This window comes from Polypterus senegalus, chromosome 13 (assembly GCF_016835505.1).
Source record: "Polypterus senegalus isolate Bchr_013 chromosome 13, ASM1683550v1, whole genome shotgun sequence".
In the NCBI taxonomy this organism is placed as follows: Eukaryota; Metazoa; Chordata; class Cladistia; order Polypteriformes; family Polypteridae; genus Polypterus; species Polypterus senegalus.
This window is the reverse complement of record NC_053166.1, coordinates 122,755,393-122,859,804: the sequence shown is the minus strand read 5'-3', so window position 1 is coordinate 122,859,804 and position 104,412 is coordinate 122,755,393. Positions and strand designations below refer to the sequence as shown.

Sequence of the window (104,412 nt, the reverse complement as noted above, 5' to 3'; positions counted from 1 at the left end):
TAACTTCTCACGTAGTACACCTACCATTTTCTTAGTAAGTTGAACATTTCTGCCTCACATCTTCCATCTCTTATTCTTGGGGCCAATCCACATCAAATCAACAGAGGCCTCCTGACTAACCATTTCCAATTTGCTTCTTATTTTACAGTAATAATGTTACTGTACCCAATAACTAGTGTGCCAAATGTTAGGAGTGTATCTTCACCAATTTCTGAGATATTGAGGCTTTAAAAAGAGAACTTGGCCCTAACTTTACTGTAAAACAAGTACTACTAAAAAATGACAATGTTGCATGGGTCACTCCTTTTGAACTAATAATACTAGATGCATACAATTTTGAAGGACTGACCATTAGTATTAAATGTATTAGAATTCTAAAAATAGTGGGCCCACAGTTGTATATTTGCCAATTTAAGGCTTGTTGAAAATTGCAATAAAAATATTTTGTGCTGTACAGCCACTTTGGCCCTGTATATATGTGTACTACTGCGGTGGGCTGGCACCCTGCCCAGGGTTTGTTTCCTGCCTTGCGCCCTGTGTTGGCTAGGATTGGCTCCAGCAGACCCCCATGACCCTGTAGTTAGGATATAGCGGGTTGGATAATGGATGGATGGATGGATATGTGCACTAAATTACATCAGATCAAGTCAAACTTTGATAGGTATTACACATGTTATAGTTCTTCTTTAGCACAAAATATGATGTTGGCACCTTGAACTAAACTATATTTACTAAGATATCAAACATGCCAAGTTTTACTACAGAGAAGAGAAATGCAAAATACAGAGGCATACTACTTATAATTACAAATATAAAAATGTATTACTATTTTATGTTTAGTCAATGTTTTTATTCTGCCATATTTTGCCAAACCAGTTTTACAGTTAAAAACCATGTACTTCTAAAATATAGGTTTTAAAAAATTACAAATTATGTGCATTCACAGATAGAATCTGTATATATACTACCACCACTACTACTACTACTATTTATATGCCTTAAAAGAATATTTCAGTTTACAAGCAGTATGCCACAGCATGTTGGATACCTTACTAAATATAGTTTGTTTCAAGGTGCCACCTTCACATGCATTTTGTGTATTTACTAGTTAAACCATACTCTCTCCAGTAGTATAAATCTTTTTATGGTAGATTTTGTTATACATAGGCTATATTCATTTGAAATATAGATGTGAAACTATTTTTTCTCAATTATAATGCCTCATAGAGCAGACAGTTTGCTTTCTTTCAGAATGGTACCAAGTTGGTAAAAAAAGAACCATAACATAAATTATATCTAGCAGAGTTTGAAAGATCTTATGTGGTTTAGTGTGGAGAAAGAGAGGACCAAAGTTACTCTAAAGCACAAAAGAAATTCTTTTATACAATTTTCAACATCCATAAATCATCAAATATGCAACCGTGGGACAACTGTTTAGATGTTAAGATACAGTATCTAATACTAAATAACAATCCTTGAAAACCGCATGCATCTACTATTAGCAATTTCCCTTGGGATCAATAAAGTATCTATCTATCTAAACGTTATGATGTATGGAACATTAACGTTTTAGTTGCACTTACTTTTACAGGTAAATTAGAACCACATCTCAGAAACAAATTAACATACAAGCCTAAAATTTTGCACACCAGTTACAGTTACATTACTTTCAGCAGGAATGACGCAAATCGGAGGTGGTCAGAAGGAAACATTTTCTTAAACCTGTTGATTTGACCCGGATTGACCCTCTAAGTACAATCATTACTATCCTGTCTGTACACACTTTCAACACTTAATTGGTAATTTTATTTCCGTTTTTATCCGCATATACTATATCTAACCTCATCATGAGTTTCAACATTTTCTTTACTTACACTACCAGATGCAGAAGTGCTTTACTTAAAAGGTGTACTTCAAAACATGCTTCGTGACAACATACATCATTTGCATGGCACAAAATAAACCTTGGTAATTTTGCATAAGAAATACAAAATGCTGTACTAACAAATATTTAACAGTCACACACATACAATTTCAAGTTTATGTCACTTCCCATTACACAACTTAAACTTTATCACACAGTCTTCTTTAATAAACACACGTACTTCCAGAAAGAACTAACAAGTATTAAGGCAACTAATCTCATGTGACAAACGTCTAACTTTTGTTTCCTACATACCACTACAAAACTGAACGTGGAAGCTCCTTCGCTATACTGTAATCTGCCTCTTGTCCCATTACACACCCACGTTTCCCAAACTCACCCTCTTTCCTGCCAAACACAGGAGCCACACGGCCACTTTAGCATTCCCGCTCCGAATACAAACAACTGAAGGGTGCTTGCGCCCTACGGATAGCCTGATTGGCGGTTTGAGATCATGTGGCCCAAACTTCCTGGGCGTGATCGGATGTACTCGCTGTGCGGTGTGTTGTTTTCGTCTTCACTTCCTAAGGCCGGCGCCCTTTGGAAAAAAGGATGGAGTTGTGCGAAATACTGTACAACAAGGCTGAGTACATAGAAACGGTGTGTGTAGAATGCACGGGACTGCATGACAGGTGGAGATGGTAACATGCTACTTAACTGTGTACTGCGAAATGGGAGAGGCATGGCCTTCACAGAAAGCACTTCACTACATATTAGAGGCGTATACAGGCCGTTAGAGAAGCTCCGGTACAGCTTGAAAGGGTAACGAACGGCTGTCTCTTATCAATTACTGAATGTCTGTAGACTGCTACAGTACATTGTCCACGCCACGTCCATAATATACACTGAGGAGGTACACACCAGCCACATTACATCCGATCGTGGACGTAATGGAAGCTAAAGGAGATTCAATGGGATAACACTGTAGGGAGTGACAGTTTTATGTTTGCATTTTCTTTACTTGGACTTTTCTTTACTCTCACCTTGCGGTTAGTTTTTATTAGCTAATGAATTAACCTAAGCTACCTGAGTGCTTGTTTTTATTGTTTCTTAATATATATAATACGATAAAAAATATTGTTAAAACTATAATTATGTTTAATTTGCATTTTCAGGCTTCTGGTAATAAAGTGAGCCGACAGTCTGTGCTATGTGGAAGCCAAAACATCGTGCTCAATGGCAAAGTGAGTAAACTTCTGTTGTCTGAGAGTTCCGAGTTTTAGTGGTAGTTTTGCTTTTGAATAATTTCAACTAATTGCGTTAAAGATGTCTGCTTTTTGACTTATTGGACTAAATTTACTAAGGAATATATATATATATATATATATATATATATATATATATATATATTTAAATATTTCAACGGGCTGCATTGAATGTACCCCTTTCTCGACATATTTAACTTGGCCGTTCAGTTTATTCTTACGTAGTCCTCCGAAGGCAGTCTCAATGTGTTTATGCATATTTACAAATTTAAAATAACATGAAGTATATTAAGGCATATAATATTCGCATCCATAAACTCACAGTATCTTTAAATGACTTGTAACAGAAAGAATAATCAGTTTTATCTTGGCTATTCCCAAAGGTGGAAAATCAAGGGAAAAACGTAAGTAAACTGAGGACAATTTAAGAGTATGGAAAAGTCACACTAACGGGACATATGTCCATTTGGTAGTGGATAAGAGAAAAACAAAAAAATCAAGTTAACTGTCTTCCTTTATAAAACAGACCTCTAGTGGATCCTTAATTTAGTGAAATTTGCAGCGTCATTATCCAGTTGGTCACCCACCACCCAGAAAACTACTTAAATTAATCTTGTGGAACTATCTGTAGTTCAGAATTATTTGGCAAATAATACAGTTTTCATGCCTTGAAGGTAGCCAGTTCATTGAGGTAGATATGAATGCACCAACCATTCTCTGGGGTCAGATTTGTAAAACTTGCATATGCACAAAAAGAGGACCAAAAAGTGCAAACTAAATTGTCCATGCAAATGGCATGATTTATTTTTAAAAAAATTAAAAGAGAGCACTTGCATATATTTATGGCAACCCTGACCCCTACGTACACAACATTTCGGAGAAAGTGGGAAAAGCAGCCTCACTAGCTAAATGACAACTCATGCATACAATAATTAATATCATCAAGATTTTACTATGTGTATTGACATGACACATATTAAACCTCAAAAGAAATGAATATGATGTACAAATTCTATTTTAGTTCCTTTTTAAGAGGGTGAATGCAGCGTATTTGCACTGAAGAACATTTTTTTTTTTTGTTGGTTTATATTGGCTACCTGTTGTCACTTTTTAGGGAACTGGCTGACAGGTCAGGAATATCTCGGCCAAGCTTCAGCTCCATCTTTTCCACTCTGCCTGAACTCATTAACTGACTGACAAGGCGTCACATTCATTTTCTGTATTGTGTGGGTGTTCACACATAAAATATAGCTTTATTTTTACAATATAATTGTACTCGTATTGCAATAGGTCACCTAATAAGAATGAAGTTGCTTTTGCTAATTGTAAGCGGTATCATTCTAATAACACACAAGTCATCTGTGATGCCAAAATGACTGAAAAATGATGTGGTTCGGTGGCCTGGGCCAACCCATGATTCATTTGTTTTGAGGCAAAGTAAGATTGGCAGACAACTTGCTCACGGTGCTTTATGATGGCTGGCTTGTAGTACGGTAACTGGTTAAAATAATTTTTTTTATTGGACCTATAGTATTAATTGTAACATCAATCAAATTACATGTGCCAGGTGATAGTAGCTGCTGCTTTACGCCCTTTCCTAACCCCCGGAACAGAGAGGAAAGGCAGTATAATAATGCACTGCTCTTGTATGCTCAGTTGTGGAGCGCAGCGCAGGACTCATTAAATTCAAGTAGTGGTGTCTGGTGCATCTGGTGGTAGGAAATAAAGGTCTGCAGTATTGTAACTGAATATGTACAAGCTTGATTAGCAAAATACATATATGATTGTTTCAGGGTGGCAACCAGGCAGGGTTCAATGTGCATTCACATACAAACATTTACAAGATGATTGTGATTTATAAAGAGTAAACTGCATAGAAATGTGTGCGAGTCAGGTTTTATAAATCTGATTCCTGTTTTTTGGCATACACATACTCCGATATTCAAATCAATCAGAGTTTTTATAAATGAGAGCCCTGGTGAAGACCAAAAGAAGTGTACCAAGACCTCTTGGAAATGGTTATTGTGGTCTGTTTCCAACTGAAACCTGGAATGGTTCATGATTGGTCCTGTGTCAGATCACATTCATACCAGACAAACTACAGGGAGTACTGTGCATTATATATTTTCTTAATTGTTTCAGTGGCAGGTTTGTTTCTGACACTGTGTCATGTACTTAATTGAAACTGTTTAATTAAATGTTATGGAAGTCTATAATGGTGCCTGTGACTGTGTATTGCTATTTATTACACATGCCTTTTAAACTTTTGGATTAATTGTAATCTGTTTTTTTTCTAATGTGCTTATCTAGTTTAAGATCATTGGGGTTGCTTAAGTTTATTTTTTATTTTTTTTAAATAAAATTTTATCTATGCTTTCAATTTTGAACTGTAAGCTTTTCTTGGTTTATGCACGGTACAATTTTCCAAGTAACCAGACTAAACACTCTCTGTTTTGGATAGTGAAGTAGAAAGATATGTATTTGACATCCTTTCTGTAAGCAAAATGTTTTGATTGCTTTCTTCTGCATCTTGTAGCTCTTCTTGTTTTTCTTATTTTCTTGTGTCTTCATCTTTCCCTGGCTTTCATTTAAGCTTATGTATGTAATTCCTTCACCAGTGTCAATGTCTGCAGGTATAGGATAATGGATAGGTACTATTCTGCAAGTGGAGAAGATTGTAGGAGGCTGATGGAGTCTTCTGCATGCTCCATATGAATTTGTCCTTTTTCTTACAGACAATTGTTATGAATGACTGCATAATTCGGGGAGACCTTGCTAATGTCCGTGTGGGACGGCATTGTGTCATCAAGAGTCGAAGTGTCATTAGGCCTCCGTTCAAAAAATTCAGTAAAGGGTAAGGGTCTGTGTTCAGAACTGTTCATACCATCATCTCATGCTCGATGCTAACAGCAGCTAGATATCCTTCTGGCTTGCTGTTTCTCTTCACCGTAATACCTCTGTCTTTTGGAACATACATTTAGGTTCCAAGCATCTACCATTTGGAACCCCAGCTTTATTATGTTATGTGGTTACAATTAATTGGTTCATTGTCTGTATAATTTTGTGTACTGTGCCCTGATAATTTACAATATAAGTGGACAAACTTTAACAGTATGCTGGTTAACTTCATATTTTAGTTTGTTCCGAACAACAGGCAGTGATTTACAGACTGTGTTTGCTAGACTCACTCTTTTTTAATTTTGAAATAATATCTGAATGTCTCATCTCCAGGTTTATATTTATACACAGACTAGCTGTATCCCGTGGCTACACCCACATAGTAATGAAACAGGACCAACTTTAAAAATCAATAGTCGTTTGCACTATATCTTGATTTGTGTTCAGCTCTGACGGTAGAGCGTTCCCGCGTGGGGAGGAAAGCACATGGCCGTGATATCTCTGGCAATCGGCAGCTACCCTCTAAAACACATGGAGCTCTAATCTCTCCCTCAAACTTCAGTTGTTACTCCTTAACAATCTATAGATGGTAATGTCTGTTGAACAAACAGGTGTTGCTAGCTAAGCGGAGGCAAGGTGCACTTCAACACGTGGCGAGACGTAGACCAACTCGAACAGAGGCTGGCAAGTAAATAAGGAAGGCCATGCCCCCCTGCTGTCAGCCCACAGCCACTGTCTTGGATTTGCATAAATACATCGGCACCGCAAGCGACCTATGGTACTTAGCGCGATGAAGAAGTTGCAAAATCAACCGGAAAGTTCAAGCTAATTCTAGAAAACAACCAGATCTAAATCTGTTAAGTAATCCTCTTATGAAAAGCAGACAGTCATACAGATAGAACGTGCTTGGACCACAACATTTTTAAGACCGTCTCTTAACAACCACCAATGGGCCAAGGGTAACCTACAATCCAGATTTCCAAGTCCCAAAGTCCTCATGGTTCAGGAGATTTCGTGATGAGTGAGTCAGTGGTATTTGGCTTTTATACAGTATATCTCTCGGTATTAAAAAAAAAATCCTGTGGGAGGGAATGACTAGGAGACGATACGTGATCTTCACGTTAAGATCACGGAAGACAAATAAAAGACCCGCAAGACGAAAGAGAATGGCCACGGAGCGTCTTGCGGGGATATAGAACATGAGATTCTTGCAAGACATTCCCTACTTACAAGCAATATCAGAGCAAAAAAAATCAGTAGTGTAAAGGCACGCAGCACACACAGATCCAGGGGTCTCAGTGCATATAAAGCATATTAAAGACAATATGTTATAAATAAAACGTCGACGACTAAAAGGTCACATTAGCGCAAACAAACGGAACTTAATCATCAGGATCAGGTGTAATTGAAAAAAATATCAGGACAAAATGAGGTCAGAAATAAAAGGCAAAGAGCAGAAAACAAAGTCGTTTCGCTGCACAAAACGTAGATACTGCAGTATGGCCAATTACAAAGCAAAGGGAGGTATCGCAGTCTTATAATTCTTTAGTGCATTCTGCTGTTTTTATTGTATTGGATTGTTACATAGAATTTTGGCTCAGGCCTGGGCCTTTGCATGTTCTCAAGTGTATGTGAGTTTCTTCTCGGTGCTCCAATTTTCATGCCACATACCTAATTTATGACAATTTAAGTGATATTTTCCCTTTTGGACTGTGTGGTGTGTTTTTGTTGTATATTGCTCCTAACTAGCTAGGGTCCTTGTGATTTATAGAGGAAGTAAAATTGGAAGCTGTACTTATTGTGACCTTGTCTAATCTTTAAAAGGCACAAGACAAAAGTCCTTGGAGTAAAATATTACATTCTACTGGAAAATAAATGGATTTAATGACTCCTACTAAGTTCCAGCAACTGCTTATGGTGTTTAATTTGAACTTTCAAGGCTTCTATGAAATTACTGACTTTACTAAATAACTAATGTGTGGGTTTGATGGTTCAGTTTTATCTTTGATTTATTTTGCAGTCTCCTTTTTCCCTTCCTTTTATCGCATTACTTTTCTTTCCTGCTCTTTTTGCAGAGTAGCATTCTTTCCTCTTCACATTGGAGACCATGTGTTTATTGAAGAAGACTGTGTGGTTAATGCAGCGCAGATAGGATCATATGTCCACATAGGAAAAAATTGTGTTATTGTAAGTATATTGATTAATCTTTCTGAATAGCACAATATTTACCTTGTGCTGAACTTAAGTCCACTGTCTAGTGGAAGGAAATGAAAATGCCTTGGGACTCAATATCCCAAGAATCCATGAAGTATCATGAACTTACCCCCTAACTGTCATGTTAATTCTTGGGTTTTGAGTTTTTCCATAAGCTCAGTGGATTGCCCTTCTGTGATGATTTTTACAAATTGGCAGCAACAATTCAGGATGCAATTTTATAACATTCCCAAATGAAAGAGGATGAGTTTCTATTAAAAGAAAGAAAAATCTGACTCCGCCCCTTTAAAATTGAAGTTTAGTGTTCTGATCAGAAATCATGTTGGTGATAAAAACAGTACTTTGTAATTAAGAGAACATATGCATTTGATAATGCATATTTTACATTGTTAGCAGCTGAAGAAATATGGAAGCAAGCTAGATATATTGATATGTGTTCTTGAAGTCCATGTCTATAGACCCCCACCATTTCTTTTATATATATATATATATATATATATATATATATATATATATATATATATATATATATATTTACTTAATTAACTAGCTGTTTATCACAATAGAAGGCACAATACAGTCAATAAATGCAAATTCCACAAGTTTTATCCAATTTCTTGTGTTGGAATTTAAATTCAGTTTTAAGATCTTATGAGACTGTCTGTTACTGTTAATCTTCATCTTTGGAGAAACAGCATTCTGGATTTTAAGCCTTGCCTTGTTTACATGAGGTTTCCTCTGTGTACTACAGTGTTTCTCCCACATTTCAAAGGTGTGGCAGATTAATTGCCCTCTCAAAGTTAGTCTTTTAAGGCTTGATATTTGCATATGTCGGCTGTATGATTAATTGGGTCCCTGTGCGAAATGGTTCCTGCTCTGTACTCAATAGGACAGAGTTTGGTCCACCCCGACCCTAACTGATTTCAAAATGTTGTCTTCTAATACCTTGCCAAATTTTGTAACTATTTTTTTAACAAAATAGCAGCCTTTTGCAAACCTGCCAACAGCCTAGCCTGTGGAAAACATTTTTATAATATTTAAGGCTCAGCTTCTATAAAAACACTGATGAAAAGTAAACTCGGATCGAAAACATTTTTATAATGCTGAGTGGCTCGGCTTCTATATGATATGCTGATGAATAGTAAACTTACTTACTTGTTTTAGGGTCGACGATGTGTTCTCAAAGACTGCTGCAAGATTCTTGACAACACAGTCCTGCCTCCTGAGACAGTTGTTCCACCTTTCACTCTGTTCTCTGGCTGTCCGGGTGAGTTAAATATATGTAACTCAACCAACAAACTGTAGAAGTAACTACATAAATGTGGAAATTTGTATTCTGAATCACATTTTTTTTCTGAATTAATGTGCAATACCAAAATTATTCATCCATTCAAAGAAGCCTGGTTATGATTACAAAACGCGGACCATAGTTTCATACTAGTGCTCTCTGTTACACACTGTCTTTTCACTTACCTCCTGGGACACAAAACTCTGCTCTTAATTTTTTTTTAACTCCTTATCTCCTGCAGAAATATTATATCTGTTTTGTTGTCTTTTTTAAGGTTTGTTCTCTGGAGAACTCCCAGAATGCACACAGGAGCTAATGATTGATGTCACAAAGAGCTACTATCAAAAATTTTTACCCTTGAGCCAGATTTAAAATGTAACAAGAGAAGAGGACTTAATAATTAGTGGGGTGATCCTGGATTGCCCAGAGGAGACCCATTTATTGGAGGCGAGAGATGCCTGAATTCCTGTCTGTCCCAGCCCCATTGTGGATGAGACTGGTCAGTGTGGCAGATCAAGGTGCTCAGCTGTATGTGTGGGTAGGGATGAGAATAAAAAAAGTTCTAAATTTGTTCTAGGTATCCAGTCCTATTTAAAAAGCATACCATTCCATCTTGAGTACTTTGTCTAATTAAGCGTTTTATTTATTGTTTATCAAGCAAAGCTAAGATTACTCCCTATTAGTATCTTGTGTTATGTGTTCTTATTTCCATTTATGAAACATGTGTACAAGCCATCCATGAAGTTGAAAAAGTTGGTAAGAAATGGATTAATAAAGTGAAGTATTCTGTGTGTATCAGAAAATCTTTTTTTATTTTTTTATTCTGATTTATATACAGCACTGTAGAGCAGTATAATGGTGCAGTGGTTTTAATGTTGCCCCATTGCTTCAGTTTCCAGGTGTTGTGTGAAGTTTGCACATTATTCCAGTGTCTTTATGAGCTGCTCTTCTATTTTCACATTCCAGAAGACACTCTAGGTTAAAAGGTGAATCATATTTGATGCTATGTGAAAGTCTGTGTGTGCAGGAGTATGGCCTGCGGTGGATTTAATTGGTTATTTCCTTTCACCTAATATTAGAATACTTTTCAGCCCCCTGTGACTCTGAATTGGATTATGCAAGTTGAAGAATATTCTGCTATATAATATAAATCGTAGAATGTTAGAATTTAAGAAAAATTAAAGCCTAATTCAGAAAAGAATTAGCTAACAGCAGGTAGGATGACAGTACATCACAGGGCACACTCAGACAAACAATCAAGACACCTATTTAAACCAGTTTAGAATTGCTACTTAAATTGCCATCTGTATTTTGAGATATTTATAAGCAAACTCTCAAGTACCCTGTGAAAACCCCAATTAGAAACAGATAAAATGTGCTAACTCCACACAGATATGAACTAGGAGCCTCATTTATATAGCTTGCTTACACACAAAAAATAGCTTCTATTTGTGCATAGCAAACATTAGAATTTATAAAAGAAAACTTGATGGGGGAACTTGCGTATATTTACAGCAACTCTGACCCCCTACTTACACAACATTTCAGAGAAACTGGAAAATGGTGACACATTCGATCAATCAGGAAAGGGCAGACAAACCATCTAAATGATGACTTGTGTTCATTATTATTATAATATATTACAATAATGGCTCGGTGATATTAATAATAATAATTCATATCTCCAAGCAACAATTATAATATGTGCTAATGTGAGAGGCATATTAAATCTCAAAAGTGATGAATACAATGTACAGACAGTATTTCAGTTCCCTTTTAAGAGGGCCAATACTGTGCATTTGCTCTGAAGAGCTCTTTTGGTTTTTCGTCAGTTTATATCTGCTACCTTTTCAGGTTCAGGAATATCTTAGCCATGCTTCATTCCATCATGGCCGTTGTACTGAAAGCTATTAGCTGACTGAGATGATGATACATTCAGTTTTGAATCGTACTGAATGAGTGGATATACTTAAAGCATAATATTTTCCCAAAACGAGGCAATTTGCAGCAGTGCCCAGTTCCCATAATGTAATTGGATAACATTACTGCACTCATATTGCAACAAGGGTATCTAGTGAGAATGAAGTTTTTTTTTTTTTTTTTTCTTCAACCACGAACTCTTACATTCCAGTAATGCACACATCACAAGTGATGCCAAGATAAGACTTACAAATATCATGTTTCTATAGCCTGGGTCAAACTGTAGGCAAACTAGCTTTACCAAATGTGACAGTTCTGTACATGGTGGCGACCTTGCTGGTAAGGTAACTGGCTGAACCTCGGCTCAGTTTTTCATATGTTCTATACCAGGGGTCCCCAACAAGTCGCTCACGAGCTACTGGTAGATTGCAACCCCTTTCCAAGTAGCTCGCCGAAGGGTTAATGAATCCTACATAAATTTGAAAACTTGATCAGTCAAATTAGGGGTGGCCAATCTTCCCAAAAAATCATATCACAATCTTTTTAACACAAAATCACAATCCACAATCTGAATTGCAATTTTTCAATGTGGCATCCACTTAAGAGAATATCTGGACTCAAACTCATCAAGACCAAAGTAACATTTTATTTTAAATATCAAACAAATTTGAATTCAATTGTTCTCTTATTCGCTAGCTAAGTGGAGTTAAGGTAAACACCCTGAAGTTGGTGAGTGAGTGAGGAAGGCCCCTCCTCTTGGCCCGCTGCCTGTTTCTCGGATTTGAGCAAATAAATCTGCACCGCAAGTGAATTATGATACATAGCAAATTGAGAGAAGTCGCAAAATCGACCAGTATATTCAAGCAAATTATAGAAAAAAACCTGATCTAAATCTGTTAAGTAGTTCACTCGTGAAAGGCAGACGGATATACAAACATTGGATTTTATATATTATACTAGACATTAAGCCTGTTACAATAACAGGCGCTAGAACAGTATTGCATAAACATTAGTAGGAACAGTCTATATTAAATGGCAAGGGACCTTTTTTGTCTTAATTTTTTTTTTTCAAAAATATTTTTGCAATAAGCCTAAAGTAAAATAAAAATAAAATAGAAATGTATATGACAATACAGTAAGTATAATTAATATTTCCTTAGTGTAAAACTTTGTAACAATCTGTAAGACACAATATTTGAAGATGATATTTAGGCAAATTTTTCTATTTTTTTACCTCATGAAATTTTTTCTATACAATTTCATTGTAGACAACATTTCTTGTAAATATTCTGTCTGAGTTTGGCAACAGTTTGCCTTGTTCAGGAATCTCTACAACCTTGACAACAATATCTGGAAAACTTCTAACTCTTGATAATGCAACATATAACTGACCGTGGCTGAATACTGGTTCTGGCAAGTAAATGCCAACTTTTTCTAAGGTTTGCCCTTGAGCTTTATTAATTGTTATGGCAAAGTCTAATGTAACTTGAAATTGTCGCCTTCTTAAGTTAAAGGGTAAATTAATAGAGGATGGAGCCAAATCAATACGGGGAATATTCTGACGCTCATTTTCTTTTTCTTCAATCGATGTATTTGCTCATATTTTTCTTTGTCTTTCAGCTTTTCTTTTGTTGATGTTTACTTGCTGAGCTGACCGTTCTTCCAGGAGATGTTGCTTATATGCGATTTGAGTGTCTGTGTCTTTTGTCCTACTTGACGTGTCCTTTTTTTTGGATGGCATGTTGTTAGTAGATAGTTAGTAAACATGCACGGGGAAGTATGTGTGGCGTCTCCCCAGCAACGGATTTTATGTGTGCGGCCGCGACTACCCAATCAGCACTCTCCCCAGCAATGCTGTCCTTTATTTGCTTATCATGCGTGGCCCCGGCTACACCATTCACTGTGTGCCCAGCTTCCAGTGTGTGTGCATCCACGGTCTCCCCAGCAATGATGTCCTTTATTTGCTTATCATGCGCAGCCGTGGCTACGCGATTGACTGTGTGCCCAGCTTCCAGTGTGTGTGCGTGCATGGTGCCGTGCGATCGCACCAAGCCCCGCGCATGCGCACTTCACCAGAAGACACACACACATGGACACCTGGACGCACACAGGGGTTTTATTAAAGAGGATAGTAGTAAAACTTCAAAATAATGTGTAGTTAAAGTCTCAACAGCATTCTCAGCATTTTTGGAGCTCAGTAGAGCCAGATAACTAGAAGAATCTTCACCAAGCAGCTCTGAAAATGTCTGCTTTGTTTGGGTTTACACACCTCTGTGAATCTGCCTTTTCTGACATGAATGTCATGAAATCAAAGTTCAGAACAAGACTGACAGATGAACATTTAAATGACTCCATAAGAGTGAACTTAAGTGGCTACACTCCACCATACACCTCTCTTGTTAAACTCCATGCAGTGCCAGTCATCTGACTAACTAAAAAACACATCATACATGCAACTGGACATGTGAATACTCTTGTGAAGTGCAACAGTGACATGGAACAAAATGACAAATGAATAAGTAATATCCGCGTATTTGGAATTGCATTGTTTTGTTTTGACAGCATTCATGTTTTAATCCAATAGTATGAGATACACTAGAAAATGCATGCAGACAGATAGTAAGTTCACCTGCAAGTGCATTTTTTTAATATTTTTTGATGTTTTAATGCAAAGCAAAAAAGCTTATTCAGTTTCTTTGGGAAATAAGCTTTGAGAATAAACATTACAAAACACGAGTAGCTCTCAGGGGGAAAAAATGTTTGAGACCCCTGTTCTATGCTAGTCATTGAATCGGCAGTCATGCCGTTACATGTGCCAGGTATTAACGGTTACCTGCTCAGAGGCTAGCATCTTTCCTGGAGAAATGCTATAATGCTGCACTTGATGTTACATGCACAGTTGCGGAGCACAGGCAGACGCTTTTGAACGGAGGTGTCGGAGTCTTGAGGCATCAGGTGGGTGTAATTGCATATGTATGAGGTTAATTAGCATCAAGGCATGTTCAGAAATTCACATTTACAAGGTGATTGTGATTGGTAATGCTGTGTTCCATTTACCTTGGAACTCAGATGTTGGAACTGGGAATGATGTTACACCCCAGCTGAATGCGTTCCTGTAAAACATTTGGAAAACCAATATAGATGCCTCCAGGAAAACCTTTGTTGTGCTTGCTACACTGGAATAAAAAAATCCAACTTTCCACTTGAAATGGAACACAGCATACAAATGTGCTTATTCCAAATTTTATAAAATGTATGTTTTTGTGTGTGTATGGTATGCATTTTCCTGTCTTTTTGGAGTCCATATATTTTCATGCTAAAATTCATGCAAAGTTCTATAAATGAAGCACCAAGACTTCAGCAGCATTAACATGTGGGCCACCATGCTGCTCTGTGCAGAGTGTGTTTTCTAAACTTTGCTTTATGTTTATTTGCCACTAGCTTCCCTCTATACCAGCTACTTTTGGAGAACAATTAAAAATTAAGATTTAACATTTATAGTATTCTGGTTGTAATCTGAATTGCTTCTGGTAGTCACAGTTTATTTGAGACTTTATTTATAGTTAATTATAGCCTAGTGTCCACCAGCGTTTACAGACATGTGAAAAAGTGAGTACACCCAATGAATTTTTTGTATACATGTGGACATATCAAGATTTGGTCTTCATTTAAACATATCTATAGATGAAGGTAACATAACAAACATCATACCACATTTATATTTTGAAATCTATTCTGTAATTTAAATAAAGATGAATACACATTTTGCAAGTGGAAAAAATAAGTGCACCCCCACATTTAGCATTAGGTCCAAATGAGTAGAAAATCATTCTAAAGGATACAGAATGAACCTGTCTTAATACAACCTCAAACATCGAGCTAGGTTTGCTCTTTGCTGTTGAAGTGTGTGTTATCACCATGCCCTGATGCAAGGGGGCTCTCTGAAGCCTTTGAAGAAAGGTTATAGATGCCTAGTCCTCTGGAGGTGAATTTAAAGAGATCTCCAAACAATCAGATATCAACAACTCTGCCACCCTGAAGATCATCTACAAGTGGAGAAGATTTCAAACATTTTCCATCTTCTCTAGGCCAGGCCGCCCCAGCAAGTTCAGCTTGAGAGCAGCATACATGATGCTGAAAGAAGTCTTTAAGGACCTCAGAATTTCATCACTGGACCTTCAGTTTTTAGTCTTCCTACTGTTAATGTCAGAGTGCCTGAGTATAGCACTAGAAAGAGGAGGCATAAGTTACAGTGCATCCGGAAAGTATTCACAGCGCATCACTCTTTCCACATTTTGTTATGTCACAGCCTTATTCCAAAATGGATTAAATTCATTTTTTTCCTCAGACTTCTACACACAACACCCCATAATGACGTGAAAAAAGTTTACTTGAGGTTTTTGCAGATTTATTAAAAATAAAAAAACTGAGAAATCACATGTACTTAAGTATTCACAGCCTTTGCTCAATACCTTTGGCAGCAATTACAGCCTCAAGTCTTTTTGAATATGATGCCACAAGCTTGGCACACCAATCCTTGGCCAGTTTCTCCCATTCCTCTTTGCAGCACCTCTCAAGCTCCATCAGGTTGGATGGAAAGCGTTGGTGCACAGCCATTTTAAGATCTCTCCAGAGATGTTCAATCGGATTCAAGTCTGGGCTCTGGCTGGGCCACTGACATTGCTGCAGTCATCTTTCCCTTTATCCTGACTAGTCGCCCAGTTCCTGCCGCTGAAGAACATCCCCACAGCATGATGCTGCCACCACCATGCTTCACTGTAAGGATGGTATTGGCCTGGTGATGAGCGGTGCCTGGTTTCCTCCAAATGTGACGCCTGGCATTCACACCAAAGAGTTCAATCTTTGTCTCATCAGACCAGAGAATTTTGTTTCTCATTGTCTGAGAGTCCTTCAGGTTCCTTTTGGCAAACTCCAGGCGAGCTGCCATGTGCCTTTTACTAAGGAGTGGCTTCTGTCTAGCCACTCTACCATACAGGCCTGATTGGTGGATTGCTGCAGAGATGGTTGTCCTTCTGGAAGGTTCTCCTCTGTCCATAGAGGACCTCTGGAGCTCTTACAGAGTGACCATCGGGTTCTTGATCACCTCCCTGACTAAGGTCCTTCTCCCCCGATTGCTCGGTTTAGATGGCCAGCCAGCTCTAGGAAGAGTCCTGGTAGTTTCGAACTTCTTCCACTTACAGATGATGGAGGCCACTGGTGCTCATTGGGACCTTCACAGCAGCAGACATTTTTCTGTAACCTTCCCCAGATTTGTTCCTCGAGACAATCCTGTCTCGGAGGTCTACAGACAATTCCTTTGACTTTATGCTTGGTTTGTGCTCTGACATGAACTGTCAACTGTGGGACCTTATATAGACAGGTGTGTGCCTTTCCAAATCATGTCCAATCAACTGAATTTACCACAGGTGGACTCCAATTAAGCTGCAGAAACATCTCAAAGATGATCAAGGAAAACAGGATGTACCTGAGCTCAATTTTGAGCTTCATGGCAAAGGCTGTGAATACTTATGGACATGTGCTTTCTCAATTTTTTTTTATTTTTAATAAATTTGCTAAAACCTCAAGTAAACTTTTTTCATGTTGTCATTATGGGGTGTTGTGTGTAGAATTAATTTAATCAATTTTGGAATAAGGCTGTAACATAAAATGTGCAAAAAGTGATGCGCTGTGAATACTTTCCGGATGCACTGTAGGTCTACATGGGAGATGTGCCAGGAGGAAATCTTTTCTGTCCAAAAAGAACATCTGCGCAAGACCTATGTTTGCCCAAGAACACCTAAGCAAAGACTAGGGGCCTCATGCATAATGCCATGCGAAGAATTTACACTATAACATGGGATACGGACAAAAGCAGAAGTGTACATATGCACAAAAAATGCAGATGCATAAATCTGTGTGAAAGCCAACTTCCACGTTCTTCCGCTACATAAATTTCGGTCTGCGTGAAAACTAACACACGTGCATGCACCTGCTGTCCCGCCCAGTCTCCTCCCAGAATTATGCCACTTTGAATATGCAAATCAATATAAATAGCCCTTAAGCTCAGCGTTCTGTGAAAAGGCAATGGCAAAAGCACAGTGGGAAATAGAAGAAGCTCAGCGAATACCTAGTGAGGCAAGGAAAAGCGTACTATTTGTTGGTTTAAAAAGTGGTATAAACAACAAAAGGAAGTTGATCGAGTGACATAGCGTGTTGGAGAAACTGGAAAGTTCAAGTTCACAAAGTCGCACAGTGCCCGAAATAAAAAGGAAGATGTCAGATATCAAAGTTGCCGTGAAAAGGCGAGTCGTAGGTCACCATCTGAATGTCATATGAAAGCTTATTAGGGTACAGAGAAAAAAAATAGGCATGCAGTGGGGAAAAAAGCATGAAATATCAACTTTAATCTCTAAATTTCCACTTTAATCATGTAGTTTATTTTGTCATTAAAGTAGAACATCATAAACTTTATCTTAAAATCGTTTCATTTACTAGTGTCTCAAATCCCATCATAACTAAAGTAGCACGTTAAATGCTTTGTTTTGTATTTGATCTTCTATGTGCTCTATGTGTGTGAAACACTACGTGTTTCTTAAACGGGCTTTCTCTTCCTCCGACAGGACACAGAATCCATTACATTAATGATATTAATGCTCTCTGAATAATTAAAATACTGAGATGTATGCTTGATACCATTTTCATGATGATAGGAGTTAAAGCATGTTATTAAACATGGAAACACGGTGGAGCAGTGATTGTTCATGCCTCATGCAAGATGCTTGTTGTGCTGTGAGCGACCTTCGATGAAATAATTTATTGCGGCAGTAATGTCTCTTTCAAATGTACTAGCCTCCAATTCCTGTCCTTCCTTTTCTTTCTCCAAGTAACCAATCGCCACACAATCAGCTCTGTAATAGATGTTAAGCCATCTGTAAGCTTAGAACGCCGATTCTTCAAAACGTTTAAGGAACATTGAAATATCTCCGTAGTACGTGTTTAATTATTCTATCCATCTATCCTTCCAATGTCGCACCAGCACTAGCAAGAATACAGCGCGAGGCAGGAACAATCCGTGAACAGAGCACCAGCTCCTCGCTAGCGCTGCGGCACCATGTCCTGGCATGTTTAATTATTAACAATATAGATTATTTAAATGATGAAAAGTTGAAAGTTTTATCTGTATAATATAATATATAATAATAATTGGAGCTACCGTGAAAATGTGCGTGGCTTTACGCCAAGTTTAAGTTTTATACATCGCGATCTGAAAGTGGAAACATTTGTACGCAACATTTTTGTGCGTACGCACTGTTTATACATGAGGCCCCAGGACTTCTGGAACAACGTGCTGTTGATAAACGAGGATACAATACCAGAAGACATGTTTGGTGAAAAGCACAGACATTTGACCAGAAGAACCCGATACTAACTGTAAAGCATAGTTATGGAAGTGATATGGCTTGAGGACCTGAGCAGCTCGCCCTTATAGAATCTAAAGGTGGACGGTATAATGGTTTGACCATGAATACCATTGTGACGTTGTGCCACCATCTGAATTCTAAAGTATCGATGGTACCAGGATTTGCCCAGAAATGGTGAACCAATAATAACCTCTTCAAGACCTTCAAAAGTTGAACTTATAGAAATCCTCTAAACACGCTGAAAAAATATATATATCACACACGACACTCATGCTGCTCTTTTGAGTTGCAAAGCTCCACTGTTGGTAAAGAACGGAGCAGTGCACAAGATCCATAAGCAAAAACAACTGCCAATAAACTTCAGTTCAAAGATTGCACAACCCTGCTTAAACAGAAATCCACCATGAATGTCAATGACGCACTGAAAGATAGTAGAGTAAAATTATATTGACAAAAGATGAATATAAACAAAACACATAAGAGAGTAGCCTGAGTACACGCAAATCATTTTATAAACTTCTGTCCATTGGCGGTCCCATGTCTTAAACCCAAACACACACAACTCAGACATATAATGTCTTAGGAAAAAGCAACAAGAAATCCAGTTCATTTCATGTTGCTGGAAATTATGAATAATGGAAGGCACCGGCAACAATATTAGCCTTTGGAGACCCGAAGGACAGTACCTCACCAGGCTTTTGTAAGACTGACCATTAGTTATGTATTTGTTTATTATTTACTGATATGCTATCAGTGTTGTCAGGATTGGGGAAAATATCATGATCTCAGTTTGAGATCATTATCACCCACCACTAGTAGAATCCACCATGAATTCTTCATTGTTCCAGAGGGTGCTTGAGGATAATATGAGACCATCTGTTAAAACTGAGAGTGGACCTTGGAATATGATAATGACCCTAAATATACCAGTAAATTCACCAAGTAATGGCTGAAAAGAAATTTGTCCTGCCTTACCAATCTCAGGTAGATATAAGCATCTGAGCACCCAGACGTCAGCATTCATTAACTATAGAAAACTGTACCTGTGGAAACACTTTGTACCTCAAGGAATGATGATAATTTCAAATGAATTTCTCAGCTGATAAGAGAGCATGGTGCTTCACAAGTGCTGTATTGCTTTTGCTTATTTCTTTTTGTTTTCAACATTGAATAGGCTAGTCCATTAAACAGAATTCACCAGGCTAGTATCCCGAAACATGTCAAGTGCCTCTGTCTTATCTCTCGGAGTGTATATTTTACACAGACGGAGACTGGGCTGTAGTTTTATCTTAGGACTCTGGAGAGCACTAAGTACAGGACCTCTAACACAGGGAAATAACTGACTTGTATTATACTGAACAATAAAAAACAGAACTGGTATGGTCTGAAATGGAGAGTGCAGGCAAATTTACAGTATTCATGTTATTAATGTGACCATTCTGGCGTGTTTCTTCTTCTTCATCTTCCGGCTGCTCCTGTTTGGGGTCGCCACAGTGAATCATCTGTTTCCATATCTTTCTGTCCTCTGCATCTTGCTCTGTTACACCCATCTCCTGCATTTTGTCTCTCACCACATCCATAAACCTCCTCTTAGGCCTTCCTCTTTTCCTATTGCCTGGCAGCTCTGTCCTTAGCGTCCTTCTCCCAACATACCCAGCATCTCTCCTCTGCACATGTCCAAACCAACGCAATCTCACCTCTCTGACTTTGTCTCCAAACCGTCCAACCTGAGCTGGTGAGTTTACAGTGACTGAAATAAAACAGATGACAGAACAATTTAACCAAACATTTAAAGATTTGTGACAAATCGAAAGAACTGGCATGCTTCTTCTCCTTGTCATCTTTTTTGCACTACAGGCATCCACTGGCTGTTTGCCTTTAGAGTTTGTTATATGGACAACAACAGCAAGGCAGACAGACAGACAGCCAAACCAGTATTGTGGAATACATATCACAAATCCAAAAGCGACTTCAGTACTTCCTCTTCTATTTGAAGGACACAAAATGCACAGTCGGTGCACACATGAGCATTGTCTTGTTATGTAAAAAAAACATAAGCTACAACATAAATTTTAATGATTCAATTTGGCCATGTTTGATATATCTTTTACAAAATTTACTGCTTGGGTTTAGAGATACATTTATATAAATAAACCATTCAAAACTCCAACACATTTAAGGAGCCTGGTCTTTAGTACACAACAGAGTGATGGTTTTTAGTGCTTGCTGAAAGGCATTACTTTGGAGTTTTATTTATTCATTTGTTATTTATAGAAATAGAAAGATCAAAAATGTTAGCATTGTGGGAACATATCTGGATGTTTAGGGTAAGTTTGGCTGTTTACCACTGACACAAAATCACACCTCACTTCCATTGCCTGTTCCTTCTTCGCATGTTTACGTTCAGTGTATGTTGAACAATGTTATTATATGTAAACCTTCTTTGTGTGGTATCAAATCTCATTCCAGACTCTATTTGTGTGTAGCTCCTGGCTGGTGAAAGGAGCTGCCCACCTCTATTTCAGCTTCTGACTCCCTTGAGGTGTTTAAGAAGCATTTGGAGACTCTCTTGTTTGCTAAATTTCTGTCTGATTAGGTTTTGTACCCTAGGAAGTGTAATATTTCTATTTTGTTCTGAGTTCTTTACTTGCTGAGTTCCATTTTGTACCATTATTCTGTAACCCTTGTTTCCAAGCAGTTCACCAGACTTATTGTATGTTGACTTGATTGTGTTGGCCTCTTCTATAAGTCCTTTGGATAAATGTGACTGCTAAGCAATACATGTACAGTGGTGTGAAAAACTATTTGCCCCCTTCCTGATTTCTTATTCTTTTGCATGTTTGTCACACAAAATGTTTCTGATCATCAAACACATTTAACCATTAGTCAAATATAACACAAGTAAACATAAAATGCAGTTTTTAAATGATGGTTTTTATTATTTAGGAGAAAAAATCCAAACCTACATGGCCCTGTGTGAAAAAGTAATTGCCCCCTGAACCTAATCACTGGTTGTGCCACCCTTAGCAGCAATAACTGCAATCAAGCGTTTGCGATAACTTGCAATGAGTCTTTTACAGCGCTCTGGAGGAATTTTGGCCCACTCATCTTTGCAGAATTGTTGTAATTCAGCTTTATTTGAGGGTTTTCTAGCATGAACCGCCTTTTTAAGTTCATGCCATAACATCTCAATTGGATTCAGGTCAGGACTTTGACTAGGCCACTCCAAAGTCTTCATTTTGTTTTTCTTCAGCCATTCAGAGGTGGATTTGCTGGTGTGTTTTGGGTCATTGTCCTGTTGCAGCACCCAAGATCGCTTCAGCTTGAGTTGACGAACAGATGGCCGGACATTCTCCTTCAGGATTTTTGGTAGACAGTAGAATTCATGGTTCCATCTATCAAAGCAAGCCTTCCAGGTCCTGAAGCAGCAAAACAACCCCAGACCATCACACTACCACCACCATATTTTACTGTTGGTATGATGTTCTTTTTCTGAAATGCTGTGTTCCTTTTACGCCAGATGTAACGGGACATTTGCCTTCCAAAAGTTCAACTTTTGTCTCATCAGTCCACAAGGTATTTTCCCAAAAGTCTTGGCAATCATTGAGATGTTTCTTAGCAAAATTGAGACGAGCCCTAATGTTCTTTTTGCTTAACAGTGGTTTGCGTCTTGGAAATCTGCCATGCAGGCTTTTTGCCCAGTCTCTTTCTTATGGTGGAGTCGTGAACACTGACCTTAATTGAGGCAAGTGAGGCCTGCAGTTCTTTAGACGTTGTCCTGGGGTCTTTGTGACCTCTCGGATGAGTCGTCTCTGCGCTCTTGGGGTAATTTTGGTCGGCCGGCCACTCCTGGGAAGGTTCACCACTGTTCCATGTTTTTGCCATTTGTGGATAATGGCTCTCACTGTGGTTCGCTGGAGTCCCAAAGCTTTAGAAATGGCTTTATAACCTTTACCAGACTGATAGATCTCAATTACTTCTGTTCTCATTTGTTCCTGAATTTCTTTGGATCTTGGCATGATGTCTAGCTTTTGAGGTGCTTTTGGTCTACTTCTCTGTGTCAGGCAGCTCCTATTTAAGTGATTTCTTGATTGAAACAGGTGTGGCAGTAATCAGGCCTGGGGGTGGCTACGGAAATTGAACTCAGGTGTGATACACCACAGTTAGGTTATTTTTAACAAGGGGCAATTACTTTTTCACACAGGGCCATGTAGGTTTGGATTTTTTTTCTCCCTAAATAATAAAAAACCATCATTTAAAAACTGCATTTTGTGTTTACTTGTGTTATATTTGACTAATGGTTAAATGTGTTTGATGATCAGAAACATTTTGTGTGACAAACATGCAAAAGAATAAGAAATCAGGAAGGGGGCAAATAGTTTTTCACACCACTGTAAATGTACAGGCCCATAGGCCTCTTGTAATTTGTGCCAGTGTTAATGAATCAATTTTTTTTTACAATATCTTAAAGTGCATCATAATTCTTGTTAACTTTTGTGATCTTCCTTTATATGCCATAACCAAGAAGTACAAATGGCAAACATTTAGAGGTGTTGTGCACATAAGAGGAGGGATGAATGAAGAAGTACCACTATAAAAGTGCCTGGAGTGCACAATGCACCCTGAAAAAAACCCTGAGGTGGCAATCTTACCCAAAAATTCACTGTTCAGGATGTCCAAAATCCTTACCACTGCACCCGGGTACAGATTCTGAGACTCAGTTAATTTATTTTTCATGAACCTTTGGGCCTGAAAGGCCAATTCAGGGATCCACGTATCGTTAAGGGAGTACATGAGGTAAGCGGATTAGTATTGTCTGTTAAATAAAATTAGATGATACATTCTGATTTTTTGTGGCACAGGAGAGTGGTGATGTGTTGGACACAGGACATACAATTAAGAATGTCACTGTACCATGAATACACTCCTATTAGTAGACATCTTTTAAATCATCACATTCTCAAACAGCTTAATTCAAGTTGGCATCAGGGAGCAACGAGTCTATCCTGGCAGCCCTGGACAATAAGGAACCATTAAATCTATAAACCTTCAAACAGGTGTCTTGTCATGGTTACATCCTGTTGTGACCCTATTTGCCCCATTTTATAGTCTTTATTATGTTGCCTTTAACAGAAGCCCCAAGCTTTCTTTCTTATCACACCATCAGGTACTGTAGTTTAGCACTTCACTCTTTCTTTTCTACCAAACACTGCTATAGGAAGGCTTCCCTGATAAAAAGGTACATTTTGATCCTATTAAATCTTCCACCGCCTTCAAACAGTCCACTCATCCAGAATAACTCTTCCCAACTTCCAACCCTCACCACAACAACCTCTGCAGATGCAGAACAGGCTCCTGTCCTAATAAACTGTATTTCCTCCTGCCAAAAAGCTTCTCTCCTCCTGCAAGTGCTGAGATCCTCTGATGTTTGGAAGTCTCTCTTTTGTATGGGACTTCCTGTTTCTTTTAAACAACCTGCCGCCCTTCCCATTGGCCAATCCACAGTTCAACTTCTCTCTTAAAGGGGCAGATCAGCACACTCAAACAAATAGACAAACAATAAAGGGAGAGGACAACAACAGTGACAACACTTAAGTGGCCACTACTACACTTTACATCTGTAACCCCAAGCATTTAGACAGAGCACCAGAACAGCCAGGAGAAAAATTTATTTTTGTATTATAGATCTAATATTGCTATAAAACAAAAGCAAAATAATAGGTGTTAACACCATACAACATGCTACTACTATAAGGTTCATTCCCAGGTGGCCAATTTCTTGCATTGCTTGAAATGTCAGCAGTAAACCAGAGCATTCTTAGGTTGATTTTTCTCTCCTCCTTTCTTTTCCCTCTGATTAGCTCTTTTAATTATCCTGTAAAGCTAATCAAAGTATGATATGATCATCCTGTCTTCAAGACAACTCTGACTTGTTTTACAGTTAAATTTCTTGTCTCCAAAAAGTGCCTTTAGGGGTCATATACTTATGCCATTAGAGTCAGGTGACTATAGCGAAGTGTGTTTGTGTAACATGTTTATTTGATTAAGAACACTAAGAGATTTGATACTTGAGATTTAATGTCATGCAGAGCTGGCATCACCAGAAGCTGTTCAACAGCAGTTGTGAGTGGTTGAGAAGGAGCAAAGGACCTCACAATTATCTCTGTATATACTGTAGGTGCAGACTCAGGCATCAAGGATTTAAACTTAATATGTACAGCTACAGGAAGACAGTGTAGTGATCTGAAGAGAGGAATGACATGTGCAAGCCTTGGCTGGTTAAACCCCAAATGTGCCATGACATTTTTAATCATCTGCAGTGGCTTGGTGACACAGTCTTGCACTTCTACTAGAAGAGAGCTACAGTAGTCAAGATGTGACGAAACCAAAGTCTGGACCAGGAGTTATGCTGTATATTCTGTCAGATACCATCTGATTATGCAGATACAGTATTGTACTCAGTGAATATGCAGGGCCTTTGGCCTGTAACAACATTGTCCTTGCATGAAAGTTGGTCATTGACCACCGCCTGAAGCAGTGGCGTAGCTGGAGGGGGCGGTCCGCCCCGGGCGGCACATATTTGGGGGCGGCATTATTGGCCAAAAGGCTCAGTACAATTCGTGTGTAAGCAGGAGGGTTCGGATAAATATCATTCATTAATGAAAATGGTCACATTCTCTGATTTTTAACCACAAAAGCTTGAAAGGTAATGTTCAGACTGTCCTCCTGTGACGGCGTCAGACACAGCAGTTGAAATTTATGAGGCAATAACAAAAATAAAAAAATTACACCGATAATAATTTCTAGGAAGATAAACAACTAATTTACAATTTATAATTTCGTTTCGTTATCAATCCGAATGCGTTCTTGCTCTGCGCAGAAAACATCCCCACCAATCACTTGTACCCTACTTTGGTTCTGGTTTTCGTAGCGTAATTATATTAAACTAATAATTAGAACACGGCTTATCAGTGCGTCTATACTATATTCTTGTTTAGTTGATGCTTATAAATATATATAAAAAATGATTGCTGTTTCTTTATAAATGAATAAATCTATGCAAAATTTATCTTAATTTTTCTCTTTACGTCATTTTAATTTTCTATTTAAATAGTTTAACATATTCAGATATGTTGGAGGGCAGCAAATCAAAGCCCCGCCCCGAGCGGCACGAACTCGAGCTACGCCACTGGCCTGAAGGTTGTGTGCCATCTAGAGAGGTGTAAGAGATAGGGAGCCAAGCTGAACAGAAATGGGGTGTTGAATAAATGGAGAAGTTGGAACAACAAGAAGGGTCATCTTTGCCAGGTTGAGCTAGAGATGTTGTTTCTTCTTCCAGGTTGCGATATCAGTGAGGCATGCAGAGATACTGTGTGGTCCTCTGGAGAAAAAGACAGGCATAGTTATGTATTATCAGCATACCCCTGATTGGAAAACTTAGAGATGAGGGTTTAAAGAAGCGATCTTGTACCATAATCCAAAGTTCATAAATAGCACACACTTTTTTTTTTTTTTTTAAATTAATTTTATTACAATCCATACAAAGCAATCAAGATTTTACAAAAGAAAAATTGAGTTAAGAACAGATCGAGCCCCACCCCTGAGAGAGAGAGCAAGCCAAATAACGTTAAATTTAAGGCTTGTAAACATACCTAATTAAAAAAAAAAATTCTCTGTGCTTTATGAACTTATTTTAAAATATTACTGATTAGATCCTGCCATGTTTTGAAAAAGGTCTGTACAGATCCTCTAACTGAGTATTTGATTTTTTCCAATTTCAAATAATATAACACATCAGTTTCCCACTGACTTAAAAGAGGAGAGTTTGGATTCTTCCAGTTTATCAGAATAAGTCTGCGTGCCAACAGTGTAGTGAATGCAATCACAATTTGTTTGTCTTTCTCCTCTTTAAGCCCCTCTGGAAGAACCCCAAACACAGCTGTTAATGGGTTAGGAGGGATTGTGAGTCCAAGGCTGTCTGAGAGGTAATTAAAAATTTTTGTCCAGAATAATGTTAATTTGGTGCAGGCCCAGAACATGTGACCTGTTGAGGCTGGGACTTTGTTGCAACGTTCGCAGGTTGGACCATGTCCTGGAAACATTTTGGAGAGTTTTAGTCGAGACAGATGTGCTCGATATATAATTTTGAGTTGTTTAATTGTATGCTCACACTTTTGATATAATGACTCATAGCATGTCTATATAACTTAGACACAGCTTATGAAACCATATGTGCATTATGGTGGCAGTTATCAACAAAAACATGAATGGCCAAGCAATATATTATAGCAGAGCTCATTACACGTTCTGCTTATAGGAATTAACAGCTAATTCTTAAGCAAACACCAAAGCTTTAGTGAATAAAGTACATATTCAGTAGACAAGAAAATAAGGCATCTATTTAAAAATTACAAGAGTGGTCCTTTTCTTTCTAGAAAAGTTGTGTCATTTCTCAAACATTTGGGAATCAGTCCACCACAGGGTCTATGTATATTCATTCACCAGTTCAGAATGACCAATTGTCATACAGTGGTGTGAAAACTATTTGCCCCTTCCTGATTTCTTATTCTTTTGCATGTTTGTCACACAAAATGTTTCTGATCATCAAACACATTTAACCATTAGTCAAATATAACACAAGTAAACACAAAATGCAGTTTTTAAATGATGGTTTTATTATTTAGGAGAAAAAATCCAAACCTACATGGCCCTGTGTGAAAAGTAATTGCCCCTTGTTAAAAAATAACCTAACTGTGGTGTATCACACCTGAGTTCAATTTCCGTAGCCACCCCCAGGCCTGATTACTGCCACACCTGTTTCAATCAAGAAATCACTTAAATAGGAGCTGCCTGACACAGAGAAGTAGACCAAAAGCACCTCAAAAGCTAGACATCATGCCAAGATCCAAAGAAATTCAGGAACAAATGAGAACAGAAGTAATTGAGATCTATCAGTCTGGTAAAGGTTATAAAGCCATTTCTAAAGCTTTGGGACTCCAGCGAACCACAGTGAGAGCCATTATCCACAAATGGCAAAAACATGGAACAGTGGTGAACCTTCCCAGGAGTGGCCGCCAACCAAAATTACCCCAAGAGCGAGAGACGACTCATCCGAGAGGTCACAAAGCCCCAGGACAACGTCTAAAGAACTGCAGGCCTCACTTGCCTCAATTAAGGTCAGTGTTCACGACTCCACCATAAGAAAGAGACTGGGCAAAACGGCCTGCATGGCAGATTTCCAAGACGAAACCACTGTTAAGCAAAAGAACATTAGGGCTCGTCTCAATTTTGCTAAGAAACATCTCAATGATTGCCAAGACTTTTGGGAAAATACCTTGTGGACTGATGAGACAAAAGTTGAACTTTTTGAAGGCAAATGTCCCTTACATCTGGCGTAAAAGGAACACAGCATTTCAGAAAAGAACATCATACCAACAGTAAAATATGGTGGTGGTAGTGTGATGGTCTGGGGTTGTTTTGCTGCTTCAGGACCTGGAAGGCTTGCTGTGATAGATGGAACCATGAATTCTACTGTCTACCAAAAATCCTGAAGGAGAATGTCCGCCATCTGTTCGTCAACTCAAGCTGAAGCGATCTTGGGTGCTGCAACAGGACAATGACCCAAAACACACCAGCAAATCCACCTCTGAATGGCTGAAGAAAACAAAATGAAGACTTTGGAGTGGCCTAGTCAAAGTCCTGACCTGAATCCAATTGAGATGCTATGGCATGACCTTAAAAAGGCGGTTCATGCTAGAAAACCCTCAAATAAAGCTGAATTACAACAATTCTGCAAAGATGAGTGGGCCAAAATTCCTCCAGAGTGCTGTAAAAGACTCATTGCAAGTTATCGCAAACGCTTGATTGCAGTTATTGCTGCTAAGGGTGGCCCAACCAGTTATTAGGTTCAGGGGCAATTACTTTTTCACACAGGGCCATGTAGGTTTGGATTTTTTCTCCCTAAATAATAAAACCATCATTTAAAAACTGCATTTTGTGTTTACTTGTGTTATATTTGACTAATGGTTAAATGTGTTTGATGATCAGAAACATTTTGTGTGACAAACATGCAAAAGAATAAGAAATCAGGAAGGGGCAAATAGTTTTTCACACCACTGTAACTCATACCTACAAAGACATACGGAGAACATGTAAAGTCTGGACAGACAATAGGTTTTAATCCAACATGCTAAAAATCCATAATGCAACAGCACTAATTGCTGAGCCACACTTAAAGGAATGGTGGCTGCTCATTTAAACAAAAATCATGACAAAAATAATCATCATATTTTGTGCTTAAAGCAATTGCTGTTAGTGTAACCATCTGTTAAACAATGCTTTTTGTTTAAATTAAAATGTTCATTTCCATTAGTTAAAGGAGCGAAAAAGAAAAACGATTCGACTATTATTATTAATGTAACGTACATTTGATCCATTTTCCTTATTATTGAAACTATAAACTAATATGACCAGAATGAAATTAACAATGCTATCGAATAAATGATTTTAGCCATCCAAAGACACTTTTGTTAATTTAGCTCTGCTTTTTGCTATATTATACTGATTTATGTTACAATTTGGTATTGCCGGGGTATTATTGATTTTCATTTTGCTCACTTCCTGACTTAAATCCCTAGAAACACAGATTCTTTACTTCGCCATTCCCAACCTTTGGTGAACGGAAGGAAAATAGCTCGTCAGGCTTTTGTGAGACTGACGACTGGAAAAGTTAAACGTCTCAGCGCAGCAAATTCACGACCCGGCAACCTCTACGTGAGAATGCTGTTTTCAACATACGTTTTCATAAAGTTATTCAAATTTTGGGGCGGAGCTAACTGGCCATTTAAACAGACGGTTCCCGTGGTGCTGTGCGAGAGGGAAGGGCGAGGTTTGAATTATTTAGGCCAATCAGAAGATGCCAATCTGCTTTTAACGAACAGCGCTTTTAATTTGAACGGCAAGCTTCAGAGAGTGATCGAGTGCTTCGGGAGTGGAAGAGGGTTTGGAGAGAACGCGAATCGTAAAACCTGAAGGAATCCTAGCAGTGGAGATACGATTTCACATTCAGACTGAACTTAACGGGCTGAATAGAAACTAATATATGTACTCCGAGTAGAAGCTTAAATCGGGTTTCCTTGTCGTTTCTCTCCGCTGTGTGTGGAGAACATCTCCCTGGAGTCTGCAGACAGTAACACGTTTAGCTGGTTGTTTTGGTTCTCTTAACGAAATATGGCAACTGTATCAGTTAAACCTGTGAAAGCGGCTGTCACACTGGACCCTGCCAAAACGGCTCCCCTAAAAGAAATTCCGGACATTCTGGTGGATCCCCGGACCAAGAAACGCTATCTGCGAGGCAGATTTCTGGGGAAGGGAGGTTTTGCAAAGTGCTACGAGATCACGGACATGGACACTAAAGAGGTTTTCGCTGGTAAAGTGGTTCCCAAATCAATGCTGCTCAAGCCCCATCAGAGAGAAAAGATGACGATGGAGATCACAATTCACCGCAGTCTGAGCCACCAGCACGTTGTTGGCTTCCACGGATTTTTCGAGGACGATGACTTCGTGTTCGTTGTGCTGGAGATCTGTAGGAGACGGGTGAGTGAGGCTTTGGGACGCTAGGGATTCGTGTTTAGGCCGGCGAGTGGCTCTGCTTTCTTGTGAGGTGACAGATTTCTGCCCCGAGCGCCCTCTTTTGTCCGCACGTTTCGCAAACCTGACGCTAACTTTTCAGTTTAGACCAATTAGCTTTTGAATTTGGAGTACTGGGACGTTTGAGAACCCTGGTCAGTCTGTCCTCACGTATATACTCAGCGTTGTGACAGGACTCCGGCTACTTTGGGTCACTCAAAGTCTGAGCTAAAACGCTTCCTTTAATCCGATGTGGTTTACCGGGTGGGTTCTGTGTCCGGCAGTGAAGTACATTTTTAACACTTATTGTGTAAACTATATTGCGGTGGGATTTGTGTACCAGAGTACTAGATTACAGGCTCTTGGGGCACAACTACACCTTCATCCTAATACATGCGAGCCTTCTGTTAATTTAGGAACCTTTACACAGTATTGATCTGTATCGGTATCGAGCGTGTCAGTTGGCAACCGCTTTCTATTGTACTTTAATCACTTTTCTTTTCTCCTTCCCACATATATATTTTATCTGTACAGTCATTGCTGGAATTGCACAAGAGGAGGAAAGCTGTAACGCTTCCCGAAGCGCGTTACTACATGAAACAAACAATTCTGGGATGCCAGTATCTCCATAATAACCGAGTGATTCACAGGGACCTCAAACTGGGCAACCTGTTTCTCAATGATGAAATGGAAGTCAAAGTTGGTGAGTTGATCTATCAATTCCGTCTCAAGAGCAAAGCTGCTCTCTTGCTCACATGCCTTTATAATTCCGCATAACATGGGAGTTCTCGTATGTATAGAATGCGTGATGTATTTCGACAAAGCTTGAAACGTCTGACACGGTGACGCTATAATATCGATTGACGACACATAGACATTGATTCTTAAAGAGTTTTAATAACTGTAAAATCGTGTCAGTTTCTCATTGGGTTCTCCTCGGTAAAAGACCAAAATACTTTTTTTATAAACTTCCTTTTTCCTTCTAAAATCCCACCCACTAACATTCTATAGGAAATTGATATGCCTGTTTATAAATTTTTAACTTGTTACTAAACCTACAAATACACAACAGACGGTAACATATTTTCCTTTTAGGTGATTTTGGTTTGGCTACCAAAATAGAGTACGACGGGGAGAGAAAGAGGACTCTATGTGGGACACCCAATTACATCGCTCCCGAGGTTCTGTGCAAGAAAGGGCACAGCTTCGAAGTGGATATCTGGTCCCTTGGGTGCATTCTGTGAGTTTTATCTATCTAATATTTTTGTTAATGGTATATTACAGGGAGTTCCTTTCAATTACTTGGTGTCTTTACACTTTTTAGGTACACTTTGCTGGTTGGGAAGCCTCCTTTTGAAACATCATGCCTGAAGGAAACCTACATTCGCATTAAGAAAAATGACTATATTATTCCTAAAGTGAGTGAGTTTGTGTAAAACAAATTAAAAAAAAAAATCTGCTGGCATCGAGGACATTCACTTTAACATCCTAGTGATAAGGTTTCTAAGTTCCAAACAACTTGAGTCTGAGGGAACTACAAAAGTTCTTAACATGAGTGCTTCCATCCATAGTGTTTCATGCATTTTTTAAAAATATATTACTTTATTAATTCCTGTGGGAAAATTGTCTCTTCATGTGACCTTTGGGGGTCAGAGTGCAGGGTCAGCCATTGTACAGCACCCTGGAGCAATTTTCAGGTTTTTCTGACATGCTGTCAATGCCATGTCTACAGTTGGCTGCAAAATCTTGTCTGAAGCCTTTGTGGTCCTCCTCTGTGCGCTTTTAATTTTGTTCCTCCATTTTCTTCCTTAGCACATTAACCCAGTAGCCGCAGCTTTAATTGGCAGGATGCTTCGCAGTGATCCAACAACCCGGCCAACCATTGCAGATCTACTTGATGATGAATTCTTCACATCTGGGTACATCCCACAGAGGCTTCCTACCACCTGTCTGACTGTGCCGCCACGCTTTTCCATTGCACCAAGTATGATTGATGCAAGCACAAGAAAGCCACTCACTGCGCTGAACAAAGGTAGAGTCTGATGAAAGTTCAAAGTTGTGTTTATGTGTAGGTATTTTATTTTTTATTTAAAACAGAAGATGATTGCAAAGGCTTAAGAATGTGACCTCTGTATTTGTTGCTTCTGGATGCCCTGCATCTTAAGATGCCTTACTGTGTGTTTGCTTGCAACAGGGACCAAAGAACAATCTGACCAGGTTGCATGTCCTTTTCTTCTAGATCCGGAAAGTCCCATGGATAAAGTAACAACCCCTGCGGAAAAGGAAGAGGTGCAGCAGAGGTGAGTGAGGCTTTGCCTAGTTTGAGCCCTAGTGGTGTAGCAGTTCCAGTGTCAGTGTTTTGAAATCCACTTTGACACTTGGTTGCAGAGAGATGGTGGACTCAAATGATGGCTACCTCGCAGAACTTCTGGCACAGTTAAACAGTGTGAATGCTTCAAAACCCTCAGAGAGAGTAGTTATTCGGCAAGGTAAGCTGTGATCTGCTAATCACAAACTGTTTGTTTAAGGAGGATTTGTTTTTTATAAATGGGCTGGTGGTGAACTTTAAACCAGTTTAACTGATTTGTTCTGTCATTGTACAATTTTTGTATTCAGAGGAAGCGGAGGACCCTGCTTGTATTCCAATTTTTTGGATCAGCAAATGGGTCGATTATTCCGACAAGTATGGCCTGGGTGAGTTATTGCCAAATGTGGAGATTGTGTGGGTTTACTTGTACTTGGCTCGCTCTATAACCCTCTTCTTTTTGGCCTTGCAGGGTACCAGTTGTGTGACAATAGTGTTGGTGTTCTTTTTAATGACTCGACCAGGCTGATCATGTATGAAGATGGAGATAGCCTTCAGTACATAGAGCGTAACACCACCGAGTCTTACATGAGTTTACGTTCGTACCCTCCGGCCCTTAACAAAAAAGTACGTTGTCTGATATTTGGGGCAGCCGTGGCCTGTCGCTTTGTATGCCAAACCCTTTTCTATGCCCACTGAATTCTGAGCAGTTTTGGGGTGGAGTCTCTGTCAGCAAGCATCAGGGCCAAGGTGCCAGTCCACCATCGGGTGAACACACTCTCGGGCCAATCTAGGGTTTTCGGTTCCAAAGTGCATGTCTTTTGAAAGGGGGAGGAAACCCAGAAAGATACTGGAAGAACATGCAAAGTCCTCGCAGGGAGCACCCCCATGCGGACCATGGTGGTCTTCCTGCAAGGCTGTAGTGTCGCCACTGTGCCACCCTGAATGTATGCAATCTTTTTTTTTTTTTCCTTTTTTTTTAGATTACTCTGTTGAAGTACTTCCGTAACTACATGAGTGAACACTTACTGAAGGCTGGTGCTAATATTACACCTCGCGATGGGGATGAACTTGCACGCTTGCCTTTCTTGCATCATTGGTTTAGGACGAAGAGTGCCATCGTTCTACATCTCAGCAATGGCACTGTACAGATTAACTTCTTCCAGGTAAGAGGTTTGCCTTTTAGTTACAACTGTCCACTATACTCTGCCTATTTGTACTTACTGTTGGTTCACTCCTCTCCATGAAGGACCACACAAAGATCATCCTGTGTCCCCTAATGTCTGCCGTTTCATACATTGATGAGAAACGAGAGTTCCGTACCTACAAACTGAGCCTGATTGAAGAACACGGATGCTGTAAGGAATTGGCCAGCCGGTTACGCTACGCATCTAATATGGTGGAAAAGCTGCAGGCATCAAAGTCTGTTTCTGGCCGGAAGCCTCCTGTCGAACGTGCCTGAGGTAGTGGCTGGAGTGTCATTTGTAAATAAGTTTATGTAAACTGAAACCCTTAACTATCAATTTCCAATATGTCTTTTTTATGTTGTGAATAAAGATTGTTTAAATATTATGTTGTCTGTTCAAATGATTGGGGTATGGTTACATTTAACTTCCTTTTTAACGGCATTGAAGAGGAATTTTACTTCATTCATGACAGAGCTGCTTATCAGGAATAAGAAGGCACTGGTTTATTCACAACTTTAATACACATATTTACAGCACAAAGTTAATTTGGCCTGTCACTCTGATTTTTATATAAAAAAGCATTTTCTCAGTTAAATTGCATAAAAGTCTAGTCTTGTATCGCTGTAACTCATTAAGGTGGATAGTAAGGGTGAAAAAGGCTCTCTGAGGCACAAGTTCCTAAAGCCTTGTATGTATGCAAGAGAAGCTGAGGGAAACGAGATGTGAAGTACTGAACAAAGCCATCGGGCACTTCTCCAAGGGTCTCCTGTACATCTGGGGGCAGCTCCAGAAAATGATGCTTCTGCAGGAAAGAAGACAATGTTACATGTTGGTAGGAGGACTATGCTGGAAAAAAAGTACCATTTAACAGTCATACAAAGGAAATGCAACTCTACTTTCAGGATTAGAGGAGGGAGTCCATCTTAAATTTAACCTGGAGTTTATAATGGGGTGCTGGGTAAATTATAGCTACAAAAGGTTCTCTCTCATTTATTTATATATATATACAACACACACACACACACACTATATATATTTTTATATACTCTGTGTGTGTGTGTATATATATATATACATACACATACACACACACACACAGTATATAAAAATATAGTGTGTGTGCCTTGTTTTGTAACATTTGGTATATGATAACTGAAATTTGGCAACAATCTACAAGCCAACTGGAAAATCCATCCAAATTTTAAAGTGATGTGAGAATGGCACAAAGCTTCACCTTTATAGTGGGTTTCAATGTTGTATGACATGGATGTGAGACAAAAAAAAATCCATTAAATGCTTTTTTTTTTTTTTCTGAAATTTTTCCAAGGCAAAGCCCTGAAACCAAAAAACACCAATTTAGTCTATCAGTTTTGTGCTCAATACATTTTATTCAATGAACCATTGATAACAATATCCTGGAGTGACTGGTTAAATGAGACCAGGTTCAAGAATAGGTAATTTGTTATTGCTGGGATGCAGCAACAACCACGCTAAGCCCAATGTCTCCAGGACATTAAATACACAAATTCCCACCTTATTCCTCATTGCTCTCAGCAGGTCTCGCACAGAGTTTCCCTTGTAACTCCTGAACTTTTGCAGATCTGTGGGGATGGACAAAAGCTAAACTACTAAACCAGTGACGGGCATAACTAACAACAGTTTATACACAAGCTGAACTAGCATCAATTACTTCAATTTTTTTTCTGTTTTACCTTTTTGTAGTGGTGGTGAAATGTACATCCTCCAGTTGGTTCTGACCACCCCTCTAGCTCCAGACTCAAGTTGGCCCACTAATAGGCCTTCAGCTGGCTCCTTCTCAATGCGATCACTCACATCCTAGAACACAAAATACATGAAGAAATTATTCAAAGTTGTATTTTATGATACAACTACTGTATGAGTTGAACTCACCTGAAAAAACTGCAACTGTTTAGCACGACTCCAGAAAAATGGGTGCTTCAGAACACCTTCACTAGATGGTCGCAGCTGAGGGTCACTGCTGATCATCTGTTCAATCAAGTGTCTGGAAAGCAAGTCTTCTGAAACATTTATTATGAGAAAAAAAGTGGCATTGAGTGTGATAAAGGAGAGAATTTTTTAGCAATTTTTAAACTGATTTTAAAAATCACTTCAAACATTTTTCAAAATGTTGCTTTTCTCACCTTGCAGGTTATCCAACAGTTGGTCCAGCATGTATGTGCCAGACAAGATGTTAGCCTGCCGCTGTAGTGCTTCTCCAAAAGGATGATGGCCTCGTGAAACAACATAGTAGAACATACAGCCAGCTGAGAAGATATCTACAGCATATGTCTGGCAGAAAATGCACAACAGTTTTATAATCTCTCATTCATTTCAGCAACAATCCACATCTAATGTAAAAGGCAATATACTTACCGGATTATTCTTACGCTTGTCAAGCAGGATCTCAGGGGCAATCCAGCCTTCAGTTCCTGGAATTCCAGAGCGCAGGCTAAAACTGTGACTACCGGGCGGCAGCTTCTTACACAGTCCAAAATCAGAAATGACCACCCGCACCTTTCCAAGAGCATTGGGCTGGGAAATCAATATGTTCCGGGGTTTCAGATCCCTGTGTACTAAAGAAGGAAGAAACCTGATGAGTCATTAGTAGTAAATAAGGATGGGAGCATGTGGGAGGATATATTTCTCACCAATATTTAGGGAGTGCAAGTGACACAGGCCAGAAGCCGTCTGATGTAGAATGGTGACAGAGTCCAGGTCACAATCTTCACTTCTTGTACCTTCAATGTACTACAAACATAACTAAATGTTAGGATTCTGATAACTAGGCCCCAATTTAACCTAGCCCAACCTGCCTCACCTCACCTCCTGCAAAGTGGTTGCACAGAGCTCTGTTGCAACATAATAAAATTGTTCATCCCTTTCAGTACAGAAGTAGCGAATAACATTGGGGTGCTGGTCTAATTCTCGAAGCAACTGTACCTCCCGCTCTGCTACTCCAACTGTTTCAGGCAGGATGCGCTTAATGGCTACATGGCGGTCATCAAATTGCCCCCTGTAAAGAAAGATGGACTTATTACACATGTATCGTTCAAAATCTGAATATATGTAAAACAGAAAGGGTACCTGAACACACAGGTGCCTCCTGCTCCTCTGCCAAGTACCTCTTTTAAATTGAAGGAAATCTTCCCAACGACAATTTCTTCACTCCCTGTGCTACCTGTCCTGTTTCTGACTGGCTGAATTTGCCCGTTCTTGGAAGAATGATCCTGGTGGTTGTTGTTGGACAATCTTTTCAGTGTGGTCTGTGTTGCTGTTTCTGTAGCTTTCACGATCCTGGATGGAACTTGCTCTTCTGGAGTGGTAGCAAGCTGGGCTCGCTAAAGACAGGACATTGGTCAGGAAGTTACATACCAGACAGGTCTCCAGAGGATTCTAGATATGTTAACTAACTCACTTTGGGATAGGCAATTATAAAAATGCCGCAGCCAGCAAGAAGTGTCATCACCGCAGTAATGACAATAGTACTCTGTGTGAGTGGCAGCAAAGATCTCTCTTCTTCACCAGGGGGACTCTGAACTGTGCTGTCATGTAATTCAATGAACTGTATGAAAGGAAATGTAACACATTTGCCACAAAAAAAGACTTAATGTACCAATAGAGCCATGCTGGTAAATAAACTTACATCATCCAACATTGTTTTTTCTTCCTTTGGTGGGATGACCACCTCGCTGTCCTTCTTCATGCCTGCAGGGAATGTACGCAGGACTGTTGTGTGAGCCACTGGAGGTAGCTCATGGTGACCTGAAAACCAGAACATGAGGAATAACTTCTATACCTGTGGCATGTGTAAGATTCAATAAACTCCATATACATTTTAGCAGATATACCTATTAAAAGCCAATGATTGTGGATGACACTGGTGGAGCTACCTTCTGGGTATTTGACATTTGTGCTGGGGGTGATCTCACACCCTCCACTCTCTCGCATAGTTACCTCTTTAGTTGTTGGACCATCAATTCGAGCAAGAATAAGGCCACGTGGCTGCAGAAGAACAAATTTCTTGTTATGCTGAATTCAAGAAGATGTCCCCACTAGAAGCATGCAATACTTACCACCATGACTACTCCTTCATGGACAAGAGAAGTGGATGCGTAGAAACTGCTGGCAAATTTACCAACATACAGAGAAGGGCTGCAGGAATCAGACAAGCAGTATCAGAATGTGAACTTCACGCATTACTGTTTCAAGCCTCCTACACAAATACCGACCAGCTCTTAGTGGACTTACAATAGTTGTGTCCTGCTAGTAGTCTGCTCCTTTGTAGAGGGGTGACTCCACTGCATCATGTGGATATCTTGAGAGTGGAATGTCAGATATCGCAACGTCTCCATGGCGACATTCATGTGGTGGATTCTGCGCAGGCTGTCTTGTTGCCAAATGTACAGGCTCACTACTGGTGAACCGAAATTTTGTCTCCAGAGAACTTTTCCTGTGTTTCGGTCTAATGTAACCAGTACGCCATCACCACTTGAAGCAAAGTGTGCCATTTCTGTAGAAACACGAGTCATAGAGACTGTAATCAGGTTTCTATGACGCATACATGGCCAGTAGTGTTTACTGTTTTACTCACTATACTCTACTTGGTCTTCAATCGGCAATGAAGAGTACTCATTGTAGGTGACATTCCACAGAAGCTCACGACTCTTGGTGTCATACATACTGATTACATACTCTGCAAAAAAAAAAAAGAAAAAAGGAAAAAGGAAACCTGACACTGTAGTAGATGCACAGTGTATTACTTCTGCACCACGTTGTTTAACTGTAAATCATTGTCTCTCACCTGAACGTCCAATGTACAGGAGTGGGACTGATGGGCAAATGCTGTCAGAAGACTCAGTGGTTAAGGTGGTCTGTTTCTCGCCTGTCTTGGGATCCACTAAAAACCAAGTGTCCAGTTTTTTTCCTGTTTCTCAAAAATACAGATACCTCAATTAAGTAACGCCCATGGCCGACATCAAATAAGCTTGCAAATATTCACCGTGCCATGTCTCACCTGTGTACAGGACTCCCTCAGATCCACGGCATGGTGATGACTGAACCAGCTTTGGGATGCTGAATGGGAGTTTCTGTATATAAAAGTACGGAGTGAGATTTGAATTTTTAGTCTAGTGTTCAATCAGTCAGTGAATGCACTCACCATTAAGCCTTCTTTGTTCCTTCCCCCAAGAACATATAGGCTGCCATCAATAGGATCTGGCAGGAATCCTGGCCTTAAATGACAAACAGAACAGAAAGTCAGACAGTTTTTTGGCGCAGATAAAGTAGATCCACAGGGAATGCATTTCAGTATGGCCTACTTACTGGGCAATATATTCCGGCACCTGGATCACTGGGTCTGAAATATCAGAATGGAAGAGTTCAGAAATGATGGTTTGCAAGTGTGAAAACTCAATATGCTAACCAACCCACCAAGTAACATCCATTAGGCATAGCAGGACCCCACTTGTAATACAGGTCTATTCAGTTTTCCTATTTAAGCAAAACTAAACACAGCCCAGCCCATCCATTATGAACTATAAGCTGCTCTCTATTGTTCCTATTAAGCACAGTACAGCTCCACCCAAGTACACTAATCAAACACAGCAAAACCACAATTATACATGGTACACTTCACTCACTTACATTTATTAGGTGCTGCAGAGTTCCACTAGGTCCTCTCCTGCACTGACCAAGCACTTTCAAAAGTGATCAAACTGCATCTATTACTGTATGTCAAGATCAGCTGTATCCATTGGTCCAAGCTGGTGCACCCAGTTAGCATTAGCAAATCTTGTCCAGCAACATGAATTAGACACAGTATTGTCTGATCTAGCAGAACCTACTTAAGTTATGCCCATTTGATACTATAAATCATATTGAACTGAATTCTTTGAACACAAGGGCTGCCCAAAACGCTTTGCAACACAACTGTTTTGTTGCTGTTAATTTATTGTAAAATTATATGAACATGCTCATATTATAATGTCGTTTTTGCTGCACTCCACAGTTGTCTACAGAATCTCTATCAACTTCAATAGTCTTGCACTGGCGAGAGGCAAAAACCATTTTATTATCTTCTCATAGAAATGCTTCTTCCCTACTCCAGTAAACTGTCTTTGCTCCCAAACATTTTCCTACATATGACATTTTGAGAAATCCAGACATTTGCAAATACAATTTTAACCACCAACTCCTTCCACACCAGAAGAAGAAGAAAAAAAAAAACCCTACAATTTTGTTCTTTACTGATTTTTTTCATTGGGTGGGCACACCTGATTCCCCATCCACCAATAGCCATGCTCCAGCCCACTCATAGCCACACCCCTAGCAGCAAGCAGGACATTTCAAATTACGCCCAGAATAGGTTCCACTCTTATCCTGCCAAGGTAGACTGAAGTATAGAAAATGTCACAATATTTTTGAGTGCCCTTATACAATACAGCTGCATCCTTTAATGTTAGATTTCATCCATCCATACAACTGTTGAAACCGAATCCAGCTGCAATCATTATGCAACACCGAGCTGTACACATATTAAGCACTGTAAGCTGAATTGACATGAGTTATAATTGATATAGTACCACCCATAGCAGCTCCACCCACATGAACCTAACCTATTATGCACTATTGAAACCAGACTAGCTACACACATTAAAGCAGCAAAACTTAAAAAAAAACTCAATCCATTAAGCACCACCTGCTCCCAGCTACTCTTAAGCACAAGCAGCCCACCACAACTGCATACATTAAGTCTCATTGGTCTAGAATACATATGATTCAATTAACTGTGCCCATTTGGGGCCTGACATCAACCAATGCTTTTGCTTACCCTCCTTCAGCGTCCATTTGATGTTTCCAGTAATCTTACTGACTGCATGGAAATTCCCATCCAGAGTGGACACAAACAACAAGGTCTCCGGATGAGTAACTGAATGACCGCCATAACACTAAAAAAAAAAAAACAACCTGGTATCAATAAAACAAAGTCTTTACTGCAGGGTCCTAAAAGTGAAAATGGCTTTACAGTCTAGAGCAGTAAAAAAATTAGGTAGTTGTAGCTAGTATGTGGAAGGTAAAATGTGCTGGGCTAAAGCAACAATGTAATACGACAGGTCAATAAGCCAAAAAAAATGAGAAAGGGAGGACGCTGTATCCACTTTGAGTGAGGCACAAAGGGGGCACTGTGCCAAGGGAGGTATGAGGAACTGTTGTGAGTGGAATATGGGAAACAAGTAAGTGCAATGTAATCAGGTGAAAATGTGCCTCCACCTGCTGCTTTGTGCCTTGGCAGTGACGTGATGTCGGTTATACTGGCTCATCCACTAAATACTGTAAAGCGTTTAGAAACCTAAGGCGACTCCTCCCACACCTGTTCCAGGTAGATGCGGCACTGCCCTACTGGCCCCAGCAGAGCTTAGCCATTTGGAGATGTAATGGAGACTCTCGGAAATCCCTGTCATTTGTAAAATACATTGATAGAAAACAACTGATCATCAGTGAAAGACGGAAATTCAAACCTTTACATGAAAAAATGAAAACTATGTGTTTTAAAAAGCGGGAGTACTAAATAAACAGTTCTCTTATATTTTAAAAGTTGTATTCAGACATCGTATATCATAAAAATAAAGCACGACTGGCGTAAAAAGCCCTTTTCTGGTGGATTCTGCCTTCCGGGGTGCACCGATGTTGGTTAGCAACCAGGGTGGGCGGAAAACAGATTTGGTGTACCTGCGCGCGATAAGCGTAAGGTGACAGGGACCCCCAGCGGACGACACAATCGCGACGCCTACGATCCACACATTTAATGCTAGTCGACAGCCAAGTGACTCAGCAGAGTATCGTGGTTTATGTTCTCATTACAAGTCGCACGCTTTCAACTAGTATAATCGACAAAAACCTCCCACGTGCGCTCCTACCATTCGCAATAAGCAGGATTCTCACCTGCACGACGCATAGCCCTAGCAGAAGAAGCGTCCTCGGCAAGTGCAATCGCAAATTCTTCATCTCTGTCACACATTTCAGCGGGTCTTCTTGTCTCCGGAATGTATTATGTTTAACGCTCGGCTGTCACTCATCCATACCGCCGTTTCCGTGTTGACACGGAACTGATGACGTTACCGCAGGACTAAAAAGAGTGGGCGGAGTATTGGACTCGTCACATGACACCAAATAGTGGCTCAACTCTAGAAAGTTGGCTAAACAGAGTTGGGAAATTAATGCAGTAGTCAGCATGTAATGAGCATGCATAGTGCCATGAGGTAATACCTTCAGAGATCCAGAAGTTTATAGACTGTTAAATAGGTTTGTTCAATATATTATATACTTGCATGAAAGCGGCAGCCCTTGATACTGGAAAATGATGCACCTGACTACCTTGTGGTTTGCCTCTTGAACCATTTTGCAAGCTGCACGTTCAAGCAAGGTGGATTTAATTTGTGAAGTCAGATTGTAGTCTACGTCTGGAATCCAGAGTATTTACAATTACTGATTTGCTTGTCATTTCTGATGTTTATTTATTAAACAATGCTAAAATATATATTTTAATTAAAAGTCAGATGCCTACTGTATAAGCAAGCAAAAAACACAGTCATCTACATCTAATGGCTGCAGTATGGAGAAGATAAATCTGGCAAAGGAAATGCAAATTATAATCTTTCAGTGGGTTTTGCAGATAATATTCCTACATGGCAGAAGCACGTTGTAAAACCAGGAAGCTGGAATCCATTTGATCACAAATGCTGTAATAACAGGTAGTACTGCAGACTGATGAGGCTTTAGTTCCTAGACAGAAGTAAGCCCAAGATATCTCATACCTGTGAAAAAAGGTTCTGCCCTTTACAGTTCTGCTTTGTGGGTGACTCAGTCCAGACTCCAATTAGCAAGCCACTGAGTATACAATAAGCTCTGCTCCTCAGTCTCAGGGATAACCTCATGGCCAGTATCTTTATGTTTGCCACAGGCTGCATCTTGAACCCTCTGAAGTGACAACTCCCTCTGTAGTCCCTGCTCCTTCAACTTCAAGAAAACACTGTCCACCTCCTGTACGGTCTGCTGAGGGACCCACTTTTCATCTACAGAGGTCACAAAGGGATCACAGGCAATGACTTCAATTGGCTCATCCTCCACTGGGATACGCAAGAAGTAGGCATGCAGCATCATACGGTATGGTGAGCAGTCAGTTTTCAGGCTGTAGGTGAAGTCACCAACAATAGGGTGTCCAATTACACTGCAATGTACTCTGAGCTGGTGAGTCCTACCTGCAAAATATCAGCACAATGTTTTATTGGTCTACCACGCGACTGCATCCTCTTCTAGCTACAGAAGTCTAGGTATGTTGCTAAGCCATAACTGCATGATGCAGTTTCTTTATTTCCTTTCTCCCTGAATGGTGGTGAAACTCATCTATTTAAGACACCACCATCAAAATGGGAAGAAGGGTACAAATGTCAGCAAAAATAGAAACCACATACTATTACAGTTGGTGCAGCTTGCCACAAGGGGGCATAGATGTTCTGTTTGTTCATAGCAGAGAGAACAAAAAAAAAAAAAAAAACAATAGGAAGTATACATCATTCTCAAATCTGCTCAAAGTTAGGGTTCTGGATGTAACCTGGAAGTATAATCTTTCCCATGCAAGACAATGAGATTAATATACAGTCATGTGAAAATGTAAGTACACTCTATGGAATTTGTTGGCTTTTTCAACGTATTCAAAAAGCAAAACATTAGACTTTTGTACAAACAGTGTCTACAGATAAAGCCCATATTACTTTAACAAATAACACACACAATTGACAAGGTGTATTCAGTCTCATAATCTAAATTAACAAAAATACACATTTGCCACATGGAAAAAAGTAAGTACACCTCTACATTTATCACTGCTTCAAATCCATAAAATGAGAATCAGGTGTTCCAGATTTGGTGCCAATGACCAGAATCTCCTAGGATTTGGTGTTTTCTTTGTTATTGACATGTATGGTATCATCATGCCTTTGGATGCCGATGACTTTGAAGATGTATTTAAAAAGATAACCAAACTATTTGAAATCGGTCATTCCACCATAAGGAAAATCACTTACAAGCTGCAAAGATTTCAAATTAATGCTAATTTGGCCAGGACTAGTCAGCCTAGCAAATTCCATCGAAAATGTCATATCTGGATATACTGGTAACGTTTGAAAAATCTGATCTGAAAGTGAGAGCATCTACAATCTGGAAGAGATTGCACAAATATGACCTGCCTGTGAAGTATGCCTGGAAATAAACCTTTGCTGTCCAAAAAAAGAACAGAGCAAGACTACAGTTTGCCATTGAACATATAGGCAAAAATCATGCCTCCTTGAACAAAATACTCAGGCCAGACAAAATAAAGATAAAGAGTTGTTATGCACAACCTAAAGATAGCATTTCAAGAGAACTTCATACCAGCTGAGAAGCATGGGGGTGGAAATGTTATGGTTTGGAATTGTTTTGTTGCCTCAGGGCCTTGGCAGCATACAGACTTTGAGTCAACTATAAATTCTGCATCATATCTAATTGTGCTTGAGGAGAATGTGAGCCATCCATCTGAAAGTTGAATTTGAACCAGAAATGGACATTTCAACACGATAATGATCAGAAGCACACTAGCAAATCCACCAAGGAACAGATCAAAAAGAAAAAAATAGAGGGTTATGGACTGGCTTAGTCAAAGTCCTGATTCGAATCCCATTAAAATGTTGGAAAAGAGGAGTGGGGGTTTGAAACATGCAGTACATGCAAGAAAACTCACAAACATCTTGCCACTGAAGGAGTTTTGCATGAAAGAGTGGTCAAATACTTTACAGAGCTGCTGTTTGAGACGGATGGGCAGTTATGCAAATTGCCCAAAATAAGTAATTTCCGCTAAAGGGAAAAATACCAACTTCTGAGGCCAAGGGTGCATTTACGATTTCCTCACTACATCTATTGATCTCTTTGTTGAATAAATTATTGAAAAGGCAAATATATCATCTTTTTCTGTAGAAACGGTTTGCATGAAGATCTAATGTTTACCTGTTCAAATGTATTGAAAAAGCAACAATTTTCAAGGGGTGTACTTACCTTTTCACAGGACTTACTCTTCTTAGTACGATGATGCAAAATTATTTTACAGAAATTAAAACTCAAGGTAACCGATGTGCAGCAGCTGCAATGTTTATGTGGGGTGGTTTACCCTTTATATCAACCTACCAACAATTCTTATATTCATCAGTATTGAAATAACAACTGTGTGAGACTATGTATTTTGAAAAAATATGCTACAACTGGCTATAGTACCTGTCAAAGGCTGCAGCAGAACCTTTGTCACCGGCTGACCATCATATGTCCCATACTGTAGCACAAAAAGCTCTGTTTTGCATGGCTTCACATTTGTACAACCTGTATGGACAAGAAAAATAAGGCCTTTCATCAGAACAACAAACAGTGGCAGATACTGTTACTATATAGGTGAAGGGTACAAGATGAGGAACAAATCTAATTTCCAAAGACTTCCTAGGGAAGTTCTCACCAGGTGTCCCTTCTGCACACATCATGTGGGTCATTCCCTCAGTGCTGTTTTTGCCAATTCCATAATCAATGGTCATGCGGATTCTCGAGAGATGGCCGCGTACCTAAAGAAATAATAGCAGCTTGGGTATCAGCAGAACACTGTGAACTGTTTGGGCAGCATTTTGCAAAGAACAGAAGTGAAACCACATACCAGTGCCAGGTAAGCTTTTGTGGCCAGGCGTTCCTTGAAGCACCGATACGCTCTTCCTGCTGCATTTCGGTTAAGGGCAACACAGAGAGCTCCACTGGTAGAAAAGTCCAGTTGATGGCAGAACCTGGAGAACAAAGTGCTTGATGAATATCACGGTGACCAAGAGGTAACGCCTTGCCAGTCAACGTCAGCAGCTACCTAATAGTTCCCACAATAAAAACGTAAATAATTCGCACATAGCATTTGGGCTACGTCGAATTTCGCCCTGCAGTAGTAGTTAACCTGAGACAGTCGGCATATCACTGATATCACCCAAATTACTCAACAGTAGCAGCAGCAGTAATGAATAATAAAGCCACTCCCTGGTATCTCTATTCATTCGTCTTCAGACTTTTTGATAATCACATGGCATTACTGATCTTTTCAAGCTGAAGTCCAGCTGTCACCCTTTTTTTCAGATGCTACCCTACCACCTACCCCGGCTTCACAACTTATCTGTACTAGCTTGGTGTTGGCACCTGAATCCGTAGTAAGTGCTGGGGTCAGCAAGCTCAGGAAATTTGCGCTTCAATTGCTTCTGCACCGTGCACGTCTCATACCACTGCTTACTGTCGATGCGGATGTCCCAATGCTTGTCCAGTACAATAAAGTCTGTGCTCTGATAAAGGACGCGCAAATCATCCACATTGGCAGCCTCCATATCTCTTTCAGAGACAGAAAGCAATGTATACGCCTATGCGCTTGACAGACAGTAGACTCCTCCAATCAAAATTTAGCATTACCCACGTGATCTATAACAACCCGGAATAGCTTCTTCTGAACTGTGTCGCGGGAAAGTCCAGACTAGGGTAAACAGTTCGGCGTGCTAGTATGGAAGACTACGAGGAGGTGGATGATCTAGAGGACAACTTTGAAGAACAGTTTGCTGACGAATTGGAGGTTTTGGCGTCTATGAGCAATGGTGAAAGTGCTGGTAAGGACTTATTTACATTAGTTCTTATTGTGGGTAATGCATTGTGCCCCTTTTCGAATCTGTCTAGTTTGAGCTACACCCGTCTTTTGCCAAGCATCAAAGTTCGTTCTGTTCTTTTCAAAACTGAGGTCCGAAAAAAAAAAAAGGTCGTTTGCATCCTCTCACTACTAACAAATACTATTATGAATCATGCGCCAGGAACGTGGAATTATTTAAAGAAAAAGGTATTTTTTCCACTTGGGAAAACGCTGTCCTCTAGCCAAAGGTTTGTTTTCAACTTTTTTGATCCATCATTTGCTAGCAACCCCAATTCCACTGTTTGTTTTAGGCAACATTAGTTATAAACAGCTATGTTGTTTAATTGACTGTAAGAACAAATGTATATTTTAAAGCATTTTACAGTTTTTTACAATCGCTATGACAGTTTTTTCAAAACATTTAACAAGTTTCCTAAACTCTTAACGCACCAACACACCTAAAACACACAATTGGCAAAACAGTTAATTTCATGCTCAAAATCACACATTGTAAACTAAACCCCAAAACTAATTTTCAAAATACAATAATAAACTACCACAGTACACGATGTCAAGCAAAACATTCAAAACAGTAACACATGTTCTCTTCCAACAGGAACATTTAGTCAATCATAACACATTGACAAAAAAACACTATCATCAACTGAAATTACAGAAACTGCATTATTTTATGTGTCAGGTCTGCCCTTATATTTGAAGCCTTTTGACATTTTTGTTTTGTTGGGTTTAGTAAATGCATGCATTTTGTTTCTTTTGCTGCAGAAATTCAATACAAAAAAGTGAATGACCATCTCAGAGTAGCTTTATAAAATGTACAGTTTACTGTATGTAAAAAAAATACACAGAACTGCTGCAGTACAGACTTTATTTGCAAAAGGACATTACTGCAAGATATGCAAACAGAAAAACACGGAATTATAATAAAAAAACCAAAGTAATCTTCTATTCAGCCCGGTCTTCTGCATTTGGCCACATGTTCTCATCCACATCACACCTGATATCTTCTCTGGCAAGGCATCGTGGGAAGAATCTTTTGGCATGCCTTATCCAGCCCTGGCAGTGTTCAGCTGTGATGTCTTGGCATGCAGCATCCATTGCTGAAATCCAAAAAGGATGATCATCCTTGGATGGGTCAAACAATAGGGTGTCCAATTACACTGCAATGTACTCTGAGCTGGTGAGTCCTACCTGCAAAATATCAGCACAATGTTTTATTGGTCTACCACGCGACTGCATCCTCTTCTAGCTACAGAAGTCTAGGTATGTTGCTAAGCCATAACTGCATGATGCAGTTTCTTTATTTCCTTTCTCCCTGAATGGTGGTGAAACTCATCTATTTAAGACACCACCATCAAAATGGGAAGAAGGGTACAAATGTCAGCAAAAATAGAAACCACATACTATTACAGTTGGTGCAGCTTGCCACAAGGGGGCATAGATGTTCTGTTTGTTCATAGCAGAGAGAACAAAAAAAAAAAAAAAACAATAGGAAGTATACATCATTCTCAAATCTGCTCAAAGTTAGGGTTCTGGATGTAACCTGGAAGTATAATCTTTCCCATGCAAGACAATGAGATTAATATACAGTCATGTGAAAATGTAAGTACACTCTATGGAATTTGTTGGCTTTTTCAACGTATTCAAAAAGCAAAACATTAGACTTTTGTACAAACAGTGTCTACAGATAAAGCCCATATTACTTTAACAAATAACACACACAATTGACAAGGTGTATTCAGTCTCATAATCTAAATTAACAAAAATACACATTTGCCACATGGAAAAAAGTAAGTACACCTCTACATTTATCACTGCTTCAAATCCATAAAATGAGAATCAGGTGTTCCAGATTTGGTGCCAATGACCAGAATCTCCTAGGATTTGGTGTTTTCTTTGTTATTGACATGTATGGTATCATCATGCCTTTGGATGCCGATGACTTTGAAGATGTATTTAAAAAGATAACCAAACTATTTGAAATCGGTCATTCCACCATAAGGAAAATCACTTACAAGCTGCAAAGATTTCAAATTAATGCTAATTTGGCCAGGACTAGTCAGCCTAGCAAATTCCATCGAAAATGTCATATCTGGATATACTGGTAACGTTTGAAAAATCTGATCTGAAAGTGAGAGCATCTACAATCTGGAAGAGATTGCACAAATATGACCTGCCTGTGAAGTATGCCTGGAAATAAACCTTTGCTGTCCAAAAAAAGAACAGAGCAAGACTACAGTTTGCCATTGAACATATAGGCAAAAATCATGCCTCCTTGAACAAAATACTCAGGCCAGACAAAATAAAGATAAAGAGTTGTTATGCACAACCTAAAGATAGCATTTCAAGAGAACTTCATACCAGCTGAGAAGCATGGGGGTGGAAATGTTATGGTTTGGAATTGTTTTGTTGCCTCAGGGCCTTGGCAGCATACAGACTTTGAGTCAACTATAAATTCTGCATCATATCTAATTGTGCTTGAGGAGAATGTGAGCCATCCATCTGAAAGTTGAATTTGAACCAGAAATGGACATTTCAAACGATAATGATCAGAAGCACACTAGCAAATCCACCAAGGAACAGATCAAAAGAAAAAATAGAGGGTTATGGACTGGCTTAGTCAAAGTCCTGATTCAATCCCATTAAAATGTTGGAAAAGAGGAGTGGGGTTTGAAACATGCAGTACATGCAAGAAAACTCACAAACATCTTGCCACTGAAGGAGTTTTGCATGAAAGAGTGGTCAAATACTTTACAGAGCTGCTGTTTGAGACGGATGGGCAGTTATGCAAATTCCCCAAAATAAGTAATTTCGCTAAAGGGAAAAATACCAACTTCTGAGGCCAAGGGTGCATTTACGATTTCCTCACTACATCTATTGATCTCTTTGTTGAATAAATTATTGAAAAGGCAAATATATCATCTTTTTCTGTAGAAACGGTTTGCATGAAGATCTAATGTTTACCTGTTCAAATGTATTGAAAAAGCAACAATTTTCAAGGGGTGTACTTACCTTTTCACAGGACTTACTCTTCTTAGTACGATGATGCAAAATTATTTTACAGAAATTAAAACTCAAGGTAACCGATGTGCAGCAGCTGCAATGTTTATGTGGGGTGGTTTACCCTTTATATCAACCTACCAACAATTCTTATATTCATCAGTATTGAAATAACAACTGTGTGAGACTATGTATTTTGAAAAAATATGCTACAACTGGCTATAGTACCTGTCAAAGGCTGCAGCAGAACCTTTGTCACCGGCTGACCATCATATGTCCCATACTGTAGCACAAAAAGCTCTGTTTTGCATGGCTTCACATTTGTACAACCTGTATGGACAAGAAAAATAAGGCCTTTCATCAGAACAACAAACAGTGGCAGATACTGTTACTATATAGGTGAAGGGTACAAGATGAGGAACAAATCTAATTTCCAAAGACTTCCTAGGGAAGTTCTCACCAGGTGTCCCTTCTGCACACATCATGTGGGTCATTCCCTCAGTGCTGTTTTTGCCAATTCCATAATCAATGGTCATGCGGATTCTCGAGAGATGGCCGCGTACCTAAAGAAATAATAGCAGCTTGGGTATCAGCAGAACACTGTGAACTGTTTGGGCAGCATTTTGCAAAGAACAGAAGTGAAACCACATACCAGTGCCAGGTAAGCTTTTGTGGCCAGGCGTTCCTTGAAGCACCGATACGCTCTTCCTGCTGCATTTCGGTTAAGGGCAACACAGAGAGCTCCACTGGTAGAAAAGTCCAGTTGATGGCAGAACCTGGAGAACAAAGTGCTTGATGAATATCACGGTGACCAAGAGGTAACGCCTTGCCAGTCAACGTCAGCAGCTACCTAATAGTTCCCACAATAAAAACGTAAATAATTCGCACATAGCATTTGGGCTACGTCGAATTTCGCCCTGCAGTAGTAGTTAACCTGAGACAGTCGGCATATCACTGATATCACCCAAATTACTCAACAGTAGCAGCAGCAGTAATGAATAATAAAGCCACTCCCTGGTATCTCTATTCATTCGTCTTCAGACTTTTTGATAATCACATGGCATTACTGATCTTTTCAAGCTGAAGTCCAGCTGTCACCCTTTTTTTCAGATGCTACCCTACCACCTACCCCGGCTTCACAACTTATCTGTACTAGCTTGGTGTTGGCACCTGAATCCGTAGTAAGTGCTGGGGTCAGCAAGCTCAGGAAATTTGCGCTTCAATTGCTTCTGCACCGTGCACGTCTCATACCACTGCTTACTGTCGATGCGGATGTCCCAATGCTTGTCCAGTACAATAAAGTCTGTGCTCTGATAAAGGACGCGCAAATCATCCACATTGGCAGCCTCCATATCTCTTTCAGAGACAGAAAGCAATGTATACGCCTATGCGCTTGACAGACAGTAGACTCCTCCAATCAAAATTTAGCATTACCCACGTGATCTATAACAACCCGGAATAGCTTCTTCTGAACTGTGTCGCGGGAAAGTCCAGACTAGGGTAAACAGTTCGGCGTGCTAGTATGGAAGACTACGAGGAGGTGGATGATCTAGAGGACAACTTTGAAGAACAGTTTGCTGACGAATTGGAGGTTTTGGCGTCTATGAGCAATGGTGAAAGTGCTGGTAAGGACTTATTTACATTAGTTCTTATTGTGGGTAATGCATTGTGCCCCTTTTCGAATCTGTCTAGTTTGAGCTACACCCGTCTTTTGCCAAGCATCAAAGTTCGTTCTGTTCTTTTTCAAAACTGAGGTCCGAAAAAAAAAAAAGGTCGTTTGCATCCTCTCACTACTAACAAATACTATTATGAATCATGCGCCAGGAACGTGGAATTATTTAAAGAAAAAGGTATTTTTTCCACTTGGGAAAACGCTGTCCTCTAGCCAAAGGTTTGTTTTCAACTTTTTTGATCCATCATTTGCTAGCAACCCCAATTCCACTGTTTGTTTTAGGCAACATTAGTTATAAACAGCTATGTTGTTTAATTGACTGTAAGAACAAATGTATATTTTAAAGCATTTTACAGTTTTTACAATCGCTATGACAGTTTTTTCAAAACATTTAACAAGTTTCCTAAACTCTTAACGCACCAACACACCTAAAACACACAATTGGCAAAACAGTTAATTTCATGCTCAAAATCACACATTGTAAACTAAACCCCAAAACTAATTTTCAAAATACAATAATAAACTACCACAGTACACGATGTCAAGCAAAACATTCAAAACAGTAACACATGTTCTCTTCCAACAGGAACATTTAGTCAATCATAACACATTGACAAAAAAACACTATCATCAACTGAAATTACAGAAACTGCATTATTTTATGTGTCAGGTCTGCCCTTATATTTGAAGCCTTTTGACATTTTTGTTTTGTTGGGTTTAGTAAATGCATGCATTTTGTTTCTTTTGCTGCAGAAATTCAATACAAAAAAGTGAATGACCATCTCAGAGTAGCTTTATAAAATGTACAGTTTACTGTATGTAAAAAAAAAAATACACAGAACTGCTGCAGTACAGACTTTATTTGCAAAAGGACATTACTGCAAGATATGCAAACAGAAAAAACACCGGAATTATAATAAAAAAAAACCAAAGTAATCTTCTATTCAGCCCGGTCTTCTGCATTTGGCCACATGTTCTCATCCACATCACACCTGATATCTTCTCTGGCAAGGCATCGTGGGAAGAATCTTTTGGCATGCCTTATCCAGCCCTGGCAGTGTTCAGCTGTGATGTCTTGGCATGCAGCATCCATTGCATCCAGGAGGGACATTTGGTCATGTGGACGATGGTCAAAAACATTCCATCTCCAGGCTGAGAAAAACTCCTCAATGGGGTTGAGGAAAGGGAAGTAAGGGGCAAGGAAATGGGACATCATCCTTGGATGGGCGTCAAACCAGGCTGTGACTGCACAGGAATGGTGGAATGCCACATTGTCCCATGTGATAACATATATTGGCAAGTGGTCTCTCACCTGTCCCCTTTCTTCCTCTGGCACCAGTCTTTCGTGCAGGTCTTCTAAAAACAGGAGAAGGCGGTTGGTGTTGTAGGGGCCAATCTGACATTTATGCAGGAGTGCACCGTTGTTGGAGATTGCGGCGCACATGGTGATGTTGGCTCCTCTCTGGCCCGGCACAGTAACTGTGGCCCTTTGGCCTATTATGTTTCTTGCACGGCGACGCCTTTTCGCCAAGTTGAAGCCAGCCTCGTCAACATAGATAATTTCATGTGGGACTTGATTGGCCTCCAACTCCATGACTCTCTGAAAGTAATTACACACAGTGTATGTAAATGCTGTGCTCTACTGTATATCTACTGTATGTACTACTGTAATGCATTCCAGGTTTATAGAGTAGTTTACTGCAAAACACACTGTGTATAGTACAGTAATGACTGTAATGCATAACCTTACCTGGACGTACAGGACGGAGTTCTTTGATGCGCTCACTGTTCCTTTCACAAGGAACTTTGTATAGTTGTTTCATTCAGACTCTGTGTTTAGCTAGAGTCCAAGAAATGGATGTTATGCTGATTGCTGCAATGTTCCCAAAGACAAGGTTGTCCTCTACAACTCTGGAATGAATGTCCTTCAGTTTTATTTCATTGTCAGCAATCACCATGTTGACAATAGCATGTTCCTGTTCTTCATTCGAGAGCTTTCACTAGCCTCTTTGTATGATAGTCCATGGTTTATGACATGGTCAATGATAGTAGCTCTTATTTGATCAGTTACCCTAGCTCTGGTCCTTCTTCGAGAGCCACCATGCATTCTAGCTCCTCTTCCTCTACCTTGCCCCACTCCTCTCAATTGTCCTGGTACTCGTCTTCCTCTCCCTCGTTTAGGCATTTTTTCTTTCTTTCTTTATTTGTGTTGCTCTATATTGTTCCTTTTCCACACAAGATCAGCCCAAAGAGTCCTCTTTTAGAACATATGATCATGTGATTGGAAAAACCTCAACACCTGAGTGTGGTTCCTAGATGGGAATCAGTTGTGATTTATATATTTGCATAACTGCAATAAGCTGTTTCTCATTGGCAATGGAATAAAATACAGGGAATATATTTGTGTTTCAATTCACAATATGAACAGCTGTTCATTTTGACTTTAGTCTATATAAGTTACGTTTAGAACATGATGTTATCTGTTCTGACATACAGTGTGAAAGCATTTGTAAATTTGACTGTAAAATTACATTGTTTTGGTCTTGGTTGAGCTTGTGTGTAAAAGAAGTTCAAGCATTTTAAATTGGTGTTAACTGTATGCATTTTGTATCAAAGCAACAAGAAATGTGTTAATTGTATAGCCTACAAAGACGGATGTTGTGCTAACCGTGTTAAGAGTTTAGGAAACTTGTTAAATGTTTTGAAAAAACTGTCATAGCGATTGTAAAAAACTGTATTTGAAATTATTTATACACTAGGTGTCACTGGTTAGAGCTGCTATTTCGCCCGTACCGTATCCAAGGGTCAGGTCATTCCCCAGACGCTGTCACCGTTACTTTGTATATTCACCGTGCATGTGCCTAATTTTTTTTTTTTATTGGGGTCTCCTGGTGGTTGCCCCATATCTCAAAGATACATTGTATGTATGTGTGGGTTATCTCCTTAAGTGTGATTTCTTATGACTGATATTCCTTTGTAGTTTCTAAGCCAAAGAGACCAAAGTTGGAAGCTGTTAAAAAACTGAACTTCGACCATACTGGTACTGACCAACACGATGACATCACCCCTCCCTCTTCACCTGAGGAGTACACCAGGAAGCCAGAGAACAGGTACTTTGGTGAAGGCCAGAGCTGTAACTTGAGAAACAAAATGCAAATTTAAGTTATTTACTGTTTATGGAATTGCAGTTTTTGCAATGCAGAGTTTCCTGTTTTTTTCTTTTTCCATATATATCAAGATTTTTTTAATGCAACCCTTGTGATCCCAATATTAGCAATCACATTTATGCAAACTATTCTTTCAGAATTGCCTCACTGTTTGTACATGTGTATAATATACATTAGTTAATATTGTTTCTGAGAAATATGGCTGCTTTTATGCAATTACATTTTTTACCAGTTTATGAATAACTAACTACAGTATTATTTTATTGTTGTTTTGTCTGTGTCTCAAATGTGGTGCTCCAGTGTTGTGAACATCCACAAGGAGCAGTTCTGTCTACTTTTCTGTGGTTCATGACTTCCTTCAATTATTCCATGACTCTGTGATTTTTATTTTTTTTCTGTGCTGTAGTGTGCTGGGCTGGAATGGAGGCACAGTTTTGTGATGCACTCAAAATCCTGAAAAGTGTATTGGAGGAGAGAATAAAGACAAAACTGATGTTCATTATGAACAATGCTGCACATTTTCTCTAGGACACACCAGCATTAAATAGTTTTAGTAAACCAGTTATTCAGTAAAGGTGAAAACATGTCTGGTTCTCATTCATACCTACAGGAAAAACCTCTGTAGTGCCTTTCTGTGACTACTCCCTCTTATCATTTGCTAAGTCAGTCTGTTTTTTTTGTTTTTTTTTTTGGTAATTCTTGAGTGTATTCCAGGGCGGGGTGGGCTGCTGTTGTGTGTGTTTTTTTTTTTTTTTATATATATAATATTCCTTGAGCTTCTGTAAATGACAGAATTTCCGCTTGGAACGAATAAAGTCTGTCTGAATGCTCTACTTAGATGGGTATGACTATGGGCTGTCAATTTTACTTAACAATCAGTTGTCTGCTCCACACCAGTATAATTCAAGTCTCTTCAAACCTAAATCAACTAAAAATGTATTTCTTGTTAGGAACTCAAAGCTTTTGTTCCAGAATTTGCTTGACATCAGTGATATGGCACCTCTTCAAGAGACCCCAGTAAAGCCAGTGCGGACCCAAGTCCTGAAAAGGCCACCTTTCATTGAGGACTACGTTAATGTGACTTCCAGTGATGGGATCCGTGTATTTATGGTGTTGAAAGATGATGATTCTGGCACTGGTGTGCAGGTGAACAAGTTTCTCAAACCCTCACTATTGCACCCCCCCCCATTCAGATTGAATGTGTTGTACAACAGTACTTGTATTTTTGCTGAAAGCTATCTGTGAAACAGAATCTGTGAATCTTACGGGTAAAAATAATTGTCAAAGTGATCTTGAAAGTGTTTTATAAGTATATATTGCACATATCAGAAAGCAGTTGCAAATATTACTTATAAAACATCCTCCAATCACACCTGAGACAGGCAGCCTTGTAAATGCTAATGTACTGTAAAGTTTTGTGCATGGATATTTCAAAATGTTATTTTTTAAAATTTGATTAGGAAGTTCAATAAAATGCCTTTTTAAAAATCCAGCTGAATAGTATGGGTCTACACACCTTGTCTTTCAATGCTGCAGTTTTCTTGTTCTTTGAGTCTGTGGAATTCTAACCCACGTCTATAGTGATTAATTTCAGGCAGATGTGTTTTGTCTCTGCCTTCAAGGGGGGAAATTGAGACATGCAAGGTGGTTAAGTTTACATGATTTCATGTTTCCTACTGGACCTTGTTGTTGGCATAGATGTATAGTAGCATACAGAATGCGGATCCAGATAATTTTATTTTTACTTTTTTTCCCTCTTTTAGCTTCAGGATGCAGAAGCAGGCTGGAATAATCAGAGGCAGCTGAATCTGCTTGGAGTCCCTTTCTCAACCTTAAAGGACAGCATTGCACAAGAAGTATGCGGTCTTATTTCACAGAAGTGTTTATAATATGTAAACTATTTCAAAGGTAGTGAAATAACTAATACAGGTTTAGATGGTAACAGTTCAGTTCCACTTAGGCTGTTCTTCCACATTAAAATCTACAGGTTTCTTTATAAATATGCAAAATCTGTATTAGGCAAAAATCATTAATGCTTTAAACCAAACAAGCAGTCAACTGCTTTAACTGCTTTGTGTAGTTTCCAGTAGTGTATTAAGTTAGGATGTTGCAAGCTGCATTATTTAACTAGATAGATGTCCCTTTTAAATAGGCAGCTTTTATATTTACAAGGTTATATTTCTATTTCTTTTAGCACCATAGGCGAGTGATGGAGGAATGCCAAAGGCTATCCAACCAAATAAACAGGTTAGTCACTGCACCTTTTTTTTTAAAAGATTCTTTTGTATTTTTGTCGGGTAAAGTTGGTTTCCTGGGCCACTAGATTTCACCAACTGGTTGTCTATTAAAACCAATCTGTTGTTCACTGTCAGAGCAGTAGAACCTCTAATATTTCTGGGATATTTCCAGACATACAATGTCTGTTTCAGAGAGGACAATTTTTACTAAGGATCTCATTTATAATGTATCATTGATAAACTATGTATGAAAATTAATTTGTGAATATGTTACAGTCGTTGTGAAAAGTTTTGAGAATAACAAATATTAATTTTCACAAAGTTTGCTGCTTCAGTGTTTTTAGATCTTTTTGTCAGATGTTTCTATGATATACTGAAATATAATTACAAGCATTTCATAAGTTTCAAAGGCTTTTATTGACAATTACATTATGTCTATGCAAACAGTCAATATTTGCAGTTTTCCCCTTCTTTTTCAAGACCTCTGCAATTTGCCCTGGCATGCTGTCAATCAACTTCTGGGCCAAATTCTTATTGATGGCAGCCCATTCTTAAATAATTGATGCTTGGAATTTGTCAGAATTGGTGGATTTTTGTTTGTCCACCCACCTCTTGAGGATTGATCACAAGTTCTCAATGGGATTAAGAGCTGGTGATTTTTTTTTTCCTGGCCATGGACCCCAAATTTCGATGTTTTCTTCCCCAAGCCACTTAGTTATCACTTTTGCCTTATGGCACGGTGCTCCATCATGCTGGAAAAGGCATTGTTTATTACCAAACTGTTCTTGGATGGTTGGGAAAAGTAGCTCGGAAGATTTTTTGATGCCATTCTTTATTCATGACTGTGTTCTTAGGCAAAATTGTGAGTGAGCCCACTCCCTCAGCTGCAAAGCAAAGCCACACATGAATGGTCTCGGGATGCTTTACTGTTAGCATGACACAGGACTGATGGTATCGCTCACCTTTTCTTCTCTGGACAATCTTTTTTTTTTCCTGGATGCCCCAAACAATTGGAAAGGGGATTCATCTGGGAAAATGACTTTACCCCAGTCCAATCCCTGTACCTTTTGCAGAATATCAGTCTGTCCCTGATGGTTTTCTTGGAGAGAAGTGGCTTTTTTGCTGCCCTTCCTGACACCAGGCCATCCTACAAAAGTCTTTGCCTCACTGTGTGTGCAGATGCACGGACACCTGTGTGCTGCCATTCCTGAGCAAGCTCTGCACTGGTGGTACCCCGATCACATAGCTGAATCAACTTTAGGAGACATTTCTGGTGCCTGCTGGACTTTCTTGGGCGCCATGAAGCCGCCTTCACAGCAAATTTAACCACTCTGTTCTAACTCAGTCAGCATGACAGTGATTGCCAGCCTTGTCCTCGTCAACACTCTCATCGGTGTTAACGAGAGGATCACTGAAATGAAATGCAGTAGAAATGTTTTTTTTTTTGGGATTAAGTTCATTTTCATGGCAAAGGGGGACTTTGCAATTAATTGCAATTCATCTGATCACTCTTCATAACATTCTGGAGTATATGCAAATTGCCATCATAATTTTCACAAAGTTTGCCATCTTAGTTTTTAATATTTGTGTCATTCTCAAAATTTTTTGTTTTACAAATGCAAAAAGAAAACCCTGATTTCTCTAAATGAAATAATTGAGGTAAGCGTGATACAATCCATATTATAGAATATTAGTGCATGCCTCCAAAAATAACTAAATGGATTGTATTTACTTTGAAAAAGATACAAGATTATAACTAAATTCTCTTGTGACCTTATATATGAATTAATTTTATTATTTTCAGTATGCCATCAATATGTTCAGAGTACATTTAGGCATAAGCTCAGCAATACAATTGACTTTTCAATTGGTCTGTTTAACCTGTAGATGCTTCATACATACTGTATAAGAAATGATAATCAGAATCCACTTTTGCTTACGGTGTAAGAAAGTTAATACTGTAATTAATGCATACATGTAGGGGTAGTTTCCAGATAAATCTAAAATGTGTTTTGAAACTGGTGAAAGATGCTGACTGAGGCTGGTTGCTTCATCAGTCCATTGCACGGCACATTCACACGTGGCTAGTTAGACACCATGGAACCTAAAACATTTTTTAGAATGCAGGAAAAAACCCAGATACACAGATTATAACTGTGCTAGAATTTACACCTAGGTCTTTAGGTCACTGAGAAAGCAGCACTAATAACTCATTTACTGTGCTACCACAAACTGCAATATATAAAAATATGCAAATATTATTCTGTGTAAGTTATACTTGCAAAATGCAATTATGTTTTTTTATAAAGACAGGATAATCAAGGTTGTCTAGCATTTCAGTCGTGTTATTAAAGATTGATAAAACCTGTCATCTATTGCCATCAAAATGCTTGTATTACCAGAATACTGATATTACTACTAACTTTATTAGACAGTATAATAGGGCCATGCACAAAAGTGCTTGTTTCCTTTTGTTTTTGCTTTGTCCATTTTCTAATGTGAAATTCTGGGACTCCTCACTATCAATATCCAGACAGCATACTAAAGCCATTAAGAAGGCTAACGGAATGTTGTTATATAGCATGATATGTAAAGTGCAGATCAAAGGAAGTTATGCTTAAGCTTTATAACACACTGGTGAGGTCTCACGTGGTGTTCTGCATGCAGTTTTGGTCTCTGGGCTGGAAAGTGACATAGCAGTGGTAGAATTAGTCCAGAGAAAGCAAATGGGCAGATTCCAGGACTACATGGTATGAGTTATGTGAAAAGGTTCCAGGAGTTGAACCATTTCAGTTTTAGCAAGCAGATTAAGAGATGTAATTATTGAAGTTTTTATTATAAAATAAATAGTATGGTTGATTCAGGCTGTTGTAAAATGAGTCAAACAAAAACATGTTGACGCAGTTAGAAACTTCTTAAGGGTAAATTTTGCACAAATGTTAAGTTATTCTTCACACAGGGAGCCAAGGACGCATGGAATAAATTGCCAAGTATTGTGGTAGTCAGTAGGACTTTAGGGACCGTTGATAATTGACTTTATTTTCAAGAAACTAGGTGGCTAGGATTGGTGAGCTTTGTTGGGCTTGAATGGCCTGTTCTCGTCTAATTTTTTTCTAATCCTCTTCCATTAATGAGAGCAAGTGTGGCTTGGTAACACACGTTATTCAAATAGTCGCATTACACCGAAAACAACCTTCACGTTGCATTCTCTGCAGAACATAATGATTAAATATTTCTCTGACACCATTTTATTTGTGAAAGATTCACAATTACCTTCTGCTCATCGTGATCTGATGCAGCAAAATATTTTAGTGTGACACTTCAACGTAAATTTTAATTCTTCACCAGGCACTCTCACAAATGCTATGTTTAAGGAAATGTCATGTCAATTTCTCACCCACATAATTCAGATCGTGGTCATAGGGAATGCAGAAGCCTAACGCAGCTAGCATAGGGCGCATGGCAGAAACAAACCGTGGACATGGTGCCAGTCTATTGTAGCACTTGTTTAAAGACATTTGAACTTTCATTAAAGTTAGATTTACTCCCACCACTACTAACAACAAACACTACTACAAGATCTACAGATTATACATAACTTGAATCAAAATCTGCACTTTATGAAAGTTATTTGAGAACCCTATTTTGAGATGCCTATATACTATTGCATTTTTTATGTAATATGCTAGCACATGTTATTTTAATTCCTTTATCAGTTATTTATCTTAATATGATCCACTATTGCAAAAGTGTTTAATATTTTGATTAAAAAAAACTGTTAACTAAGTCCCTGAATGTTACACTGTGTACATTTTCTTTTTTCATTTTTTTTTAACTGTACTTAAAATGTAACTCTATAAAGACTACTACTGCATATGCTTGAAAACTTCAGTTTATTCCAATGCAATCCAAGTATACATTACACTGTCTTGCTTTATTTTTATTTCTTGGATGCACCATGCCATTTTATTCCACTTTGTTGTAGTTTAACTCTATACTTTGAATTAATTTCACTTCTTTGTCTTCATTAGCAAATTCCTTGTTTGCTCTGCTGTCAGTTTTGCTAGTGGCACATGCCATGCACATTACTACAAATTGCTTTAAAAGTATGTATAAAAGAAAATTTGTAATGGTGGTGTGGAAAGAAGAAGTTTACATTATAGTTTTTAATTGGAAGATATACTGTGTTGTCTTTTCCAGTTTAGATGGGAGAATTGCATCATGCACGTTCAAGGATTTGTTTTTATATATCATTCAGTGTGTGTGTGTGTGTGTGTGTGTTCTTTTTTGTGTTACCAAACCATTAACCACCCAACACCTCCCCCCCGTTTAAGAGTCACAGGATCAAAACATTCTTTTTAAGTAAATTAAGCTTTAACTTAGTGGATGAAAAATAAGAAATACAGTAAATGTTGTTTTGATTTATATTTAACAGAGATTAATGTAGAGAAATTGGGTGTGAATCAATTAATAACTGCTGAACTCACATTTATAAGTGTCTTGATATTTTCTAGCAGCTTTACATACACATGAAAGTGCTTGCTAGATTCACTATAATCCAATGTCACAGGGTTACTGTTATTTTAGCATCCTAAGCAGCTGTTCATCCTCATTGGCACAGTCACATGCAAACGTACACAAGGCAGCTTTAGCAGTCCAATATAGGAAATTGCACATTGGAAGACAATGCAAATCTATCGGCTTTAATACAATGCTCATCACACATTAAGCAAGAATTTCGTACCCCATGTAATGTCTGGGAAAGGGATCAGTGCAACTTTATTACATTAATGAAGAACATTGTCAATATAAACCTGATTAATTTAATTATTTGGGACAGAGTCCTAGCTCTCCACATTCTTTGTAGAACAGCCATTCTGTATTGTATTTTCTGGGCTAAAGAAAAAACACTTCTGATGTATTTTTTTTTTTGTTTTAATTTAATTTAAAAAATGTTTGGGATTAAGTGTTAGAATCAGAGTTTTATAAGGGACAACTGCTGCAGAGTTTCATCCTAACATCAGTACATTTTTGATGAGAACTGAGCATTCCTCCTCTGCCATAGCTTCTCGATGTATCTATGGTCCACCCAGAGAGAGAGAGAGTGCTAAAGTGATAGACTTGGGAATGTCTCTCCCTCTGCAGCCAGATTGTTTTTGGTTAAATGCATACAACATCATGCAAGACAAGGTCCAAATATATTGCTGATATCATCTACTTGCAAAATGGTAAAACCTGCATTATTTGTCTGTAAGTCATACTGTTAAGCAGCCAGGCGAGTATAGAGCAGCATGTGATGAATGCATTATCACTGGATTGATACACTAATAATTTCAATCTAAATGATGAGGCAGTTTGAGTGTAGTGCTTTTGGCTTTTTTGCAGGTATGTTTTACAAGAATTTCTTTATAACCATGTTTATAAGATTAACATTGAAGTAATTCAAAGGGAATACAACCTATTTAATAAAAAAACAATAAATATTAGTTTTCTGTTGGAAGATATGCTAATGTTGACATGCTTTGAATACATTAGGTACAATATATAGTTCCTCACCTGGTTTCTGCTCCCTGCCAAAAAAGAAAACTAAAAGCTGCTTTGGATTTAAATGGGTATAATTTTGTGATTTGGAAAGCGAGTCAATATGTTTTTACAAATATTGTTCTGTACCAAGCACACTTGTGACGTTTGACTCTTTCTCTTACAGTACATTCATTACTGTAACCAATTAGTTTTTCTTTGTGTTTCAGTCAGGTTGATAATGAGTTCAGTGAAATTGATGGCCTAGAGGATGAAGAGTCTGATGATGAAGACTCCAGTACTAGCCGTCTCTGGGTAGACAAATTTACTCCCATGCGTTACACAGAGCTGCTCAGTGATGATGTAGGTTTTTTCCATCATTTTAATTCTCTTTTTCATTCCAGGTATTAGCACTTGGTGGATGTCTATTTTCTTTTCTTTTTATTTGTGTTGATTTCTGTTAAGAAAAGTACAAATACAATATCCAAATTATGAAGAATTTGAACTGCTTTCTTTTTATTTGATGTGATGGGGTCTGTGCCCCCTGGTAACCTGGTTCCCTGAGCACAAAACCTCTTGGAGAGTATATACCAGTTTAATTTTGTTCCATTTTTCCTTTTTCAAGTACACAAATCGATGCTTACTAAAGTGGCTAAAACTATGGGACACAGTGGTATTTGGAAAAGAGAAGTCTGCATGGAGAGCCAAGCCCTCTGTTCCTGAGAACAGACAACCCTTTAAGCAACAAAAGGAACAACAGCAGAAGTGGAAAACAAAGACACAAATAACTGAGGAGATTTTGGAAGCCGATTTAGACCAGCACAACAGGCCCAAGTTCAAGGTAGGAAGAGCTTTCATCAGTTGTTCAAGGTCATGGTTAGTGGTTTGTCATTTTAAACTAGTTGACCGTAGAGTATTTTTTGTGAAGCAGATATTTATTGCAGAGCATAGCATGAAACTGTTCTTTACACAGAGCAATGCTTGCATCAATAGGTTGCACTGCTGAGTGGCCCCCCTGGCCTTGGAAAAACAACTCTGGCACACATCATTGCAAAACATGCTGGGTACAACGTGGTGGAGATGAATGCAAGGTAGACGTGGCTTCTTGTGATATTTGGGTTCTCGCTCTCTCTCTTGAATATGCTAAACTCAATCTTCTTGACTCCTTCAGTGATGATCGTAGTGCTGAAGCCTTCCAGAAGAAAATAGACACAGCAACTCAGATGAAGTCCGTCTTGGGAGCAAATGAAAAGCCCAATTGTCTGGTCATTGATGAGATAGATGGTGCACCACAGGTAAGTCAACATAGGACAGTTACTCATTTTCCAGACTCTTTTTATGTAATATTTTATAAACCAGTGCAGAGCATACCTTGGATTGTTGCATATACAGTAATTCAAACAGACATCTATCTGTTATTGAACCTGCTGTATTCAGTTAAATTTTGCTGTTGTAAAGTCAATCCCGCTACTATTGTGTTCAAGACAGGAGCTAAACCTACATACAGTGCATCCGGAAAGTATTCACAGCACATCACTTTTTACACATTTTGTTATGTTACAGCCTTATTCCAAAATGGATTAAATTCATTTTTTTCTTCAGAATTCTACACACAACACCCCATAATGACAACATGAAAAAAAGTTTACATGAGGTTTTTGCAAATTTATTAAAAATAAAAAAACTGAGAAATCACATGTACATAAGTATTCACAGCCTTTGCTCAATACTTTGTCGATGCAACTTTGGCAGCAATTACAGCCTCAAGTCTTTTTGAATATGATGCCACAAGCTTGGCACACCTATCTTTGGCCAGTTTCGCCCATTCCTCTTTTCAGCACCTCTCAAGCTCCATCAGGTTGGATGGGAAGCGTCAGTGCACAGGCATTTTAATATCTCTCCAGAGATGTTCAATCAGATTCAAGTCTGGGCTCTGGCTGGGCCACTCAAGGACATTCACGGAGTTGTCCTGAAGCCACTCCTTTGATATCTTGGCTGTGTGCTTAGGGTCGTTGTCCTGCTGAAAGATGGACCGTCACCCCAGTCTGAGGTCAAGAGCGCTCTGGAGCAGGTTTTCATTCAGGATGTCACTGTACATTGCTACAGTCATCTTTCCCTTTATCCTGACTAGTCTCCCAGTTCCTGCCGCTGAAAAGCATCCCTACAGCATGATGCTGCCACCACCATGCTTCACTGTAGGGATGGTATTGGCCTGGTGATGAGCGGTGCCTGGTTTCCTCCATACGTGACACCTGGCATTCACACCAAAGAGTTCAATCTTTGTTTCATTGGACCAGAGAATTTTGTTTCTCATTGTCTGAGAGTCCTTCAGGTGCCTTTTGGCAAACTCCAGGCGGGCTGCCATGTGCCTTTTACTAAGGAGTGGCTTCTGTCTGGCCACTCTACCATACAGGCCTGATTGGTGGATTGCTGCAGAGATGGTTGTCCTTCTGGAAGGTTCTTCTCTCTCCACAGAGGACCTCTGGAGCTCTGACAGAGTGACCATTGGGTTCTTGGTCACCTCCCTGACTAAGGCCCTTCTTCCCCGATCGCTCAGTTTAGATGGCCGGCCAGCTCTAGGAAGAGTCCTGGTGGTTTCAAACTTCTTCCGCTTATGGATGATGGAGGCCACTGTGCTCATTGGGACCTTCAAAGCAGCAGAAATATTTCTGTAACCTTCCCCAGATTTGTGCCTTGAGACAATCCTGTCTCGCAGGTCTACAGACAATTCCTTTGACTTCATGCTTGGTTTGTGCTCTGACATGAACTGTCAACTGTGGGACCTTATATAGACAGGTGTGTGCCTTTCCAAATCATGTCCAATCAACTGAATTTACCACAGGTGGACTCCAATTAAGCTGCAGAAACATCTCAAGGATGATCAGGGGAAACAGGATGCACCTGAGCTCAATTTTGAGCTTCATGGCAAAGGCTGTGAATACTTTTATACATGTGCTTTCTCAATTTTTTTATTTTTAATAAATTTGCAAAAATCTCAAACTTTTTTCACGTTGTCATTATGGGGTGTTGTGTGTAGAATTCTGAGGAAAAAAATGAATTTAATCCATTTTGGAATAAGGCCGTAACATAACAAAATGTGGGAAAAGTGATGCGCTGTGAATACTTTCCGGATGCACTGTATGGTGCCAGTCTTTTGCAGGATACACTCGGATATACACCTTCACTGTCTAATATTAGGTGACTTGGCAATTCTGAACTGTCCCAACAGGCACATCTTTATGTTTTAAAAGGAAAATGTGGGTACCCTGAAGATAATCTTCCAGGCAGACAGACATGTGGGCAGTGAGCAGATGCCACACATACAGTGTCTGTGATGAAATCTGAACTCTGATCCCTGGAGCTTTGAGGCAGCAGTGCTAACTACTATGTCTCCCCAAAAAAGTACATTTTTGTATGTTCATCTTTGGAAGATAATAATATTTTGTTCTCTTCTTTAAACATGACAGTTGGAACAATGATAAGTTTTGTCACAACTGGTTAAGTTAACGTGAATTAACTCCAAGTTCTCCTCCGCCTCCTTTTTTCTCTTATGTTCAGGCAGCAGAAAGCAAATGTTTATGATGAAATAAGCAGATTTGGAGACTGAATAAATTAACGATATGTCTAGTTTATTGCTGTAGGTCTCAGTTTTACCAAATATATTTTCTCTTTCTTTGTTGTAAAAGAGATTAGATTAAGAAAAAATGCTAATTTTATGGCAATATTTATTGTTTTGATAATATATTTGAACCTTTTCAAAATCATAATGTATAATATGAATGAATGTGCATCGTTCATAAAATCATTGCTGTGCGACACAAAAAAATTCTCTTTTTTTTCCAGTGTTAATGTAACATCTTAACCAATCAATACTCGTATTCATAACTTTTATTTTGCCTGCACTTTGTTGAAATAATGTGTGTTACTGGTTTGTACTCCGGATTTTTAATGACTTTAAAATTGTTCAATTAAAAATATTTATACTGTTTATTAAATTTTATATATACATACTGTATATGAAAATAAGAAAACTAGGGCAAGGTATGGAAAAGTGATAGGTTAATTGCAGTGACAAAGGCAGAGCACTGTCAAATCCCTGGTATTGCCAAATAGAAGCGTGATAGTACACTTCCAAGAAATCTTCAGGGAAATTCAAAGGAACTATTGTTTTTTATTTCAGAATGATCAAAGTAACTTCAGTTAATACCAGGTGAAAGCAAATTGCTTTAGTACATGGTTAGAATGACAATGGTTTAATCTGAAAGACAGTTACAACCCCTAACCAAATGTAGGCACACTTGCCCATCCAAGACATTTATTTATTTTAATAATTTTTCTTTAAAATATCCATTTGTTTATTTCCAAAGATCTTATAAATCTTTATTAGGATTAATGAAATGTGTGATGTGTTGATTTCAGCCTTTACTTCAGTAAAAGGTAAAATTGCTCACTTGTTTGTTTTGTTTAAAATGGGAAACATTTGGGAACTGCTAATGTTTAACTTTGCTTCCACTTTCACCAATTTTTGCTTATTAAAATATTAATCTTAAGTACAGAATGGACAGCCTATTTTATGTATGAAGATACTACTCTCTAGCAAGTACACAACACATTGTTTCGGCAAAATTAAGAACACATGTGAATGCTTTATTTTAAGAAATGCAGTTGTTTGAGAAGGGACTCCTAGAATAGATTTTGCCATTTTGCTTCACTTTTTTTACTAGTTCTGAATATTCTAAAGCTTTTTCTTTTTCACTCTAAACCTTTTAGTAGATATTTGAAAAATTATTTTATGCCAAGATTAAGACTTACATTGTTTGTATCAGCTAATTTTGGTGAGATGTAATTTAATGAAATCCTAAAATGCAGTTATTTCATTTTATAAATAGGCCATGTTGGTTTTCATCTGTTTATGTATTTGTTGTTTTATTTACATATATTGATATTTTATATAGTGTGAAAATATTCTAAAATCTGATTGTGTAAGAATCAAATTAGTTGCAATTTAATTAATCCTTTGTAAGTACACATACTTTGAGAAAAAAATAGCATGATAGAATCCAACAAGTTGAGAAACTTACACTAAGGTCTGAATAAAACCTCATAAGCCGCTTTCTATTAGCCTGTGACCACTGAAAAAGTTAGGTATACTGTGAGCACATTGGATGTAATTTCCATATTAAAGAAAATTTGAGTAAAGTGACAATTCTGCTGCAAGGTGGGAAGCAGTATTTTTCTGTCTTTATTTATTTGCTTAAGTGTCTGACTGGCAGTAAGGTCCTCGGAGTAAATGCACTACTAAGATGGATGAGGATAAAGGGTATTTCCATAGTTAAAGCTCAGATAGAGAGACCCAAACAGCAGAGAGAGAGCAACTAGACATACCAAAGTTGGGAGCACATTGGTCCCTAGAAAGCAGTAAGGCAGTATACAAGTAGGCAGATAACACAATAGACACAAGGGCTGCTTAATCATCTATTCAACAACCTCCTGGCTGATGGATTGCAGCTTGAGGGCACCATTTCGTAAAACTGAAGTCAAGTTGCACATTCAAAAAACAATCTTGGGGAGGTCAGTTGCCTTCCTAATAACCAGCAGAGAGCAAGACCTGTGCCCATATTTTTCAAGTGTATCAGAATTACTCCTAGGAAGTGTATTAAATGTCATGCTAGGATAAGAATTTGTCCTTCCTGAGGGTAGGGCATACACAGTATTTACCAGGGCTGTGGAGTCGGAGACAATTTTGGGTACCTGGAGTCGGAGTCGGCAAAAAGTTAACTGACTCCGAGTCCTACTAAATTTAAATGGGAATTAAAAAAGTAAGTTGAAATGTCCCAATTCACAAACAGTCATAATGAACTACTTCTCTGCTGTAAGAATAAAGCCCAATGCATGCAGTGCATAATGTTACCACAAAACGAACATGTCAAGTAACCATGAAGCATGCTTTTCATTGACTGTATGCGTCACTATATGGGATGTAATGCACAGGTAAGGTGCGGCACCGCTTTCCATTGTGTCGTGTTCCACTGTTGCAGGGAACTGTGAACCTAGCCTAAAGCCCCCCCATACATTTACAGATGCACTGCCGATTTTTTGGCTGTTCAACGAGTCATCACGCGTCAAACGCCTGAAAAATCATCTGGTGTGTTCTCAGCTCTGTCGGCTCCCCTTCGCTATGTGCTAGTGAAGGGGGCCGAAGGAGCCGAGAACACAGATCTCCCTACCTGTCTCAGCAGAGGCTCGTTCTGCTGATCAGCTGGCCGGTGAGTGACACAATGCACTAAACATCCGGCTTGCTGACAGAGGAGACAGCCACTGCAGCAGACAGAGGCATCACATTACTTTGGATGGGGGCGGTGGTCGAGATTTTCGGCAAGCTGGATCTGCCCGTCCATGTGGACACCCGCAAGTCCATGTGGACACCCGCAATCTGCGGCCGCCAATCAATTGTGTTTGTCTTTAATCTGGCATTATAGTAGAGTGTTGGCTTCCTAGCCAGTAGTTCTGTGGTGAAATGACATGTATGTTGCCTTCCTTTCCTTCAATGGATGTAGAAAATACATTAGCCTAGTATATACATACAGAGGAGTTGGAGTCGGGGACTCGGAGTCGCAAGATTTAGAAACTGAGGAGTCGGAGTTGGAGCATTTATCTACCGACTCCACAGCCCTGGTATTTACAGAGCGTTCTACTCCCACACCCAGCTAAAAGTATGAATTCACATCTGAGAATGAATGATGTCATGATTTTCCGGCACCCCTTGTATAAATTGCCACTCATTAAGATATTTCATAGTTTTTTGATATTAACAATAAGCCTTAACCGCAAAGATAATAATAATATGCTTATCGATATGTGGTTAATTGAAGTGAACAGGTATTGATAAAACGTTGCCAAATTTACACAGCTAACAATTGTAGCCTTTTGGGAAAGTGCCAGATACACCTTAGAACTTGCTCAGTTAACCCAACAGGGACAAAATGGGTATTTAACAGTGAAATTCCTGTTTTCTTGCTTTCAGGCTGCGATTAATGTTTTACTCAATGTCATCAATCGCAAAGACAGCAAGGAGAGTGAAACTGGTACTGGCTCCAAGAAGAAGAAGAGTGAACGTCTGCTGCTTCGACCCATTATCTGTATCTGTAATGATCTGTAAGTGTGCTTTTGACTATTCCCCTCTATTCATATTGTGATTTTTCTATTGCTATAACAATTCCAATTTATTTTGACAGTTATGTACCAGCTTTAAGGCAGCTGCGCCAGCAAGCATTTTTGTTAACTTTTCCATCAACACTGCCATCCAGACTAGTTCAGAGACTCTGTGAGGTGAGCAGTAATACAGTTGCTGGTTAGTTTTCTGGACTATCAGTTGGGAGTGTCCTAAACTAACAATGTAGCACTCTTGTTTAATAGATTGCCAGGAGACAGGGAATGAAAGCAGATACAGGAGCTCTAATGGCACTATGTGAAAAGACTGAGAATGACATTCGGGCTTGTGTGAACACATTGCAGGTAAACCCATTCCCATGCAGTGGAATTGGTCTGCTGCATTAGTAGGTCCACACTTGAATGGGCATACAGTTTTATGCCTGTGTGCTTGGTTTTGTGTGTGTGTGTGTGTGTGTGTGATAGAATGTGTTACTAGAGAGAATAAAGGGTTGCAGCACTAGTAATGTCACCTAAAAGCCAGCCATCCTCCGGTAATCCACATTGCGTCTTTGTATATTTTGTGTTTGCACCATAGTTCCTTCACAGTCGAGGCCGAAAGGATGTGTCAATGAAGGATATGCAGACTTTGCGTGTTGGACTAAAGGACCAGAACAGAGGGCTGTTCTCAGTCTGGCAGGAGATCTTCCAGCTCCCCCGAGTTAAGAGGTACTTTTTTGTGTTTAAACTTTTGTGGAGAATTTCTTGTTCTTTGCAGTGGATAACAGTGTACATTTAGTACTGTTTTGATGATGTCTTCAAAAAGTATTAATTGCGCTTGGTGATGGCTCCAATGCCGTTGAAGTTGCCCTGTTATTAAAATCTGTGATGAGTTGGAACAGGGTTGCAACTCTATTCATGGCAAACTGGAAGTGCATTCATAATGTATGTTGCATACTGTGAAAAATGAGTATTGAGCATCTTTAAAAATGTTATCAATATTGTGATACTTTTCATAATCCTACTGTCTACTAAATGTGACATTTTTAATTTGGCACATTACAATACGGGTGTTTTATAGATAAAGCGTTACTTTTGTATATCTCTGTTGCCTAAAGCATTGGTGGCATAGTGGCTTGAATGGTTGGAACGACTGCCTCACAGAGTAAGAATTCTGCGTTTGACTATCACATCTGGTTTTGTGTGTGTGGTGTACATATTTTCTTCCTGTCTGCATGGACTTTTCTGCCATATTACCAAAGCAGTGTGTGGTATGTTAATTTGGTATTTTATATGAACCTCAATGTTGGTATGCATGTTTTTGTACCCTGCAACAAATCTACAACAACATCATTTATTTATATAGCACATTTTCATACAAATAATGTACAGTAGTTCAAAGTACTTTACATGATGAAAAAAGACAAAATAAATAAGAAAAATAAGACAAAACTCATTAACATAGAATAAAAGTAAGGTCCGATGGCCAGGGAGAACAGAAAAAAAACAAAACAAAACTCCAGATTGCTGGAGAAAAAATAAAATCTTCAGGGGTTCCAGACCATGAGACCGTCCAGACCCCTCTGGGCATTCTACCTAACATAAATGATCAGTCCTCATTGTATTTAGGGTTCCCATTGAAGGACTTGATGATGTTAGTCATATGAACTTCTGGCCTTTAAACCCTCAATGTAGGAACATCATGCTGCTTTGATCATGTGGTGGTGGCGCAGATCGCCACCACAAAAAACTGGGAAAAGAACAGAAGAGAGAGTAGGGGTTAGTATGGATTTTGGAGCCACCATGAATAGTAATGATAATTAATTGAATATACAGAGCATCAGGATTAAACTAAAATGAAGTTATGAGAAAGCCACATTAAAGTAATGTGTTTTCAGCAGTTTTTTTAAATTGCTCCACTGTATTAGCCTGGCGAATTCCTATTGGCAGGCTATTCCAGATTTTAGGTGCAAAACAGCAGAAGGCTGCCTCACCGCTTTTAAGTTTAGCTCTTGGAATTGTAAGAAGACACTCATTTGAAGATCTAAAGTTACGATTTGGAATACAAGATGTCAGAAATTCCGAAATATAAGAGAGCAAGATTATTTAAGGCTTTGTACCCCATAAGCAGTATTTTAAAGTCCAATTGTGAATGACACAGGTAACTAGTGTAGTGACATCAAAACTGGAGAAATGTGCTTGGATTTTCTTTTCCTAGTTAGGATTCTAGCAGCTGCATTCAGCACTAGTTGCAAACGATTTATGTCTTTTTTGGGTAGTCCTGAGAGGAGTGTGTTACAGTAATCTAGTCGACAGAAAACAAAAGCGTCAACTAATTTCTCAGCATCTTTCAATGATATATGGTCTAACCTTTGCTATATTTCTTAAGTGAAAAAATGCTGTCCTAATGGTCTGATTAATATGCGATTTAAAATTCAGGTCACAGTCAACAGTTACCCCTAAATTCTTTACCTCCGTCTTGACTTTTAATCCTAATGCATCAAGTTTATTTCTAATAACCTCATTAGATCCATTATTGCCAATCACTAAAATTTCTGTTTTCTCTTTATTTAGCTTGAGAAAATTACTATTCATCCATTCAGAAACACAAGTAAGACATTGTGTTAGTGAAACAACAGAGTCAGGGTCATCAGGTGCTATTGATAAATACAGCTGTGTGTCATCAGCATAGCTGTGGTAGCTCACATTGTGCCCCGAGATAATCTGACCTAATGGAAGCATATAAATGGAAAAGAGCAGCGGACCCAGGATAGAGCCTTGTGGAACACCATATAGAATATCATGTGTCTTTGAGTTATAATTACCACAACTAACAAAGAATTTTCTCCCTTCCAGGTAGGATTCAAACCAATTTAAGACACTGCCAGAGAGGCCCACCCATTGACTAAGGCGATTTCTAAGAATATTGTGATCAATGGTATCAAATGCAGCACTCAGATCTAAGAGGATGAGAACAGATAAATGGCCTCTGTCTGCATTTACCCACAAGTCATTTACTACTTTAACGAGTGCAGTTTCTGTGCTGTGATTTGTTCTGAAACCTGACTGAAACTTATCAAGAATAGCATGTTTATTGAGGTGGTCATTTAGCTGCATAATGACTGCCTTCTCTAGAATTTTACTTAAGAAAGGCAGGTTAGAAACTGGTCTAAAATTTTCAGAAGCAGAGGGGTCAAGATTATTTTTCTTCAGTAGGGGTTTAACTACAGCAGTCTTAAGACAGTCTGGGAAGACCCCGTATCTAATGACGAGTTTACTATGTCAAGAATACTATCAATTAGCACGCTTGATACTTCATTGAAAAAACTTGTTAGTATTGGGTCAAGGACACAGGTGAGGGGTCTCAGTTGAGAAATTATTTTATATAAATCGGGTAAATCTATCCTGGTGAAAGAGTTTAATTTGTTTATAACGGAGTACTGGGGCTTAAGAGGATCCGCAGTGTTGGGGAGATGTACTATATTATTTCTAATATCATTAATTTTTTGATTAAAAAATACAGCAATAGCCTCAAATTTCACTGGAAGTATTTTGGAGGCATTCCTTTGAGTTACCTGGGTTTAGCAGATCAACTGTAGAGAATAAGACTCTGGGATTACTAGCATTGTTATTTATAATTCTAGAGAAATAGCAGCGCCTCTCAAGGCGGACCGTGTTATTATATTCTGTTATTTTAACCTTATTTTAACCTTCAATATCTCATAGTGGATAGTTAGTTTAGTTTTTCTTAATTTACACTCAGCTGTCCAGCATGAGCTCTTTAAATCGCACTGTTTGGGTTTTCCATTGTATAACAATGCTAGAAGATTTTCTAACTGTCTTTTCAGGTGCAACTATGTCAGCAGCAGCTCTCACTTTAGTATTAAATTTTTCTACCTTAATATTTACATTATCCTCGCTATTGTAGTTAGCACTAAAAATGGACTGGTTGCTTAGAATGTTTGTAAGTTTTGAAGCTGCTGATGAATCAAAGAAGCGTTTAACAATGTGCTTCTCGTGAATTTTTTCTATCATTATTTCTATATTAAATAATAACAGAAAATGGTCTGATAGACCAATATCAATGATCTGCTTCACATCAACGTTTAGACCTTTGGTAATTACTAAGTCTAACGTATAACCTGCTTTGTGTAGGTTGACTAATGAGCTGTCTCAAATCGAGAGTCCAGGAGGTTCATGAATTCTTTTACTTTTGGGTCACACTGATTATCGATATGAAAGTTAAAGTCACCGACTATTAGGAACATGTCATAGTTTGTAATTATAATTGATATCAGGTCTGAGAATTCCTCGAAGAAAGAAACGTTGTATTTAGGAGGTCTATACATGGATAATACTAGAAACTGAGAAACTTCATGAATAATAACAAGACACTCAAAGGACTTGAATTTAGCAAAACTGACATCTTTACACTTTAACCGGCTTGAGAAAATGTTTGCTAAACTGCCGCCTCTCTTTTCTTGGCGATCTGCACGAGTAAAGCTGTAATTAGGAGGCGCAGATTCGATTAAAACAGCCGTACCATCTGAGCTAAACCACGTTTGACTTAGTGTAATAAAATACATTTTCCTATCATTAATAAGATCGTTTATGAAATGTTAGAGCTCTAACCAACAAGACATTTTTCATCAAGCCATAAATCTAAATTCTGTTACAGAGAATTTTTTGATTTATGCCCTCTGCATCAGTTATAATTTGCAGGTTCTCTTTCTCAACCCTAAATTAGATTGAGCGGATATGAGAGTTCACGTATGTTTGTTATCTTAAACTATTTTAAATTTTCTCAATAAGTCTTCAAGTTGTGTAACACGTTTCATGGAGAACACCAAAAGAAAGTACTTCATAGATCTCTACAAAAAATAAAATGCAAAACAACAAAAGGTAAAAAAAGACACTGTGGTTTTAAAGAAAAATAAAATTGTGTTTTAGCAGATGCATTTTGCTTCTGCCTCCCAATTAAAAAAGGACCTTGCACTCTGGTTTGAAATTGAAATCTGCTACATCCAAAATTAATACGAAAGATAATGCAAGGCTATTCCACATAATATGTAGCTGAAAAAAGAAATACAAGTAAAGCATCAATAACTCATTTCAAAAATAATAAAAAGTAAAATCAACATAAACTTAATACAAGATAAGCAGGCTGTAATTACAGACTCAATTAAACCTTACGATATATTTTCATTTAAATTGGTGGTCTTTTGTATGTTTAGAAGTTAGTGTAATTGCCTCACCCCATGAACTATAGGCTAATCTAGTGACTCCTTGTGTGACCACGAGCAACTCATTTAACATGTCGGTAATATATTAACAGTTGTAATAGTTTTGTGATTTGTGTGTTGCTTTGGATAATAACAATCGCTAAGTATGTAAGAGATTGTGGTGGTGGGGTATTGAAGTAATTTTATATTATTATGGGGGTCCTCTCAAGTGATGATGGAGAGTAAAAAAACCAAGTTTACAAGCTCCTGGTCTGCTTTTTAATTAAAATCTTTTGAGCCATAGAGCAGTGCCTTGGACAGTTTTATTTGTAGGCACTGCAAGTTTTAGTAATGAGTTGGTAATTTTTTTTTTTTTTTTAATAAAGATTTGGAGTAAGCAGTATGTACTTGCCACCCCCATCAAAACTGTTTATGTGATGTGTCAGACAGATAAGGATGTAATCGCCTGCAAACTTAAGTGAATAATTTGTTCTCTTTATAAGGAAGAGAATTGGCCAGGAACTGTTTTTACCCACTCCTGCTCTTGAGACACGTGAGAATGAGCCTGTAAGCACGGGGAGTGTTGCACAGAATGCAGCAGCCCAAAGATTCTATCACATTCTACATTTGACCACATCCACGGGTGATCATGAGAAGGTTACACAGGTAATTGGTTCTGTCAACCAATCTGGGAATTTTGGAAGTTTAATGTCATTTTAGAATTTTCAAGTGCTTTCCATGTTTTTCTTTCAGGGCCTTTATGACAACTTTCTTAATATGAAGTTCAAGGACCCACACTTAAGTTCATTGTGCTTGGCCCTTGAGTGGCTTGAATTTACAGATCATGTGAACCAGCAAATCTTGCATAATCAGAACTTTAGCCTAATGCGCTACTTGCCTTTCCTGCCTGTTACTTTCCACCAGCTTTTTGCTGCTTCCTCTGTGCCCCGTATTAACTATCCAAATAGCCAATTTGAGGTGAGTGATTTAATTGAGCCAGCTGCATACTGACATACAACTCTATTTCGTAAAATGTTTTTTATGGCTTTGCTACTGTCTTTTTAACGGGACTAGTCCATCTCTGCATTCCTTACAGTTTCAGACCAAGAAGACGCAAATGGACAACCTTCTTACAACTTTGTTCACAGATATTAGCCCCTCGATTCGCAGCCACCTGGCACCACAGAGTCTTGTCCTGGAGGCACTCTCTCTCGTGCTGGAAATCATGTCTCCAAAAATGAGACCGGTATGCCACACTTGACTTTCTCCTTTTTTTATTCTTGCTGTTCACTCTGTCTTATTGGTGTCCTGTCTCCTTTTGAATTCCTCAGAAAATCCAAACCTTTGTGCAACCCTTGTGTATTTCATTTTGTGTCACACACATTGACCAGCCTTGTATCTCTTTCTATCTCTCGCTCTCTCTCTCTCTCTCTCTCTCTCCCCCTCTCCCCAATCCCATCTTTCTCCCAAGCACACACACTCTCGTGCTTATTGGACAGAACTGGCAGGTTAGTGGCCTTTCTTGCACAATCCATATAGGTATCACTTATGGTAAAATATTGATGTTCTTACTTCATTTCCTCCAATAAAATTAATTTGTATTTGGTATTTCCTTATGTTTGAGTTTCTCCTTTATGTCTCTTATTCTTAGTTTAAGTGTTTTGCTTCTGCTTTTTTAAAGTAAGTTGCATTAATCCTATAGCCCACTCTAATTCCTGTGGCCTGCAGCGTTGTAGGTGCCCATATGTTTATATTCATATGAAAAATTGTTCTGAAAACCTGAACTTTTTTTTTTTTCCCCGTAGGTTAACCCTCAACTATATAGCACACGTGAGAAGCAACAGCTCTCTGATTTGATTAATGCCATGCTGACCTATAATCTCACATATCACCAGGAGCGTACGGCTGATGGGCAGTATGTGTACCTGCTGGATCCGTGAGTATCTAGAAGTTGCTTCATATGTGTTGAGGAAGCTCTCTCACTTTTGGCTAAGACTACAAAATGACATCCAAAATCTGAATCAATGACTCCAAGATGGGACAGTTAACTTTGTAAACTGGAATGTTAAAGGCCTTAATCAAGAATTAAAAAGAAAAAAGGTATTCTCTCACCTAACAGGTCTAAATGCTAAAATAGTATTTTTCCAGGAGACCCACTTACTAAGCAAGGATCAGTTCCAGCTGCAAAAAGACTGGACTGGCCAAATGTTCCGTTTCAGTTTTACAAAAAAAAAAAAAACTAGAGGTGTGGGAATTCTTATCCATAGAACAGTCTCATTTGTAGTATCAGATGTTATATCTGATCCTGAAGTGAGATACATGATTGTCATGGGTAATTTATTTAATTGTAAAGTGATTTTGATAAATGTTTATGCACCCAATGTGGATGATTGGGACTTCATCCAAAATGTATTTGCATCCATTCCCAATATTAACACTCATAAAATTATAATGGCTGAGGATTTTAATTGTGTTTTAAATCCAGACCTAGATAGGTCTCCTGTCACAGGGGCGATGACATCTAACACTGCAAAGACAATTACAGAGTTTGTAACTGACCACAACTTATCAGACTCCTGGAGATTTCTAAACCCAAACTCCAGAATATATTCTTTCTACTGACCAGTGCATCATTGCAACTCAATAATTGATTATTTCTTTATAGATAACAATTTCTTGCCTATGATTAAATCCTACAAGTACGACGCTATTGTTATTTCCAACCATGCCCCACTGATCTTGGAGCTAAAATCACTAAGCCCCACTTACTCATCTCGCATATGGCATCTTAACCCACTTTTATTAGCAGACGAGAACTTTACAGAAGTATTTGCAGGGATACTCTGAGAAATCCTGAAGGCCTTCTTAAGAGGACAGATTATCTCATATCTTTTCCACAGAAATAAATTGGAAACCAAGCAGTTATCAAAGCTAACCAGCGAAATTACTATACTACTACAAGAACATGCCAGGTGTCCAAGTGAGGCTTTTCATAGGAAAAGGCAGGCTCTGCTTTCATAACTCGACCTCTTGACAACTAAAGAAACTGAACAACTTATTTATAAATCAAGACATCATTACTATGAACATGGAGAGAAAGCTAATAAGCTTTTAGCTCAACAAATCCACAATCAAGAAGTTCGCAATGCAATCCTAGTAATGACCAACATGAACGGAGACAAAATCATTGACCATAAAAATATAATGCACACATTTAGAGACTACTATAAATCCTTATATTGTACCGAGTTTAAAGAAGACAACACACACTCTAATGCATTTCTGGATTCATTAGAGATACCACAAATAGATACTCTTATACCAGAAAAATTGGATAAACCATTGGCACTATCAGAATTATTAGAAGCTTTAAAGTCACTTTAGAGTGGGAAAGCAGCAGGCTACAATGGCTACCCTGCCAAATTTTATAAGAAGTTCCCCACTTGGATGGCTCCCCTCCTATTAGCAACATTCACAGAAGCTAGAGACAATAAAATTCTACCTCAAACTTTTCGCCAAGCATTTATCACCCTCTTTCCTAAACAAAATAAGGATGTATTACAATGTGCATTATACAGACCATTTTCACTTCTGAATAATGATGTTAACGTACTCTCCAAAGTCCTAGCTAGAAGGATGGAGAAAGTGCTGCCTTCGGTAATATCACAAGATCAAACTGGATTTATTAAAGGCGGACACTTAGCGTCCAATCTTTGACGCCTGTTTAATGTAATATACTTTCCTGCAAAGTCAAACACCCCAAAGATGACATTATCGTTGGATGCAGAAAAAGCAAAAGATATGATTGAATGGAACTACCTTTTCACTACATTGGAGAAATTTGGATTTTGCCTGAACATTTGTGCATGGATCAACTTACTGTATACCAATCCAGAAGCTTCAGTTTGTATTAACAACATTAATTCAGACTACTTTAAACTACTACGTGGTACCACACAAGGATGCCCCTTGTCACCACTACTTTTTGCAATCGCCATTGAGCCACTGGCAGTTCACTGTCGAAATGCTTATGAGATAAAGGGGATTATCAGAGAAGGACTTGAACAGAAAATTTCTCTATATGCAGATGATATGGTACTGTATATATCAAACCCACAAAATACTGTGCCTGCAGTCCAAACAATTTCAAAAGATTTCTGGTCTCAGAATTAATTTTGACTAACTGTGTGCTCTTTCCAGTGAATTTTCAAACATACAATATTAGATTGGACACCTTCCCTGTTATCATTGCAGATCAGTTTAAATATGTAGGGGTAAACATCACAAGTAAACAAAGCTCTTTATCAACAAAATTTTGCTGTCTGTATGGAATAATTAAGCAAGACATGCATAGGTGGTCAACCCTTCATCTCACTTTAGCTGGAAGAATTAACATTATTAAGATGAATATCCTCCCTAAGCTTCTCTTTTTTATTTAAAAACATCCCAATATACATCAGTAAATCGTTTTTTAAGAAATTAGATTCAACCATAACCACATGTATTTGGAATTCAAAACATCCACATATCCAAAGAGCGACCCTACAAAGGCAGAAGGTGGCATGGCTTTACCAAACTTTCAGTTTTATTACTGGGCAGCAAACATACAAACTATAAAAACCTGGACATGGACACAAATAGATGGACATATACAGGCTTGGTCTGCAATAGAAATGAAATCCTGCAGTACTTCTTTATATTCCTGGCTTTGTGCCCCAATAAATGCAAGTTATTGCCAAAATACTAACAACCCAATTGTGCTTCACTCACTCGGAATATGGAACCAATGTAGGAAGCATTTTAAGATAGGGTATCTTTTATCGGTGGCACCTCTGCATGAGAACCACCTTTTTTAACCCTTGCAAATGTGCAGTTTTTAATGTCTGGAAAACATTTAGGATTAAATCACTTGGAGATCTGTACATAAACAACGTCTTTGCATCCTACGAACAATTACATTCTAAATTTAGCTTTCCAGCAACACATTTCTTTCACTACCTTCAAATTAGAAACTTTGTTAAACAGAACCTTCCCAATTTTCCTCACCTCCCACCTCCCTCTATGCTAGGAAAAATTATCGCTCAGTTTCAAGGACTTAGACAGCATTTCTGCAATATATAAAACCATTTTACAGTCCCTCCCTTTCAAAGATCCAAGAAGTCAGTGGGAAAAGGATCTCTCAATCAACATATCAAAAAAGGAGGGGAAGGTAGCAATGCAGAGAATTCACTTGAGCTCCATATGCGCAAAGCATACAATTCTTCAAGTCAAAATTATATATCGAGCACATCTGTCTTGTTTAAAATTGTCCAAAATGTTTCCAGGGCAAGATCCCACCTGTGAACGCTGCAATCAAGTTCCAGCCTCACTGGGTCACATGTTTTAGGCCTGCGCCAAATCATTCTGGACCAAAATTTTTAAATGCCTTTCACACAGCCTTGGTGTCAGAATCCCTCCTAATTCATTAACAGCTGTCTTTGGTGTACTCCCAGATGGTCTTAAAGTGGAGAAGGACAAACAAACTGTGATTGCCTTTACTTCACTATTGGCACAGGGACATATCTTGCTAAACTGGAAGAATCCAAACTCTCTCCTTTTTAAGTCAGTGGGTAACTGATGCTGTATATTATTTGAAATTGGAAAAAATCAAATTCTCTCTTACAGGATCTGTGCAGAAATTTTTTGAAACCTGGCAGGATCTAATCAATATTTTAGAATAAGCTTTTAAAGCACTGAAGAAGCAGATTCTCTCCCCATTTCTTTTTCTTCTCCATTTATCTATATTCCTTTATTAATTTCTCTATTTACTTATTTTTACTAGGTTTAAATTTTATTCTGCTGCCCATACTCTTTCTCAGGGGTGGGGGCTGATTTGTTTTCAATCCTATTCTTGTAAAATTTATCTATTTGTATGGAATGTTGTGTGATTTCAAAAAAATCAGTAAAATAAAAAAAAGTGTTGAGGAAGGTCAGGTGAAGTGCTTTAGAGGAAATATACAAATAAGAGGTTTGCATACTTAAATAATGCTATTAAGGCTTCTGAGTGCTGTAGTTCCGTGTCTGCTTTATTATACCACAGAGATGTGTTTCATATTCCATTTCTTATTTCTTTGTTGTCATTTAGAAAAGCATAAGTAATGGTTTAGTTTTTGTGAAAGTAATATATGTTGTGTAGATGTGTTTGTTCTTAATGTTTCTAGACTCATTTGAAATTTTCATTTTTAAAAATTGGATGTTTTTCTGAACCATGCCTTTTTCTGATGAACTTTCATTTGGAGTTAAAAATGCCACTTCATTACCTGCTCCAGTTGCAGACCACTCTTTGTTGAATGGTATAGGAAACCAAGGGATACACTCTTTACACAGCAGAGAAATTAAAGCCACCGCCGCCTTTCGGCTGCTCTTGTTAGGGGTAGTCACAGCAGATCATCTTCATCCATCCTGTCTTCTGCATCTTGCTCTGTTACACCCACCACCTGCATGTCCTCTCTCACTACATACATAAACCTTCTATTAGGCCTTCCTCTTTTCCTCTTGCCTGTCAGCTCTTTTCTTAACATCCTTTTCCCAATATACCCAGCATCTCTCCTCTGCTCATGTCCAAACCAACGCAATCTTGCCTCTCTGACATTATCTCCCAACCGTCTAACTTGAGCTGAACCTCTAATGTACTCATTTCTAATCCTGCCCATCCTCGTCACACCCAGTGCAAATCTTAACATCTTAAACTCTGCCACCTCCAGCTCTGTCTCCTCTTTCTGGTCAGTGCCACCGTTTCTAAACCATATAACATAGCTGGTCTCACTACTGTCCTGTAGACCTTCCCTTTCACTCTGGCTGATACCCATCTATCACAAATCACTCCTGACACTCTTCTCCACCTATTCCACCCTGCCTGCACTCTCCTTTTCACCTCTCTTTGACAATCACCGATACTCTGAATTGTTGATCCTAAGTGATTAAACTCCTCCACCTTCACCAACTCTACTCCCTGCATGCTCACCATTCCTCTGACCTCCCTCTCACTCACACACGTATTCTGTCTTGTTTTAATTGACCGTCATTCCTCTCCTCTCTAGAGCAAACCTCCAACTCTCCAGGGTCTCCTTGACCTTCTCCCTACTCTCGCTACAGATCACAATGTCATCAGCAAACTTCATAGTCCACGAGGACTCCTGTCTAATCTCGTCTGTCAACTTGTCCTTCACTATCCCAAATAAGAAAGGGCTTAAAGCCAATCCCTAATGTAATCCCACCTCCACCTTGAATGCATCCGTCACTCCTACCGCAGACCTTAACACTGTCACACTTCCCTCATACATATCCTGTACAACTCTTGCATACTTCTATGCCACTCCCGACTTCTTCATACAATACCACAACTCTTCTTGAGGCACCCTGTCATATGCTTTCTCCAGGTCCACAAACAGGCAATGCAACTTCTTCTGGCCTTCTCTAAACTTCTCCATCAACACCCTCAGAGCAAACATTGCATCTGTGGTGCTCTTTCCTGGCATGAAACCATACAGCTGCTCACTAATCATCACCTCCCTTCTTAACCAGGTTTCTACTACCCTTTCCCATAACTTCATGCTCTGGCTCATCGGTTTTATCCCCCTGTAGTTAAGACAGCTCTGCATATCCCCCTTATTCTTAAAAATCGGTACCAGTACATTTCTTCTCCACTCCTCAGGCATCCTCTCACTTCCCAAGATTCCATTAAACAATTTGATTAAAAACTCCACTGCCATTTCTCCTAAACACATCCATACTTCCACAGGTATATAATCTGGACCAACGGCTTTTCCATTCTTCATCCTTTTCATAGCTATCCTTCCTGATTTACTATCTCCACATCATTTAACCTTCTCTCTCTCTCTCTCTATCTCTCATATATTCTCTTCATTCATCAGTCTCTCAAAGTTCTTTTTCCATCTGCTCAACACACCCTCCTCACTTGTGAGTATGTTTCCATCTTTATCCTTTATCACCCTAACCTGCTGCACATCTTTCCCAGCTTGGTCCCTCTGTCTAGCCAATTGGTACGGGTCCTTTTCTCCCTCCTTAGAGTCCAGCCTCTCATACAACTCATCAGACGCCTTTTCTTTAGCCTTCCCCATCTCTCTCTTCACCTTGTGCCTTATCTCCTTGTACTCTTGTCTACTTTCTGCATCTCTTTGACTATCCCACTTCTTCGCCATCCTCTTCCTCTGTATACTCTCCTGTACTTCCCCATTCCACCACCAGGTTTCCTTTTCCTCCTTCCTCTGTCCAGGTGTCACGCCAAGCACCCTTCTTGCTGTCATTCTTACTACTTCTGCTGCAGTTGCCCAGCTGTCTGGCAACACTTCACTGCCACCCAGTGCCTGTCTTATCTCCTCCCTAAACTCAACCCTGCAGTCTTCCTTTTCCAATTTCCATCATTTGATATTTTGCTCTGCCCTCCCTCTCCTCCTCTTTTTCTTGATCTCCAATGTCATCCTACAGACTGCCATCCTATGCTGCCTAACTACACTTTCCCCTGCCACCACTTTGCAGTCTTCAATCTCCTTCAGATTGACTCTTCTGCATAGGATATAATCTACCTGTGTGCACCTTCCTCCACTCTTGTACGTCACCCTATGTTCCTCTCTCTTCTTAAAATACGTATTCACCACAGCCATGCCCATCCTTTTTTCAAAATCCACTCTCCTCTGACGTTCTTCATTCCTCTCCTTTACACCATTACTACCCATCACCTCCTCATCTCCTCTGTTCCCTTCACCAGCATGTCCTTTGAAATCCATTCCAATCACCACTTTCTATCCCTTGGGTACAGTGTCCATCACTTCATCCAACTCACTCCAGAAATCTTCTTTCTAATCCATCGATTACCTAACATGCGGGGCATATGCACTGACAACATTCATCATCACACCTTCACTTTACAGCTTCATAGTCATTACTCTGTCTGACGCTCTTTTAATCTCCAAAACACTCTTGACATACTGCTCCTTTAGAATAACACCTAGTCTAGTTCTCTTCCCATCCACACCATGATAGAACAGTTTGAATCCTCCTCCGATCCACCTGGCCTTACTCCCCTTACATTTAGTCTCTTGTACGCACAATATATCTTCCTTCCTTCTCTCCATCATATCGGCTAACTCTCTTCCCTTACCAGTCATACTGCCAACATTCAAAGTTCTTACCCTCAGTTCCACTGTCTTTACCTTCCTCCTGTCCTTCTGCCTCCAGACACTTCTCCCCCCCTCTTCTTCTCCTTCTTCAGCCAACAGTAGCCGAATTTCACCCAGCACCCTGTTGGCTAACAGTACTGGTGGAGGCAGTTGTTAACCCGGGCCTCAACTGATCCGTATGGAAATTTGTATCGTTGTCCGTATATTGATCTGGCAAAATTCTACACCAGATGCCCTTCCTGATGTAACCCTCCCCATTTATCTTGGCTTGGGACCGGCTCGAAGAAACACACTGGTCTGTGCATCCCCTGTGGCTGGGTTAGAGCAATTAATGCCTGAATGAAGAAAAAGTTACAGTTTATAAATACAAACATCTTCTTCTGAGCAGATAAGAAATTACACAATTTTTAACTTACAGAGTAGTCAAAAAATTAGATGTCATGTGAGACCCAAGGGGACTTAATACAGGAACCCTGTCTTTTTTGCATGGGATTGTTGTGGTTTCCCAACTTTTATATCTGACCAGGTTATTTTTTGGATAGCAGCGGCCTCTTTAAGATGCGTGTTCTAGAAGTTAAATGAGCTGCAAATCCTTCAGACCACCATGAAAGCTTAGTGAGAAGACTTAAATAAGAGCTGGACGGCAGAGCTGGCAGGAGGACAACGTGCTGAAGACTGCTCCCACACAGACACCCCATGCAGCATTCTACACTACAGGCTCGCTGCCAGGAGACTCTGTTCATTTCAGACTGGGGGATCCCACTAATTATTGCTCTGCTTCTTCTTTTACTTCTCTACTTATTTGTTTACTTGCCGTCTACACTGCATAAAGCTCTGCTGAACCAGACATTGGCAAACGAAACAGGCAACCAGGAGGGATGATGCACTATGATCATGGCTGTCCTTTTCTGATTGGTAATAGTTTATGTGAAGAGGGATGCTTATGCCCAGATGGAGGCTGGGCCTGGCATTTTCTGTAAGGAGGGACAATTTATTTTTGTTGCACCCACCACTGAGCTCCCATCTGTCCTGAAGTAGTTAGTTGTATAGCAGTACGTGGATGAATGAGCATTTGATCTGTGGAGTGAATGGAGCTGTCGGTCCAGAAATTGTCTTGCCCATTTGACTCACTGCTGGTTGTATTTTCTGTTGAGTTGTGTCATTTTAGTCACTTTTGTTGAGAGCTGTGATGGAGTGGTTTACTTAATGTTGGGTGGGGGTGGTATTGGTGGAGGCCTGACCACTCTGTCACATTAATCCTAATCCCTCAGGCTTGGATGAGGATGTTGCTGCTCTTTTTTATTATCTAATCCTCTCAAATCTATTTCTGTTGATGCCTTTTGTTGTGGACAAGAAGTTCCTTTCTGATCCACAGTGTTTTGGCTTCCTTTGAATAGTGGGCTGGTCAGTCCATTTTAAAATAAATGGAAATATGTCTTACAACAGACTGGATTTTTTCTTGTCAGACACAGATCCTCTTGATTTAGTGTGATTGCTCCTTGCTTTTGTTTTTCAGTCTTGTGGCAGTTATACTCTGAAAACCCACAAGTATTTGATCCTGATAATAGTTAGGATGGGGTTTAATGGGTGAAAGGGTGAATAAAACTAAAATGGAAACTAAATTTGCCTGTGTGACATGTGACTGCAGTGGGATTTGCATTTGTAAATGTGCAGAGGCACACATAGGAAAATCACAGCATCCAGCTTGCCGAGTATTCTTTAAGCAGACTTGGTTTTTAGCAGCAGATTATTAGCTTCCAAGAGGTGCAGTTGTTCATGATAGTCCGTGATTGAGACATTGGGCTACCTAGTAGAGTTTTTATGAGCTTTCAGTGTCTTACCCTGCATTATACTTTATATATGTGTGTGTCTGTCTGTCTGTCTGGAAATGCTTTTCTAAATTGGACAGTTAAATAAAAATGTTAAAATATACTACATGCCCATGAGCATTACTTCATAGAAATGCACCCTCTATATGCCCACATAGCTGTTTAGTACGCCTCAATTCTCTGCCTAGGTACAGCAGGTTGGCTACTGAGTTGATGCCAGGCTGAGAAAGTCATAATTATGTTGAACGGTTGTATACTCAAAAGAAGGGAACACGGTTATTTTCCCGAGTATTGTATGTGATACAGTTTGGCATGATAGTAAACCAAGGTCTTGACATGACTCTCTAAAGTTACCCAACGCTAAATTCTTTGTTGCATTTCTTGGGAGAATTCCAATGATTAGAGAAGAAGCACATTCTTCTGTTGTGTCTGCCTATAAATATGTGAGTCAATTCAAGATTTTCTGTATTTGATGGTCCGTTGTTCTGTAGACATGTCTCCATTTTATGGTCAGTACCAGGATTCTTTACAGACTTCTTTGGTGAACACAGCCAGCTTTTGGAGTATTACCTACCTGCAAGCTTACCTGGCTATGCTACCGCTCACTTTATTTTCTCCATTTTGTTACACTATATTTTTCTCATTTTCCTTGGTAGCGTCATTTACTGGGGTTGTTAAGATAATGGAAAATATAATTAAATCATTTAAGGTATAAACCATGTCTCTGCTCATTATCTTTGTTATCAGCTAGCATCTTTCACAAGACTACATAGCTGCCTGATGCTACAGTAAACAAGTCTGAAAATGTATCTTCTTATATATAGAAATGTGGAAGAGCTTTGCCGCTTTCCAAATTTACCACCACGAAGACAAATGACGTATCAGGCCAAGCAGATGATTGCTCGAGAAATTGAGGTGGAGAAAATGAGAAAGATGGAGGCTCTTATTCAGGCCCGCAACAGCAAGCGGGTGAGTGGTAAAGAAATTTGATTCATCTTTAAGTATTGTACTGCACAAGTCAAAGAATACTGTACATGGAAGTCTGTCATTTACACAGAATGTGTCTGCATCTGGCAGCAGAAATATCCAGAGTAGATATCTTTTTGCAGTAATTGGATCTATTTGTGTCAAAAACAAGAGGACTTGCACATTTTTTTTTAATAAAATAATTTCAATATTTTGATTTTAGTGTACCATTCCATCACATGTTTCATAAGGTTCATATGGGTCTAGCACAACCTGGAAAGTCATGAAAAATTAACAAGCCAAAATCCTGTACTGAAAAGTCCTTGAAATTCTTAAAAATATTTAAATAGTACTTAAATGTCATGGAAAACATTAAAGTGCATTCCAATAATATAGTATCATGAGATGAAACATCCAATATTTTGTCCAGAAAAACAAACATCTCACATTAATATCACATTTATTGACTTTGCACATTCGTGTCACCTCGCGTTGTATTTTGTGTGTGTGTGTGCACGCCAACTGGTGTAGTATGTAGTAGGTGTTAGCCTGCATGTCGAATTATTAGTGCCGTTTTACCATTAAATGGTATGTAGTTAGCAAAGTAAATTACACACTGTATATTAGACCTGTCACTGTGATTTACTAAGCAGTCCAGCTGGCAGACTGTGTGTGCTTAACTTGAAATGGTTGGAAAATGCTGGCTGCAAAGATTGGTTTCAACAAGACAAACTTTTTTTTATAAAGGCACTCGGCCGAATGCTCATTTGATTTAACATTAGGAATATGGGTGAGTCCGTTTTGATAAGCCACATGAAAGGAAGTAAACATTGAGCAAAAGGTCCAAAACAATTCTTAACACAATTACTAGATTCCTTGCTCTTCCTCAGTATTCAGTTATCGTCGCATGTGACTGCCGCACGCGTAAGCTGTTCAAGTGGCAGTGGATTAGCTGGCAGTAGCGCTAGTGAGAACTCTAGTCAGGCTAGTGATACTACAACCCCAATTCCAATGAAGTTGGGACATGGTGTAAAACATAAATAAAAACAGAATACAATGATTTGCAAATCCTTTTCAACCTATATTCAATTGAATACACTACAAAGACAAGGTATCTAATGTTCAAACTGATAAACTTTATTGTTGTTTTGCAAATCTTCACTCATTTTGAATTTGATGCCTGCAACATGTTCCAAAAAAGCTGGGACGGGGCATGTTTACCACTGTGTTATATCACCTTTCCTTTTAACAACACTCAATAAGCGTTTGGGAACTGAGGACACTAATTGTTGAAGCTTTGTAGGTGGAATTCTTTCCCATTCTTGCTTGATGTACAACTTCACTTGCTCAACAGTCCGGGGTCTCCGTTGCCGTATTTTTTGCTTCATAATGTGCCACACATTTTCAATGGGAGACAGGTGTGGACTGCAGGCAGGCCAGTCTAGTACCCGCACTCTTTTACTACGAAGCCACGCTGTTGTAACACATGCAGAATGTGGCTTCGCATTGTCCTGCTGAAATAAGCAGCGACGTCCCTGAAAAAGACGTTGCTTGGATGGCAGCATATGTTTCTCTAAAACCTGTATGTACCTTTCAGCATTAATGGTGTCTTCACAGATGTGCAAGTTACCCATGCCATGGGCACTAACACGCCCCCATACCATCACTGATGCTGGTTTTTGAACTTTGCGCTGATAACAATCCGGATGGTCCTTTTCCTGTTTGGCCCGGAGGACATGACCTCCTTGATTTCTAAAAACAGTTTAAAATGTGGACTCGTCAGACCTCCGCACATTTTTCCACTTTGCATCAGTCCATCACAGATGAGCTCGGGCCCAGAAAAGCCGGCGGCATTTCCGGGTGTTGTTGATATATGGCTTTCGCTTTGCATGGTAGAGTTTTAACTTGCACTTGTAGATGTAGTGACGAATTGTGTTAACTGACAATGGTTTTCTGAAGTATTCCTGAGCCCACTTGGTAATATCCTTTACAGAATGATGTCGGTTTTTAATGCAGTGCCACCTGAGGGATCGAAGGTCACGGGCATCCAGTGTTGGTGTTCGGCCTTGCCGCTTACGTGCAGAGATTTCTCCAGATTCTCTGAATCTTTTGATATTATGCACAGTAGATGACGAAATCCCTAGATTCCTTGCAATTGTACGTTGAGAAACATTGTTCTTAAACTGCTGGACTATTTGCCCATGCAGTTAGTTGTTCACAAAGTAGTGAACCTCACCCCATCCTTTCTTGTGAACGACTGAGCCTTTTGGGGATGCTCCTTTTATACCCAATCATGACAAACACCTGTTTCCAATTAACCTGTTCACCTATGGAATGTTCAAACCAGGTGTTTTTTTGAACATTCCTCAACTTTCCCAGTCTTTTGCTGCCCCTGTCCCAGCTTTTTTGAAACGCGTTGCAGGCATCAAATTCAAAATGAGTGAAGATTTGCAAAACAACAATTTATCAGTTTGAACATTCGATATCTTGTCTTCGTAGTGTATTCAATTGAATATCAGTTGAAAGGGATTTGCAAATCATTGTATTCTGTTTTTATTTACATTTTACACAACGTCCCAACTTCATTGGAATTGGGGTTGTATATCCCCTTACTACTTTTCATATGTGATTAATACCCAGAGGATTTCAGATATTCACTTTTAAATTTGATGGACAAGCATTAGTCATGGTGAAGGCCTTGTTAAACTTTTGCAGGAAATGTTCCCCAATAGTCAGAGCATACTGTTGAGAGCCATACAAGTGTATATGGATGCCTTTCCCAAGGCATACTTTGTAGTTTTCATCCACAGCAATTTACTGCCTAAAATATGCCAAAATATATATATATATATATATAAAATATATTTTTTTATCATCATGTTATTTGCCTAATATGAGTCAGTCGCTGCCACCCCAACACAGTAAAGTTTCTGTATTTTAACGTGTGCTTTTAAAGTATTCCATTTGTAAATGGCACTTGAACAAAATATGTTTTTTTCCATGATTTCTTTACATCTTTTGCTTGTACATTTCAAGATATTGGTATGAGCCAGTTCTGTGCACACCACGTGTATAATGGCACAGTCATTGTCCTGAAACTGATACATATATTTTAAGAAAGTAACAATACTGTTACAAAAACTGACATGGAAGCTTGTGCTACTTACTGTACCAATAGTAACAGTGCAGTAAGTGGTCAGCAATTTAAAATAGGCCACATGTTTAAGTTCATATGTGTTCTTAGGTTCATGTAGTTTTGCCTTGGATATTCTGATCTAGAATGTAAAGTAGTCCTGGATTCTTGTGCTCTTTGATAATGGAAAAGTCATAAAATGTTAAGAATTTGAAATGTACTAAAGTGTGCAAACCCTGATTTTATTAACATTGATGTTTTTTTTTTAAACAAAAGACCCCCTTCATTTCAAATGCAACCAACAGTAAGCAATAGCATAAGTGAACAGTGTGAGAATCGTTAAAAACAAAAAAAAAGTTTTATGCAAATGAGGAAGCCAATGGTGTGCCTTTTTTTCAGCAAGCTGTGCAGAAGGAGCCATCTGTTTTTGAAAGACCCTCCACTAATCGGGAGGGCGCTGAAATGATACACACTGCCTGTGTGCTTATCCGTTCTATGGGGATAACCAGTCTGGTCGATTTGAAGTTGGTCTACTGGGATGCTTTTGTGAGCAGCAGCTGACCCTCTGTGTACCTGCTGTAGTTGTTATCCACATGGTTCATTCCACACTGTCTGTCTTGGCGACCTGTTAATGAGGCCTGTGGAGACAGTTGCTGGGAAGCATCAGGCTGCACTGGTGCTTAGGGAAACATCTTTGTGAAATGTTGTGCATAAACAAGTGCCTGCAAATAATCTAAGGAGGAGTTTGGGTGGAAAGGAGCCTGGCAGCCTGGCACAGACTTGCCTAACTAAGAGCTGATTCACCCTCAATGAGAACTCCTTTGTGTAATCATCTTGTCAAACAGTAATTACTCTTATGTTGTACCATCAAGTGTGTTCTATGGTAAGCACCCCAGGGAAACATAACAGTGCTTGCATTTCCTGCCTCCTGCGTGGTGAAAGAGGAATATGGCTCTTCACTGAAGGATTTGAAGTGGGCAGGCAGTATTAATAAAGACTTGATGGGGAGGTCTCTCTGAAAGAATAATGGGGCAATGTGCTGCTCTACCCAAGGACTGTGGCTGTAGGTCTGAACTACACTATTGGCACACCTCAGACTTGCCCAGGTTTGCAGCTTTGGCCTTTTGAAAGTCTGTATTTTACTTCATTATCTATGACTGGGCTTAGGGTGCATTTTTATTTTGTACTGTGCAGAATCAAGATGAGAATCTACAGGTGGACAGTAGCAAAGAGGAGAGCACAAAAGTGTCTGTAAAGAACCACCAACAGAGGCTGGAAAATATTGTGAAACAAACCAGTATTCAAGACAAGGTAGGTAATCTGTTCAAAGATGGTGTCGAGATTTGCAGCATGGACAGACTGTTCATGCAGAGCGCTCTGAGTTTTAAAGCACAAGACCCTAACATTCCACAACAGACAGTGGCACAGAGACATGCGCGGACAAGGCCAGATGCCAACCTCTGTATGCTTTGCCTAGGGATTTCTAAGGATAATCCTTAACAGAGAGAAATCAGGTTAATGGAAGCTACAGCTTTGGCTTTATGGTGTCAGCAGATCCGCTTTGTGCCTGTTAGCTAGGAGTCTCCCTAAGCTCTTAGATGTTCACTTAGCACCCAGTAGAGGGGAACAAAACTGACAAGTTAAATTGTAAAGCTTTAGTACTGAAAGGATAATAAGATGCGGTCAACTTGGTCGTGACACTTGAATTTTGTTTTTACAGCCAGCAGTGGACTTCTTTGGGCGGTGCGTGATAAAGGAAAAGTTGTCATCTACCTCCACTACAGGTACTCGGTGCACGTGTGTAGATCTCATGGCTTTTTTTTGTTTTGTTTTTTTATATTACAGAAGGAACAAACCAACACAGGTTAAAAAGTAAATTAAGAAATATATAAATTTAATGGGGTTGTAACCAAGCCTGTTTTTTCCTGGCCTAGCCAGCTTTGTGTAGACAAATCAACAGATGCATTTCTTTAAATTTGATTCTTTTGAAAGGATTATAGAAGGTATTGGGGGATTGAGGTATGGAAACCTATGTCTTGCATGTCCCAAATTTGAAATCTTCTGCGATGTGTATTTTTCTCCTTGCCCCATATGTTTCTGTAAATTCAGTTTTTTCTTCAGAACCTGCAGCGGAATCAGCAGAGCAGCAAATTGGCAAAGCAGTAGGCAACAGTGATGTCTGGTTCCGGTTCAACGAGGGTGTGTCCAATGCAGTGAGGCGCAATGTGTACATCCGTGATCTTCTGTAGAATAAGAAGAAAGAGCAATTAGACATGTCAAGAAGCTGCTACGCCTGTGACACTTTGTTGCTAATGAGGAACATTGAGTAGAAAACCTTTATTCCTACAGATCTCTTGTTGAAGCACGCAAATACATTAAAGGAAAAATAGCCAGTTCTGCCCTTGTGTGTGGGCTTGTCTCTGGATTGCTGGTGTACATGTCTGGTATATATGAACAAACACATTTACATTTGCGTTTTTATATTAAGGAGCTGACTCACTACTTTCTCACCTTTTATACTACAAAAGGTTGATATGTTCAGTGCCACACCCACTCGCTTTCCTACTAAAGAATAGAACACTTCCCCTTCTCCACCCAGGGATTATTCTTCATGAGCTCTTGGTTCAGGAATGGATCTTGTGGCACACGCTCTTCAATCCACTTCACCAGGCTGGGGACAGACAAGAAATAGAAACATGGTGTCACCTGATTTGGTCAAGAAGCCATCTGCATAAGAAATGCCATGAGTAAGCCAGAGACTACAGGGAGCAACAGTAACCTACAACAAGCTGTGACGAGCGTGGCGGATGTGGGGGAACTAAGGGTTGTCTCTTGGGGGTGTGGTCACACTTAGGTTGTCACAGTAATGAGACCCCGGGGACAAGGCCCACGGAAAGCCTTCTTGTGTGTCTGCTCATGACTTTCAAAAGGATTAATTATAAAAAGTCATTCGAGCAGTAGAGATGATAACGGAACAGAGAACGATGATGGGTAGGTAAAACTCCATCCATCTTAAAATTTTAAAGTCGTTTATTATTTAACATTTAAACTTGAAGATTGTCACAAAGATATACAATGGGGGGAGGGAGGAGGAGGAATTGACGTAATCCTTTAAGAATAACCCTGCTTGAACATGTCCATGGCCACATCAGTCAACATTAATTTTATATGGGGCCTTTCAGACTGACCTCAAATCACAGGGAACCAGGGCAGTAAAAAAAATAACACTGCCAAGCGGTTGTAAAGCTGTCTATATTATGAACTGCACATTTCATATTGATAGCTGCCATATTAGGTTTCCAAAGTGGAGGAGTGCCTTGAACAGCCCGACCCCTGAAGACAAAAGCATGGAGGTGTCTGGCAGTCTCATACAGTAGCTAAGGTAACTGCTGTAAAAAAGAAAAGATGGAGTGCAGCATTGGACTGGCATATTGACCAGTCTGCAGTGCCATTCCCAGTAAGACTCAGCACTATGATAACTAAGAGAGTGCAACAGTAAATTGGCTGCCATGTCTGAAAGTCAGTGGGAGTGGGGTTGCTGCACTTCAGTCCCCATTTAGCACCTTTTACTAATTTTTAGGGGGTTATGATTAAATCAGGAGTTGCCTTAGCTGAAGAGTGAAGAATCCACTCACTAAATCTTTTTATAGCAAAAATGATTGCACCTGCTTAAAAAACAATTAGGACAGCAAATCTGGAAAGGTCTTTGCAAGATAAGGGTATAAAGCATTGAACACTGTTTAGAATGTCAGAAATGGAGGATTGGTAGGAATAATTAATTTCTGAAGAGGGATGTCACATCCACAGATTTTGCATAATGTCTTTCAAAGTAAGAATAACTAAAAGGAGATGGGCCATTAAATCTGACAAAAGTGTAGGAAGTGCATGTTAATGTCCAGAAGTTGTCAGAGTGAGCACTTTCCAAGGGTACTTCAAGAATAGTGAAAATGGGAGGAACGTTAAATCAGGAGAAGTTCAGGCTAAGCAGTGAAGCACTCAGCTGTTTACATCAACTGTTCCTTTTATGGTGCCTTTCACACCAAAGACCCGGGAATTTGTCCTGTCTAACAAAAGGCAGTGCTGCAGCATTCTTAAAACATTTTTGGCACAAGAAGGAAAATTTAACAGAAAAATACATGTAAAAGATAAAGGTGTCTCTTCAATTAATCTTTTTATAGTACCTTTCGCAAAAGTATTTTGCAAAGTATAGCTACCAACAGGAATAAGGCTGTCAACTAAAAGCATAGTGAGGTCTCTTCGGTTCACCTTTACCTATTAACTTTTGTGGTAATCGTTTGGAATGAGAGGATTAACTAACAGACTTGCTGAGGTACTTACTCTGGGATGGTCTTGGAAGACATCTCTCTCTTGAAGGCTAGCTGATACTCTAGGCTTTCCACCTCCTTCTTCATCTGTGGCACATCCATCTCATCCATGGTCTCCGTTTCAGCCAGCTTGAAAACTCTGGAAATGAGCAAAACGGGTCCTTTAGTAAATATGCTTAGGCTGTTCTGGAAGAGCTTGTGTCCAATTCGGACTTGTGACGGAGTGGTCAGGCGAGTCTCTATGGCCGTGGTGACATCCACAGAACTGGAGATGCGCCCCGACGCTCAGAGGTGCTGGAGCATCTGCGGTACTCTCAGCTCGGTGTGCCCTTTGTGCTTTCGCTGTGTGAGAGCTGCTTTGCATGCTGTCAGCAATAATTAGCATTGGAAATCTGAGAGAATGCCATCTCCAGATGGAAATTCAAATAATTAAAATAGAAGCGAGCCTACTGCCGGTGGCTGCTCTGATCACTGCAACTCTCATCGAAAACTTAGCATGAAGAAATCTTGTATCTATAGCTGAGGAATCCTGGTATTTACGATTCAAAGATACGGGGAAAGGAATCGCACATCGTTTTAGGGTGACCCTAACCTAACGGTCGGTGTGTCCCCTTCGGTGTAGACACATGTCACTTGAGAGCACTGATGCTGGCTGGGGGCTGGGGGGGGGTCACGTGGTTCTTTTTGACTTCTCACACAAGAAGTCCCTCCTCTTGCATGTGATAGAGGCAAGATTTTATTTTCTTTAGACAAGACCCCAAATTCTCCTCGACATACTTTCGTCGCCCGCTTTTCTTGTGCCAACCCGGCTGCGACACGCGGGGTTGTGAGTGCTCATCCAGAGGCATAGCTCTCATCAGTCTCATTCGGCGCTCCCCATCTCAACCCACCTCCCACCCTGCGCAAAAACCCCTACCTGAAAGTGACTTTTTATGCTTCTTCTGGTTCTTCTTTTTTTTTCTTCTTCCTCCTCCTCCTCCGCCTGCTGTCCTGCCGAGTGCTTGCGCTGCTCGGATTCGTTGCCTTTTATGTAAAATCCGGTCGCTGTGCGGTGGGGAGGAGGAGAAGGAGGAGGCTGTGGTGACAGAGAGGCGATCCCGCAGGTATTGGGTGGGTGACGTCATCTGGGACCCCTCCGGGAGCGTCTAAAACAAGTATGCAAATGCCGGGTAGGTCATTACCAGTTCTCTCTGCCCTACGAACTGGACAATGACCCTTCTCTCGCGCTCTCTCTCCGCTCACTGTAGTGGTCGTACTGTTAAGGTTTGTCAGCTTAGTTTAAAACCCCTCTCCGAAAACCCTCTCTTCTATCTGAACAGCCTAAACAATGCCTTACAGCTTTGCTCACTGGACAAGGACCCTTTTTCAAAGTGTTAAACGGACCTCCTGGGCCTATGGAGGAATATTTTGACGAAAATATTTCTGTATACACCAATTGTGACACATGTAAATGTCACTTGGAGTTACAGCCTTAACGGTGGCTTTTGGTTTTTAATTACCGGACAACTTTACTAACCATCTGAAATTATCTGGATTGCCCACCTCCCCATCCCCAAGTAACCCCTTTTGTGGAGTCTGTTACACAGCGAGTGGTCTTTTGGATGGATGTCTTTCTGTTAACTGGAAACAAAGGGTTGACTTGTTGGACACTGCGGCTGCTCTCTTATACTTTATGGGGACCTTATACTGTCTCATATGGGCAGAGGACAGTGAAGTTCTAAATTGCTATAGCATAATAATCTTGCCTTTAAAACTTTTGTCTTACTTACCCGAAGAAAAATCTCAGGAAGTATTTGCCATGAAAGATCTTATAAAGAAGGTCGTTTTTACCTTACTGACCGGATAGTTGCACCTTATTGTTACCTGGTCTATGGTCACTCTGGAACTGTACGTTATTTTTCCTCAAGTCAACAAAAGTTGTGTTGTGCAGCCATCTGAACTGGACAGAGTCTCATCACTGCAATCCAATTTACAAAACACTATAGAATTGTGCTTATCTGTTAGTGTCATCTGTGGCCTCTTCTCCCAATAAATTTGATTTCCTGATCTCCTGATGGTATAACGCATTGCTATGCTTTCTGGACAGTCAGGATCGTTGGAAGATTCGCGCAGGAGGCGGAGCCTAATCGGGAGGCGCCGAGCTCCAGGCGGGAGCTATTCCTATCGGGGCGCACTTCCCCACACCTGCTCAGTTACCTGAACGTCTTTGTGAGGGGAGAAGAAATAAGAAAATTCGGGGAACAAAAAACCCTCGCAGACACTCCGAGAATGTGCACATTCTAAGCTGCCTTGATCCCGCTAGCCATCCTGATCATAGTGCCACCGTGGCATCCAAATCCCCGACAGCAACCTTTCATTGGATTTGCGCAGTTGAACATTTACTGATCTTGCTCACTAGGGGGGTCGTCCCGTTTGTGTTTGGCCCAGTCCACATTTGTTGCTATCACAGTTTGACCCTCTTTTTTATTTGTGCGACTAATGGATTGACATTAAGCGGATATTGCGCATGAATGGGTGGACAGCGCTCGTGGGCAGCAGTAATGCACTTTGGTGGCAATGGCAAGGCTTAATGGACGCCGCGACTCAAAGGACAGAAAGTCCCGATTGTGGTTCTGGATGACAAGTTGTTTTGTTTGATTGCCCAGGAGCGAATGTTTGCACCACCCAGATATCCAGTAGCTAATGGATAGCTAAAGTGCCTGACTGCACTTTAAGGCTGTGTGATGACAGAAGTGGCGAACCATTGCTGGAGAGCCAACCATCGCCGAGGAAAGCAGTCTTATATAGCGCCTTTCATGCGGGAATTTGTTCCGAGCTGTTTCACAAATAAAATGCAATTTATATGCAATTCATCCATAACACTGGATGAGAATTCCGACCGGGTAATTACTAGTGTTTTGTGTGCAAATTCTCCCAGGGTGCGTGTAAATATGTCATAGTGGACTTCAGTTCCCCGTAACCTAGCAAAAAACGAACTGGTTTAAATGATTGGGGACTGTCCTGATGTGACGGAGTGTGCTACACTAAGAATCACGGTGTCAAAGTGGTTCTTCAGGGCGGTGCCATAACAGAAGCATTGGTGGTTGCCTAAGGAGCCATCCATTGGAATGGACCTCTATTTATGTACTGTATTTAGATCCGTAGCAAGCTCTATAAACAACCATGGATAGGTAGCAGATTTGTAAAATACTAATGCGTTCGTGATTTTAAAATGACTCATGTTGCATACAATGGCGCAAGTTGAGTTCAGGTTTTCTCATATGATAAATCACCAAAAAATGTTTACAGAAGCATGGTTACTTTTTACATCTAATTTAACTTTGAATAATCATTTTTGCCGATATTGGGTTGCTTTTTTCTAGTTACAACATAAATCTCTCCGATGTCACATTAATACAAGATGTTGAAACAAAACTACTGAACTATTTTCTTTAAACAGAAGCGTAATCAACCTCGGAGCTTACTGTAATTATTCATCAGTTTTATGTTAAGTTTACTCAGAATTAACACTTTTTTAATTCTCAAAACATAATATTCCAATTTTCAGTTGAATTAAGTTGATTCGACTTAAAATAAAGACGTTTTGTGCACGTGACTATCCTATTTTACATAAGGTTTCCTATTGTTCATTAAGTCCCGCCCCTTTTGTTGCATTGTGGTCCGAGTGATCCCCACACCTTTCTGAATGCCATCAGTTTTGTGTAGTTGTGAAAGTTGATGTATGATGCTTTTTTTCTTCTTTCTTAATACACCTGACGCCCACCCTACGTCACAAATGAACTTTTTTTCTTTGCTTCTAATACAACATGGCAGCTTGAAGAAGGATTTTATTTTTCATAAAGCTTTGGGCAAGACTCTGCCTTCCTTTTTTTAAACATAAATTCAATATGTTTTTGGGTCTGTGATTCACATTTGTGATGAAGCCTCTGACAGTGTGGTCGAATATGATGCCAAAGGCAGAGGAGAGACCAGGGAACCATACATTTGCAGCAGAACGTAAAGAGATTTATTGAGAATGTGCAGGTGACTATTTGCGCTGCAAACAAAAGGATTTATAGAAGGCTGTTAGGCGTACAATGAAGGAAGGTCAGTGTTTGAAGTGGAGATATATACATCTCGTTTTTGCAGTAGTAGCGCTGCTGCCTCACAATAAGGACAACGAGGTTCACATCCCGGGTCCTCCCTGTGTGGAGTTTGCATGTTCTCCTCACGTCTTTCCAAAGACATGCAGGTTAAGTAGATTAGTGTCTGCCCTGCGATGGACTTGGCGCCCTGTCCAGAGTTTGATCCTGCCGTGCGTCCTATACTGGCTGACAGAGCCGGACCGACGTTTACAATCAGCGGGAGCTTTCTCGGAGGCCTGGAGGGCATTCAGAGCAACCAGTGAAATAAACTAATGGTGAAATTATATAATGTTATTATACTGGGAAACGAGCAGGTGTTATTGCTCTGTAGTGGGCACACATCATTTCGATTTAACGTTGGAGGGTTTCTTGTTTTTGTTCAAGTCAGGTTTTGACTTCGCGTGCGTCCCGCGCTGTGACAGTTAAACAGGAGCGCAATGAGAGGTGCGTACGTCTGGTGCTTTTGTGATTGTGATTTACATAGGAAGATTGTTTAAAAGTTTATAATCTAATTTGAATTATATTTGGATGCTGTACGGGTTTTGGTATTGGTTACTGTGTATTTATTTTGCTTTGTGGGTGTGTGTGCGTGCCCTGCAGTGGGCTGGCGCCCTGCCCGGGGTTTGTTTCCTGCCTTGCGTCCTGTGTTGGCTGGGATTGGCTCCAGCAGACCCCCGTGACCCTGTAGTTAGGATATAACGGGTTGGATAATGGATAGATGGATGGATGTTTTTGTTTCCGATTTTAACGAAGTGTAGCGTATGGTCACATTTTAACCCTTTTTCCCGTTTTTTCCTCGGAGTGACTGAATATGCTACACGAAATGTTTAATTTTATTTTTTATTACTGAAACACGCATGAGAGTGGAATGATTTAAGTCTTCATGTGTACATGTTGTTCTTTATTTCATAAGTATGTTAATGAACGTGTCTTGTTTTTACTTTATTTTAATATTTTTAAGTGTGTCTCTCGCGCTCTGACAGTTAAACCTTAGCGCTATGATGAGAGAGTGACTGAATAGGATACACGAAATGTTTAATATAGTTTTTTATTTACTAACTGCATTCTTTAAAAAAATACTTGATGAATTCTGTGGCACTGAAACGTTTTTGGAGTCTTTTGTTTATTGAAGAAATTCAAAATGGCCTTTTTTGACCAACACTTCAAACTTAGTGGAAGAATATTCAGCATTCCTATCCAGACACTGACAGCGGCTCGGCTGTGGAGATTCAAGACTCACAATTGAAACTGCAAATATAATCAATACACTGTGGATTCTACTGACAATTACTTTTTGTGGTTCAGTGCTTTTTGCACATTTGTTTCCATATAATTATTATACAACTACATGGTTTATTTATTTATGAAGTGTTGCTCCACACTTTATCAGAGGTTCTCTTGAGACTATTATTTAAGAGTGAAATGTATGTGTAAATGCTGAATCTACTGTCTCCTCATTCAGACAAAATGGCGTTTGTTGGTTTTTTGAGTCTGTGCCTGCTCAAGGAAATTGATGCCTGGGTTAGATTTGGTATTCCTGGCCTGAATAAGCTTCCCAGTCTGGCCCTGCTAAATGAGATGGGCTTTAGCATCCTTCATGACTGTGGTCTGAATAAAGCAGGATAAAAAATGACATGACATATTTACACTGGTGCAGCCAAAAGGGCTCTAAAAGTGGATGAGGTTGTGGTGGTGATTATATATGAGGGAGAGGACATTTGGGTTTGTCACAGACAAGTAGTGTCCAAGGCCACACTGTGCCCATGTAGAGACGATCAGACACAATGCATGCTTTGGGAGTGACACTGGGTACAAGGAGGGTGGACTAATATGAAAGGATTATTGAAAAAGATTCACTTGATTTGTCTTATGATTTAATTTTGAAAGGTGAGGATCTAGCAGGGAATGGTAGGAGCTCAAAGTAACCCTTTTTGATAAGCATGATTATTAGTCTGGCAAAGAAGAGGATATGGAATGGCAGGCATATTCTGATAAAGCAAAACACGACCAAAGATGCAAAGAGGTTACAAAAGAGTTTGGAAAAGAAGCTGTGGGGATTTAAAGTTGCTGGTTTGTGGATATTGGGGAAAAGGGGACAGGGCAATTACTGGGAATTGTTCTATAATTAAAGATAAATGTACGGTAAATGGATGTTGGCCATATATTTTGGCAAAAAGAATGATTTGAGGTATGTAAAGAAAATGTGGCAGTATGTACTCTTTTCAACAAGAATATATTTGTTGTACTGTCTAATGGAAAAAAAATTCTGTAATATCAGATGTAATTCTTTTGTGAGTGACAATGTAAGTGGGGGGAGATTTGAACAAGAAAAAGTTGTTTGTCACTTTGTATTTTTTACTGCTTAAAACAAATGTATTTTATGAAAAAAAAGAATAAGTGCACTTTTAAAAATACGGGTTCTTTAATGGCACCATATGGTTCTATACTGGGCTGTGTGGGTCCTTGTGGAACTGTTGCTTGACAAATCACCATTTAATTCTGGGACAGGTTCTTTGCATTTGAAGTTGGTTCTTTATACTTTCAAACCTTTCTAATACATAGTGTCACAGATGGCCAGGGCCCTTGCCTGGCCAGGACGCCTCTTTGCAGAGGAGATGGGGAGCAAGCATGAACAAGCATGGGCTGAACAGTACCTCCCCCAGGACGCCAGATGGCAGCCCCCATGAGTTGCAGTGATGCCTCGGATTCCTGCAGGGCTTTATGGGAGATGGAGTTGTCTGCAGCCCGGTTGGGAGCCAGCAGACAGTACTCGGGGAGTTGGAGTTGGGAGGAAGAGGATGGAGCTTGTGTGTGGGGAGGAGTGGAGGCAACAGAAGAGCTGGAAGGAAAGAAGGGACTGAGTAATTTGTGGTTATTAAGGCATTGTATGGTGCTGTTAAGCAAGAATATAATTAAACGTATGTTCAGTGGGTACGGAAAGTATTCAGACCCCTTTCAGTTTTTCACTCTTTGTTATATTGCAGCCATTTGCTAAAATCATTTAAATTAATTTTTTTCCTCATTAATTTACACACAGCACCCCATATTGACAGACAAAAAAAAAGAATTTTTGAAATTGTTGCAGATTTATTAAAAAAGAAAAACTGAAATATCACATGGTCTTAAGTATTCAGACCCTTTGCTCAGTATTTTTCGTAGAAGCCTCCTTTTGAGCTAATACAGCCATGAGTCTTCTTGGGAAAGATGCAACAAGTTTTTCACACCTGGATTTGGGGATCCTCTGCCATTCCTCCTTGCAGATCCTCTCCAGTTCTGTCAGGTTGGATGGTAAACGTTGGTGGAAAGCCATTTTTAGGTCTCTTCAGACCTCTTGAGGTCCTTAGCACTCTGGAGAAGGTTTTTAAAAATTGGTATATTTGGCTCACCCCTTATCTGAGTTCCGATGCGACTTGCAACATTTGAGATCCAAGCCGTTCCTTTTGCGTTTCTCCATTCATAGCACAGGCAGATGAAGTGACCTGCTCAGGGTCACCCGATGTCAGTAGAGGGATATGAAACCACAGTCTCAAAGTTTGTCCAAACGCCACATTGTCCTGCTTTGTCCACACATTACGAACCTTTCCAGAGCCCAACGAATCGATTTTCATATAAAGAGCATCGGTTCTTGTCAAGCAATGGATGTGCAAGAGATGGCACGAGCCATCAAGTGCCACTGCAGAGCCCTTATTGAGTGTTCGTGACCGTGGCCAGGGCCGGGGTTGGTCCCCGTATTGTCCTCGATTCTGCCGACGTGTAGTCCAGTTAGCTGCTCACCTAAAAGTGAATTGGAAGACGGTAAGGAAAAAAAAAACATTTATTGGGAGCGGAAGATGCAGCTAACCAGGAAGGTACATTACGAAATGTCTCCCTTCACTTAAAAAATAAAAGCAGGAGTGGTCTCCTCTAGACTTTCTCGTTCTCAGATATGGGGATGGATATTCGAGGAGTACACTGCAAGACAATGATTATATTTTTATATTACACACGTTAAAGAACCATCAACAACAAATCAAATCAAATTAATAATATATAGAACAATTATTATAAAAGTAAAAATTTTAATAAATCGGACACTGCAGCTACATGAATAAAAGATAAAGTACCACTTCCGGTTAACAGAAATAACCCAAAAGTTGATCGAAGTCTACGTTTTGTACCTAATACCTACATGCAAAACTTGGTTGACCTAAGTGAAAACGTACTCAAGTTATCATGTTCTCACAGACAGACACACGGACATCATTCCAAAAAATTGTATTTTCGAACTCAGGTAGGTCATCAAAATCTCGAAATGGAATTTTCGGAGGATTCCAAAATGTCAGGGAGGTTTAAAACGTCGAGATTAATCGAAATCGAATTTTTGGCCGATTGCAATACTTTCCTCTATACTTCGTATAGGAGAAAGTAAACTGCTTAATCCGGTTGTGTTAATCAGGTTTCACGTCGATGTGGTTATTTAGTAATTTTCAAAACGTCAGCAATGTTAAACTTTAACACAAATCACTGTGGTTAGTTCGAGGAGAATCATCGGGTTTAATTACACTAAATCAATATTGGGATGTTCGGTTTATTTAAATTGCTTTAATAAATAGTGTGACGTGTCTTGCCACTGCATGGGCTGCAGGGAGTGGAAGCAGCGCTGAGGTGGAGTCTTGGGGGATCACATTTTGTGAGGGCTCGGGCACCTCCCTAGAGTGAGAGGTGAGTGACATAAATCAGGGTTAATTAACGGTGTGTGGAGGAAAGGGGAGGGGGTGGTCGGAAGTGATAGTTGTTGCTGAAGCGAGAGGAAGACAGCATCAGGTTGAGAAAGGAGCGAACAGACAAGAAGTAGATAGGACGAAAGCGGGTTATTTTTGTTATTTTGGAGGTGTTCCCGTGACCAAGACAACGGGCGGCGGTAGGGCACTGTTTATATCGTGGCATATCCAATAAAAAGCCAGTCGGCGTTTGGAAGACTCCCCCGGACAAGCGGCTCCACAGTGTGTTTATTCGACGGGACATCGCAATATGTTCACTGGCATTACTTAACTTTTTGGAGTTACACCGACTTAAATTTGTTAGATGTCCCACTAACACAATTAAGTTACGTTGAAACAAAGCAATCAGAACATATTCCTTCAACAGGAACATCATCTGTCTCTGGGTCTGTTGTCATTTTTCACTTATTTTATGTTAATCTTACTCAAAATGAACACTTTTCCAGTGTTCCCCTCTGATAAACTATATCAGATCACTCAAAAATGTGGTATTCCTATTATTCATCTACACAGTTAAATAATGAAATTTTATGTAGATGACTAGCCCACATTTGCATAAAGGACCGCCCCATTTCCGCTCCAAGGCGTCTCCACACTTTTGCATACTTTTGTAAGCTAAAGACTTTCATTAAATTGATTTTTTAACTTCCCAGATGTCATGGGTTTTGTGGGATGGTAGAAGACGAATTAATATACTTTTTTTGATAAATGGAGCCCACTCTATCCTATCTGTATAGGCATCTTCTTCTTTGTTTCCAATACAGCAATATAATTAATGTTAAGATTAATTGCCTGCAGGTTAAGATTAATTGCATGAAAAATGCAATTAGTCAAAATATAACTTCTTCGGAAATGAGTGAAGTACGTCACGCTTAACCAACCTTTGGTGTTCTAAACATTTATTAAACCACAACACTGTCCTCAATTTTCATATGTAGTGAAATAAAGTTCATTTGGATTGACTTAAGAAAAATATGCATCCTCAACTAAAATAAATGTTTAAGAAACACGTAATTTAAATTTAATGAAATTGATTTAGTTACTTTAACTCTACACAAAGACATTCATTTAATTTACATTTACTATGCTATGTTTTCAGAACACACAATGAATAAATCAACTTAAATAGAATGCTTAATTTTAAAATTACCCAAACTAATTGTGTTGAACGGCTGTCTATAACTGAATTAAGTTCCTTGAACAAATCATTTTTTGAGTGACAGTTTTTAAGATGTACTATTATTTATATTAAAATAAAATTTGAGTACAATGGGTTTAAGACAATCCAACTCCTTTCTTTACTTACAGGTATTTAATGGTCTAAACATTACTATAATAAATAACAACTCTTCATGTATATTAAGTATGCATACAAGTAATTCAGG

The 104,412-nt window shown here is 39.3% G+C and overlaps 7 protein-coding genes across 13 annotated transcripts in view; 3 read left to right on the top strand and 4 right to left on the bottom strand.

Moving 5' to 3' along the window:
* The window catches only part of palb2 (partner and localizer of BRCA2), a 12,637-nt gene extending 10,316 nt beyond the window's left edge, over nucleotides 1–2,321 (bottom strand). For all 5 annotated transcript variants that reach the window (XM_039775229.1, XM_039775230.1, XM_039775228.1 and 2 more), the window contains exon 1: nucleotides 2,265–2,321. The gene's annotated coding sequence lies outside the window, so the exon portion shown is untranslated. The remainder of the gene's footprint in view (nucleotides 1–2,264) is intronic.
* A 69-nt stretch (nucleotides 2,322–2,390) lies between these two features.
* Nucleotides 2,391–10,332, top strand: dctn5 (dynactin 5). Its single transcript, XM_039775325.1, has 6 exons — nucleotides 2,391–2,524; nucleotides 3,040–3,108; nucleotides 5,865–5,983; nucleotides 8,103–8,214; nucleotides 9,406–9,508; nucleotides 9,804–10,332. The coding sequence occupies exons 1-6, from the start codon at nucleotides 2,477–2,479 to the stop codon at nucleotides 9,899–9,901; spliced, it is 549 nt and encodes a 182-aa protein (XP_039631259.1). The 5' UTR covers nucleotides 2,391–2,476; the 3' UTR covers nucleotides 9,902–10,332.
* Nucleotides 10,333–29,797: 19,465 nt separating this feature from the next.
* On the top strand, nucleotides 29,798–34,375 carry plk1 (polo-like kinase 1 (Drosophila)). Its single transcript, XM_039775874.1, has 11 exons — nucleotides 29,798–30,465; nucleotides 31,033–31,201; nucleotides 31,594–31,738; nucleotides 31,823–31,916; nucleotides 32,311–32,530; nucleotides 32,738–32,798; nucleotides 32,887–32,987; nucleotides 33,115–33,192; nucleotides 33,276–33,430; nucleotides 33,787–33,969; nucleotides 34,053–34,375. The coding sequence occupies exons 1-11, from the start codon at nucleotides 30,100–30,102 to the stop codon at nucleotides 34,263–34,265; spliced, it is 1,785 nt and encodes a 594-aa protein (XP_039631808.1). The 5' UTR covers nucleotides 29,798–30,099; the 3' UTR covers nucleotides 34,266–34,375.
* A 96-nt stretch (nucleotides 34,376–34,471) lies between these two features.
* On the bottom strand, nucleotides 34,472–43,065 carry ern2 (endoplasmic reticulum to nucleus signaling 2). 2 transcript variants are annotated; one of them, XM_039775869.1, is made up of 21 exons: nucleotides 42,825–43,065; nucleotides 40,841–40,958; nucleotides 39,334–39,367; nucleotides 39,170–39,242; nucleotides 39,026–39,098; nucleotides 38,813–38,935; nucleotides 38,603–38,704; nucleotides 38,260–38,521; nucleotides 38,085–38,163; nucleotides 37,860–38,013; nucleotides 37,655–37,773; nucleotides 37,427–37,573; nucleotides 37,096–37,349; nucleotides 36,835–37,024; nucleotides 36,660–36,759; nucleotides 36,385–36,584; nucleotides 36,153–36,300; nucleotides 35,902–36,029; nucleotides 35,703–35,826; nucleotides 35,524–35,591; nucleotides 34,472–34,792 (listed from the first exon to the last, which is right to left on the bottom strand). In XM_039775869.1, exons 1-21 carry the CDS (start codon nucleotides 42,975–42,977, stop codon nucleotides 34,622–34,624), a joined length of 2,820 nt encoding a protein of 939 aa, XP_039631803.1. In that variant the 5' UTR covers nucleotides 42,978–43,065; the 3' UTR covers nucleotides 34,472–34,621. The 2 variants fall into 2 exon arrangements, with proteins under 2 accessions (XP_039631803.1, XP_039631804.1); XM_039775870.1 differs by having other exon boundaries at nucleotides 35,902–36,026.
* A 4,814-nt stretch (nucleotides 43,066–47,879) lies between these two features.
* On the bottom strand, nucleotides 47,880–51,133 carry rpusd1 (RNA pseudouridine synthase domain containing 1). Its single transcript, XM_039776374.1, has 5 exons — nucleotides 50,915–51,133; nucleotides 50,397–50,520; nucleotides 50,205–50,307; nucleotides 49,973–50,074; nucleotides 47,880–47,935 (listed from the first exon to the last, which is right to left on the bottom strand). Exons 1-5 carry the CDS (start codon nucleotides 51,094–51,096, stop codon nucleotides 47,880–47,882), a joined length of 567 nt encoding a protein of 188 aa, XP_039632308.1. The 5' UTR covers nucleotides 51,097–51,133.
* Nucleotides 51,134–51,214: 81 nt separating this feature from the next.
* Nucleotides 51,215–92,243, top strand: chtf18 (CTF18, chromosome transmission fidelity factor 18 homolog (S. cerevisiae)). 2 transcript variants are annotated; one of them, XM_039775872.1, is made up of 21 exons: nucleotides 51,215–51,369; nucleotides 54,397–54,526; nucleotides 55,534–55,729; nucleotides 56,347–56,439; nucleotides 56,778–56,830; nucleotides 62,571–62,703; nucleotides 62,966–63,181; nucleotides 63,334–63,431; nucleotides 63,512–63,635; nucleotides 69,365–69,495; nucleotides 69,576–69,669; nucleotides 69,757–69,855; nucleotides 70,088–70,218; nucleotides 75,215–75,377; nucleotides 75,465–75,689; nucleotides 75,808–75,957; nucleotides 76,517–76,647; nucleotides 86,544–86,688; nucleotides 91,013–91,129; nucleotides 91,539–91,602; nucleotides 91,928–92,243. In XM_039775872.1, exons 1-21 carry the CDS (start codon nucleotides 51,267–51,269, stop codon nucleotides 92,065–92,067), a joined length of 2,736 nt encoding a protein of 911 aa, XP_039631806.1. In that variant the 5' UTR covers nucleotides 51,215–51,266; the 3' UTR covers nucleotides 92,068–92,243. The 2 variants fall into 2 exon arrangements, with proteins under 2 accessions (XP_039631806.1, XP_039631807.1); XM_039775873.1 differs by having other exon boundaries at nucleotides 91,940–92,215.
* LOC120543043 (guanine nucleotide-binding protein G(I)/G(S)/G(O) subunit gamma-13-like) lies at nucleotides 91,684–95,209 on the bottom strand. Its single transcript, XM_039775875.1, has 4 exons — nucleotides 95,060–95,209; nucleotides 94,157–94,282; nucleotides 92,330–92,489; nucleotides 91,684–92,061 (listed from the first exon to the last, which is right to left on the bottom strand). Exons 2-3 carry the CDS (start codon nucleotides 94,252–94,254, stop codon nucleotides 92,384–92,386), a joined length of 204 nt encoding a protein of 67 aa, XP_039631809.1. The 5' UTR covers nucleotides 94,255–94,282; nucleotides 95,060–95,209; the 3' UTR covers nucleotides 91,684–92,061; nucleotides 92,330–92,383.
* Between the last annotated feature and the right edge of the window lie 9,203 nt (nucleotides 95,210–104,412).

What these genes read in the sequence shown, in the direction of transcription:
- rpusd1 (XM_039776374.1), bottom strand. Translation starts at nt 51,096, where the DNA reads ATGGAGGCTGCCAATGTGGATGATTTGCGCGTCCTTTATCAGAGCACA. An exon ending in AGCACTTACTACGGATTCAG is followed by an intron (nt 50,521 to 50,914) that starts GTGCCAACACCA and finishes TTTGTTCTCCAG; the next exon opens with GTTCTGCCATCAACTGGACT. An exon ending in GTGTGCAGAAGGGACACCTG is followed by an intron (nt 50,075 to 50,204) that starts GTGAGAACTTCC and finishes TTGTCCATACAG; the next exon opens with GTTGTACAAATGTGAAGCCA.
- chtf18 (XM_039775872.1), top strand. Translation starts at nt 51,267, where the DNA reads ATGGAAGACTACGAGGAGGTGGATGATCTAGAGGACAACTTTGAAGAA. An exon ending in AGGACAGCATTGCACAAGAA is followed by an intron (nt 56,440 to 56,777) that starts GTATGCGGTCTT and finishes TATTTCTTTTAG; the next exon opens with CACCATAGGCGAGTGATGGA. An exon ending in AGATAGATGGTGCACCACAG is followed by an intron (nt 63,636 to 69,364) that starts GTAAGTCAACAT and finishes TCTTGCTTTCAG; the next exon opens with GCTGCGATTAATGTTTTACT.
- LOC120543043 (XM_039775875.1), bottom strand. Translation starts at nt 94,254, where the DNA reads ATGGATGAGATGGATGTGCCACAGATGAAGAAGGAGGTGGAAAGCCTA. An exon ending in TCTTCCAAGACCATCCCAGA is followed by an intron (nt 92,490 to 94,156) that starts GTAAGTACCTCA and finishes GTCTGTCCCCAG; the next exon opens with CCTGGTGAAGTGGATTGAAG.
- ern2 (XM_039775869.1), bottom strand. Translation starts at nt 42,977, where the DNA reads ATGCAGCCTGTGGCAAACATAAAGATACTGGCCATGAGGTTATCCCTG. An exon ending in GTGCCGGAATATATTGCCCA is followed by an intron (nt 39,243 to 39,333) that starts GTAAGTAGGCCA and finishes TTGTCATTTAAG; the next exon opens with GCCAGGATTCCTGCCAGATC. An exon ending in ACTGTTGGATAACCTGCAAG is followed by an intron (nt 36,030 to 36,152) that starts GTGAGAAAAGCA and finishes TAAATGTTTCAG; the next exon opens with AAGACTTGCTTTCCAGACAC.
- plk1 (XM_039775874.1), top strand. Translation starts at nt 30,100, where the DNA reads ATGGCAACTGTATCAGTTAAACCTGTGAAAGCGGCTGTCACACTGGAC. An exon ending in CTCCGGCCCTTAACAAAAAA is followed by an intron (nt 33,431 to 33,786) that starts GTACGTTGTCTG and finishes CTTTTTTTTTAG; the next exon opens with ATTACTCTGTTGAAGTACTT. An exon ending in TACAGATTAACTTCTTCCAG is followed by an intron (nt 33,970 to 34,052) that starts GTAAGAGGTTTG and finishes CTCTCCATGAAG; the next exon opens with GACCACACAAAGATCATCCT.
- dctn5 (XM_039775325.1), top strand. Translation starts at nt 2,477, where the DNA reads ATGGAGTTGTGCGAAATACTGTACAACAAGGCTGAGTACATAGAAACG. An exon ending in AGGCTGAGTACATAGAAACG is followed by an intron (nt 2,525 to 3,039) that starts GTGTGTGTAGAA and finishes TTGCATTTTCAG; the next exon opens with GCTTCTGGTAATAAAGTGAG. An exon ending in ACATCGTGCTCAATGGCAAA is followed by an intron (nt 3,109 to 5,864) that starts GTGAGTAAACTT and finishes TTTTTCTTACAG; the next exon opens with ACAATTGTTATGAATGACTG.